Source organism: Globicephala melas, chromosome 8 (assembly GCF_963455315.2).
Source record: "Globicephala melas chromosome 8, mGloMel1.2, whole genome shotgun sequence".
Classification (NCBI taxonomy): Eukaryota; Metazoa; Chordata; class Mammalia; order Artiodactyla; family Delphinidae; genus Globicephala; species Globicephala melas.
Window position 1 is genome coordinate 65,613,941 of NC_083321.1, and position 144,179 is coordinate 65,758,119.

A 144,179-nucleotide genomic window follows, 5' to 3' on the forward strand; every position below is an offset into this window, starting at 1 on the left:
ATATGTATATATATAACTGATTCATTTTGTTGTGAAGCTGAAACTAACATACCATTGTAAAGCAATTATACTCCAATAAAGATGTTAAAATGAAAATAAATAAATAAATAAAATAATATGAATTATATTGCTATTATTATGAGTTATACTGCCCTTGGTCACTCTAGCTGGTCAAGAAGAGGTACCAGTCTCAGCTCACTGAAGGAAAAACATGAAATAATTTTAGCTTTTCGAACAACTGCCTCCAATTATAAAATTGTTGAAAACTGCTTTTTTGTTATTTTGTGTTGTTAGCAAGCCTTGGACAATACTGTAGAAGAAGGCCAGGAATGCCCTTAGCCACTGGCCATTTACCAATGCCTTCATCTGTGGGCATATGGACGTACTACACTAGCGCTTGGAGAGCACAGTACCACAGGCCTCCCTTGGGGATTGCCTGCTTCTTTGTGATGCTGGTGATCTCTGCTGATGTGGTTGTTTCCTGGTCTCTATGCACTTGGTCTGCATGTGTTTCCTTAGTGTTGTCTTCCCTTGAAGGGAGGCAAGCTTCAAAAGCTAGATCAAGTAGGTTTAGCTGCCACTCTAAGGAGTCTGAATTTTGTTTTTAAGTTTAATGAGAAAGCTGTGAAGGATTTTAATAATAACATGATCTGATTGACTCCATAGAGTTTTCTTCCTAAAGTAACAACAGGAGCAACAGTGGAGGAAGAGCCCTGCTAGGGGTCTGTTGCAGAAGTCTAGATGAGAGATGACTATGGCTAGGATTAGATGAATACTGGTGGAGCAGCTGGATTCATGATATATTTTGATTGCAGAGCCAATAGAACTTACTGGTGGATTAGATGCAAGATGTGAAAGAAAAGGAAGAGTGAAGGGCCAGAGGTGCACCAAAACTCTACAAGACAGCTGTTAAAACCATTGCAGAAGGTGGGAGAATATCTTGGTGCTCAACTGGGGACGATGATGTGAATAAGAAGCAGATGATGTAATCAGAGGGTAGTAACTTCAAAAGAGAACACCCAGTGATTTATGAAGTCAGAGCAAAGGTCCATCCTTCCTTTCTGACCCCATGAGTCCCTATGTGAATCATTCCTACTTCCCCATGAAGTGGATTTTTCTCTGGTTTTAGGACAAGGGGTATCATAAGTAAAAACAGGTGTCAGGTAAGATGGAATAGAGAAAGTGCTGTCAGAAGGAAGATCAAAAATCTGGAGAGATTTATTCATAATCTAATGATAGGGAAAGTACACAGGGACTAAGGATGTAAATGAGGATAGAGGATGAGAGTGTTGGAAGAAAAAGCATGAGTGGTCCCCTGATCCTAGCACTATTATGTACAAGCTATCATGGAAAATAGGCTGAAGTTACATGTTAATTATAAGGGATGAGAAATACTGGATAGGAAAACATGGTTTAAAGGCCAAATAAATATAACTTACCAGCGCCAGGGTACCACCTGGAATGTTAGCATCATGGTACACACACCCTGTATTGATAGGAGGACATGGGTGGCAGCCCTCTCTCTGTTTTACACTTTAACTTGGTGGATCTTTTCTAATTTCTACATTTACTGTTGAGTAGAGTAATTGTGACATCAGGAGGAAATCATCCAATCATGGTTTTCTGCTTTTCTTTTAGAATTTCTTCTCACTTACTTTTATTAGTCTTTTACACTTTTCACACTACACTCCTGTCTCACTTCTCACCTGCTTTATGTATTATGGTTTATTGTACAATATACTAACATTCTCACATCTTAAATTTGAAACTAATTTGGGGCAGTTTTTGGACCCAGGATTTTAGAAATACTCAATTGGAATGTATTTTTTGTCATGAATTTCAGCCATCATGACATTAACTTTTCACTTTTTTGGGAAGAGAATGTTGCTATCTTGATGACCAGATCATCCTATCACCTTGTGACATCATTAATGGCATCATGTCTATATCTGTACAGTGAGCATCTAGGCGATCCCTCTTTTATGAAAGATAATGCAACATCTTCAGGGAAAATGTGAAATTTGACACTAGATATTATTTCTTCTCTATTAAATCTTAATTATTGGTATGTTTATTAAGAAACTTACATATACTGCTTTATTAGTACACAAGTCACACTTTGTTTTCCAACCTTGCTGTGACCCATTTGATAGAATTTGGACTTTGAAGTTACAAGATTGCCTCTTCTAGGATGTGAGAGGAGAAGGGAAAAAAGGATTATATAAGAACAATTTAACTTCATGAATGGAGAAGATAGTGAGATCCTGTCATGTTAGAGACTCTGAACACTGAGCAGATCAAATGTGTTAAATACTTTTACTGAGAGATTGATTTTCCAATACTAGAAGTTTCCTATACAGTTTTTAGCTTTGCAAGAAAGACTGAAAGGGGTTGGCATAAATCAAACAATGTTGCTTTGTTAAGTGTGCTTTGTAAGATGCAAATATCTTCTAAGATGCTAATAATTAGAAACTGTGATAGCAGCATTCTTTTATATGCTTAATTAAGAAGATGAAATAATGACTCTGTGTCTATATTTTTACAAAGGTGAAAGCTTGCTGAACCAGCTAACTGGACTATTTACAATGGATTGCCAAGATCAAGATTGCAGAGGCCACCTATTAAGGCAGCGACAACCTTCACATTTAAGGTAATACTGCTCCTTCTTAGAACTTCTTACATTTAATTACCTATTCAATATTTGCCTTCTCATTGTTGTAGGCTTCCTAAAGTCAAGGACCATATCTTCAGAATTTTTCACAATGTCTGGAATGCTATAGCCTCATTGAATGAACGAATAATCTAATTTTAATTTGGGAATATTGATCAAGTTGGGAACTGTGCTAATTAATACACTGATCTCTTCTATTAGTCAACATATAATTAGCTATAAAAATTGAGATAGGAGTAGGAAAAAACAAATTTCACAAATAACTTAGTCATTTTTTTTTTAACATGTATAGATGGGAGAGACCCAGAAGAATTGAGTAATTCCCCCAAATGGCCAAAACCCTCACCTTAAATACCATCTTTAGCGAAAGACAAAAGGGGGAAGTAGTTTGGGACTTCAAAGGGGAGGAAAGTATTCACATGGAGATAGAAAGCGGATGTGTAGTAAAAAAAAAAAGTTTGCTGAGCCAGGCAGAGACAATGGGACACAGAGAGGAATTTTAACAGATTTTTCCAGGTTCCTTCCAGTGTACCACACTTATTCATCCTATAGTTCTCTACTTGATATCTCCATTCCTGCAACAGGTCCTCTAACTACATTCTTTTAGGCAGTTAGGAGGAAGATCAAAGTTTATTCCTGAGTCTTTGGGGCCTTGATTGTTTTCATCTAGAAATAGTACCCATGCCAAAGAGACATTTTGAGGTGGCAAATTTTGCTCTACTACAGTCCTGCCTTTGAAACTTCTTTTAAGAGATTTCACAGTCCAGAAGTTGGGTTGATAGATTGCTTTATCTCACTGAGCCAGTTTCTTAGTTCTGACAATAGGTCAGATCAGTTACTCATTTCAGGAGGCAGTGATGCAAGTGGGCTCACAAAGTTAGCCCTATAGGGTGTAAGCAATCAGGTATTTAATAAGATGCGTTTCTAAGGAGACAAAATAAAAACAAATGTTAATGGTTGGAGCAAATTTTAAACCCAGTGTCTGAGTCCTGAGAGTTGCCAGTGGAGAAGATTTCTAGATCTTAAGGTTGAAGCATCTTTTGTAGTTTGAAATGTCTCTGATGATGTCATCATGTGTTCAGGTAAACTTTCTGAGTGGCTTACAAAGTGACAGGCACAGAGATTGTCTAAACATGGGCTATTGTGGTGATCTCTCTTAAGTTTATATCAAGTTGTTCAGCTTTAGTTCTAAATGATTCCAAGTCAAAAGGGGGAGAAAAATTGGAAACATTAGTTTGAACAGTTGTTGCCAAATATTTGAGGAGACTAGAAGAATTCAGAACCCAGTCCAGTTTTTAGGTGGAAGAACAAAACTTCAAAGATGATTGATAGGGCTTTCCTGGTGGCGCAGTGGTTTAGAGTCCGCCTGCCGATGCAGGGGACACGGGTTCGTGCCCCGGTCCGGGAAGATCCCACATGCCGCGGAGCGGCTGGGCCCGTGAGCCATGGCCGCTGAGCCTGCATGTCCGGAGCCTGTGCTCTGCAATGGGAGAGGCCACAACAGTGAGAGTCCCCAGTACCGCAAAAAAAAAAAAAAAAAAAAAAAGATGATTGATAGAACACAAATCTAATATTCATAACTGTGTATTAGAGTTTTTGCTGAAACGCAATTTTTTCTCTTTAAAATCACTCTCATTTCTACCAACGAAAGCCAAATTAAAACTAATTTGTTTGCAAAATAAGTTTAGTTTCATTAAAATTGGCCGATTATTTACTTAAGTCTAGCAAGAATAGCAATTGAGCACATAGGCTCTTTTTTTCGCCACACAGCACAGCATGCAGGATCTTATTTCCCCAACCAGGGATCAAACCTGTGCCTCCTGCAGTGGAAGCATGGAGTCTTAACCACTGGACCACCAGGGAAGTCCCAGACTGAATTTTTAATAGCTCTCAAGGCCAGCAAGCCAGGCCAAGTATTTGCCATCACACTTGCATGTAATACTTATAGATTTAGGAGAATTTCTCCCAAATATCCTGAGGTTCTTCCATCTGCCAGGAAGCGACCATTCTTACTCACCTGGTAAGGCTGCTAGGAACACTGTAAGTAAGCAAGGTACCCGGCTGGTTTTCTAAGGGGCTTTATAGCTTCATAAAATCAATCTTAGTTCCTTAAAGCTGTCTGGTCATATCTGATTCAATGCATATTCTCAAATATTGCCTTCCAGTCAAAGCCTTGTTAATGTAAACAGTGTTTCCAATTGTGCCCTGTTACAAGGAGAGCAGATTATTAGTGACTTTATGTAAATACAAAGATATTATACAAAAGTATGATTTACCAAATTGCCGTGTGTCATTACACAAGAGGAAAGGTTTCCTCATATCTGAAAATGAAAGATTAAAAAACCAGTAATATTTCAAACAAAAAGTCATAAAAATTATAATAATATTCATCAGTTCATTCAATCATTAATGTAATTCATTCTTGTTGATCTTGATCTGCTGTTAGAAGTTTTAGGAAGCCATCAGTTTTTCAATTAGAGTTCTGTAATTTGTTACCCAGTTCAGTAGTATGGTCTGACAGTTATCAGAAACCTATATTTCTTCTACAAAATTTCTGAAGGAAAAACCATCAAATACATTTATCAACAATTGCAGTGCAAGAAAAAGAAATTAGACCCTTCTGGCAACTTTTTAGGAGCAAAGAAAAGTGCCTTATCTAAGATTATCAGGGCCTCAGACAATGCAGTGAAGATTGGGGGTATAACTGTTACTGAAAAAAGTTCATGTGCCTGATACACAGTGAGGCCAAATAAACCAGAATTACAATTAGTCACAAATACAGCCCTCAAGTTTTTTTGCCCATACACATGAGTATTGTGTAAAACGTGTCTTCTTTGTAGCAGCTAGGCCCTGCCACCACTGTGCTTGGCTGGGCTCACAAATCTGTTGTAACCTGTAGCTTCCCTGTCACTTCTCTGGCTCTCCTCTCCTGCTAAGCTTTGTTTCCTGGCAGTAATTAAAACCTTCTGCCACTGCCACAGCTACTGCTGCTGCTGGAACCACCATAGCCACCTTGGTTTTGGGGTTTGGCAAAGTATTGGCCTCTACCACCATAGGGGCCAGAACTTCTGCCTCCAGTTTCCTCCTTTCATGGGTCCAAAATTTGAAGATTGATTGTTGTGACTGCCAAAATCATTGTAGCTTCCACCACATCCACAATTGCTTCCATCATTACCAAATCCATTATAGCCATCCCCACTGCCACCATATCCACCACCACCATGGCTGCCACCAAAGCCACCTCGACCACTGAAGTTTCCTCCATGACCAAAGCTGTCATTCCCACCAAAACCCCCTCCACGACCACCACCAAAGTTTCCAGAACCACTTCGACCTCTTTGGCTGGATGAGGCACTAGCCGTCTCTTGCTTAGATAGGGCTTTCCTTACTTCACAGTTGTGGCCATTCACAGTGTCTGAATGACAATCTTGTCTACAGAGTCATGGTCATCAAAGGTTACGAAAGCAAAGCCTCTCTTTTTGCCACTGCCTCGATCAGTCATGATTTCAGTCACTTCAATTTTCCCATACTGTTCAAAATAATCTCTTAGGTGATGTTCTTCAGTGTCTTCTTTAATGCCACCAACAGAAATCTTTTTCACAGTTACGTGGGCACCAGGTCTTTGAGAATCTTCTCTTGAGACGGCCCTCTTTGGTTCCACAACTCTTCCATCCACCTTGTGTGGCCTTGCATTCATGGCCGCATCCACCTCCTCCACAGTGGCATATGTGACAAACCCGAAGCCCCTGGAGCCTCGGTGTTTGGATCCCTCATTACCACACAATCTGTGAGCGCTCCCCGCTGCTCGCAATGGCTCCTCAGACTCTCATCGGTTGTTTCAAAGCTCAAACCTCCGCTGAAGAGCTTCCGCAGCTGTTCGGGCTCTTTGGGTGACTCTGACTTAGACATGACGGCAGTGGAGGTGGGGGGAGACGTCAACGATGCTTACTCGGCGGCGTCCACGAGCAGAAAGGAGTAATCTACCGAACGTATCTCCCGTCAGTTTTGAGGTTGTATGTGGTTAAGAAACTAATGTGTTATCACAGAGCAGCCAGAACCAGAAATGCTGCCCAAGTGTGACCAGTTATAAATTAGTCAGAATCTGGCAGCAGGGCAATAAACAGGGAAGAAAAAGCTGCAGTTAAATGCATCTGGCAGCTCCTGGAATGAGGCTGGTAAGTAGAGTTCTTCAGGGGACAAGCAGGGACGTTTTCAGTAGTCTCCCGGAACGCAGACTTTATCCAGGATCAACAGAGTGGGCGTTGCCTGCCAGCAAGCAGAATGTGTCCTCCTCCTGCAGGGCTTCCTCTCTCCCCTCGAGGCCCCCTGGAGATCGCAGGAGCCAGGAGTTTGGGGCCGGTTTCCATTCGCCTCTGGACCCACCAGGAGAGCAGAGGCAGGGCTCTGAGGAAGGTCAGCGGAGGCCACGGTCTGCCGCAACCTGGGCGTTCCCCGCGTTCCCGGGAGCGCTCTCCCTGTTCGCCCTCATTCCCGAGGCTCGCTCCGGTAGCCGGCACCTCCTGCTCAGTCCCGAGGAAGCCATGGCCAAGTCCAAGGGTCGTCTATACCTTTGGGTGTGCTTGGCTGCAGCGCTGGCATCTTTCCTGGGTGGATTTATGGTGGGTAAGTGTTCCGACCCCTTCCCCGGATCCCTCCAGCCTCCCCGGAGAAAAGCGGTAGAGCCTGGGGCTGAAGAGCTGGGCTGCGCGCTGGGCGCCGGGCCGGCTGAGCTCCTCGAATTTCAGCCCAACCGGAAACTGAGTGGAATGCATTTCGGCCTTCCTAATAAAGTGTGCCAGAAATTCAAATTCATTAAATGCTCGCTGAGTTCAGGGTACTGTTAAGGGCTGTTAAGACAATTTAGAGTTGCCACTATCCGCAGGGGTCAAAAAGATGATTTCATTTCCAAGACCATTAATGAGTCAAAACTTTCAACTGCCCTTCTGTAATCATTTATTACATAAATATTTGTCGAATGCTCCCTGTGTGTCAGGCACTGTGCTATGAACTTAACCCCTATGGGAGAACAAGAAAGATAAAGACCCGTGCCTTGATGCATAACTCATGGGAAAATGAAAAGAATAGCCCTCACCTAAAACTCGTTTAACCAACTCAAAGTTACACATCAGAATTTGAAGGTTTTCTGCATTTGGTATGAATTTTTTTGTAAAGCTCACCATGATCTGTTTCTTAGGTAAGGGCTTTTTTTTTTTTTCCCTTCTTCCCCTTTGGCTTCTAGTTCTTATAAAAGTCAAAAGCAATTTCTTGTGTATGTAGTATGCTTATGTGTGTGTATTCTCCTCCCAGGCTGGCTTAGTAAGCCTCTCAAAGAAACAGCCACTTCAGGGGACACTCACCAAAATCTAAGGTGGAAACTGGTGTCTGAGATGAAAGCTGAAAATATTAAATCATTTCTTCGGTAAGTTTGTTTCATATACTTGATCTTAAAAATAGTGTTTAAAATATTGCAGAGTGAGAACTGTATGAAAACTGATTTTACTCATGTGGGTAACCTTTGTGTGAAATTATATGATATCACATTAATGTGATACCACATCATGGTAGTTTAAATGTTCCTTTATTCCACTCTTGGAGTCAAATCTACTTGAATGTTGAAAGAGCCTTTCTTCCCCAACTTCATCTGCAGAAAAAGTATCTGGTTACTTTATTAAGAGATGTTTCAGCTTCATGTACTTTGGACTGCAGCTCAATGTTATTTTGTTCTCCGTGCCTGGGTTTAATCAGGAATTTTATTTAAATGTCATATTCTGCCAGGAAGAGGAAGATGGTTGTAAACTCTGATTTAGAGGAAAGGAGATTAAAGTTTCAGATTCTGTCCACTACAAATTAAACCTTTATCCCGTGTTGCAAATTTAAGTAACACAAATAGGACAAAGTGAAAGCAAAAGGATCAGTGCAAACCCACCAGTCTCTTGGCAAGAGGAGGAGTGACATTCATCCAGGGGAGTGATTATGAATTCCTTGAAGGCAGTTATGACATTTATTTCTATATTCCGACTCTTTCAAAGGAGTATAATTAAAAAAAGTTTATTGAATCATAATTTACGTAAAATAAACTGCATCCATCTAACGCCTACGATTTGAGAGTATTGACAGATGCACAATATACTCAGCAAACGACCTCCTCAATTAAGATACAGAAAATTTACATGCCTTTGCAGTTTATTCCTCCCTTCAACTCCCTTCCTTTGGTCTCCTTTATATTTTCTAGAACTTTATATAAATAGAATCATACAGTATGTGCTGTTTTGCGTCTTTCACTCAGCATAATGAATGATTTTGGAATTCATCCAGGTTGTTGCATGTATCTGTAGTTTATTGCTTTTTATTGCTGAGTAGTATTCTATTGAATGGAGAGACTCCAACATGTAGTTGATGGATCTGGGGTTGTTTTTAGTTTTTCATTATTGTGAACAAAGTTGCTATGAGCATATGTTTACATATGATTTCATTTCTTTTTGAATGGCTGTGTTGGATGATAAGCACGTGTTTAACTTTTTGAGAAAATGGCAAACAGGTTTCAAAAGTGGTTGTACCATTTTACATTCCTAACTAGTATTGTCAGTTGTTTTCATTTTAACCATTTTAGTGGGTGTGTACTAGTATCTCATTGTGGTTTTAATTTGCATTTTCTTTTTTTTTTTAACATCGTTATTAGAGTATAATTGCTTTACAATGGTGTGTTAGTTTCTGCTGTATACCAAAGTGAATCAGCTATACATATACATATATCCCCATATCTCCTCCCTCTTGCGTCTCCCTCCCAACATCCCTATCCCACCCCTCTTCTCATGCACTTATCGGACATTTGTATATCTTGTTTTATAGGGTCTCTGTTCACTTTTTTAAAATTTTAAATTGTTTTGATTTATTATTGCGTATAGGAGTTCTTTCTTTATACATTCTTTTGTCACACATTTTTGTGAATATTTTCTTCTGTTCTATGGTTGGCTTTTTTTGTTTTCCTAGTGGAGTTTTTGAAGGGCAGAGATATTTAATTTCGATAAACTCCAGTTGAACAATTTTTGTCTTATGTTTCATACTCTGTGTCCTATCTAGGCCTATGAGAAGTTGTGAAGATTTTCTTACATTATTTTTTTTTAGAAGTTTTGTAATTTTAGCTTGCACATTTAGTTCAATGATCCACTTCAAGTTAATTTTTGTGTGTGGTATGATGTAAGAGTTGATGATTTTTTAAATACAATTATTTAATTATTCCTGCAAGATTTGTTTAAAAACTTTTCTTTCCCTGTTGAATTGCCTTGGTACTTGGTCCAAAATCACTTGACCATAAATCCATGGCCTGTTTTTTTGATTTTATATTTTCTTCTATTGATCTATTAATCTATATATCTCAGTACCACACTATCTGGTTTAGTCTAGCTTAATAGTAAGTCTGAAAATCAGGTAGAGTTAATCCTACAAATTTTTCTTTTTAAAAATTGCTCTGACTGTTTTAAGTCATTTGCATATCCAAATAAATTTTAGAATCAACTTCCTACCAAATTCCTACCAAAAAAAAAAGCCTGCTGGAACTTTGATTAAAATTGCATTGAATCTGTAGATAAATTTGGAAGAGTCTTTCAGTCTCTTCATTCATCATAGGGATGTACTACAGTTTAACTTTTCACCCACTGAGGGACATTTGTTTTGCTTCCACTTGTTAGCTTTTATGAATAAAGCTGCCATTAACATTCATGTACAGCTTTTATGTAATCATAGGTTTTCATTTTTCTGGGATAAGTACCCCCGAGTGAAAATTGCTTGTTTGTAGGAAAAGTACACTTTTAGTTGTTGAAGAATCTGCCAAACTATAGTATGGCTATATCATTTTATATTTTTCATTGGAATTATTACTCTTTTTAATTTTACCCATTCTGACAGGTGCATAGAGATACCTTATTATGGTTTTAATTTGCATTCCCTAGTACCTAATGATATTGAACATCTTTTCCTGTGCTTATTCACCATCTGTATACCATCTGCAGTGAAATGTCTGTTCATGCCTTTGACCTATTCACTATTTGGATACTTTTTTTTTTCTACTGAGCTTTGAGGTTTCTTTATATTTTCCATATACAAGTCTTTTGTTGGCTTTGTGGTGTACAGATATTTTTCCTAGTCTGTTATTTGTCTTTTCACACCTTAACTGGGTTGTTTGCACATCAGAAGTGTTTAATTTTAATAAGGTCTAATTTATCAATTTTTCATTCTATAGATCACGCTCTTGGGTTCATGTCTAAGAACTTTTTGTCTAGCCCTAGATCCCTTTTCTCCTCTTTTTACCCCCAAATTTTATAGTTTACATTTTACAATATATTTTGTGATTCATTTTAGAGTTAATTTTTGCATAAGGTGTAACGCTTGGTTGAGGGTCATTCTTTTTTTACCTGTAGATGTCCAGTCGCTCTAGCCCCATTTGTTGAAAGGCTATCCATTGCTTTTGCTCCTTTGTCAGTAATCATTTGGGCATATCTGTGTGAGTCTCTTTGAGTTCTCTGATGCTCTGCTGATCTGTGTGTCTACTCCCTGCCAGTACCATGTTGTCTTGATTACTGAAGTTATGTAGTAAGCCTTAACAATGCATAGGATGATTCATCCCACTTTATTTTTCTATATCATTTGCTATTCATATAAAATATAGAATAAATATATCTATATCTAGAAAAATCCTTGATGAGATTTTGATAAGAATTGCTTTAATCTTACAGAGCAATTTAGGGGCACTTCGCAGTTTTACTATGTCTCGACTTTCCATCCATGATTATGGTAAGTCTCTACAATTATTTAGGTCTTCCTTTAACAACATTTTGCAGTTTTCAGGATGCAGATCTTGTATATGTATTGTTACCTTTATATCGAAGTATTTCATTTTCTTTGCAGCAGATGTAAAATCATATTGTGTTTAATTTCAGTTTTCACATTTTTGTTGCTAGTATATAGAAATACTGTTGATTTTGCATTCTGTGGCTTGTCTAAACTCATGTGTTAGTTCTAGGAGTTTTTGTAGATTCATTAGGATTTACTTTCTATGTAGAAAATCAGGCCATCTTCAAACAGGGACCATTTTATTTCTCTGTTTTCAAACTGTATGCCATATATATATATATATATATATATATATATATGGTCCTTATTGTGCTGATTGTAGTTCCAGTACTGCATTGAATAAAAGTGATGAGAGCAAACATTCTTTCCCTATGTCTGATCTTAGTGGGAAAGCATTCAGAGTTTCCCCATTAAGTGTGATGTTATATGTAGATTTTTTGTAGATATTCTTTACTGATTAAGGAAATGTCCCTCTATTCCAAGATTGCTAAGAGGTTTGTTGTTTTTTTTAAAATCATGAATGGATATTAAATATTGTGTCAACTGGAAAAGAGAAAAAAGCACAACATGAGAGAGCTGTGAGTTCACTGTTATTTGGGGACTTACAGAAGACTATACCCAGGAGACATTCTCTCAGATAGCTCTGCAGAACTTCTCCCAAGAGGTGGAGGTGGGGATGGGTGGAGGTCCAGGTCCATATATATATGATTTTAGTGAAGGGGGTGCATGCAGTCAAGCGCACATCTTGGTACGCGGTTGCTACTAGTAACAAGAAGGTTGCTGCTAGTCACAAGGAGCAGATACCTCCGTTAATAATTTTAGTGCTTTTCTATGTATGAGAAGATACAAGAAATTGGGTAAATAAAATTTTCTCCTGAAAATATCTAACTATCTGAAGGCCTGTTCTGCCAGTTTTTCCCAGAGCATAGGGTATCTCATTCCTTATCTCCACCCTGAATTCCTTTCAGAGTGTGTTGGAGATCAGCAAATGCAGTGGCTGAGCTAATCCTTGTAGAGCCAGATGCCCAGTGACACACTTTAGTTGGAAGTTGTAAAATGGTTTTGCTCCCAAAATCTTGGCTCCCTGTACATCAATGCTGAGATGAGATACAGAGGCAGAGTTTTGGAGGAAAAAGAAAGGGTGGCTTTATTATTTGCCAGGCCAAGAGGGGAACACAGCAGTCTAGCACCTCAGGAACTGTGTCCCTCTCCCTGGGGAATAGGGAGAGGTCTTACAGTCAGGGCTCCTGGTCAGTGGTATGTGATAAGGATCAAGGCAGTAACAGTCCTGCATTCTTCTTTCTTCTGCAGAGTTTCAAAAGGGTGGGGTTGCTGACAAGATTAGGGTGTGTGCAGGGCCTCAGGTGGTTTCCTGGCTGCTCCTCCTTTGATTTGCAACTGTTGGAAGGTCGTGGAGGCTGGAGTCTTGCCTACAAGAAATGGTGGACAAAAAGGCCTCCGTGCCTGGAAGCCCGTAGGGCCCCGCTCAGTTTCAGTTTTTCTGCAACAATTTATATGATCATATAGCTTTTCTTGTTTTCTGCTTTAGCGGATTACTATGGTGATTCCTTTATTTCTTCACTGACTTTTTGGGGGGATCAAATTCTGTCAAGAATAGTGTTACAATCTCCTCCAGGAATGTGAAATTGTCTATTTCCCCCATTAATTCTGTTAATTTTTGCATTATGTATTATGAAACTCATTTATTAGGCATATACACATTAATATTATGTCTTCAAGACAGAACTAACCTTTTATCTTTGTGAAATGTTCTTTATCTTTGGTAATAATCTCTATATTTAAGCATATTTTATTTGGTGTAAATTAAGCCACATTTGCATGATATTGTATTCTTCCATCCAGTTACTTTTAAAATGTACCTTCTATAGAGAGCATGTGATTGCCACTTGCTATTTTATTAATTTTGGAATCTGTGCCTTTTAATTTGAACATTTAGTCTGGTAACATATAATGTAACTTGATATGGTTAAACTTAGGCCAACCCCTTTACTGTTCTCTGTTTGCTCCCTTTATTTCTGTTCCTTTACTTCTCATTTTCTGCTTTTTTTTTTTTTTTTTTTTTTGGTAGTGGGGAGAGTATGTGAAATTTTATTTCATTTCAATTTATCTTTTGGCTATACCTCTTTGCACTGATTCTTTTTTCTTTTCTAGTAGTTACTCTAGAGATTACATTATACTTGTCTAACATTTCACTATATTTTTAAAGTTACTACTGTACAATTTAACATGAAATGCAGAAAACTCACATTTCTATATGTCCATTTACCATCTTTCTATCATCCTTTATATGATAGTTGTTGAAATTATCATATACACATACAATGTAAACCTAAAAATCAATGTTATAATTTTTTTCTTTGAACAGTTATACCTATTGAAAGGCAATTAAGAGTTAAATATCTGAGAAATGTGAAATATTATTTTTTATTGTTTCCAGTATCTTTATTTGTTTCTGAAAATTTAGGTTATCCTGTAGTATATCTATTTAGTCTGAGTAACTTTCTTAAGCATTTCCTGTAATGTCGGGTCTGGTGTTGACAAATTCTCTTAGTTTTCCTTTGTCTATAAAACATTTATTTCATCTTAATTCTTGAAGAAAATTTTTCTTGGATATAGAATTCTGAGATCACCTTGTTTTTTCTCCTTTCAGAGCTTTAAATATTTTTTTTTTTACTGTCATCTGGCTGGTAGTGGCATCTGGTGAGCAGGCCACAGTTATTTAAGTTATATAACATATATCATTTTTGTCTTTAATTTTCAGCAGTTTAGTATGTGCCTAGGCATAGTTTTCTTCAAATGTATTCTATTTAAGTCTCTCTGAGCTTTTTTTTTTTTTTTTTTTTTTTTTTTTTGCGGTACACGGGCCCCTCACTGTTGTGGCCTCTCTCGTTGCGGAGCACAGGCTCCGGACGCGCAGGCTCAGTGGCCATGGCTCGCGGGTCCAGCCGCTCCGCGGCATGTGGGATCTTCCCGGACCGGGGCACGAACCCGTGTCCCCTGCATCTGCAGGTGGACTCTCAATCACTGTGCCACCACGGAAGCCCCTCTCTGAGCTTTTATTCTTTTATTTTTGGCCACACCACATGGCATGCAGGATCTTAGTTCCCCAACCAGGGATTGAACCCATGCCCCCTGCAGTGGAGGCATGGAGTCGTAACCACTGGACCACAAGGGAAATCCTCTCTGAGCTTTTTGACTTCGTAAACTTTTGTCTTTCACTACTTTAGGAACGCTACTTTTTGTTCTTTCTTTCTTTTTTTTTTTGAAATATTTATTTATTTTTTTGTTTCTTTGTTTATTTGGCTGCTCCGTGTCTCAGTTGCGGCATGCAGGATCTTTTAGTTGCAGCATGCGGACTTCCTAGTTGTGCACACGAACTCCCAGTTGCTGCCTGCATGTGAGATCTAGTTCCCCAACCAGGGATCGAACCTGGGCCCCCCACACTGGGAGTGTGGAGTCCTACCCACTGGACCACCAGGGAAGTCCCCTGTTCATTATTTCTTGAAAATTTTCTGCAGCATTCTTTCTCTTCTCTCCTTTTGAGACTCCAATTAAACCCTAGAATCAAATGAACAAGGTGAAGTTCATATGGTGTAGTATATTTCCTCCCCATCTGTCCTGTGATTTGATGTGATCACAAAGTTCGATCTTACTTTTGACGGATGAACTATAGCAAGCTGAAGTAGAGGAATGAAAACAGCTATACTCCTTCTTAGAAATTTGAGCTGATTTATGACTGAGGCACATAGGTATCAGGAAAGCTTAATCAAAATGTCTGCTCTGAGGTGCTTGTTTGGAGATATAGGAAAAGAATCTATAGGCGGTAGGGTGGATGTCATTTGAAGAAAGACTCATTCTATATTTCTCATGCAATACATGAAAATAGCCAATTGTCTCATCAAGTAAGACAGAATGCTTATATTTAAAAATGTGGGGAATTCCCTGGTGGTCCAGTGGTTAGGACTCAGTGCTTTCACTGCCGTGGCCCGGGTTCAATCCCTGGTCAGGGAACTAAGAGCCTGCAAGCTGCTCAGAGTGGCCAAAAAAATAAATTAAATAAAACAAAATAAAAATGTGTAAAAGACCAGGTAAAATGTAAACACTGTTGAACTGCAGCATATCATAAAGTGTCCGGAAGAAATTACCTAGAAAATTATCAATACATGAGGTGCCAGAAGCAAACCTTGGTGATGCTCTTGACCAAACATTAAAATTTATGTCTTTATTTTCTCTCTCCTTTGCTTTAATGTATAATATAGCATAAGGTGATAAGTTACGTATGAATAGTTTGCATGATGTCATCTTGTTAGAGTTGGCTTTTCTTTTCTTTACATCCAACTGAAGACAGAAGTTGCATACCAAGAATGATGACAAGAATCGAGGTAGAGTGAAATGCGTTGAATTAGGAGCCCAAGACTTTAGTGAGTGAAGAGGGAGTGATCCACATTTTTGACAGCACCTAGAAGGCATAGTAGGTGGTGACTTTTGGTATGAGTTTTAAAAGAGTTGTTATTTTTGAGAGAAGATAAAGGAAAAATATTTGAAAGAGCCCATGGAGAGTAAGCAGTACTCCTCCTCAATGATCATCTGGGCCTGAGGTATGTGGAAGCATGAGCAGGGTCCCCCGAAGAAACCAGTTAAGGCAAAGAAGTCAAGTAAACATTCAGGAACGGGCAGAGGAAATAGAATTGATTGATTATAGAATAGAGATTTATGACCAGTGAAAGAGTCTCCCAGGGAAAGGAAGGTTTCAAGATTGGTTTAAAGGGATTAATGTAGTGGGAAAAAGTTGATTTTCTCCCCAGCCACTTCCTTTTTGACAGAGCCTCAACTGCACACGTCCTTAAGGGGGACCTGTGTTCAGTGAGGGTTACCTTCCATCCAGCCCAAGAATCTGGTCTATAATCCAATCATTATAACTTCCTTCTGAAAAGGGTTAGTTGGAGAAGGGGTATATGACCCTATTATCCCTGATGAAATGGGAGAAAAATTTAGCTGAGATCCTCTACAAAAAGTTTTCCTTTGTTGAAAGAAACACAAAAGAGGAAATAGCTTTTCTTGTTTGTACTTCCTTCTCCTGAATGTTGCAGCATGAATATATGATGCCTGGAGCTGCAGTGTCCCACTAGGGACCATAAAGAGAAATTCAGTAAAGTTATTCCCTGTTGCTTTTTGTTTTTTGCACTTCTGTCTTTCATTTCAGTGGGTTGCCTAAAAGATGGGAGGCAAAACTTCATGGTTAATCCTCCATCTTAAATGAAGGAAATATACTTATTTTTTTGCTAATTGTAAGAATATTATTTGCTCACTACAGAAAATAAAACAATAATGAATTATATGAAGTAGAATTTTATTTTTAAAATAAATTTATTTATTTATTTGTTTTTATTTTTGGCTGTGTTGGGTCTTCGTTGCTGAGCGTGGGCTTTCTCTAGTTGTGGCGAGCGGGGGCTACTCTCTTCGTTGCGGTGTGCGGTCTTCTCATTGTTGTGGCTTCTCTTGTTGCGGAGCACGGGCTCTAGGCCCGCGGGCTTCAGTAGTTGTGGCATGTGGGCTCAGTAGTTGTGGCACGTGGGCTCAGTAGTTGTGGCTTGTGGGCTGTAGAGCACCGGATCAGTAGTTTTGGCACACGGGCTTAGTTGCTCCGTGGCATGTGGGATCTTCCTGGGCCAGGGATCAAACCCATGTCCCCTGCATTGGCAGGTGGATTCTTAACCACTGCACCACCAGGGAAGCCCTGAAGTAGAATTTTAAATATCCCTAGCCTCAGTGGTTTTACTATGCATGTAAAATAACTTCTGTCTACAAACACATTAATATTTTTTTACAAATATTGTACAATATTAAATATCAGTAACTTGCAGCTTTGACTTAATGATATAGAAGTGGAAAGCTTCACAGAGGAGAATATGCTTGAAGAGTCCTAATGGATGATTAATAGCTTACAGGTGGGGAAGGTGAATGACTAGCAGTGGTGATACAGGGAGATTCATGTAAATAGGATGATATTTATGTCTGAGAGAAGATCTTGTGCAAAGGCTAACAATGGTGGTCATTTTAGGAGACCAATTAACATATTAAATGATATAGAGTGAAGAAGTGATAAAGGTGAGTGGTGGGAAATGAAGCTGGAAAGGTGAAACAGTGGATTATTTGAAAAAGGGCGCAAATGCCATGCCTAGTGTGAACTTTATAATGTAGAAGATAGAAGGGTTTTAAAAGCAGTTGATCAAAATGATCAGATGAATGATTTAAAAATAACACAATTTCTCAAGGTCAGACAACTGCAACTTTCAGATGCCAGCCCTGGTATTTAATACTTAGGAAATTATGGACAAGGTATTTAACTACTCTCTGTTTCCTTATTTGCAAAACGGGGACAATGGCAGAAGGGTGGTGAGGATTGAATGAGAAAGCCCAGGTGAAATACCTGTTCCAGTTCCTGGCATATAGTAAGTTTTCAATAAGTACTGGTTTTTCTTTACTGTCTGTCTTTTTTGGTTGTACTATGGTTGATTAAAAAAACAATCTACGAAAGTATCATTACCCTACTTATGGAGGGAGAGGGTTTGGGAAACTTTTAAAATATTATTTACCTCAAGCCAAGTGAATTTCATTCAGAACTATGTCTGTGAAGTCATTTAACTGTTCCAAATCATTTAGACTCAGAACCTAGAGAACATTGCTCAAATTCAGTTCAACAAACCTGTATTGTGTAATTCCTGGGTAACAGGCCAGTGTTGAGCATTAGGGAATATACAAATAAAAATGCATGGACTCTAGCTTCAATGAGATAAATAGACAACTGCGTACAATAGCATGAAAACAGCAGTAGAAGTGTATGTTAACAAGACTGCCCAACTGGTCTCTGGCAAACATTATGATCTGTTTTTCAGAATGTCCTCATTTCCTGTTAAGCAGCAAGAAGTTAGCACCACTGATGTAGACGCATGCCATCCTTCCAGCATGTTTTCTCATACCTGAACCTCTGCTGATTGAATGTGTTCACCATGGGATGTGTTCTTTTCTGTGGGAACATAGTGTGAAAACTGCAGTTACACACAAATATTTAAAAACTGGCATATCTAGAAAGCTCTAGCTGGGTTTTTTATATCCCTGTTATAGAAATGATAACTTAATGCCTAAAATATGAGTTATGCATCTAGAATAGTTCTTAGGTACATTTTCTGAATATAGTCTTTAACTCCTCCTTTTATTTTCATTTTAGTTCTTTTACAGAGCTACCTCATCTGGCAGGAACAGAACAAAATTTGCTGCTGGCCAAGAAAATCCAAACCCAGTGGAAGAAATCTGGACTTGATTCAGCCAAGTTGGTTCATTATGATGTTCTCCTGTCTTACCCTAATGAGACAAATGCCAACTACATATCAATCACGGATGAACATGGAAATGAGGTGATTGTTTTACAATATTGTGTGACTTTCAGGTGTATAGCAAAGTGATTTAGTTTTTTTTTAATATATATATATTTTTAGATTATTTTCCATTATAGGTTATTATAAGATATTGAATATTGTTCTCTGTGTTATACAGTAAATCTTTGTTGCTTATCTACTTTATATATAGTAGTGTGTATCTGTTAATCCCATACTCCTATTTTATCCCTCCCCCTCTTCCCTCTTTGGTAATCATAAGTTTATTTTCTATGTCTGTGAGTCTTTCTCTTTTGTATATAGATTCACTTATATTATTTTTTAGATTCCACATATAGGTGATATCATATATTTGTCTTCCTCTTTCTGACTTACTTCACTTAGCATGATATTCTCTGGGTCTACCCATGTTGCTGCAAATGGCAATTTCATTCTTTTTTTATGGCTGAGTAATATTCCATTGTATATATAAACCACACCTTATTAAAACAACCATCTGTTGATGGGCACTTGGGTTGTTTCCATGTCTTGGCTATTGTAAATAGTGAACATTTGGGTGTATGTACCTTTTTGAATTAGATTTTTTGTCTTTTTTGGATATATGCCCAGGAGTAGGATTGCTGAATCATATGGTAGCTTTATTTTTAGTTTTTTAAGGAACCTCCATACTGTTCTCCATAGTGGCTGTACCAACTTACATTCCCACTAACAGTGTAGGGGGGTTCCCTTTTCTCCACACCTTTTCCAGCATTTGTTTTTTTAAAATTTCTTTGAAGTATAGTTGATTTACAATGCTATGCCAATCTCTGCTTTACAGCAAAGTGACTCAGTTATACACATAAAGACATTCTTTTTTTTATATTCTTTTCCATTATGGTTTTTTCAAGCATATGTTTTTTGTAGACTTCTTGATGATAGCCATTCTTACCACTGTGAGGTGATACCTCATCGTGGTTTCCATTTACATTTCTCTGATGGTTAGCAATGTTGAGCATCTTTTCCTGTGTCTGTTTGACATCTGTATGTCTTCTTTGGAGAAGTGTCTATTTAGGTCTTTTGCCCACAAAATGCATTATTCCTTAATAGCAATCTGAAATAATTCTAACTTCATGTGTTTCAATTCTTGCTAGATTTTCAATACATCATACCATGAGCCACCACCAGATGGATATGAGGATGTTAAAAATATTGTACCACCCTATAATGCCTTTTCACCGCAGGGCACACCAGAGGTAAAATAAAAGACATTTTTTATTCAACTGTTTAAATCTTTTTTAAAGAAACCTATGTAGAGGACTAAAACCAAGATTAGGTGGATCATACACGCTAATTCATACTTTGAGGTTTGATGCTATATACAGCCTTCCTAAAAATAATTTTTAAAAAAGAAAAAGAAAAAACTAAAGAAAATAAATACATGAAAATTGGACCCTGATAAGCAGATGCCGCTCTTTGAAATAATTAAGAAACTGCTGAACATGTCTTTAATTCAGTAATGACAGTAGATGGTTTTCAAGCTTTTTTCCTTTGTTCATAGTCTGACTTTGTTATAGATTTATAGATCTGAATTTATAAATCATACCACAGAAATTCTTAAATTAATACCATGGTTGGAAATCAAACATAGTTAGGATTTTAAAAATTACTTTTATTTATCCTATTTCCCATGGCTCAGGATATGCTAATAATTTCCTCAAGACAGAGCACACTGTCTAAAATGTTTTACATACTGTCTTTTTTTTTTTTAAACTTTCAGGATACTGAAATATTTTTAAAGACTTCTACAGAATTAGCATGGATCTGTTTATTAAGCCCAAGGCAGGAAAGATAACTTTTGATGATGCAGTATTGCGGAGCAAACTTATTCTTTGGTTTTCTTTTTAATTATAGCAGTATTATGTATTTTTTGTTTTGTTTTCCTACAGGGGGAGCTTGTATATGTGAACTACGCTCGTACTGAAGACTTTTTCAAACTAGAAAGAGAGATGAATATCAACTGCACTGGAAAAATTGTTATTGCAAGATATGGGAAAATCTTCAGAGGAAATAAAGTATTGTGTTATTTGCTTTTCTAGAGGGAAAAAGACAGGATATAACCTGTGAATATAAATGATCAGCTTGCATTATGGTTTCCAAAATTGCTATATATATATACACACACACACATATATATATATATGTAAATTTGCTATTTTCGTGGTTGCACAGAAAATCCTGGTTTATTTTTGAGGTTTTTTTGTTTGTTTTTTTGCTACCTCACATATCTAGAAAGGGAAATTATTCTTAATAGTTTTATTACCAAAGCAATGTTATTTTTTATTTGAAGAAATTCTGTATAACCTAAAAAATGAAAATCTCCCATGTATTACTCAATTTCATTGCCCAGACATAATCAATCTTAACAGGTCTTTCCAGGCCTATGAAATATGAATATATTATATGAATATAAGTATTCTCCATATACTCATATTGCATAAATTTTTTTTTACAAAGAGGGCATTAGATACTATATATTGTATAACTTTATTTTTTCTCTCAATAATAACTCAAGGGTATTCTTCCATGTCAACACATTGAGAGTTGTATAATAAAATGGTTAAGAGTAAGCTAGATCCATACAACCTGGGTTCTGATCTGGTCTGGGCCCCCTATTCTCTAGATCTTTTCCTGTGAGCAAGTTAATTAACCTCTCTGTGCCAGTGTTTCCTCATATATGAAATAGGAATGCTAATAATAACACTAATCTCTTAGAATCCACAGTAGGATTAATCGACTTTAGGTTTGACAGCGCTTAGGATGGTTACCGGTACTTAGTAATTTCTCGGTAACTGCTTATCAAGTAAATACCTCATTACTTTAGATGGCTATGTAGTATTTCACAGAATTGATAAGCAGTTTATTTAACCATTGCTCTGTTGACAGATCCTTGGCTTGTCTTAAATTTGTTACTATTAAAATAATTATATTGTTGGCATCTTTGTCCATATGTACTTGAACATTCGTGTGAAGATTTTTGTAATATAGATTCATTCCTAGAAGTTGAATGACTAAATCATAATGCACAGTTGACTCTTGAACAACACAGATTTGAACTGCATGGGTCCACATATACGTGGATATTTTTCAATAATAAGTAGTACAATACTACATGGTTGGATGTTAGTTAAACCCGCGGATGCAGAGGAATGGCGGATACAGAGGGCCAACTATAAGTTATTCTTGGATTAACCCTGCATTGTTCAAGGGTCAATTGTATATTATTTCAAAAGTTTGATGGGCATCATTGAGTTGTGCCAGATTTTATTCTTTCTAATATTATAAAAGAGTGCTTTCTGAATACTGGAAAGTGTTTAAGTTGACTGATAGTTATCTATCATTCGCTATAATACTTCTGGTAATAAAGAATTCAGTATCTTACAGGAGAGATTTTCCTATTTGTGGTCAGTTTGAATTGTTAGAAAAAATGTTTACAAAACACTATGGGCAATGTTTCACACACTATGTTCTGTGTAGAATTTTATGTTTTATGTTATGTTATTTATTTTTTGACCACACGGCGTGGCTTGTGGTATCTTAGCTCCCCAACCAGGGATTGACCCCGGGCCCTCTGCGGTGAGACTGCAGAGTGTTAACAGTGGACCGCCAGGGACTTCACCTGTGTAGAATTTTAAATTAGTTTAGTTCCACAAATATTTACATCATGCTTACTCTATGATGTACTAAATGTTGGAGGGTAGATAGTTAAAAATGAGTAAGACAGGGTCCCATTCTCAAAAACAGCCTCAATGTAGTAGGGGAGAAAGATGTTTAAAACGTATTTTATAATGCTTTAATCCATCTTGTAATATAATTATATACAAAATATAGAAGACGTACCAAGAAGGGAGACATTAATTTTGCAGTTTTAGTGATAATAGGAATGCTTCACAGAAAAGGCAATAACTTGTTTGGAGTTATGTTGAATAATGAGAGTTGTTAAGTCTACCAAGACAGAAATTGTATTCAAGGCAAAGAGAACTGAATGTGTAACAGTGTGATGATAAAAGTGTGTAAATTTCCTTATGTCATTAAATTGATTTGTTCTTAGATTTGTAAATCAGTCATTTTCCATTTCTACATTATGGATTGCACATTGCTCCTGTAGGTTAAAAATGCCATGTTAGCAAGAGCCAAAGGAATCATCTTGTACTCAGATCCAGCTGACTACTCTGCCCCTGGGGTACAGCCATACCCAAAAGGATGGAACCTTCCTGGAACTGCAGCCCAGAGAGGGAATGTGTTAAACTTGAATGGTGCTGGTGACCCGCTCACTCCAGGCTATCCAGCTAAAGGTAATAGATAAGCCTGTTATGGTCCACTCATTTTTGCAAAAATATTACTTGCCCTTATAGAAGGCATAAAAGCAAGCAAGCATCTATAGAATAACATTAAAACTGTGTGCAATTATATCTTGGATTGCTATTGCTAGGAATTCAAAAGCATTTCCCTTTTATTTCAGTTTTAAATTTTCATGAAGTGAGGACATGGAGAGGGGAAGGGGTCAGTTCAATTCTCTCTCTACCTTTAGTAGAGGTTCAGAAACACAGATTCTTATGTCCAAAGTAATATTACTCTTACCAAACCAGAACTTAGGGTTTCTGAATTGTCTAACGATTTTATTCTTCTGTAGATCATGTATTTCTATTTTTAAAAATACCAATGGGTTTTTTGTGTTATTTAATATGTGAAATGTGAAAAGTTTTGACATCTGCATAACCATATCCACAATCAAGATAATGAACATATCCATTACCCAAAAAAGTTTCCTCTCATCTTTTTGTACAGCCTTCCTCTCAACCCTACCCCCTCCCTGCCAATCCCTAGGAAATCATTGATTTTCTTTCTGTCAGTATAGTTATTTTGAGATTCATTTATGTTGATGTCTGTGTCAGTATTTCATTTCTTTTTTTTTTTTTGATGAATGGTATTCCATTGAATGGATACTCTACAGTTTGTTTATTCATTTACTGTTTGTTGGAAATTTGGATTGCTTTAAGTTTTGGAGATATTACACATAAAGCTATGAACAGTTGTATGCAAGTCTTCATATGTACATATGTTTTTATTTCTCTTGAGTAAATACATAGAAATGGCACGGCTGGATAATATGATAGATGATTTTCAAATTGTTTTCCAAATTGGTTGTACCATTTTATATTGCAGCAGCAGTGTATGAGTGTTCCAGCTGCTACACCGTCGTCAACACTTAGTATGGTCAATCTTGTTAACTTTACGTTCTAATAGATATGTACATCCTCCAAGTTACAATTCTTTTTCAAAGTTTTGGTAGCTATTCTAGGTCCTTCCCATGTGAATTTTAGAACCAACTTATCAATTTCTACCAAAACGTCTCCTGGGAGGTTGATTTGAGATTGAATTAAACCTATAGATCAGTTTGAGCAGAATTGACATTTTAAAAATATTGAATCTTCTGATCCATGAATATGGCACAACTCTCCATTTACTTAGGTATTCTTTACTTTCTCTCAGCATGTTTGTAGTTTCACTGTACAGACCATGCATGTCTATTTTCGCATTTACCCATAAAAATTTCCAAGTTTTATGCTGTTTTAAATTACATTTTAAATTTCAATTTCCAGTTGGTCATTGCTAGTAAATAGAAATGTTATTTTATTTTTAATTTAATAAATAAATAAATAAATTTATTTATTTATGGCTGTGTTGGGTCTTCGTTTCTGTGCGAGGGCTTTCTCTAGTTGTGGCAAGTGGGGGCCACTCTTCATGGCGGTGCGTGGGCCTCTCACTACCACGGCCTCTCTTGTTGCGGAGCACAGGCTCCAGACGCGCAGGCTCAGTAGTTGTGGCTCACGGGGCTAGTTGCTCCGTGGCATGTGGGATCCTCCCAGACCAGGGCTCGAACCCGTGTCCCCTGCATTGGCAGGCAGATTCTCAACCACTGTGCCACCAGGGAAGCCCTATTTTATTTTTAGCAGAAATATATTGATCTTGTATTATGAAAACTTGTTAAACTAATTCATCCTACTAGGTTTTTGTGGATTCTATCAGAGTTTTTGCATAGATGATCATGTCATCAGCAAATAAAGACAGTTTTATTTCTTTGTTTCTAATCTGGGTGCCTTTTATTTTCTTTTCTTATCGTAGCGTCTGGTACCTCTAGAACATTGCTGAAAAAAGTTGTTAGAGCAGATATCCTTGCCATGTTCCTGCCCCAAAGACTGTCCTAGTCTTTCTCTGTTAAGTATAATAGTAGCTGTATATTTTTTATAGATTCTTTTTATCAGATTGAGGAAGTTCACTTCTAAAGTGCTACGAGTTTTATCTTGGCACATTTATCTCATTTCACTAGCAGTATGTATTGGATTTTGTCAAATGCTTTTTAAAATTTTTTAATTTTTGGCTGCGTTGGGTCTTCGGTGCTATGCGTGGACTTTCTCTAGTTGTGGCGAGCTGGGGTTACTCTTCCTCGTGGTGTGCGGGCTTCTCATTGCAGTGGCTTCTCTTGTTGCAGAGCATGGGCTGTAGGCATGCAGGCTTCAGTAGTTGTGGCTCGCAGGCTCTAGAGCACAAGATCAGTAGTTGTGGCACACGGACTTAGTTGCTCCACGGCATGTGGGATCTTCCCGGGCCAGGGCTTGAACCCACGTCCCCTGCATTGGCAGGTGGGTTCTCAACCACTGTGCCACCAGGGAAGCCCCTTGTCAAATGCTTTTACTGCATCTATTGGAGTGATCTTAAGTTGTTCATATTTATGTTTTTTTCAATTATACAGATTGATTTTTTTTTTTTTTTTTTCTGGCCATGCTGCACAGCTTGCAGGATGTTCCGCAACCAGGTATTGAACCTGGGCCATGGCAGTGAAAGCCCAGAATCCTAATCACTAAGCTACCAGGGGACTCCTCAGATTGATTTTTGAATGTTAAACCACAACATCCTGGGACAGACTCTACTTGGTCACAATGTATTATTCTTTTCATAGTGTTGGTATATTATTGGATTTTTGCTAAAATTTTATTAAGAATCTGTCTTTAGTAATAAGGGATATTGTTTATCCCTTATTGCTATCAATTTATTTTCTTGTAATATCTCTGTCTCATTTTGATAACAGTAATGTTAGCTTCATGGAATGAGTTAAGAACTATTTCATCTTCTTCATTTTTCTGCAAGTGTTTATATAGAATGGGTTTGATTTTTGTCTGTGAATGTTTGTAGAATGTTTGAATGTTTGTAGAATCCTACAGTGAATCCATATGGGCCTGGTGTTTTTTACAAATTCAATTTCTTTAATAGATATATGGCTGTTTAGGTTATCTATTTATTCTTGAGTGAGATTTGGTAGTTTGTGTTGTTTAAGAATTTTGTCCATTTCATTTAAGTTGTCAAATTTATGGGTTTAGAGTTGTTCATAATACATTCTCTCTCTTTCTCTTTTTCTCTCTTTTTCTGCAGGTACTGGAGTGCTATTCTTGTCTTTATTCCTGATATTAGCAATTTATATCTTTTTTCTTCTTTTCCTGATTTGTCTTGCTAGAAATTTATCAATTTTATTAATCCTCTCAGAGAACCAGCTTTGGATTTCATTGATAATCTCCATCATTTTTCTGTTTCCTATTTCTTAGATTTCTGCTCTGATGTTTAGTATATCCTTTCTCCTGCTTATTTTTGCTTTATTTGCTCTTCTTTTTTACTTTCTTAAGTGGAATCTGATGTCACTTGTTTGAAACCTCCCTTTTTTCTTCTTCTTTTAAACAATATTTATTTATTTATTTATTTGGCTGCTCTGGGTCTTAGTTGCGGCATGCAGGATCTTCGTTGTGGCATATGGGATCTAGTTCCCTGACAGGGATCAAACCTGGGCCCACTGCATTGGGAGCTCGGAGTCTTAACTACTGGACTACCAGGGAAGTCGTGAAACCTCCCTTTTTTCTAAGATAGTGGTAATAATGCTCTAGAGAACTCTATTTTGGCTGAAAGCCAAAGTCCCAATTAGGTTTTAAGCCTGACAATACTTTTCATCTTCCTTTAAGGAGAATATTGTTACTGTTTGAGTAAGAACCTTATCACTTATTCACAATATCTCATAAATTCCCTTTAATTTTTTTTTTTACAATCTTTCTAGTTTCAGAATCTGGGATGCATTTTCCATGTATCTGGTTAACTGAAGCTTCTTTAAGAAGGAGATATCCTTGAGGAAATAAAATATTCTTGTAAAATTCAAGAGAATTATGTGAAATGTCAAAGCAAGTTGGGGAGTCTGTAATCCTTATAACTGATTTTATATTAAAGTGTAAATGATTTAATTTCTTACTTTCAAATTAAATAGACCATATTAGATAAAACAATAATTGACTTTTGGGGAACTTTAAATTTTGAATATCATTTCAAACATATAGCTAATTTGCAATAGTAATAAAAGAAATTCCTTTATACCCCTTGCTCAGATTCTTCAATCGTTTTCCTCTTATGCAATTGATTTTTGCAGAGTACACTTTCAGACTTGATGTTGAAGAAGGAGTGGGAATCCCTCAAATCCCTGTACATCCCATTGGATATAATGATGCAGAAATATTATTACGGTATAATTTTCTACTTGGATTTGAGAATAAGATATTTTACACTAGTATGCCCATTTTCTCTTCTAAAACGAATATGTTTTGTATCAGAATGGCTCCTGAAATTGGAAAAACAGACCACATCTTCTTTTTTTTCCATAAGAGAAGAGCAGTCAGTTTAATGACTAAGAAATAATAAGAATACATTACTTTGTTTGCTACAAATGAAAGTCTCAAAAGCAAAACTATGTCCAAAGATAAAAATACTGATTTGAGATTTTTCAAGCAGTTAGATTGTCTTAGATCTTCATTCGATGTTTGTATGTGACCTGCATTTTAAAAATGTGGTAATGTCTACCACTTACCAGATGTGTGAACTTATACCAGTTACTCAGTCTTTCTCTGACTCAGTTTCCTTCTCTGTAAAATGAAGACAGAAATAGTTTCTCCCTGACAGAGTTATTATGAGAAGTAGATGAGATCATGTATATAAAGTATCTATAATATGATATTCAATTAATGTTTGTTATTATTGTATTGTATAACTGTGTTGCTTTTCAAATCACCTAACTTCTATTTTTGTTTAATGTATGTACCAATACAATTTGGTAATTGCTTTGTGAGTGGCTACTATATAATCAGCAGCTTTTCTAGAAATTTCTTCTCTTTAACACAGTCATGAATTTCACATGTTCAGGATTTCTTGGACCTAATGCTTCCCTATGTAAATAAAGTCAAAAGTAGAAAGGCTGATGCTTCCCATTTCCCCTCACTATCTTGGTTGGTTTTTTTCTCCTTAGCTCTTTTTGTTTTCTTGCCCATGCTGTGGGGCTTGCAGGATCTTAGTTCCCCGACCTGGGACTGAACCCAGGCCCAGGCAGTGAAAGTGCCGAGTCCTAACCACTGGACCGCCAGGGAATTCCTCTCCTTGGCTCTTATCAGTAATATATTAAACATTTTCCTCATTTATCTCAGTTATGGCTCTCTCACTAGAATGTAAGCTCCACAAGGCAAGGAAATTTTACAGTACCTGGCACTTAGTAAATCCTCAGTATATACTTGTTAAATGAATGAGTGAAATATCTCATCACCACACTTTATGATGTCTTCTAAGAAATGGTGATGCTCAGCATTTATCTGTCATTTTTGTGTTCTCCTGACAGCTATTTGGGAGGAACTGCTCCACCAGATGAGAGCTGGAAGGGAAGTCTTAAGGTGAATTATAATATCGGGCCTGGCTTCATAGGACATGATTCTTTCAGGTAATTTTATGTTACTTTAGTATCCTAGAAAAGGTTTATATGTTTAATGGAAAAATGTCAAGATAAATATTCTGCCAGGTATATTTTGCTTATCTTCTTTTTGTCATTTTTTCATAATGAATAATTATTTTATATTGCTTAAGAATTACTTATGGAATGATGTATTAAATTCTTCTTCCAACAGTGATATCACAGCATTTGTTTTGTAAATCTCAAAAATTACATTTGAGTTATAGGTTTAACATTTTAACTTCCCTCTTCACCTAACCTTTTTAAGTTTTTCAGATAACTGTCAAAATGCTATGCATGTGAAGCACTAGGTTAACTTGAGGGAAGGAGTAAAAGAGAAGAGAGAAAGGAGCCAACCTTTGTTGATCACTTCCTGTGTGGGTGGGTTAGATGAGTTAAAATGGGTAAGCAAGTAACTACTGTAAGGCTCAATACACTTAGCATTTTGGGTATTATTGTTATTAACCCATGAGAGCACTTCGAGGAGTGATCACAGAATATGTGTTCATTGAGCTTAATTCTACAGAAAAAATAAGTTTTCCACTGTATCAAGATAGGCAGAAAATGCCAGAGGCAGAGAACAGCTTACACAGAGTTGCAGAACATCATGACATGATCAGAACTTTACGTACTTTGATTTGCTTGAAATGTAGAGAGGAAGGGAAACTTAACACTGATAAATCAGAGAAAATATAGCTGTTTTTATTAAGCTAAAATGATTAAATCAGTCTTGTTTGCTAACAATTTACTTTAACAATGTGAAATTGTATTCTTAGAATGTTTTTTAATTTCTGAACTTTTAAAGTATTAGAAGTTCAATTTTATTTTATGGGGATTTTAGAAATATTTTTATATAAGTGCTTATTTATCTCTATCTCTCAATTAGAATGGAGTTCTTTCAATATAAAAGACTTTATTGTCTAATTATTAATACTGTCTAGAGGCACACAATGAAAGATATAGGCCTTTCTGATTTATAAACAGAAACATACAGACAGAGAAATCAATAAACATATAGCTTCAGTCACAGTTCAAGAGTAAACTCAGAAAGAGAACATTTACTTGGTCAAGATATCAAAAAACTGTTCACCTTCACCATGGGCACAAAATCCTATTTGATTTTAACTCAAAATGGGCAGATACACAAATTTTTTTAAAAAATTGCTAAAAACAGGACTATGTATGTAATTTCTCACCCAAAAGAGATGTTGATAATCTGTGGATCCATTTACAGAGATTGCCAAATGACAAGGCATGAAACCTTAAATTCTTAAACATTGCTACCACAAATAGGGAATAATTTACCTACTGTAAGCAAACTAGAAACATAAACAAAACACAGAATCAGTAGAAAAAAATTAAGTTAGAGATACAGAGTTTCAGCAAAGTTAAAATTCTACTGCTGCTTGGGATTTACATCTGAGAGCCAAAAGAAGACATGTCTGGTTTTAAGCTGCCCATTCTTGGTTCTTCAAGCAGAGTCCATGTACGTCTCAGTGGGACTTCAAAAACGATAAAGGATTTTTTTTTTAAGTAAAACCATAATTCTCATACAAATATAAACTGAACATGTGTAAAAATTTTATTTAATGCATTAATTAATAAGGGGACCAGAAAGGAGTTAAAACTGGTTCGAAGGAGAATTCAAAGATGGTACAAAAAACGAGCTCCTTAGGAATGCTGAAATGAGTGCGCTTAATAGCTGAAAAACTGATTTCTTCCACATTGGGGGAAGTAAGTCAATTGAACGTTCACTAGAGAAATTGTGCATTTCAGTGGGCATGAATTATTTGTATTACTACAAGTTAAGTTCTGTCACTACAGAGTTGTAAAATCGTCTAGTCAAAGATAATGATAGGCAGAGGTAACTCTGATGGTTGAGCTAAGGTTGTTCTCAGTTTTTCCATACAGGAGTGTATTCATTCAATTCACAATTATTTACTGAGCATTTACTATACCCCTGGTACCATTCTGGGTACTGGGGATTCAGCAGTGTACAAAACAGGCAAAAATCCCTGCCCTGTGGAGCCTACATTCTGAAGTTTAGTTTATTTGGAACATGATGAGTTTGAGGTGATAACAGGACAAACAAATACAGTTGACCCTCAAACAACACAGGGGTTAGGGGCACCAGCCCCCCACCTGTCAAAAATCTGCGTATTACTTTACAGTTAGCCCTCCATATCTGAGGTTTCACATCTGTGTATTCAAACAGCTGCAGATCATGTAGTATTGTAGTGCATATTTAGTGAAAAAAATCCACGTGTAAGGGCACTTATGCAGTTCAAACCCATGCTGCTCAAGGGTCAACTGTAGATAATTCTTTTTTTTTCCTTTGTGCATAATCTCTATTTCAAATATTTGTTAAAATACCATTAGATTAGATCAAGAACAAAGACAAGAGCAAAGACCATACTCTTCAGAAACTTAGGAACTATGTACAGAACTTTAAGGAATAGAGGACAACACTTTAGCTGAAACCTGCCTGCTGACCAGAGAAGGGTGTTCTGAATAGACTCAGCAAAGAAAAGGAAATCAGGCTGTTACCAAGTCTAAGCTCTATCGCTCGCTGTACGACCAGCCAATAATTGAGAGATGAGCTGCTGGGGCAAGGAATAACTACTTTATTCGGAAAGCCAACAGACCGAGAAGATGGCGTGCCCCAAAGAACCATTTTGCCTGAGTTAGAATTCAGGCTCCTTTCATACTAAAAGGGGAGGGAGTAAAGTCAAACATTTCCTGGTTCCTGTCAGCCTGCAGAGGGGATGTGTTAATTTCTTCCTCCCTGCAGTCATTCACTGGTGGGCCTGGTCAGGTTGTTTCCTGTGAGCTTAAAAAAAGATATTTTAACTTAATGTTCATTACCTGGGAAGCAGGGTTCCCAGAGATGGGCCATTATGTATAATTTAAGTTTATAGGCTACATCCCTTAATGAATAACTTGTAATAGAGTACAAGAAGTTCTTCTCTATTACAAGGCAGGGAAGGAAATTTGCCCATCTGAATCAAACTTCAGTTGCCATCAGGGCAAGTCGTGTAATGGTCACAGATGGGAGGCACTGGGTTTGGAAGGTTCAGATACAGCACAGGGGTTCTATGTGTTTTTATGGCTACACCCCTGGCTGAGATGCCTTTAGGTCATTGTCACTCAAATTCCTGTCCAGCCAAACTCCCACAGCAAAGAGTCCCAAACTGAGGATCAAATTCCTCTGGAAGTCATTCCTATTGGTGGTGAAGCAGTAGATGCCCCAAAGTCAACCTCCCAAGTTGTCCGGAATTTCAGAATTTCGGGAACTTTATTTGCTGAGCCCACATCGTTCACACCAACCCCACTGGAAGCCATAGCAGCACCTCTCTAGATAATTCTTTTAGGTACTTCTGGAGTCAACGATACTAAAAACCAGAAAGATATAAGGATTAAAGATGTAGATGAGCTTCTTTGAGAATCTGAGCAGATAGCCAGTTTATTTTCATGTTTAGATTAAAATAGATTTTTTTCCTCATTCTTCATTGTTACAGTATTCTTTACTTAATTTTCTTCATTTAATGACATACATCAATGAAACTGGCTTTCTTACTAATAGATCTTAGGCTCATATACTTAGAAACATGCTAAAGAGTATTTTTGCTATTAATTTTTATCATTCTAGTAAAAATAAATCTTTTACTTAATGTCTTAAAATGCAAAACAACACCCATTGATTAGTTTTCCCCCAAAGGCACTTTTAGTTGAATACTGCACATGAATTACATATGCATTCAGAAGCACAGTGTACTTTTAGGGGGAGAAAAACCAGAATTTGCACTTAACAATATACAGGATTTGACTTGTTTGTTCTTCCATTCAAAAATGAAGTACCGGGCTTCCCTGGTGGCGCAGTGGTTGAGAGTCCGCCTGCTGATTCAGGGGACAAGCGTTCGTGCCCCGGTTCGGGAAGATCCCACATGCCTCGGAATGGCTGGGCCCGTGAGCCATGGCCGCTGAGCCTGCGCGTCGGGAGCCTGTGCTCCGCAGCGGGAGAGGCCACAACAGTGAGAGGCCCGCGTACCGAAAAAAAGAAGTACTAAGTAGGTTCCCTGCCCACCTTCTGTAAGCCCACCATAGATTAAAAACTTTTGTTCCTTTGTGAAAAAGAGGCTCAACATTTTCCCATATCATTTTTGATTTATAAAACGTGAATGGCATTTTTTTCTGACTTTCTGAGCTTGATTGTTCTTTCCCGTGAATTCTAATTTGGTTAATTATAATTGATGAATGAATATTTAAAAGGCAGGCCCAAATCAGAATCAACAGTGATGACCTGGAAAGGTTTCATCGTATAGTTGTCTTGTACATTTTAGCAGGTGCTTCTCAAATTACCATTTAACAATAGAATTTATCATGTTTCTTATAGGCAGCATTCAGTCAGCCCTTTAACAATGTACTGATAGACTATTTCAATAATCTTGGAAAATGTTACCGAATAGCAGGAATTAATATAAATATAAAAACACATTAAAAATAATCTTCTTTGACCTTTAATAGATAATGGGCTGTCTCCCTTATTTTTTGTAATTGTATAGGGTGTATTTAAAAATTTTACAATGAATACCCAAGACATGTTTAATAATAGAATATTTTGAACTTTAAATAAATATCAACAGTAGAGCTATGAGGGAGGAAAAATATAAAATATTGATATTTGGTTTTTAAAATTTGGCTTTAAGGAGCATGCTTAAGTACACAGGAGTGATCTGTCATGATGTCTGCAACTTCCTTGCAAGTGATTCAACAATATTACAATTATTGAATTTATGTGGTGGGTATTTGGGAATTTATTGTCCTATTATACAGTTTTCTGTACTTCTGAGATTTCTCATAATAAAACAATGGAAGAAAGCTCTTAGACATAATGTTCTATGTGAGGTAATTTGTTCCCTTTGAAATTCTAGGAAGGTTAGAATGCGTGTTCATAACATCAATAAAATCACAAGGATTTACAATGTAATTGGAACTATCAGAGGATCTGTGGAACCTGGTGAGTTGGTGGATTATTTTAGACATTTTGTTCTTACAAAGATTACAAGAGTAAGAGAAGATAAATTTTAGTCAACAATTGATTTTTTTTCTGGCTGATGTGAAACAACTAAATTTGGAATAAAAAAGTGTAATTCTAAAAGAAGACTCTACCTTATGGTGTTGATTATTTTCTATGGGAAAACTCAAGCGAGAGGAAGTTTAATTTAAAAACATAAATTACTACTCTTTATAATGTATTCAAAGTTGTAGTTCTTTTGAACACATTTTTTCCCAGACAGGTATGTTATTCTGGGAGGTCATCGGGACTCCTGGGTATTTGGAGGTATTGACCCAACCAGTGGGGCTTCTGTTTTGCAAGAAGTTGTTCAGAGTTTTGGCAAACTGATGAGTAGAGGTAAGTAATGTTTCTTTGGTAGGTGATGACAAAAAGTGACTTCGCTGAATTTTCCTTTGTTTTTAGGCAGGTGTACCTAACTATGTATGTTAACAATGATTACAGGCTGGAGACCAAGAAGAACTATCATTTTTGCCAGCTGGGATGCAGAAGAATTTGGACTTCTGGGTTCCACAGAATGGGCTGAGGTAAATAAGACAGAGAAGTTCTTATTTTCTTGGTCAACAGGGAACAAATATATGTATCTCTGGATAATCGCAGATAGGTTCCATTACCTAATATGGTTTTAATTTGGATAAATACCCAAGAGAATTTAGGAATTAGAGTTTGCTTTTACTATCATATCAGATTGGCAAAACAGAATATCCTCTTAATTATTGGGCTACAAACAAATTTATTTATTATTGTCAAAATATTTTAGTTTCTATTTGTATTTGTTTTGTAAAAAATCTGTTAAGTTCCAAAAGTAGTTAAAACTAGCAGGCTGTTTCTGACAAATGAATTAACTTATGTAAAAACTGATACAGATACTTGGAGTTAATTTTCAAGCTTCTGAAGTTTCCTTGGAGTTCTTCCATCTAAGAGAACATAAGATGTTCTGTTAAGGTGACTATACTTTGATTGTAATTTCACATTTACAGATTCCATGTATAACTGTAACCATAGGTATATTTTACCATTCACAAGAGTTCCTGATTGTTGAGTATAATATGATAATTTTGTAAACTGAGTTACAATTTCAAGGGTTTATTTTTCCTTCAGTTATGATTAATTTTTATTTGTCACTGGGTCTTAATGCTTAGCCTTTAAGTGTCTCTCCTAGGCCCCCTCTTTTATCTTCTTCCCTTAGCCTCTCTGTTGAGTATCTCTAAGTTCTTAAATGTGCAAGGTAAGCTTGTGCATTTTTATAAAGGCAAGTGCGCCATAAAGTACTTTCCCTCCACCATCCTCTATTTATCTTTTATAAGTCCAGATATTATAGAATTGTTTTAAAGTATGTCTTATAATTCTTGCCATTGTGTCTAGTTTTTAAATGCTTTCCTTCTGACTCCTTTCCTCTTACTTTACTTTAAAATAATAATATGAAATAAATAAATATGGGAGTAAAATCACACACATACCGTCACTTGTATCACTTTTGCTTTATTCCATTTATATTCCGAGGTTTTACTATTATGTTGGTATTATGAATATGTATTTTGGAATAGACTGTTAATTTAGATGAATCAAATTTCATTAAGGTCATTTACTTTTAGAAATATGTAATTTCTTATGAATACATGTATATATAAATACATGTCTCTGTTCCTATAATTTCAGCAGCTTAAAATAAATCCAAGATATAATATGCCTTGCATTAATTTAAATACATGAGGGTTAAAAGACAGTTTCAATACTGTTTCCAGTTTTCTACCAGATTCTTGATCACATTCACATTCGGATTCTTAACCACTGAGCCACCAGGGAAGTCCCACCTTCCTTAAATATAGTTAAGGAATCTTCTTTATTTCTACTCTACATCTGTTATAATGGGAACGCTTACTCTATCTACAGCACAGTCAGCTGTGATCTGGCCTGTGTGGGCAACTGTAGAGGCAAGAATCCTCATTTGTGTGATAATCACTCACAGCTTTAAATGATTTTATTGTAACATGTTCTTATAAGGTACAAAGCTAGAGAGAGAGAGAAGTAAAGTGGTCTCTCAGCATATTCTCATCTGAGGGTGATGACATTAGTTTTTCTCTGATTTATTTTTCTTGGATGTGTGTGTGTGTGTGTGTGTGTGTGTGTGTGTGTGTGTGTGTGTGTGTGAATCAGAGAAAGAGAGAGAGAGAGAGAGAGAGAACATCTTTTTTTATTGTCCATCCTTCTTTCTCTCTTGTTTTTTTCTCAATTCTCCTGCTTTTTTGTTCTTTTTCTTCATATCTTTTAAAAAAATATTTAGATAAATGGAAATTTCCAACTACTCATTTTTAAAATGATAAATTTCCATGGGTGTCCAATTTCAGTGGATCTCACACTTTAATGTAGGTAAGGATTGCCAGGGATACCTTTTAAAAATTATAGATTTCCAGGCCTTACTTTGAGCAATTCTTATTCAGTAGATGTTGGGTGGGGCTGAGATTCCTTGAGGTTTACCCTTCATATTCTGCTGCAGGGGATCAAGGAACGACATTTTCAAAATGCTGTTGCCTCAGGGCTCACTGCTATTGCTATAAACAGTAGCTACAGCATCATAATATTTTTCTTACTTGTTTTAACTGAGTTAATGTTGTCAACCAATCAGATAATTTCTCAAAAATTATTGTCAAAGGCATAGGCATTTGATTTATAAAGGTATTTGCAGACCACTCTTATACTAAATTTTTTTTTTTTACATTCTCACAATTCTAAATGCTGTGAGTTAAGTAACAACTTTTGCTTCAACTATAGGAGAATGTAAAATCACTTCAGGAGAGAAGCGTTGCTTATATCAACTCAGATTCATCTATAGAAGGTAAATTTTATTTTGGGTTGTTATTAAATAGTATACCATCATTTAAGTCTGTAAATTCAGCTTGTAAACTTTCTAAGATTATCCTCTCCTATGAGACACCTCTATAATACCTCCATTTTCCATTTTTACCAGAGAGAAAATCATTATGATTCCAATGAATCAATATGATTCATAACTAAGCTATTGATCCTAATTTCTTTAGTATATTTACCATTTGCCTCTCTTGGATTACTAGTTAAAATTCTAGTACTTAATTACATTCTTCATGTGCAGATAGTAAAAGGATTGGTCTACAGAATATTTCATACAGAAATACTTCCTGTATGTACTGGAGCAAATCTGAAGTGAGTACAAACTACAGACTTCCTTTTGACCCTGACATGTGACATTTGTATCTATAGGCTTTCACTGTATTATTACTTCTAGATAAATGTCAAAGCACACTTACTAGCTACTGACATGCTGTAGTCTAATGACTTGATATGTACTATTGAATTGAATGAATGAGGGAATTCCCTGGCGGTCCAGTGGTTAGGACTCAGCGCTTTCACTGACGTGGGCCTGGGTTTTATCCCTGGTCGGGGAACTAGGATTCTGCAAACCGAGCGGCACAGCCAGGGAAAGAAGAAAAAAAGGCAGAATTGAATGAATGAAGAAAGAATACTGTGGCCTTATCACTTCCTTTGCTAAAGTCTCCCTAAGTGATACTGCCTTACTGAAGGATGAGAGCTGCTGCCTTAGCAGCAAAATCCAACTATGCCCTCCAATGTCCTAAGTGTTTACCGCAGCCTCTCTCACCCCTGAAGAATTATTTCCACACTATTTTTAATTCTCTGGGAATGATGCCTTCAATTTGAAGTAATTATATCTTGTTTATAATTAGAAAATAAAGTTAGAATTAAATAGATTGGAGTTTCATTTGGAAGTATTAATATACTCTGTGTGTCTTATTTATTTTTCAGGCAATTATACTCTCAGAGTTGACTGTACACCCCTTCTTTACCAATTGGTGTATAAACTGACAAAAGAGGTATATAAGTAGTTCTATCTTAATGTTTTCTGATGAATAGTAAGTGAATAACTTGTTTTCTAAATTAGTGATACTTATTTTTAAACTGGCGACACATAGCTGATTTGTATTGATATAATAACTAAGCAGAACAAAATCTTTAATATAATATTTACTTATGTGACATAACTATGAAAATAGTAGCGCTAGTTTCTGTCCTAATAATAGTTCTTAATAATTGTATACATTTGTTATAAAGTATGGGGTCTGTCATTTTGTCTGGCATAGGCATTTTTATATAACAGAAAGAACGCTGAGCTGGAATGGAAAAGCCTTGATTTCAAAGATTGCCTTGGCTACTCATTCATTCGTTCATTCAACAAGTGTTTATTACGTGGTTACTATGTATCAGGCCCTATAAAATGAATTCTAGCAGCAGCAATGATAAAAGGAAAAGATTACTGAATCCAAATACTCTGTGATCTAGAGAGGATACAGACCTATAAATGAGGAACTATATATATTTCACTAGAGTATTGGATACTATATACAATGGAGAACAATTGTGGAACAGAGAAGCTAAAATCCTGGGGCAGCTGGGGAAGTGGGAAAACATTAGAGGATGTTTCCTGAAGAATTAATAGTTGGGCTGTAATACGGAGGGATGTGAAGGTAAGGGAGACGCTTTCTCAGCAGAGGATGCAGTACCTAAAAAAAGATGTGGAGGTATGAAAGAATGTATTTCTTGACCTGTAGGTAACTTAGTGTGACCTAAGCATAAGGTGTTGGTGAAAGGCTGGTACAAAATGGGGCATGACAAATAGGGGTTCAGAAACTTGGTGATGGAGAAATTCAAGAATCTTTAACAAGGTTGTACATTATCATATTTATTCATTTAGAAAGATTACTCTGTATCAGTGTAGTGAATAGGTTAAGCTGCAGTAAATCTAAAAGCAAAATGGAAATAATTCCGCATGCTTACTTACCACACAGGAATTTTATAAATATTACTTATTGATATATAAAATACTCTGAAAACTCTAATGTACTCTAAATCTCTAAAAATTATGTAATCTGTTCATTAAATATCTGTGTACATCATTAAATAATTACCTGTTATAGGATTTAACTATAGACGTATTTCTTTCAAGTAGGTATCACGTAGATGACAATGTGAAGTAGGTATCAATTTTCTGTAGGTACTATTTCCCAATCTTCCTTAATCTTGCCCTTTCCTTTTCACTGTTAGTGTCTTTAACATCTTATTCTCCCAAATGAGAGTCCTCTCATTATTCTTATCACAACTCTCTCACTGTATTGGGTAGCTTATGTCCTTGATCCTTTCATTGGAATGTCCCATAAAAACACCTCATCTGAAAGCAAGTTGTAAAGACAATCTTTATTGGGAGAACCCTCCTCAAGGTATGCATTCATGTTCTGTCCTACAGAGGTGGCTCCTGCCTTTGATGTGAGGGATAGTAATAATTTCAGGGCCAATAAGCAGAAGTTTCATTCTATCCCCCCTTTGTACAAAGGCAGATGCTTATCTGTGGCCATACAAAAACCCAGTAGAAAAAGGAGACTTTTATCCTCCTAAACTGTTTATTACAATTTTATCAACCCCTAGTGTGTGTTGGCACGGTCAAACCATGCTGGGGAGTGTGGTGGAGAGGGCTGAGCTTGGAGAGAAGGGAACCTACCTGCCTGATAGAAGCAGGAAATGGACAAGGTGTTGAAATAATGGGGGAGAACCAGCAATTATGACAGTGCATATAGCTGAAACAGAAAATTCTGATCTTAGCTGTACAGGCCATAGGGACACAGTTCTGGCTGGTGCTAGACCTGGATGGTATGATTCTGGAAAATGAAGAGGATTTTGCAGGGAATTCAGTTCAAGCAGTTTGTAGGAATTGGAGCAGGATCTCAGCTGGTGCAAATTGGCAGAAGCAGAGTACAGAGTAGAACCCAGTCATTTGGCTGGAAATGAGCAGAACATCCCTGAAGCTCCCACAGGCTGGTGGGAAGGGGGTGTCTCTGTGGAGTGCTGAGACTGTTTCTAAGCTGAGGACCTTGTATGCTATGATGAAGGAATAACCAACTCTGTGTAAAGGCCTGAGAAGATATCAGAGAAGATATTGTTTGGATTAAGATGGGTACCAGTATCCCCATTTCCACATGTGGGAAACTAGGGTTTAAAGAAAGGAAGCAATACACCAAAAGTTATAATGCTTTCAGCATTTCATAAGTAGGGTCTGTCTTTGGTCCGTTTTTGAACAAAGCAGAGCTGTAAACCAACAAACAAAATGCAGCCAATATGTATGATGATTTTTCTTCTACCACATGCTTCTGCTTTTCTTAGAGTGGAGAAAGAAAAGGAAAGTATAAGTTTGTAAGTATATGTTTAATGAGGGTAATAAAAAATGTTTATGTATATACATAAGTTCTTAAAATTCCCAGCTAGAAACCTGAGATTATGTAGTTTTTAAAAAACCCATCAAATTCCAACATTGTTTAAACACAGACTTTCTAAAATAACAGTTCCTCCTCACCCCACCTGCCCTACAAAACCAGGACTCATATTGACAATTTCAAGCTCAGCTTCTTAATGTCTGTCTCCTGCCCTAAGGCCTCCCTGTAGGTCATCTTGGACAAAAGCAATTTACTAAAGTAAATATTATATATATAAAGTTTGCTCCCAGTGACTTCCCACTGAAAGAAATCTAAGCTGCCCAACATTGAACTGATGACACTTGTTAAAAATCTGAAATGCTATTGAAAAGTTTACCAGCATAAGCAAGAAATTTTTTCCTAAGGACATGGCAAAATTACAAGTAAGTGGGAATTATAAATGAACAAGAATTTGGGCTGGATTTTTTTCTTGCAAGTTGCAAAAACATATTTTTCTGTAAAGAATATGATACACAAATGTTCACATAGATAAACGTAGAAGTTGATATTAACTAACATGTGGTTTTATATTGGAGTAAATTTAGTTGTTCTACCTCTTGTTCCCAATATTTGATTTATCTTTCCAGATCTCCAGCCCGGATGATGGTTTTGAGAGTAAATCTCTTTATGAAAGCTGGTTAGAAAAGGACCCTTCATCTGAAAATAAAACTTTGCCTAGGTAAATTACTTGTATGTACGTTTTCTACCACACGATCAGTTGAGTTTCCCTTTGCCCCTTGTTTCTCCAGACAGGCAATTCTCAGATGTCTCAACAATTTGAGAGTATTTTTGCAAATTTTTAGTAAAAAATTATTAGCCATTATTTTGCATTCTTGCATAAAATTACATTAAGATATGTATTAAATACATACATTAATTAATAAATACAATTCAAATGAAGTAGAAAAATGAATGATGGATTATTTCTTTCTAAATTTATTAAGGTGCATTATCAGTAACTACCAAGTTATGTCTTTACCTTTAATTAGTTTAGATTTTATGTAAGAATTAACTTTTATTTCTCATTTATACAATAGCAGCTTTCTTGTATTTATTTTATATTTATATTTGTTTTCTACTCCTATACTATTTCTAAAACCAGCTGGTGGTAGCAATTTATAGCTTCATTCCATATTGCAAATAAGTCTTGTGAAAGTTTAAATGTATCTCCACTATGCTTTTTTTCTTATTACAGGAATTTTAAAAAAAATATTTATTTATTTATTTTATTTTGGGCTGCGTTGGGTCTTAGTTGCAGCACGTGGGATCTTTCGTTGTGGTGCGCAGGCGTCTCTCTCTAGTTGTGGCGTGCAAGCTCCAGAGCGGGTGGGCTCTGTAGTTGTGGCATGTGAGCTCTCTAGTTGTGGCTCACATGCTCAGTAGTTGTGGCGCAGGGACTGAATTGCTCTGCAGCATGTGGGATCTTAGTACCCTGACCAGGGATGCAACCCACATCCCCTGCATTGGAAGGCGGATTCTTTTTTTTTTTTTTTTTTTTGCGGTACGCGGGCCTCTCACTGTTGTGGCCTCTCCCATTGCGGAGCACAGGCTCCGGACACGCAGGCTCAGCGGCCATGGCTCACGGGCCTAGCCGCTCCGTGGCATGTGGGATCTTCCCGGACCGGGGCACGAACCCGTGTCCCCTGCATCGGCAGGCAGACTCTCAACCACTGCGCCACCAGGGAAGCCCCTCCACTATGTTTTAAATGCTTATTCAAAAAAACACTAGAGTAGAAAAAAAGATTTAGAAAACGTCCCAAGGTCTCAATCTCAAAAACATGTCTAATAGTTTGGAAGTATATAGTTAGGTTCTTAATGCATATGTAATTTTATATTCTGTTTTACTGACTTATTTTTGAACGAAAATCTTCTATGACATTACATTTTTTTAAAAAGTTTTTATTTATTTATTTATTTTTGGTTGCATTGGGTCTTCATTGCTGCGTGCGGGCTTTCTCTAGTTGCAGCAAGTGGGGGCTACTCTTCGTTGTGGTGCGTGGGCTTCTCATTGCGGTGGCTTCTCTTGTTGCGGAGCATGGGCTCTAGGTGCACAGGCTTCAGTAGCTGTGGCACGAGGCCTCGGTAGTTGTGGCTCGAGGGCTCTAAAGCGCAGGCTCAGTAGTTGTGGCTCACGAGCTTAGTTGCTGCGCGGCATGTGGGATCTTCCTGGACCAGGGATCGAACCTATGTCCCCTGCACTGGCAGGAGGATTCCCAACCACTGTACCACCAGGGAAATCCCATCATTACATTTTATATGTATATATTATTTATATATATGTATGTATGTAGTGGCTTCTTAATTATATGCAAAGCAATATATTATAATTAGATTTATTTCTGAAATAAACTAAGGCACTTTTAGAGTCTTCATGATCTTAAATGTAGACTTTCTCATGGCAGTTTTCTTACTAGACTATAGTCCTCTAAGGGCAGAGACTGTATCTTATTTGTTTTTCCCTCAAAACAAATACCATAAACGCGGAAGATATCCTAGTTACCAGGCTGCCGTATTTAGTGTCACTGCCCGACTCTGGTTTCAATCAGCTCAGATTTATAGGTTTACACACATATGAATAGGTGTGGTGGTATACCTTTTCTTAAGTTTTATAAACGTGCCATACAACTCCTTGCAGTTCTTGGGGCAGTTTCATGGTGCCATCTATTTAATTTTATATTATTTATTTATGCATTGATTTCTTCGTGTGCGTGTATGTGTATCATATTTTACATTTAGAATCAACAAGCTGGGATCTGGAAGTGATTTTGAAGCTTATTTTCAGAGACTTGGAATTGCTTCAGGAAGAGTCCGGTACACTAAGAATAGGGTAAGCCATTTTATTATTTTGGATACATAGCACTTCATCCACATTCTCTTTGTTAGGAATTCTGTCATTTAGTTGTTGGGTACCAGGCACCGAGTGGACATGTGGCCTGGGAAGAATTGCAGGGATAGAGATAGCCTGTAGGTCCCTTTGTAGATGGACTAGGAAATCATTTGTGTTATTTTGTGAATGTTCACTGCCAGGGTTATTCAGTGAAGTGGTAGTTGATAGAGTAATGCCAGGTACTTAGCTGGTTATCACTACCGAGGGGTTTACATCCTTTTCCTGATGTGGGCTTTGTTGGAAAATCTAATTCTTCTTTTCTGATCTGCATTGCCTGCATTGCACCATTGCCACTCAAACACATTGATGATATGTGAGGACACGGGTTTTGAACCTATACCGTGTTTGTTTGTTATAAATTATGTCATAAACCAAACTGAAGATTACATCAGTAAACTCAAATTTGTCACAGATTTTAATAATTTTCTAATCATAATTGCAGTATGCCAACATCTTGCTTGTCTAGAATACATATCCCTTGCAAATTTGACTATCCAGTATACAACTAACAGAGAAGTAAGCAAGAACAGCTTCAGAATAACCCATAATAAATACATAAATCTGTAGACTAATACTCATTACACTTCATACATAAAAGATGCGCTTTACCTCTGTCAAATCTTCTTCACTTTTATACTGTCATCATTCTGAACAAAGTTTTCTAGTTTCTAAGACAATGCAGATTTAAAGCAGAATATCAGATAGAGGGAGAGAGACTGATACAGGGATGCCTTTTAGTGATATTAAAAGCAATAAGAATGATAGCTTTATGGCAAAGTAGCAGATAGGTAAAAACTAAAGTTAGGAAAGGCAGACCTAAGAAGTAAAAAATATTTATGTGGAGTACCACCCTGTAACAATTTATGTTTATAATGGTAACCCTTAATTTTGTAACAAAGGTTAAATGGCATGTGGTTATATACTGTTTGGGAAGGGAGGGAAGGGGCTGAAATGTTGACCTTTAAACAACAGGGGTGCCAACCCTCCCAGCAGTTGAAAACCCACACATAGCTTTACATTCAGGATCGTGTAGTTCTGTAGTACATATTTATTGAAAAAATATTAATGTATAAGTTGAACCCCTGTAGTTCAAACTTGTTAAAGTGTCAGCTGAATAATCCTTCAGCTATAACAATACTTAGCTGCTCAGAACCTTTCATTCTCAATCAGTTGATAGATAATTTTAAACTGTGCTGGTATGCAATTTGAGCATGTACTCCTTAATTTAATTGTCAGCAAAGCAATAGGGAAAAGTTTCAGGAAGCAGTGTTTTGAACAAAGATTATATGAATTATAAAATGAATAATGGTAAAATTTTAAATTGGTGAAAATTTGGTAGTGGGGTTTTAGTTAATTAGACTTAATTTTTTCACTCATTGTGATAAAACTCAGGGTGCCATATGGTTATGTTTTTTAATACAATCATTTTATGATTCCATAAAATATTATAATGTGAATATTTAATGTTTGTATATACTCGGTCCCCCCCACCTTTTTTTTTTCAGAAAACAGATAATTACAGCAGCTATCCAATGTACCATACAATTTATGAGACATTTGAATTGGTAGAGAATTTTTATGACCCCACGTTTAAAAAACAGCTTGCTGTAGCTCAGTTACGAGGAGCACTGGTTTATGAGCTTGCAGACTCTAAAATCATTCCTTTCAACATTCAAGACTATGCAAAATCTTTGGAAAACTATGCAACAGGTATCTACAGCTTATCCAGGAAATATGACCAACAATTAAGAGACCATCAAGTATCATTTGGTAAGAAATGGCTGGACAGATATTTTATAATCATCAAGTTAGAGTTTTAAGATATCACCTCCTATTGTCATCCACGCATACCATTTCATCCTAGAATTTATCCCTGCCTCATTTCTTAATCCTGACTTATAGAAAAAAAACTTTAAACACCTATTAAAGAATGTGATTTAGTTTGATATTTGTAGGATGAATCCATTTTGCTAAGTGCTACAAACATTGGGTTGGTAAATATTTTCCCCATATTGCTGCCTTTAAAAATGTTTTGTTATAAGAACAATACTATTAAAATGTAACAATATTACACAAAGATTGGAAAGTAGAGAAAGCCACCACTTCTACTACATATATGTAGTATTACGTTATTATCACTATTACTGCAGCATTTACCTATTAATGTTTTTCTACATGGAGGATTTTTTACATGGTTTTAAGCATTCTTTCCTTTTATATCTGGCCATTTTGTGGTTGCTGTTCCACATCATGTATCTCCTGCAAAGCAGAAGTGGAATGTGGTGTAGTGTAGTGTAGCAGCATTAAGCATTGGGTCTGGAAGCAGTTTCCTGTTTCAAATCCTGGCTCTAATATTTAGGCATTGTGTGACCTTGAGAAAGTTACTTAACCCCCTATGTGTCAGTTTTATTATGAGTGAAATAGTAAAGTAAAATGTTTCCAAGATTGCTGTGGAGATTCCATTTGGTTGGTGTGTGGAAACAATGGCGACTGTCACTTAGTGCTCATAATGTTAGCTATTATTACTGTTTTATTGCAACCATTTTCTTTTATTATTCTGGGAGTACATATTCTTAGTATATATCAAAGTTAGCAAATATGTACTGAGTGTCTACTGTGTACCAAGTGCTGTGTTATTTCCTGGGAGATATAAAGAAGATTAAGAAATAGTCATTGTGTTCAAAGAGCTTAAATTCTCATGGGGAAGGAGAAGACAAAATGCAGGGGAAAATCTATTAAAGGGGTGCACAGAGGGTACTACAGGGGTGCTGAGAATGAGTAGCGGGTAGTCAGTAAAGTGAGACATATGGACATATGGCATGAACATATATACACTACCAAACGTAAGGTAGATAGCTAGTGGGAAGCAGCCGCATAGCACAGGGAGATCAGCTCAGTGCTTTGTGACCACCTGGAGGGGTGGGATAGGGAGGGTGGGAGGGAGGGAGACGCAAGAGGGAAGAGATATGGGAACATATGTATATGTAGAACTGATTCACTTTGTTATAAAGGCAGAAACTAACACACGATTGTAAAGCAATTATACCCCAATAAAGATGTTAAAAAAAAAAAAAGTAACCTTCAGAAAGTTACGACGAGCAGCAGGCACTAAGATCTAGAAACTGAAGCAAAGAAAATTTAGAAAATTGTGCTTAGATCTATATGAATTGTCCCAATAAGTAAGTATTGAATGAATAAATAAATGAATGCTGGGTTTCTGATAAATTGAGTTAAAAGGATTTTTTATGTCTTAAACTCTTGAAATTTGTTATTTCCTTAAGAACCAATTTTGCCATTTTCAATTTGATACATTATTTCTTTGTTACAATATTTTCTAATAATTTCCATGGATCTGAAAGAAAACTCAGTAGAAAAATAGTTTCAACATCTATTTAGTCACAGCAGTCTGGAATGGGGCGGGGTTGGAAAATGAACCTTTGAAATATGAAGCACTCATGCTTACTAATCTCCCTTCTACTTTTCTATTTTTTTTAAAAAGATTCCTTATTTTCTGCTGTGAAAAACTTCTCAAAGTCTGCTTCCGATTTTCATAGAAGACTTTCACAAGTTGATCTGAATAAGTAAGTTTCAAATGTAAAGCTCCCTACTGTTTTGAAAAGCAGTCTGGTTACTGGAATGAACTGGGTACACTTATAGAAGCATTCAACTCTGAATCATTGCTACTCAAATTATGGTGTGCCAGCCAGTAGCATCAACATCACCTGGGAGCTTGTTAGAAAGGCAGAATATCAGACCCCATCCAAGACCTGCTTTATTAGAATTCTGCACTTTAACAAGACTCTCCAGGTAGTTTGTATTCACATTAAAGTTTGAGGGGCATAGCTGTTGAATGATAGACTAAAAACTCATCCCATGGCAAGGGCCAGGGAGACATGTCTTCAGAAGTTTGCATGATAAGAATTCTGACTATTTCTGGTAATTCATAATTCTACGGGTTTAAGTGCATTTGTAGCATATTTTACTACAGTCACAATATTCCTGTGAATGGTGTAGAAGTTCTTTCTTTACTAATACTTTTTTTGCGTTTCATTTAACCTCGTGCCGTTGTTAGGTTGAAAAATAATTTGAAAGTTATACTCAAAGCATTATTTAACAAGCATAATTTGTTCCACCTTACAGTCCATGTCACATTTCTTAATTTTTTTCAGATTTATCAGAATAAGCTTTCCCACCTCCCATCCGGGCAGAAAGCTGTATCAGTCACTGTGAGGGGCCTCTCTCCCTGGGGCTGTAGGACAGCCTAGGGAACTTTTGCAGCACCCCAAAAGAGAGTTGGCAGATTCCAAGTGTGGAAGGGACTCCCTGCCCACTAGGAGCAGCTGTCTCCCTCCTTGCAGACTCCTGCATCTTCCCTTCATTCTGTCTTGTTTAGCCCTTACTCTGCTCCTTTCTTCCACAGTAGAATTAACTGGTTTATCAAGAACAACTTGGTAGTCCACCCTGTCTACCTTTGCAGGAGGCCTGGCTCTCCTCCTACAAAGAATTTAAAATGTCTTTCACTTCTTTCTGGTCTGTGATCTTGAAAAACAAAACAAACCATTTCCCAATCAGTCTCTCTGCTTATTATAAATAATAGAAAAATGCCCCTGCTGTTATATGTAGCTTACCATATGAGCCTTACTGTGTGTTTTATATGCACTTTCTTTAAAAAATCTATGAGTTTAGAAGGTTATTTCCTCATGCCTTATCCTTATTTAATATTTTAAAATGTGGCTGCATGGTAAGGGTTTTAATTATCTATTTCTTATTCTCAAAGCCCCACTGCAGTGAGAATTATGAATGACCAACTGATGTTCCTGGAAAGGGCATTCATCGATCCCCTTGGTTTACCAGGGAGGCCATTCTATAGGTAAGGAGGCAACAGCTGTTCCACTAAAGGACACCAAATATGTCACTGTGACCAAAACCAGCACACCCAAGGTGTGCTTCAAACTCCTGCTATCAGACAAGTGGAAAGTGGATATGTATACTGAAGGAAATATGGGTGAGATTCTGCATAACAGTATAATTTGTACTATCAGAAAAGTTAATTTCATATCGTGTATTGCTTTGCTGCAGATGTAAACGGCAGATGATAGTTGAAAAAGAACTCGTAACAAAATCGAAAAGACACAGCATCTTAAAGGGGATCTGAGAGCTCATGTAGTTCAATTTTCTACATGAATCTTTTCTGTAGGATCTCAGAAAAGTAGTTATCCAGCCACTGTTTGAATCTTCCAGTGAATGGAAGCTTACTACCACATGAGGAAGTTCGTTCTGTTTTAGTAAAGTTCTACTTAATAGAAAGTTTTCTTCATAAAGATATAGTTCCCTGTAATTTTCTCCCTCTGACCCTGTTCTGCTCTCCGAAGTCAAAAAGAATTAGTCTAGATCTATTTCCATATAACATTTCAGGTTTTTGAAGATGGATGCCATAGTTTCCCCTAAAGAAATATCGTTATTGTTTTTTTATCTCTATCTCAGGTTTTCTTTCAGTATCTTGGCTGCTTTTGGATAGCCTCCAGTTTTTTGACGTACATTTTAAGCCGTGGTTTCTTGGTAAAAATTAGAAAGGTCCTAGCATTTAGAGTCAGAAAATCTGTGTTCTAGTTCACTTGCACATGTGTGATTTAGAGCAAGTCATATCTAGGGTTTGCTCATCTGAATTAGGATGGTGATAATTGCTATTTTACAAGGCTGTTTATCATCAAATGACATATACAAAAGATATTTCTATGTTACCTTTCTTATAAATATTAGTAATAATTTAACTGATTACAAGCCCAGGCATTTAGAGCCCAGCTCTACCAAATACTAAATGTGACCTGGGCAAATTTACTTCTCTAAGACTCAGGTTCCTCAGCTGTAGATGGAGATTACAGTGCTTTTACCCCATAGGTCTGTAGGTTTAAGGCATGCAGAAGATTCAGCTCAGAGGGGGTATACTCAGTAAATGGCTGCTATTTTTATAATAGTTTACATAATGTAAGGATAAATGTTTATCAATACAAATGAAATAGCAGCCATCAGTTATTTACATAAATCAAAGGTTGAAAGCTAATCTACACGTTAATACTCTCTTGCCTATCATTAGTCCATCTTTATATATTTATTTTTTTATTTTTTTAAGTTTTTTTTTTTTAATTATTTTTTTGGATGCATTGGGTCTTAGTTGCGGCACGCAGGATCTTTTGTTGCAGTGCACAGGCTCTTCGTTGCAGTGCGTCGGCTTCTCTCTACTTGTGGTGCGTGGGCTCCAGAGCTCACGGGCTCAGTAGTTGAGGTGTGGGCTTAGTTGCCCCGTGGCATGTGGGATCTTAGTTCCCCGACCAGGGATCGAACCGGCGTCCCCTGCATTGGAAGATGGATTCTTAACCACTGGACCACCAGGGAAGTCCTTATTTTTTAATTTATATGATTTATAAGCAAACATCTCTTTTTCAAATTCAGGCTCGATACAATTATATAGAATAAAAAGGGACAGTGCTAACACACGGACATCTCTATTATTTCCTTCAGGGAAAATCAGTGATGAGTTTGATGTTAAATTTTGAATGCAGTTATGTACACATGTATAGTTATTCATTTTTTATTTATTCATTTCTGTTTACATAAATGGGACCATATATCACTTTGCAACTGCTTTTGGTAAAAATTTATCTCAGAGATCTATGTCAATATATACAACTTTTTTACTTATTTATTCCTTTGGCTGTGTCAGGTCTTCGTTGCTGCAAGCGGGCTTTTCTCTAGTTGCAGCGAGCGGGGGCTACTCTTTGTTGTGGTGCGCGGATTTGTTGTGGAGCACAGGCTCTAGGCGTGCTGGCTTCAGTAGCTGTGGCTCACGGGCTCAGTAGTTGTGGCTCACGGGCTCTAGAGTGTGGGCTCAGTACTTGTGGCACATGGGCTTAGTTGCTCCAAAGCATGTGGGATCTTCCCAGACCAGGGCACAAACCCGTGTCCCCTGCATTGGCAGGCGGATTCTTAACCACTGCGCCACCAGAGAAGCCCAATATATATAATTTTAGCTCTTCTCATCTGCTGCATAGTGTTCCACTGTATGGCTTTCATGTGTAATTTTTTTAGTCCTTATTGAGTTTTTAATTAGATTTTGCCCCCCAATTATTTAGTACTATGAAAAGTACTGCTATAAAATGTCCCTGAGCCCTACTTGAACATTTGTTTTAATATCTCTATAATCAGTACCTGAGATTTCAGGGTCAAAGGGTAAACACACTTTTTGGAACTATTAATTGAACATGAAGACTATATTCTACAGCCAGGGAGAGGTGGTTCAAGATGACAATGTAGGAAGATACCGAACTCACCTCTCCCAGACATACCAAATCTACAGCTACAGATGGGACAGTTGTCCTCTGAAAAAGACCTGACGATTAGCCGAGCAACTCCTTCAAATCAGGCAAAGGAGAAAAAGGCCACGTGGATGTGGGTAGGTGAGGCTGAGGCCCAATCTTGCCACCAAGCCCACAGCAAAGGGTTTGTACCCAAATCAGCCACCTCAACTTTTAGGCCCTGTGCCTGAGAGGTAAGCCTCCCAAACATCTGGCTTTGAGAACCAACAAAGCTGCTGCATCCCGAAGACCAAAGGGATGTACAGAACTGAGAAACTGCTCAGGCTGAAAGGACTGGCTGGAACTCATCTGCACAGGGCCCAGCACAGGAGCAGTCCTTAAAAGCACCCAGATTTTATGTGAAAGAGATTCACTTGCTGATCTTAAAGCACCGGCTGGAGGGGCAGGGGCCTGGTGGGATACTCTCCGAGATGGGGGCCGGTGGGTGCCGATTTCCACTCTTCCTCTGCCTTGCTAAAGCTCGTGGGCACTATCTTTCTTTCCCTCCTCTTCCCTGAAGGTGATGATCGTTACACATTCCCTCTGCTGATCTCCAGAGCACCAGTATCTCTGGAGCGGAGCTTTTATTTGCAGCTGGTATTCTGCCTTTTGCATCTGGTGTCCTGGTTTTTGTAGCTGTCGCCAGGAGACACTCCTTGATTGCTTGGCGCGGGGTAGCGGGTGGGAGGGCTTGCATTCCTGCATCCCATGAGGCTGTAACAACTGGAGAGACAGTCTTGGCAGACTACCATCCCCAAGGTACGACCAGACTGAAAACACCCCCAGTCTTTCTGAGAAAGAGGCTCATTTGCTTGTCCAGGAGCTTTGGCCTGAGGAGAGGGCTTTCGTTCCGGCGCACTTCTAAAAGCCCACGGAGTGCTCTCTTGAGGAATGGAGGCTGGTGGAAGCACTCTTTGCGCTCTCCCTCTGCCTCACTCCAGCTTGACCTTCTCTCTCAGAAGGGAGCTTATACCCTTTGCTGGCACCCTGATATTTGAAGCTGCTGCCGGAGATACCTCTACATTGCCTGGCTCTAGTGACCAGAGGGGATTATGCTTGCGGGTGTCATAGGAATAGATATTAAACAGCTACCACTGTCAGGCACAGCAAGAGAGAGGCAGCAGAACCAAGGGCTGTCTTCCAGGGAAAGAAGCCTATAAGCTTATAATCACAGCTGCAGGCCGAGAGGCAGGATTCTGATTAAACACATTACCCATCTAAGGGCTGACTGTAAACTGTACCAGAGACCTAGGAGGGCAGGTGCTGTCTTCATGCTCTCCCTTTGCCACGCTCCAGAGAACGAGCATCTCTCAGGGGAACGCTTACACGTTTGATGCCTCAGCTTTTGTGGCTGCTGCCCAGGGGATACCCCTTCATCCCCTGCCTCTGGCGGCCAGGTGGTATTGCTTTCCTGGGTCCCACAGGGTTACAACGATCCGAGAGTCAGTGCGTGGGAGGCTGCCACCTTCAGGTCACTGCACAGATAGCAGGCGGAAACACCCCCCCCTCCCCTTTCCGTAGAAGAGGCCTATTTGCCTGTCCTGGAGCTTCAGCCTGAGGGGCAGCCTTCACGCTTGGCACACATCTAGAGGCCTGTGGAGCTCCTCTCAGAGAACACGGGCCGGGGAACGCTGTCTACGTTCTCCCTCTGCTCTGCTACAGCTTGCTAGTATATACCAGAAAGGAGCTTACGCACTTGTCTGGAGCCCCGAGTTTTGACTGCTACCCAGGGGACACCTTCCTATGACCTGGCTCTAGTGGCCACCAGACCTACTCTCGTGTTCCACAGGATGGTATACATTTGCATACTTTAAAAGCTGCTGCCTGAGGGCCTGGCTTCCAATCATCCTGAATCTAAGTGCTGACTGAGATATTCCCCTTTGGTACACTGACAGGTCTTGGCACACACTCAGCTGTTGGGAGCTATTAAAAATAGGTGGCTTGGAGAATCCCAGAGGTTTGAGAGACAACCAGAGCTAGGGAAAGGTTGGACAGTAAGGTTTATCACATGAGGCTACTCCATCAAGACTGCTGGTTTCTACGCATTAGATGCAACAGCCACCTCTTCCAGAGAGTCAAGCAAAATGAGGAAACACGGGAATATGTTACAAACAAAGAAGAAAAGACAAAACCCCAGGAGAAAAACAGTTAAATATAAGTAATCTACCTGATAAAGTGTTCAAAGTAGTGGTCATCAAAGAGGCTACTGAATGTGAGAGAAGAATGGATGAACACAGCGAAAACTTTGAGAAACTTGTAGAACATATAAGAGAGTACCAAATAGAAGTCATGGTGTTAAAGAAAGAATACAATAACTGAACTGAAAAATACACTAGGGTGGTTCACTAGCAGACTAAAAGAAGCAGAAGAATCAGTGACCTGGAACACAGGTGGTGGAACTCACACAAACAGAGCAACAAAAAGCAAAAAGGATTTTTAAAAGTGATGACAGCTTAAGGGACCTCTGGGACATCATCAAGTGAAACAACATTTATGTTATAGAGGTCCCAAAAGAAAAGAGAAGGGGGCTGAAAACTTCCCCAACATGGGGAAGGAAACAGACACCCAGATCCAGGAAGCTGAGACAATTCCAAATAAGATGAACCAAAAGATACCCATCTAAGACAAATTATAATTAAAATGGCAAGGAAGGTAGAAATAAGGAGAGAATCTTAAAAGCAGCAAGAGAAAAACAACTTATGAACAAGAGAATCCTCTTGAGACCATTAGCAGATATTCCAGGAGAAATTTTTCAGGCCAGAAGGGAGTGGCATGATGTATTCAAAGTGCTGAAAGGAGAAAATTCCCAACCAAAGTGAATAAAAACCATATAATCATCTCAATAGAGAAAAAACATTTGGCGAAATTCAATATCCACTTATAATAAGTTTCAACGGGACTTCCCTGGTGGTCCCGTGGTTAAGACTCCGTGCTCCTACTGCAGGGAGCATGGGTTCGATCCCTGGTCAGGGAACTAAGATCCCACATGCCGCAGAGCGAATTAAAAAAAAAAGTCTCAACAAACTGGATACAGAGGCAGTGTATCTCAACATAACATAGGCCATATATGACAGACCCAGAGCTGCCATCATGCTCAATGGTGAAAAACCCAAAACATGACAAGTATGCCTACTCTCACCACTTTTATTCAACATAGTACTGGAAGTCCTAGCCACAGCAATTAGGACAAGTAAATCAAAGACAACCAAACCAGGAAGAAGTAAAACTGTCACTATTGCAGATGACATGGTACTGTTTGTAGAAAAACCTAATGATTCCACAAAAAAACTATTAGAATAAATGAATTCAGTAAAGCTGTAGGACACATAAGCAATATACAGGGACCTATGGCATTTCTACACACTAATGATCACAAAGAAATTAGGAAAACACCCCATTTACAATTTCACCAGGTTTACTTGATTGCTATATCAATAATACTGTACTATACTCTCCCTTTACAATTCTCCAGAAGACGGCATGTATAGTAAGGAATACCTATGACCTGTATCTCTCTCTAATCTCAGCTTATATATGTCAGAATATTAATGTTTATAAACAGTTTAGCACATATACCTCTTTTAATAAGAAAGATCCATTTGAGGCCATACTAAAATTTAAAAGCCAAGAGCAATAAATCCTGATGTACGTTGGGAAATCTAAATGATTACATTATAAATTTCTCTTTGATCGTTAATATAGTGTCTTTACATAGAGTTCCATATTGTGTCCTACAGTAGATTTACAGCTTGAAGCAGCTACAGGATTTGACTATTGGGCCTAATTCCTGATAAGAGGGTTTAATAAAATATGTACATTTGTGGAAGGCAGAATTCCACACACTGGGGAGAGAAGTAACTTGATCTCTTGAGCTACTTATGAGGTGAAGTAGGAAATCAACTGCAAACTTTCCTTCTAGATCAAAAAAGTGTGTCTTTGTGGGCAACCCATATATAGCCATTTTACCTTTGTGGAATGGGCTTTATTATCCTTGCCACTTGTGATATTTTTGTAATACAAGTTTCTTTAATTATTGCTTTTTAATGTCTGAAGAGTACTGGGAACAACTGTCATTCTTGTTGAATCTCTAAAAAAGGCAATACAGCGGTATTTTTTTAATCTCTTATTAAACATATCCATAAATTATCCATGCTTCATGGATGTCAGTTTGTGGATGTCTAGGCAGTTAGACAACTAATGCCCATAACTTACAGGAAAGAATCTACTTACTTCCAACTGCATGGGATGGCAACATATGATTCACGAGATGCGTCTTATCAACTCCTTTCTTTGCTTAAAATTATACCATTAACTAAGTATCTCAAACCAATTATATATGTTTTTATTTTGGAGTAACAAAAGTAAATGCCAGGAGGAGACACAGAATACTTAGTAAGATACGGTCTAACAAAGCAGAATGAATAAAGAAAAAGCATATAAAATGTAATATATGTATACGCTTCAGTTCAACCTGTCCTCTTTGTTTTTTTCTACTAGGCACATCATCTTTGCTCCAAGCAGCCACAACAAATATGCTGGCGAATCATTTCCTGGCATCTTTGATTCTATATTTGATATTGAAAATAAAGCAGATCCTCGTTCAGCCTGGAAAGAAGTAAAGAAACACATTTCAATTGCAGCCTTTACAATTCAAGCAGCAGCAGGGACTCTGAAAGAGTTGTTATAGTAAGGTCTCAGCCAACTAGCTGCCATTAAAAGTCTGAGGATAAAATCCGTCTTTCTTTCTGATAACACATGAAGCCAGAGCATGCTAAAATCTTGCTTTTCATGTCATGTTTTGACTTTAGACTTCCACCTTGTTCATCTGCAAAGAGATTTTTGACCCTTTGAAAATTCATAACTTCATCATCAAAGTGCTAATCCAATAAAACAAACCAAAAAAACCTCTAGTCATATGGAGAAAGAGATAAAGTAAGTGAAAGTTCCCTAAAATAAAATATGGCAAGGAACTTGAACTCTGCAGGCATTGGTGGCCAGAAAGTGAAACAGTACAACCACTTCGGAAAACAGTCTGGCACCTTCTTATAAAGTTAAATATATACTTATATTATAGCTCTAAAATTCTACTTCTAGGTATTTACTAAGGAAAAGCAAAAACATGATCACCAAAAGACTGTTGCATGTTCATCGCAGCTTAATGTGCAAATAATGCCAATGCCCATCAATAAATGAATGGATACATTGTGGTATATTCACAATGGAATACTACTCAGCAATAAAAACAACATAACTGCCAATACATGTAATATTATTGGCAGACATTGTTGAGGGAAAGAAGCCAGACACAAAAGAATGCCTAGTATGAGATTCAATTTATATGAAGAAGCAAAACTAATCTATGGTATTAGGAATTACATCAGTGATTGCTTGGGTCAAGTAAGGGGCAGGCAGGGAGGAAATGTGCTACAAAGAGCAAAGTTTCTGGGATGATGGGAGTCTTCTGTATCATGATCTGGATGATGGTTACACAGGAATATACAGTTGTCAAACTTCATCAAACAGTAAACTTAAAATGTGTAACAATGATACCTTATAAATAAATTTGATTACCAAGAAAAAAAATGTCTGGCAAGGAGACTGGAATAGCACACCTTCTCTTGCGAAACCATCATGGAGTACAAATGGTAAGGAAAAGTGAGTAACAGCTATACTTTTGATAACTTCAACTCTACTGAATAATATATATCTGATAGGTGAAAACAGTTGACCCTTGAATAACATGGGGGTCAGGGATGCTGACCCTCTGTGCAGTTGAAAATCCATGTGTAACTTGACACTTGGCCTCTCCATATCCTTGTTTCTGCATGCATGGATTCAGCCAACCATGGATCATGTAGTGCTGTAGTACGTATTTCGTGGAAAAAAATCTGCGGATAAATGGACCTATGCAGCTGAAAGCTGTGTTGTTCACAGGTCTACTGTAGTTGCCACAAATCTTCACACTCTGACTCCTATTGAACAGAAGTATATCAGCATGTGCAAACTTTCATGCAGAGCCTAATGATTCAGAATTGTGGGTAATCTGAGATGAAAGCTTCAGAAAGCTTGGTCGTTTAATTACTTTGCCAAAAAGAGTTGAGAATCAAAATTAAATGAGCCCTCATAGGCAGGCACACTAACTACAAGAAGCAGCTTTAAAGGGCAATAAAAGACACTACTCATGAAGCATAAATAAATTTATAAAGCATATTAAATTAGACTTCTGTGACAAGTTTGTTTTAACCAATCTATGAATTTAATTTTCTACCATACTATATTACCTTAACATAAGACTTTATTTTAGGATAGAGGAGTAACTGTATTTTAACTTTTGACTTAAAGCATTGTCTTGTAGAGACAATATTGGGTTTTCTACTGTCCCAACTGAGTAAATCACTACATAATTTTGGGCATCAGTTTCTTCAAGAGTAAGGATTGTTAAGGTTCCATCTAACTCTATTGTATCATTTCTAAAGGGGACAAAATACAAAAATTTATAAATCTTTTTTATGTTTTTCCTACCGGCAGCTTTCCAGAAGAAAGATATTTATTGCTAAAAAAGCATGTATGGTTAGAAATATGGGTTTAGAGAAAAATAGTAACCTTTTCAACTTATTGTTTACTTTAATCGGTAAGTTATTTTGTTTTTATCATCTTTAATCAACAATTCACCATTTGAACAGAACAATGATTATGTGGTATGCACTGTAATAAACTCAGGATATTAGATAGAGAATATGTACTACCACATGTTCAACACACAGAACGTGTTTGAACTACTGTTTTAGTCTTTTTCCTGTAGGATTATTTTATGTCTAAGATGTTTATGCTTGGTAACCACATAGCAAAAATCTAGAGTAGTCATGAAACATGAAAAAAAGGGAGACTGAGCAAATCACCGTGGAAAATCACCACTTTACAAAGGTAGACAGAAACAGAGGGAAAAGCAAAGAAAGGAGATACAAAACAACCAGAAGACAAACAATAAGCTGGCAGTAGTAAGTCCTTACATATCAGTAATCACTCTAAATAGAAATAAATTCAGTTCACTAATCAAAGGCACAGAGTGGCTGGATGGATTAAAGAGACCTAACTATATAATTTCAGCTCTAGAGATACACATAAGCTCAGGGTGAAGATGTGAGTGGATGAGGATATTCCGTGCAACTGGAAACCAAAAGAAAGCAGGTATAGCCAGACAAAACAGACTTAATGCCAAAAATGATGAGACAAAAGGTCATTATATAATGATAAAAAGGTCAATATATCCAGAAGATACAACAATCATAAATATATATATACACCCAACATTGGCACACTGAAATATATTAAGCAAATTCTAATAGATCAAAAGGGAGAGATAGACAATAATGCAATAATAGTAGAGGCTTTCAATATCCCACTGCCAGCAATGACCACTGATCATCCAGACATCGAATCAATAAGAAATGCTAGAATTTAACCATACTGTATAACAAATGACCTTAACAGACATATCCAAAAGTAGCAGAATACACATACTTCTCAAGTGCACACAGAACATTATCTAGTATAAATCATGATACGAGAAGAAATGAAAACACATCTCAACAAATAAGAATACTGAAATCACACCAACTATCTTTTCAGATAACAATCTACGAAACTAGAAATCAACAATCAGAGGAAAGCTGGAAAATCTACAAATATGTGGAAAGTAAACAAGACACTCCTAAACAGTCAGAGGGGAACAAAAAGGAAATTAAAAAATTATCTCAAAACAAATGAAAATGGAAATACAAACTATCAAATCTTATGGGATGAAGGAAAAGCAGTTCCGAGAGGAAAGTTTATAGCAATAAATTCATATATTGAGAAATTTAGAAACATCTCAAAAAAAAAATCCCTCTAACTTTTACACCTCAAGGAACTAGAAAGAGAAAGCAGGAGGATCAAAGTGGAAATACATGAATAGAGACCAGGGAGGAAAAAAACAGAATTAACAAAATTAAAGCTGGCTCTTCAAAAGATAAATAAAATTGACAAACCTTTAACCAGACTAAGAAAAAAAGAGAGAAGACTCAAAATTAGAAATGAAAAAGAAGACACTACAGAGATACAAATACTACAGAAATACAGAAGACATATGAGACTATTATGAACAATTATATGCCAACGAGATAACCTAGAAGAAATGCATAAACTTCTATAAACACAAACTACCAAGACTGAATCAGGACAAACAGAAATTCTGAACAGACCATTAATAAGCAAAGAAATTGAATCAGTAATCAAAAACCACACAACACAGAAAACCTCAGGACCAGATGGCTTCATTGGCAAATTCTACCAAACATTCAAAAGAGAATTAACAACAGTCCTTCTCAAACTCTTGCAAAAACCTGAGGAAGAAATACTTCCAAAGTCATTTTACGAGGCCAGCATTACCCTGATTCTGAAGCCAGATAAGGACACTTTAACAATAGGCTAATATCCCTGATGAATGTAGGTGTAAATTTTTCAATAAAATCTTAGCAAACTGAATTTAAGAACATACAAAAAGGGTTATACATCATGACCAAATGGGATTTATCCCTTTGATGCAAAGATGGTTCAACATGTAAATCAATAAATGTAATATATTAATGAAAGATAAAAATTACGTGATCATCTCAGTTGATGCAGAAAAGCGTTTGGTAAAATACAACATCCTTTCATGATTAAAAAACGCTAGGCACGGGCTTCCCTGGTGGCGCAGTGGTTGAGAGTCCGCCTGCCGATGCAGGGGACATGGGTTCGTGCCCTGGTCTGGGAAGATCCCACATTCCGCGGAGCGGCTGGGCCCATGAGCCATGGCCGCTGAGCCTGCGCGTCTGGAGCCTGTGCTCCGCAATGGGAGAGGCCACAACAGTGAGAGGCCCGCGTACCGCAAAAAAAAAAAAAAAAAAAACCGCTAGGCAGACTGGGTATAGAGGAACATACCATAACATAATAAAGGCCATATGTAACAAACCTGCAGTTAACATGATACTCAATGGATAAAAATTGAAAGCTATTCCTCTAAGATCAGGAACAAGACAAGGATGCCCACTTTCACAATTCTTATTAAATATAGTACTGAAGGACTAAATTGCTCAATATAGAGCAATTGGGCAAGACAAACAAAAGGCATCCAAATAGAGAATGAAGAACTAAGTGTTGATATTTGCAGATGCTACAATTTCATATATAGAAGATCCCAAAGACTCAACCAAAAAAAAAAAAAACAAAAAAACCAAAAACTGTTGGAATTAATGATTTCAGTAAAATTGCAGGATACAAAAATCAATATACAGAAATCAATTACATTTCTATATGCTAAGAATGAAACATTTGAAAAGGAAATAAAGAAAACTATCCCAATCACAATAGCATCAAAAACAATAAAATACTTAGGCATAAGTTTAACCAAGGAAGTGAAAGATTATTGCTGAAAGAAACTGAAAACAAAAGTAATAAATGGAAAGACAGCCTGTGTTTATGGATCGGAATAAGTAATATTGTCAAAATGTCCATACTATCCAAAGCCATCTATAGATTCAACAAAATTCTCATCAAAACACCAATGGCATTCTTCACCGTAGAAAACAATCCTCAAATCTGTATGGACCCACAAAAGACCCCAAATAGCAAAAGCGACTCTGAGGAAAAAGAACCAAGCTGGTGGTATCATACTTCCTGATTTCAAACTATATTACAAAGCTATAGTACTAAAAATGTATTATAGTAAACAATATAACCATATGCCTAAAGGAGGTAGGAAAAGAAAAACAAAACCCCAAAGTTAGTAGAAGGAAATAAATCATAAATATCAGAATAGAAATAAGTAAAATAGAAACTAAAAATAGAAAAGATAAATGAAGCTAAGAGTTGGTTTTTAGAAAAGATAAGCAAAACTGATAAACCTTTAGCCAGACTCATCAAGAAAGTAAAGAGAGGGCCAAATCAAAATCAGACATGAAAGTTATAAGAGACACCAAGGAAATACAAAAGAATCATAAGAGACTACAATGAACAGCTATACGCCCATAAAATGGACAATCTAGAAGAAAATGGAAGATTCCTAGAAATGTATGATCTTCCATGATTAAACCAGGAAGAAACAGAAAATATGAACAGACCAATTACCAGCAATGAAAGTGGAACAGTAATAAAAACTATCAGAAAACAAAAGTCGAAACCAGAAGGCTTCACAGGTGAATGCTACCAAACATTTAGAGAAGAGTTAACACCTATTTTTCTCAAACTATACTAAAAACTGCAGAGGAACATTTGTGAACTCATTCTACAAGGCCAGCATCATCCTGATAACAAAAAAAGATACCACAATAAAAGAAAATTACAGGCCAATATCACTGATAAACATAGATGCAAAAATCCTCAACAAAATATAATCAAACCAAATCCAACAATACATTAAAAGGATCATGCACCATGATCAAGTGGGATTTATCCCAGGGATGCAGGGATTTTTCAATATCTGCAAATCAATCAATGTAACGTACATTAACAAACTGAAGGGCAAAAACTATATCAACAGATGCAAAAAAAGCTTTACAAAATTAAGCATCCATTTAAGATAAAAACTCTCCAGAAATGGACATAAAGGGAACAAACCTCAACATAATAAAGGCCATATAAGACAAGCCCACAGGTAACATCATACTTAATGATGAAAATCTGAAAGCATTTCCTCTAAGATCAGAAATAAGACAAGGATGCCCACTCTCACCACTTTTATTCAACAGAGTTTTGGAAGTCCTCCCCACAGCAGCCAGAGAAGGAAAAGAAATAAAAGGAATCCAAACTGGAAAAGAAGTAATAAAACTGTCACTGTTTGCAGATGACATGATGCTCTACGTAGAAAATCCTAAAGATGCTACCAGGAAACGACTAGAGCTCATCAATGAATTTAGTAAAATTGAAGGATATAAAATTAATATACAGAAATCTGTTGCATTTCTATACACTAACAACAAAAGATCAGAAAAAGAATTTAAGGGTACAATCCCATTTACTATCATATCAAAAAGAAAATACCTAGAGATCTACTTAGGGAGGCAAAACACCTATACTTTGAAAACTGTAAGACACTGATGAAAAATATTGAAGATGACACAAACAGATGGAAAGATATACCATGTTCATGGACTGGAAGAATCCATATTGTTAAAATGACCATAATACTGAAGGCAACTGACAGATTCAATGTAATCCCTATCAAAATACCATGGGCATTTTTCACAGAACTAGAAAAGAAAATTTTAAAGTTTCTATGGACACACAAAAGATCTTGAAAAGCCAAAATAATCTGGTGAAAGAACAGAGCTGGAGGAATCACACTCCCTGGCTTCAGACTATACTACAAAGCTACAGTAATCAAAATAATATGGTACTGGCATAAAAAGAGATACATCGATCAATGGAACAGGATGGAAAGCCTAGAAATAAACCCATGTACTTACGGTCAATTAATCTATGACAAAGGAGGCAAGAATATACAATGGAGAAAAGACAGTCTCAATAAGTGGTGCTGGGAAAACTGGACAGCTACATGTAAAATAATAAAATTAGAACATTAACACCACATATAAAGATAAACTCAAAATGGATTAAAGGCCTACATATAAGACAGGAAATCATAAAACTCCTAGGGGAAAACATAGGCAGAATCCTCTCTGATACAAATCATAGCAGTATTATTTTGGATCTGTCTCCTAAAGCAAAGGAAATAAAAGCAAAAGTAAACAGATGGGACCTAATTAAACTTAAAAGCTTTTGCACAGTAAAGGAAGCCATCAAGAAAATGAAAAGCAACCTAGTGAATAAGAGAAAATATTTGAAAATGATATGATCCAAAATATATACACAACTCATACAACTCAACATCAAAAAAACAACCTGATTAAAAACTGGGCAGAAGACCTGAATAGACATTTTTCCAAAGCAGATATACAGATGGTCAACAGGCACATGAAAAGATGCTCAATATCAATTGTCAGAGAAATGCAAATTAAAACCACAGTAAGATATCACCTCAGACCTATCAGAATCTCTGTCATCAAAAAGAATACAAATAACAAATGTTCATGAAGATGTGGAGAAAAGGGAACTCTGTACACTGTTGAGGGAATGTAAATTTGTACAACCATTTTGGAGAAAGTATGGGGGAGTTCTTTAAAAAGTAAAAACAGAACCATCATATGATCCAGGAATACCACTCTTGGGCATATATCCAGGGAAAACCATAATTTGAAAAGATACACACACCTCAATATTCATAGCATTATTTACCACTGCCAAGATATGGAAGCAACCTAAGTGTCCATCAACAGATGAATGGATGAAGATGATGTGATACACACACACACACACACACACACACACACACACACAATGGAATACTACTCAGCCATAAAAAGAAAATTTTGCCATCTGCAATAACATGGATGGTCTTGGAGGGTATTATGCTAAGTGAAATAAGTCAGAGAAAGACAAATACTGTATAATATCACTTATATGTGGAAACTAAAAGTACAACAAATTAATGAATATCACAAAAAAAGAAACAGACTCACAGATACAGAAAATAAACTAGTGTTTATCAGTGCAGAGAGGGAAGGGGGAGCAATACAGAGGCAGGTGATTTAAAAAAAGGGTTTTTATGGGATTATATGAAATCATGTGTGAAACTTTTGAAAACTGTAAAGTTCTATAGAATTTAAAGCATGTTCCTTTCAATTAAAAAACAAATAAATAAAATGAACTAGTGAACATAACTAAAAAGAAACAGTCACACAGGTATACAGAACAAACTAGTAGTTACCAGTGAGGAGGGGGAAGGGGCAAAATAGGGGTAGGAGATTAAGAACTAAAAACTACTCTGTATAAAAGATATAACCTACAATGATATATTGTCCAACACAGGGACTACAGCCAATATTTTATAACTATAAATGGAATATAACCTTTAAAAATTGTGAATCAGTATGTCGTACTCCTGAAACATATTGTACATGAACCATACTTCAATTTTTAAAAAAAGTATTATACTGGCACAAAAATAGACACATAGACCAGTGGAGCACATTAGAGGGCCTAGAATTAAACCTCTGCTTATATGGTCAAGTAATATTGGATAAGGGAGTAAAGGGCACCCAATGGGGAAAGGAATAGTCTCGTCAACAAATTGTGTTGGGAAAACTGGATAAACACATGCAGAGCAATGAGAATGGACCGTTATCTTACACCACTCAAAAAAATTAACTTGAAATATATTAAAGATTTAAACATAAGACCTGATACTTTAAAATTCTTAGAAGAAAACATAGGGAAGAAACTCCTCAACACTGGTGGTAGCAATGATTTCTTTGGATATAAAAACACAAGCAAAAATCAACAAATGGGACTATATCAAATTTAAAAGCTTTTGCACAGCAAAAGAAACAACAAAATGAAAAGGCAACCTACAGAATGGGAGAAACTTTTTGCAAATCACATATATGGTAAGGGGTTAATATCCGAAATATAGAGAAGTCAGAAACAAAAACGCAAATAATTTGATTAAAAAATGGGCAGAAGACCTAAAAGACATTTTTCCAAAGACAACAGGTACATGAAAAGATGCTCAATATCGCTAATCATCAGGGAAATGCAAGTTAAAACCACAGTGAGTCATCATCTCATACCTGTTAAAATGGTTATCATCAGAAAGAAAAGAGATAAGAAGTGCCGGTGATGAGAACGTGGAGAAAAGGGAACCCTTGGTACACTATCAGTAGGAACATAAACTGGCACAGCACAGCCACTATCGAAAACGGTGTGGAGGTTCCTCAAAAAATTAAAGATAGAGCTACCACATGATCCAGTAATTCCACTTCTGGGTTATTTTTCAGAACAAAATGAAACCACTAACTCAAAAAAATATGTGTACCCCAATATTCATTGCCGCATTATAATAGCCAAGATGTGGAAAAAAACTTAGCGTCTGTCAATGGCTGAATAAAGAGAATATGGTACATATATAATGGAATATATATAATGGAATATAATATAATGGAATATTATTCAGCCACGAAGAAAGGAGGGTATCCTGCCATTTGTGAAAACATGGATGGCCTCAGCACATTTTGCTAAGTGAGATTAAGTCAGACAGAAAACAAGTATTGTATGATACTGCTTATATTTGGAATTTTAAAAAGTCAAACTTGCAGAAACAGAATAAGATGGTGGTTAGCAGGGGCTAAGGGGTGGGGGACAAGACTAATGTTGTTTAGGGTACAAATTTACAATAAGTAGTAAAAAAGCTCTAGAGATATAATGCACAGTACAGGGAGTACAGACAATAGTATCGTGTTACAGTCATCAAGCTTGTTAAGAGAACTTATTCCAACTACCAAAAAAAGGATAACTAGGTAAGGTGATAGAGGTGCTAATTATCACCACAATGGCAATCATATTACAATATATAAATGTATCCAATTAACATTTTACACTTTAAATTTACACATTACATATCAGATATACTAAAATAAAACAAACAAAAAAAACACTCTAGAAGAGATTGAGTCCTGTACACCCAGAACAGCACCTCAAGTCTCATTAAGCATCAAACTTACACAAACATAGAGAACATACAATAAACTCCCATTTATCCATCTCCCAGCTCAAAGAATCATCCCCCCAAAAAGAAAAAAAAAATAAACCTTTTTTCCCCTAAGCATATCCTATTTCTTGGTCCACATCCTGAGTAAGAGATTATTTCTCATAAGGATACTTGTGAAATAGCAAAGAAATATTTTGCTAGTGACAAATGTTTTATTACTTTTTTTTTTTTTTTTGGCTCTGCAGCACAGCTTGGGGGATCTTAGTTCCCTCGACCAGGACCAGAGGTTGAACCCAGGCCATGGCAGTGAAACCACTGAGTCCTAACCACTGGACCGTGAGAGAATTCCCTGTTGCTGACTTTTAAAATCCAATTTAAATAAGCCATAAATTTCTATTATAATGCAATAATTTGATCATTTAAAAAATCTAAACATGTTGCTTATATTGAGTAATATAAAAGTAAACTAATAAAAAGCATATGAAATGTAATATAGGCATATACATTAAGAAATTCTAAAAATTTATTCTAGAGAAAATTGGAAAGAATGCCAATATTTGTGACAAAGATACTGCAACATTTTATCATAGTAAAAAAGTAAACTAAATATTCATCAATGGGAAACTGCTTAACTTATGGTATAATAGTCATAAAGCTGATAAACTGATAAACATTTTTCATTTTTGGTAAGTTGTCTGTGAGTTATTGTTGAGTTGGAAAAAAAATATGTTGATAAAACTGAATGTACAGATATCACACAAGTATCAGCAGTACTTATTACACTGGGGTGTAGACTTTTAATCTTTGTACTTTTCTGTATTGCTTTAATTTCTTACATTGGAATATATTCCTCTTATAATAAAAACTACAGTAAGGCTGTTTTAACTTTGAAGAGAAAAAAAGTTCTGGGATGCAATAAAGTTCAAAAATAGAAACCTCTTTTTCTATCTTTGTAATTTACTAGTTTTTCTGTTCTGAGGATACAAACAACACTTATTTACAGATGCATACATGGGCTATTTTAATATTTTTCATATTAGCTCAGAATTTCAAAACTATCAATTGACCTTCCAACTTTCAAGTTTATATATGGAGATGAGATACAAGAAAATAATTCTCCTCCAATCCTGACTTTTGAAGTACAGAAATGAGTTTAGTAAAACAGTAACGTGAGAAATAACTACCACACTGTAATGGATTTTAGTCTTTGTTATTGTCATTGCTTTTTAACTTTAGTCATTTGCTCTGTTTCCTCTCTTTTTAGTAAGTCTGTGTTCATCCACTTCTTTCAATCCCAAGTGTGATTATTCTGAATTCACGCCAACAATATCTTTCACTTAAATGATGTAAAAACTTCCTTTCAAATCACCCAACTTCCTTTCCCCTGCTGTATCACAATCATAGTAACTTCAGCCAGAATGATCTTCCTCAATGTGATCATGCTACATTCTATTTACATATTTTCAATAAGGACTTCCACACTCCCAGGAATGATATAGTAAGTACTGGCAGGCAATCACTCCAGTTCCAGCTACTAAAAAAAAAAAATGTATTAAAGGCACAATATTTTTAGATATATCAAAAAATTGTGGAAGCAATGAAAACTAAATGTACTAAAAGTCTCCAAATACTGCTGAGAGCAACAACTGTTTACTTCCTTGGGGACATTTGCCAATTCTAGGCATGGGCTAAAGGTCAGATTCATCCTATACTAAGGCACTTTAAGGGGAATATCAGCAGAGTTTCTGATGGCTGTATGAACTACCACGACGTACTGGAATCTAGAGGAACTTAAAACCAAGGCTGAGGTGTTTGCTTAGGGGCGAGGGCAAGCTAGAAAGCTTTGGGGCTAAGCAGACTAACAAGAGTTTTCTTAAGAGGCCACTGTCATCTCTCAACTCCAGTTCTTTTCACATCCTTGTCTTTCTCCATCCCTCCCTCCTATTTGGTTAACTCCTACCCATTTTTTTTTCAGGACTCTAGTGTCTACCCCTCCAAAAATCCATGTATAAAATCTACCAAACATGCTCTCACAGCAACTCTTTACAGGTTGATCTTCAGCATAGTTTTTATTTGATGACCTTTTGCTTTCCTTGCTGGAATCTTTGGAAGCAGAGGCCAGTGTGTTTGGTAATTATCCCCAGCACATACGAAGTAGCTAAAAATGTTTTCTTGAATGAAATGAAATAATTAAGCAAAGGGATGGCTATAATAATTGAAGATGCTCACAAACTTTTATATCTTACCAAAAACATTAATAAAATCTGTAAATTTCATACCTACCAACTCAGAACAATTCCTTTGGGAGGAAAAAATATTAAGAAACCTAACCTCAACTAGCCTCAAGATTATCTGGCAAAGCATAATAATATATAAAAAGATCACCCATGTAGGCTACAGATCTCTCTTTGGAAGAAGTGTCCTATAATTTATAACATAATAATTTTACATGTGGTTCTTGATTCATTAAAACACTCTAGAGCTCAGGTTTAAGTGTCTTTCCCTGTACTTTGATGGGGACATCTTCCCTAACTTTTCACAAATGAAAACTTCAATCATGTAAAATTAGGTTACGAGTGAATTGTTTGTCTAATGTACTAATACTTCATTTTAATGCATTGCTTCTTTCACCCCATTAAAGTGACATGTTATCTGCCTATGTACATTGTCTTCCAATCATCAACATCTAAGAATACAGATGTAGAAAACTGTTCCAGATTCGAAATGATAGTAAGTCCAAGGTTATTTATATGCACAAGCCTTTAGAACTAACTGCCTGCAAAGGACAAATTCATTGCCGTGGGCCTTTTACAGTCCTGCAGAAGCCATCCCTAATTCTTGTCAATAGCCCATCAGCCCTATAGAGGTCCTTATCAAGAAAGTCAATGGCTCAATTAACTACTGCAAAAGTTAAAAGCACATTATCTTTTCATGATAATTCACTCACTTGATACTAAGGAAGAAAAGACTAAACACTAATAAAGAAATAGCAGTTCCAATGTTAGGTTTTGCATGGTGACTCAGATGTCTTCAGTGTCATGGTGGAGAGTTTAAACAGGACTTTGAAGTTGAAGGCCCTCATTTTAAAATCCAATTTTGCCATCTGCTACCTATTGTGCCCTGAGACAAGTTATGGAGCTTCCTTTGCCTCTGTTTCTCTATCCATAAAATACGGATAATAATATATAATCATGGGGGTATTCTGAAGATAAAATGAAAAGCTATCAAAAGCACTTAGCAAAGTGCTTAGCACACTTGAATTGCCAACCTATTGAATAAAAAATTAGTCATCATTATGTCTACAGTTCTGAATTACTTGTAACCAGTACTTTCTAAATTCCTACACCTAAATCACGAACAGAATTTATGAAGTATTTTAATCTGATCAATTATAAAGCCCTATTACTATACACCTACTTAAATGGGACAAGAATTCCACCTAACTAAATATCTCTCAATTCTGATTTTCATCATCCTGACATTGGCTTTCTGCTTCCTTAAACTGGTTCCCCTCCTTTGTGTCCAACTCAGCCTTTTTATAATGATAATTTAAGTAGCGTTATGGGCAAGGGAGGGTGGGGCTGGCAGGAATCATTAAGGTAACAAAAACAGTCCAACTTGGTTTCAGGCCAGTCTGGGATCAGTCTGTTATCGGAATCCAGCTTTCGTAATTCAGAAGCCTTTTAAAGTTTTACAAACAATTGTAATTATAAGGAAGCCATCAATTCTAATAAGCCTAATGCATCATTTAAAATTTGTGGATTTTATTTCCAACAAATAATCTTTACATTTTCCTCCACCATAAGAATATATTATGCCTAGCACTAAAATTGTTTAATGATCATACTGACAGAATCAAGGGTCTGTGGTGAATTTATGTTGTTTTTCATCCACCCAGCCTTCCTTCTGCATTCTTCTGGTAAAGAACTTTCCTTTCATCTAGGGGACCCATTACAGGTGGTTTAGGTGGCACACTCCGCATATTCAGGATGGAAGCCTCAACACTCCTTGTTCAGGCTTACTTATCTCAATGCCTGTGTACTCCTGCATGATACAAAGGACAGGAATTGTCACTGCTTTTGGATTAAAGCAAGATGCTCTCAAAAGTTCAGAACAGTATCAACTTTGTATTCTCAAAGTTAGCTAAATGGTATATTTACATTACCACCTATTTACTTATGACTTCCAAATTCTGAGAGTCAGACATGGGCTCACAGTAAGCGTCAGAACTTACCAATAGCTTGGACTACTTTACCTGGGCATTACAGATTCCTTGGACTCAAGAGTCCTCCGTAAAAAAATCACTTTTTCCAAAATTCCCTATCTTGTTTAGGGGCTCCTTCTGTTTCAAAATCTAGGAGTTATCCTTGAAATTTCACCCTCTAATCCCTAATTCCTCTGAATTCAAGATCAATCTCTTAATTTATCCTCTTCTCTTCCTACTGCTTCTGGTATATTTCATGCCCTCGTCCTAAAGGGTCTTCCTCTTTAAAACACTTGTAATTGCACCTTTCATTATAATGATTATTTTATTTATTTTTGGCTGTGCCGTGTGGCCTGGGGATCCTATTTCCCTATCAGTGATCAAAATTGGGCCCTGTGCAATGGAAGCGTGCAGTTCTAACCACTGGACTGCCAGGGAATTCCCTACAATGATCTTTCTAAAATAAAATACAAGCCTTATCACAAATATATGAAAAAACCTCAAAGAAAGAAGTGAGGGGGAAAAGGTGCTCAGCTAACTCTGAGACTGTAGGAGTCTAGAAATGTAAGACTACAGGCGAAAAACTACCTAAGCACTACTCCAGTTAATAAATCTGTTTCCTATAGGAGATTAGGTTAAAAATTCTGATACTGCTGTACATGTATACTGAAACTGAACAAGTAAATGGATAGTGGATGACAGAAGCCAGGTTTTTATTGTAGGAGTGCGAAGTTACACATAAGCTAGGGGAGGAGGCTGCAGTGATCTGTGTGGTAACGGAGTAGTGGTGGAGAACTAAGTATGAACTCACGTTCACCTTACTATAGATAGTTACTTACAGAAATATTTATAGATATGTGTATAGACAGGTTAGCATACACACATACATTTCCTTGCTATCAGCTTGAGTGTACCTAGACACAAAGATAAGTCAGCAATGAGTACACCTAATATCCAGATATTGGTTTCTAATACCATTTTCCAATAAAAAGAACCTAGAATCTTTGGAGAAATGACTGACTGGAGCATGCTGGAGTGCCAGAAGGTAAGAAAGTGCTAAAGAACACCACCAAAACAAAACCAAAAGTAAACCCACAATGACAGGCCAAGGATATGACAAAGGGACACACAGCCAACTGAAAGGCTACAATAACCAAAGCTGGGACAATCTGAGAAACAAAGTAACACTGGATTATAATTCAAAGTATAAAAACGAGTCTACACTGGTATAAATACATAATCAGGAGAAGAAACAAATCTTCCACACACAAAAATTCTAAATAATTTACATAGATACTCCACCCTTCAGAGGTGGAACATAGCTCCCCACCCCTTTTTAAGTGTGGGCTGCACACAGAAGGAACTAAACGATAGAAGACCAGACAAACAGTAACTTTACAGTTAAAAACTGACAAACACTACCTTAGCCAGGAGATCAAAATGGTAATAAGCCATGTTGACTTATTACCCTTGACAGCACTTATGGGAATGGCACTTTACCCCTGTGCTTTTCTTTCTCAAAACACATCGATTTAATCCTAAGAAAAACACCAGACAGATCCCAATTGGGAGACATTCTACAAAATACCTGACGAGTACTTCTCAAAATCATTAAGGGTTTTGAAGAGAGTCTGAGAAACTGCCAAAATCAAGAAGAGACCAAGGACAGACACATGATGACTAAATGAAATGTGGTACCTGGATGGGATCCTGGAACAGAAAAAAGACATTAGGTAAAGTACTAAGGAAATCTGAATAAAGTACGGACTTTGTTAATAATAATGTATCAATATGAGTTCATTAGTTGTAACAAATGTACCATACTAATGCAATATATTAAAAATAGGGGAAAATGGGGGTGGAATATATGGGAACTCTGTACTATCTTCACAACTTTTCTTTAAATCCAAAACTGTTCTGAAACAAAAAGTTAACTTAAAAGAAATTAAGTTGATGAAAAAAAGAATGCAAGCCTAATTAGATTTCCACGCTGCTAGTGTTTCCCAAACTTATCGTACAACAGAATAAAATGGAAATTCTTCCACAAACTTTTGGGTATCACTCCACAGTTTCTGATTTAGTAGGTCTGACAGGTTGGGGACCAAGAATTTGCATTTTTAACAGATTTCAAGATGCTGACACCTCTGGTCTTGAAGTGGTATTTTGATAACCAATGGCCTGGTCTACAAGATGAAAACCAACAATTCAAATGATCCTTTGCTATTTATCCCCATGTTTACAATCTTATCTGTCCTTCCTCTGCATATCTTATGCTCCAAACACGATTGCTTTAACCAACTCTCATGTTAATGGGGAAAACAAAGATAAGTTTGATGCTGTTTCATTACACATTTTATCCAACACACAGATAACAATTCCTATCTACAAGCTATATACAAAATACATCACTATCAAAATGGCAATGGAAACGTTTTTGAACTGAGGATTCTGACATTTCTTTGGAAGCTGTTTAGAGAAACTAGAGACCGTAAGAGTTGTCAAAACATAAACGATAAGTTTTTAATCCAGCTATTATTATAACCAAAACCGTACAGACAAAAGGACTACATACTTTATTTTATAAATTTATTTTCTAACAAAACATATGAAAGTAAAATTTGTTCCTAGTAACTAAACACAGTGTTACTAGTTTTCCATGCTATGTGCCAGTTTTATGGAACCCACTAATTCAACTGACAGACATAAGCAGCATAAAATAGTAGTTAAGAGCACAGAACAGAAAGCCAGTTGCCTGAGTTTGAAATCTCTCCTTTACAACTCACTAGTTTTGCCACTGGGCAAGTTACTTGTGCCATAAATCAGTTTCCTTGACTGTAACAAGAGAACCTACCTCATAGGTTTGTCATGAGGATTAAGTTCATATTCATAAAACTCCTTAGAACAGTGACAGGCCCATAACAAGTGCTACGTCTTTATATTTACATGAGCCAACCAACTTATCAAGTACTGTACTAGAAAATGGGGACAAAATTGTTGGCCAAAACACAGTCAAGGTTGTATGTGGTCTATAAGAGTATACGAACATTAACAAATTAATCATATAAATAATAAATATGGAACTATAAACTGAAATGAGCAATATGAAGAAAAGGATCATAGTGTTTTCAAAAACATTAATATACTCAGCTAGTCTCATTTTTGGAGGAGGGGAAAGTACTACAGGTTCAGGGAGACTACCCTCTCCCAGGCTTAATCAGTAATCTTACTTCTATTAGCAGTCTTAAAAAAGATAATTTAAGAACTGAATCACTTGAACACTGTATCTGCTTAGTCAAAAAAGATTAACAAATAAAATTATTTTGACACATAATCTTTAAGCAACATAAAAATGTCTAAGGCTGGAAGTTTTATTTCACTTCAGTAGACATTAAACGTGGCCTACTCAATTGGAAAACTAAGAAAAGGCATTAATTAGCATTTAATAAAAACATGCTCTTTAGAAAAACTGTTTTTCAAGGAATTCTTCACAACTAAGAATTATATAAAAACTTAAAATCAAACAACTATACAAAAAAAAAACCACAAGAAAACCTTTGCAAATCCAGTATTTTAGAGATAACGCCAAATGTTTAAAGCAGCAGGTATCTATCTACACGTAAATAAAATAAGCAAGGCATGCAACAACTCCAGGTAAGTTTAAGTTGTACTCGGGAAATAAGGAAGCAATCAGGTAAAAAACCAACTTCCCACCTACCCAACAAACAAAAGAAATGAAAGAAAACACCTATTAACAAAACTTAAAAACAAGCTGGACTTAGCTTGCATTCCAGAATTGAGGCTACAGAATTATAACATAAGCAAAAATAAATATCAAATATGTATGCCAGGTCAAAATAATCTGCAATGAAACAAACCAAACCTATTAACATTCTAATAGATAACTTAAAAGTACCCAACCATTAAAAAAATAATAAAAGGTTGCAGACCTCATAAGTGAGCTTCTAAGCTTCCCTCCCCTCCCCTCGACCCCCCAACCCCAAACCCTTGCAGTGGAAGCACGGAACCCTAACCATTAGACCACCCGGCAATTCCCACTTTTAAACTTTTAAGTGAATTTACTTAATATGGGTATATGTATGACATGCATTTTTGGGCTGGGCAATGACTGATTTTTTTTTTTTTTAAAGCAAGGGGTGGGAAAGCAATAGCCAAAAGTCACCTTAAAATATTTCCAAGAACTCTTTAAGGTTCTCTTCACCCTTAGTTGGTTGAGCTGTCTAAAGAAAACCAAACACAACAAGTTTCACTTAATAAGAATTAAAATCTCTGGCATAAAATATAAATTTTAATAAAATAGATCATTGCAGTACTTTGCCAGTATATGGTTACAGCAAGAAGTTACAACATTGACCTATAGATGTCTATGATAGGTTGATTTCAATTTTTATATATATATATATATATATATTTTTTTGTGGTACGCGGGCCTCTCATTGTTGTGGCCTCTCCCGCTGCAGAACACAGGCTCCGGACGCGCAGGCTCAGCGGCCATGGCTGAGCCCAGCCGCTCCGCGGCATGTGGGATCTTCCCGGACCGGGGCACGAACCCGTGTCCCCTGCATCGGCAGGTGGACTCTCAACCACTGTGCCACCAGGGAAGCCCTCAATTTATATTTTTAATGGCTCATAATTACTGGCTTTAATTACTACCAAAATATTAGGATAGGTCTCAAGAACTACTCTTTAAATCGTGTTCTACTAAAAACAAATGGTCAAAATTAATGTTCAGCTTTAGTTAACAGCATTGTACCAAGGCTAATTCTTAGTTTTGTAAATGTTCTACGGGTATGTAAGATTTTAACGTATAGGGAAGATTAATGTAAGTATATAAAAAATTTTACTTTTTTTGCAACTCTTCTGTAAATCTAAAATTATCTCAAAAATAAGAGGCTAAAAAATAATAAAAGTTCAAATTCTTAGCACTTTTCTCCTTTATACTAGTAAACGTGCCAGGCAAGAAAAATGGTATTTTATGTTTCCCATGTTGAGTCAGCTGTCAGATTAGTTGACTGCTTTGCTATAGTAATTACTATGAATGCTAAGAAAGATGAAGCATTTCTAGAGAAACAACTTAATAAAGTTAATAAGCATTTTTTTGAGAGATGATATATATATATATACACACACACATATATATAAAAAGGTCAGTGCTTTGTAACTAACTCTTAGGTGAATAATACGCTTGCTTTAAATAGTTCACGGGCACATAACATATAAAGATACTGTTCAGGGGAAAAAACCTCAAGAAGGAATCATCGGAAACAGGTCTACCTAGGGCTTCCCTGGTGGCACAGTGGTTGAGAGTCCACCTGCCGATGCAAGGGACATGGGTCCGTGCGCCCGTCCGGGAAGATCCCACATGCCACGGAGCGGCTAGGCCCATGAGCCATGGTCACTGAGCCTGCGCGTCCGGAGCCTGGGCTCTGCAACGGGAGAGGCCACAGCAGTGAGAGGCCCGCGTACCCCCCCACACACAAAAAAAGGGTCTACTAATCATTACCTCAAATCGAATCAATTATCAATCCTTTCCCCTAACAATATACAAGGTTTCATGTCTCCAAATGAACACACGTTCCAAAATTATGAAAGATAACTTTAAAAAATTTAAATACAACCCCAAGTACTAGAAACATATACTCTATTTGAGTCCAATCTTCACTGCAAAAATTTCTTGCCATGGTATTTTAGTGTCATGAAAAGCTGGCTGCCAATTTTTCTGTCTTTATACATAACGCAGCTAAACCGTTTAAGAATTATATAACTACATCTAATAATTACCTGTTAAGGGTAGTAGACTGAGATATGCTACTAACTAAAATTGCACTTATGCAAACTTTTCTGTATAAGAAGTCCATTAATACCAAGAAAAGAAAAACACTCAAGGAGCTTAAGAAAATAATCATTTTAATCTATATAAACATAATTCACACCCAAACGTATTAAGTTCTGCCAGAGTTTCGGCTTTCATAACACGTCTTAATATCAGTTTTCTTTGTGAGCTCTGCACTGCCTCAAAAAGTAACTATCCTTTAATGACTTCAATTAGCATAAACAATCTAATTCTGTGATACCTATATTTAATCAAATACAATATATAATCATATTGTATCACCTAGAATTGTCAAGCTGTTCATGAAAGCCTTAAAAAAAAAAACCTCCAAAAGAATAAGCTATTTTGTTTATTGAACATGTAATAACTGTCATAAAGCAAAGCTTAAATATTTACTTTTCTGATATCCTGATGTATTTCCATAAGCCTTTTAGTCAACAACTTTACAAACACTTTTCCATCAGGGAGGCCAGATCTTTGTAACTAATAAAAGATTCTAAGAGGGTGTAGGCTATAAATTAGGTACAATTCAGTCATAACACCATACAAAGACCTTATAAATAGTCAGGAAAAAGATGTTTAACATTATTGCTTAGTCTCATAAAATGGTTAATTTTAACCAAATTGATACCTTTATACTCTTATTTATAATGTTTCTTATACTCTTAAATCATACTGCTTAGCCAGTTATATAGGTACTGATGCAATTTTTAATCCAATTAGTTGTAAATGAATTGAAATTTGTTAATCAATACATATATTCCCCGTTACTACTTACTACACTACCTCAAGTTAATGCCCCCACAAAACATAATTGATGAGTGGAAAAAGCAATGCAGAGCTTCATCTCTTTCTTAAAGATTTTCAAGTATCATAGGAACACAAACTCATGAATAAACTAATTAAAAATTTGACATTCCATCTTGCTTTACTAATTACAGGATAAAAGAAAGAAATGTAAAAACAAATGCTTCTTTACATTTCTCTGATTAACATAATATACTACGAAATGCTGTAACTGTTGTGAGCTATTTTCTAGCTGCTTCAAGTATAAGACACAACTACAGTTCTATTAGTGAGGAGAAATGAATAATCAGTCTTAGGTAACTCAAAAGGGATATGGGAGGCACAAAAAGATAAACTGACTTTGGCTTGGACCTACTGTAGACCCTGAAATGCCAGATTCATTATCAACAACAACAACAACAACAACAACAAGAAAACAAGAGTACAGCAGCAAGCCACCACTTCACCACATATTAAGGATTCTGAAATAGTCAATAACTTTCTCTTCCTTCTCAACTCATTCTGTTGTATCTTCTTTTTGTTTTTCCTGGTTTTTGGCTGCAGGCAGTTCAAGGCTTGCCCATTGCATAGGTTCAGCTTTTCTCATGGTAATTTCAATCTTCGTTGCAGTCATAGTTACATAACTTCGCTTTACATCAATCACCTGCAACATATCAAAGAGAATTACAGTACACCTGGGTGCTTTTATTAGTTTTAGAGGCAAGTAGGTTGAAACGATAAACAAGATTTCATGTCTATGCCTATGCCTATTGCTAAGAGTCAAAATTCCAAGCTTCTAAGGCCATTTCTATCCCTAGTTTAAACTTTTTGGTAAGAAATAATGGTAAGTTATATATACACTTTGCATCAATGCTTACTAAAGTACTGTCTTTTATTATACAATGGTATTTTAAGTATTAAGAAAAAATTCTGCTGGATTCATAATACTTACACCCCATAATTTCACATTTTGATGAAATTCCTTCTCTCCTTCAAATACAATGTGCACATTTAACTGAAAAAGAAAAAGTTGATTAATTGATCAAAACCAAAGTAAAGACTTATGATATAAAACACTGATTATAAAAATAAGAAGATACTGATAAAAATCATTTAAGCTATTTTAATGAATTACCAATATTGTACTTTTTTTAATTTGGAAAAACCATTAACCATTTTTAAACCATTAAAAAACCAATACTGTACTTTTTTTATTTGAAAAAACCATTAATTACCAATACTATACTTTTTTAATTTGAAAAAACCAAGAAAAATTAACTTGGAGTTTCATATTGAGAATTAAGTTCCATTATTATTTGATATTCTAAGCTACTACAGTATCTCCATGCTTCAGAAATAACTACTATGCAGAAACCTTCACTTAAAGTAGTTTCTGTGAAAGTAATTTCAAACTAATTTTCAAATGGGGAAAATTAAAAGATCTTAAAAACAGCTCAAACAAGATCAATATTTTATAACACATTAACATTAATAATAATGTATAATTTTTACTCAAAGATATTTAGTGGGGCTTCCCTGGTGGCGCAGTGGTTGAGAGTCCGCCTGCCAACGCAGGGGACACGGGTTCGTGCCCCGGTCCGGGAAGATCCCACATGCCGCGGAGCAGCTGGGCCCATGAGCCATGGCCACTGAGCCTGCGCCTCCGGAGCCTGTGCTCCGCAGCGGGAGAGGCCACAGCAGTGAGAGGCCCGTGTACCGCAAAAAAAACAAAACAAAACAAAAAAAGAAAGATATTTAGCGTACTTACCAATGTACTATTTGCTACTACCTGACTAAGTTCCGGAAGTGAATTTTTAGCATATACTGAAATGGTGACTTCACCCCCAGTCTGATGCCAGTCATGTCTACATGGAACAACCTTTTTCCCCTGTAATGTAAGAGAAACTTTATGAATTTACAAAGTGCCACATAATTAACCTCTTAAAAAGAGTAATGTGACCCATCTAAATTGAGAACAAAAATACCACACAAAACTGAGCCCTTAATGCTTTTAAGCACAAACAACTTCTAAAGCTCCCATCAAGAAGTTAAACCAATAAAATAAAATACAAACAATCTTATAGCTTTATGATTTGAGAACACACTTTTGAAGACTGAAGTGAAAAACACATTTGCTTAGCAGGATAAACCAGACAACATCTTAACGTCATGCATAAGAACTTTCCATTTATTTTCTACAAACTGAAATTTGGGAAAAATAATTGATTAGTTGTAACTATCTGTTGTTGTTATTGAATACTTTCCTCTCATAATAACATGCAAAAAAGGGTGAGAATTTGTGGAAGTAATCTTTTGATTACTATTATGAAAATATTATTACCTATGAGTGATACACTGCTATAACTAACTATCTGAAAGACAAATTATGATTTGTTCTATAACTGAGGGTAATTTAATGCAGGAAACTGCGAGACACTACTGTTTTAAAAAGTAGTATTTATATATTCGTACAATTACACTAACTGAATTTAAATTACTTATATGACTTACATTTTTTTGCCCTTAGCCACCTGGCTTAGACACTCAATACTCGATAACTACATGCATTAAAAAATAACAAAAAATGTGTTTCATCAAGGATCATACTATGAAAACTTTTGTGCATAAAACATTTTATTTTTTCAAACCAAAACTTTCAAACTTTTGAACCTTGGAGAAAATACAGGGAGATTTCACTTTTTACTAATAAAACATTCCTAGAAGTTTTGTGGCAGATAAATTATTATAACTTAATGGATACATTTATAATACCTAAACCCATGTGTTATTAAAAAGCAGAAACTATAAAATATGCAAATGTAGGCTAAATGAATTCCTAAAGTAATTTGAACATAAAGACACACATACTGAAAAGGTTCATTGTCTTGAGGTTATTAGTGCCAATACAGCACATAAAACTAATTTAAGATACATTAATAATAGCCAACAAACGTTTATTTAGCAAATAATTGCTTGCCTTCTTACAATTTAATGGGATTTGGGGGGATTATTTACACAGACACAAGTCTTTTTAAAATACTGTTAGGGAAGTAGGTACTGATGCTTTCTCTTCTCTTTTGATAAATTTCCTGGTAGCAAGCAGAGGCTTTCAAAACAATCCCAATAAAACAAGGGTGCAATCCTTCTCTTCGGCCACTAAGAGTATTTGTACATCTGTATATGGTTGAATGATGTTAAGTGGCCAAAAGAGAATCAGAAGTCTAAATGATTAATAACATCAAATGACCAGAAAAGTGATTTTTAAAAAACAAAAACTGGGAACAAGGTATGGAATTACAGAAAAACATGCTTCAGTTTAGGCTAGCTTAACTATTTCACAAAAACCTACATATGTGCATCAACATACATAATGGCTATTTTGATCAAAGAGCAGTGCTTTGAGAGAGCTTGACTCAGATTAACTTCAGTTTTTAGGCTCATCAAACTTTACTGTGTGACGGAGAGAAAAACTTGTTTTTTTAAATCTAAAGACAGAATGATCTCAAATCTCTTCAAAATGACTCAGATAAATACACTCCAATAAGCTATTTTTAAAATGCTACTTACAGCATCCTTTTTAGTCCACGTGTGTTTCCCTGTTGTACAGCCCTCTTGGGCTAAGAATGTATTAAAATCAGAAGTTTTTCTTCTACAACAGCTCCAATATTTCATCCTGTAAATTATTATAGAAAAACTTCAGCAATAAAATCTCACAATCAAGTTCAGAAGTGTTAAGTGATAAGTGACTTAACCAAAAAAGAAATAAGTGTGTAACTTTAGTATCTTACAAGTGTCTAAATTACTAAACAATTTAAAACTGCCAGAAGACTATGAGAACCTACTGTATAGCACAGGGAACTCTACTCAATGCTCTGTGGTGACCTAAACAGGAAGGAAATCCAAAAAAGAGAGGATATATGTATACGTACGGCTGATTCACTTTGCTGTACAGTAGAAACTGGCACAATATTATAAAGCAACTACACAAAAGTTAAAAACAAAAAACAAAAAAACAAAACAACACCCCCCGCCCTTCCCCCCCCCAAAAAACCTTAAAAAACTACCAGAAGACTAAAGTTAAAACCAGAATGCCATTTAGTATAGCAGTTTTGGAGTTCCTGAGTGAAGATGCTTAAAACCATCACAAAATCCAAAATCAGCTTTTCACTGGTAGTTTACACTCCAGTTTCCTCATGAAGCTACCATGAAGTGGTATGACCAAAGATAGAATACGTTCGTATTTTAATAAACCAGCAAAGTGAGAACGTGCAAACAACCTAAAAATAACTGTTTACACAACCTATGATGGTCAAGCCCAAAGTAGGTGAAATCCACTATTATTTACTTGAGAAAAATCTAACACTGGAAGACAAAAATTACAGTAAAACTTTGGGTTTGAGTCCTGAAGAATATGGAAACAGAGTGGAAGATTTTAATACAGTACTGCGTTTCTATAAACTACAGCATAATATACTGAGAGGCTCTCAACTGAGAGCTGTGGGAAAGTATGGGTTTTCTCAGATGCCACAGTGTTGATGTCTTAGTGTCCCAGGGCCCAAAATTCCAAATGTCCTACAATGCACAGCACGGTCCTTCAAAGAAAAAAAAAAAAACCAAAATACACCTGTTCAGCTCAAACAGAAAGTATCACACTGTAACAGAAGGGAATACAGAAAAAACATGAGGTTTGAATCACAACGGCCACTTCACTATAATTTTGTTTCAGTTTTCCCATGTGTAAAAAGAAGACAAAACCCACATTTCTAGGTTACTGTAAAAATTATATGACAATGTAAGTAAAATACCTAATATTGCTGCATGGCATTTAATGTTTGAAGGCATATTAACATTTCTAACATCTACCATAAAGTTTTAATTAGCCTGGTATAAGTTACCCTTCATGGAAAATAGGTACTCCAGAATGATATACACAGACTTCTTCTAGACTCTGTGGACCCTGATATGTCTAAAAGAGAAAAAGAGACAAAAAATTAGTTTCACATCTCAGTGTTACATTTCACATGTATTTGCAAGTACTGGTGACCTCTATGAACTATGAAAATGCCCAAGAGATAACAATTACCTAGAACATTCATAAATTCACCTCAGGCCATTCCAATAAGGAATGAAAAATGATTCCTTTTTGGATATGCTTAAGTTTCAGTTCCCTGTGAAAAAGGCAAATATAAAAGTAGGCAAAAGGATGTATTCAGATACTTTCAGACTTTTGCATATGAGGACACACCCAAACATATTCAGGTATGTTCTATAAATTTACAGAACAATATTGAAACCAAGAGATTAGTACTCTCATCAGAAATACAGTTATAGGATGATTTATGTGCATAGTAAACTCTGTGTGAACATTATGAATTAAAATGGAAAATCTAATAAGCAATTCTGGAAGTCCCAGATGATGATTTCTTTTTCCTACGAAGCGTAAAATGAGCTGCAGACCTATATATATATCCAGGGTTTGTCTGGAAGATCCGGGCCCCATTGCTGCTGTAGATGAAGGCTCTACAGATGAATTCACAAAAAGTTATGTTAATAAAACATAGATGCAGCCAATAGTATATTTTCTGTCTATTTTGGTATTTACAGCAACCACCCTACAGTTAGAGAAAATAGAATTCTGTACATTTACTTTTTGTAAATTCAAATTACGGGGTGTGTGTACCTCCTGAAGATATTCCATAGGCACACAAAACTCAGTATGTTAGATTCTGAACTTACACCACTACTGCCCCCCAAACCTCCTACTCTTCTTCCCATCTTATTTGATGGCACCATATCCACTCAGTCTCTCAAAGCAAAAATTCTGTAAGTTCTCTTCAGTTTCTCTTTACCCTCTACCCACATGTAGTCTATCACAAAATCCTGTCAATCTGACTTAAAAATATCTATCAGTTTAATTTGCTAAACTTCCTCATGATCACTAGCAGATTTTAGGCAATGAAACTATGCTAAAAGATTCTAATTAATTTCTCTGCCTTCAATTTCTGGACTCTACTACCTAATTAAAACACGTATCACTCTCTTGTTTAAAGTCCTTTAATTACATCTACCTCACACCATATACAATAATCAGTTCCAGCTCGTTTGCACATTTAAATGTGCCTCTATATATGAGAAAATACTCATGGCCCTAAAATAAACAGATATCTTAAATAGGATATAGAAAGCCCTAGTCATAAAGGAAAAGATGAACAAGTTGAATTTCATTAAAATTGAAGAGACTCTGTTTATCAAAAGCCATTAAAGCCATTAAGACAGTGAAAAGGTATATAGCCTCTCGGACAAAGGACCTGTAGCTAAAACATATAAAGAATTCCTAAAATCATTAAGAAAATGTCAATTTAATAGAAAAACAGATAAAAAAGATTTTGGACATGTCACAAAACAGGATATCCAAATGGCAATAAACATACAAAAAGGCAGTCAACATCATTATCAGGAAAGTGCAAACTAAAACCACAATGGGTGGCTTCCCTGGTGGCGCAGTGGTTGAGAGTCTGCCTGCCGATGCAGGGGACACGGGTTCGTGCCCCAGTCCGGGAAGATCCCACATGCCGCGGAGCGGCTGGGTCCGTGAGCCATGGCCGCTGGGCCTGCGCGTCCAGAGCCTGTGCTCCGCAACGGGAGAGGCCGCAACAGTGAGAGGCCCGCGTACCGCAAAAACAAAAAACAAAAAAACCACAATGGAAACATTCCACATCCACCAGAATGGCTAAAATATAAAAGACTGATATTACAAAGTGTTACCAAGGTGTAGAACAAAAGGAACCAGCCTAATATATTGCTGGTAAGAGCGTAAATACAACCACTTTGTAAAACTATGTGCGAGTATGTTAAAGCTAAACATACATACACACACACACACACACACATACACACACTCTGAATCAGCAACACCATTTCTAGTCATATACTTAAAAGAAATGTGTACATGTATCCTAAAAGTCATGCACAAAAATGTTCACAGTAACATTAATCAAAAAACTTTATAGGACAGTAGAAAGGATAAATTGATTGGTACATTCAAACAATGGCATGTTTTAAAGCAATGAAAATGAACAAATTACAGCTACATGAAACCAAGATAACCAACATTTTATTAAGCAAAGGAGGACAGACACGAGTACCTGTTCCATGATTCTATTTACAGTAAGTTCAGAAGTAGGCAAAACTAATCTATGTTGATAGAAAAAAGTGGTTACCTTTGGGAGAGGAAATAATGAATGAGAGGAAGCATAAGGAAGGCTCTGCTTTGTGAAAATTCCTTATGCTTATATAGAATTAACATATTTATATATATTTAATGTTATATTTCAATGAAAAAACTTAAAAAAAAATTTCTTCAATGGCCAGCATGACCTAAAGTAAGGTTTTGAGCAGTATAGAAGCCTTTCAGGATCTAGACCCTACTTATCTCTTTTAATCTCAACTTTACATCAGCAAATTTTGTACCACTGTTATTGACTATTTTTTGTTTTCTGTATATTACTGCTGTCACCTCTGCTTGGGATATCCTTTCCCTTTTTGTCCATTTATAGAACTGCCATTCACTTCTCAAAGTTCATCTAGGATACCTTTGCTCTGATCTTCCTCCATTACCCTACCACTTGCACGATATCTCCCTCACCCCAAGAATTAATCATTCTCTTTTATCTACTACTTCTACCTTATACACATGTGAATGCATTCATATTTCCATCTCTAAATGAGCAAGGTGACATCAAATTTAACATGAAGGAAGACTGCAAACCTGCCCCCAACCCTAACTCCATTTTCTCCTTCTCAGTTAATGGTGCACAAATCACCTAGATCAGGGGTCCCCAATCCCCAGGACTCGGACTGGTAGCAGCCTGCGGCCTGTTAGGAACCGGGCCGCACAGCAGGAAGTGAGCGGAGCTTCATGTGCCGCTCCCCATCGCTCATGTTACTGCTTGAACCATCCCCCCTGCCTCCACTCCGGTCCGTGGAAAAACTGTCTTCCACGAAACCAGTCCCGGGTGCCAAATAGGTTGGGAACCGCTGACCTAGATGCTTCACTTCCAGTTTATTAGCAAGTCCTGCTAATACTTCCAAATATCATCCATTCCACACGTGTTTGTCATGTGCCAGGCATTGTTCTAAGCACTCAAGACACAGCAAAGAGAAAACAAATAACATTCTTTCCTTTTAAACCTTAGTTCAAAAGGGGAAGGGAAGGGAAAGTTAGATGGGATAGAGCATAAGCAAAATAAATATGTAAAACAAATAGTGTGTAATAAGGTGGTAAGTGCTGTGGAGAAAAAAGGAGAGTATGGAATGTTGGAGGGTGTGTAATATTATATTGAGTAGGCAGAAAGAAGCCTCACTGAGGTCTGAATACATCCTACATTTAACCACTTCTCAAAAACATATCTTAATGCCTGGTCTCCAGAGTAGCACCCTAGCTGGTTTTCCTTCCCGATTCCACTCCTGCCCCATTAAATTTGCCACTTATCAGCCAAAGACATCTTTTTCAAAGCCCCTCCTTAAACAGACAATGGCTTCCTATTACACTTCCTATTACACTTCCTAAAGCCCAAACCCCTCACTGTAGCTTATAAGGACGGACCTCCATAATCTTGCCGCCTCTCATACTCCCTACTTTCACACGCTTATCAAGCCCCCACTGACCTTTCTCATGATTTCTCGAGTAGCCAAGTTCTAATGCCTCTACACATACTACTCCCACATCTACTCCACGGTTTACATAACTCATCTGCTACATTCTTCAGAATTCTGATTTAGTGTCACCATATCAGAAAGGACTTCCCTGACAAGTGCACTTAAATACTTTTACTCTATCTCCTTGTCTGCTTAATTTTCTTCAAGTCTACCTAAATTCACAGCATTTAAAAACTTGTTATCCTTCCCCCAAAATTAGAATATCAGCTCCATAAGAACAGAGATTTTGCTTTATTTAATACTATATTCCCAGCCCCTAAAACAATGTCTGGCACATAGTAAGTGTTCAGTAAATGCTGACTGAATTAGAACTATTTATTCCCATGATCTATTAGACACGGTGCTCCTTAGAGACAGTCTCTTATCCATGTTAATAGCCCTGCTCCATGGAATAGTGCCCAACACATAAAAGACACCCAAATGTTTGTCTAATTAAGTCAATTACTCTCTTTTCTCAAAGGTAAAAATTTACTTCCATGACAGAAACAAATTTTACAGTATATACCTTTGAACACCCTCCACTTTTACATGAGGTTCCAATCTTAATTTCATCACTGTCTTCTTCTACAACAAAGAAAAAAACCAAAATAGAAACATTAAAATAGAAGTTTACTGTAGTGCTATTCTTAAAAAGTAAACTATTTCATAACACAAGTATTTAATAAAATAATCTAAATACAAAAAAACCTGATTTTTAAAATGATTTTAGATAACTAAGTTTTCTGTGTGACCTTTCATGTAATACACTTAAAAGCTAATAAGAAACCAACTACCATGAGTAAGTCTTGCCTATATCCCCAAACTGATATATGACATGACACATTTCTATTCTGCAATGCAAGACTATATCCAATAACTTAACCTTACGTAAAAGAGAAATCATGAAAGGGTTTTTTCCCCAGATACCAGGTGTAGGTCAGAGAATACTGAATATATTTTATATCACGCACAATGAAACATTTACAACTATCAAAAAATTTTAACTCACTGTTAAAAAGTAATGAGTAATAGAAGAAAAAATTTTTAATTAACAGGTTCTCATTTTTATTAAAGACAAAATGGAATAATCCACATATTCATTTTGTGGTTTTACCAGCATTCAGTAAACAAAAATCAAAAATAAGTTCTTTACTACAACGTACTCCTTTTTTTTTTTAATTGGGGTATAATTGCTTTACAATATTGTGTTAGTTTCCGTTGTACAATGAAGAGAACCAGCTGTATGTATACATATATCCCCTCCCTCTTGGACCTCCCTCCCGCCCCCCTCAATCCTATCTATCTAGGTCACCACAGAGCACCAAGCTGAGCTCCCTACGCTATACAGCAGGTTCCCACTAGCTATCTGTTTTACACATGGCAGTGGACATATGTCAATCCCAATCTCCCAATTCATCCCCCATCTCCGTCTGAGTCTACACGTCCATTCCCTACGTCTGCGTCTCTATTCCCACCCTGCAAATAGGTTCATCTGTACCATTTTTCTAGATTCCAAATATACGCGTTAATATACGGTATTTGTTTTTCTCTTTCTGACTTACTTCACTCTGTGTGACAGTCTCTAGGTCCATCCATGTCTCTACAAATATGCTACAATGTACTACTTTTTCGCATTTACATACAGTAAACTACACTGCTCCTATCTCTTTTAGATAATTGGTTAATTGAACAGAAAAAATTACAAAATACAAAACAAAATCTTACCTTTCTTATTTTCTTCATTCCCCGATGATAGTTTAAGTTTATCAAGTGCTTGTTTTAGGGAGGCAGATATTTTTAATTCCAAATTTGTCATTGGTTCATCCGGGCTGGAGAATTTGGAAACTTTATTACCATTACTGATGTACCAAAATATTTCTTTGTACTAAAAATATACTTAAGGCTCTACTTACGATACGCCAAATGCCTTGTCAATCAAGGTTTTCTCTTTAAAAAGTATTTTACAATAACTGCTATTAATACAGCTACATTTCTAAGTCTTAGCAGAAAAAGTTCTGATATTAAATATCAAATAATCATGCTATTGTCAACACATTAAATTATTAATCAGTAGGGCTAATGGGAAGGAAGTAAAGAGTAAGAATACAAATTTGTTAAGATGAGCAACTCCAAGGAAGGGACTGCGAAGTACCTTTACATTCCATGCCTAAGCAAAACACTGAGCATGTAATAGGCAATAAACAGGTACTAAGTGAATCCATATCCCTACTGGTAGAGATAGTTCACTTTATGTGGACACTAGTATATGCATCTATAAATTCAGATACGGTTATATCACAAGGCAGTTTTAGCAGGGTTAAAAAAACAGTAACAACCATGTCCCCTAACACTTCACAATGGTTTAGTGTTATATGTACAATCTGGTTAAGGCACTCAATATGTGTTAAGAATACTAATAAATGTAACAATAAAACTGAAAATCCTAGGTTATTCATTCTACATCCTTAATGAAAAACCTACTGATATAGGAGGCACTAACAAAGTACACAAAAACCTATATCCTCTGTCTCTACAATACTATCTAATGAATTTACGATAAAATATTTAATTTCTCTCACTTTCTCTTAAGTGAAATTAGTAGCCCATAATTTTAAAAAAAATTAACTCATCCTGTCAATTATAGTAGACTCCACTATAATATTTAATAATGAGCCATGCCAAAATTCTTGGCTTTTTCTGACATTTTTTTTCCCATTGGCAAATCAGCCTGTAAGGCATTTGATAAAATTTCTCATGGTATGAATAAGCTGGATATAGAATAAAATCATCCTAAGTAGTTTGGTTTAAAAGACAAAATAAACATGAGAAAGTCTCTTTGGGTTCTTATCTTGGTCGGGTATAATTCAAGATGCTATAAATTTATTTACATAAGATCAATAAAGCAAAAGCTGGGAAAATCATGAGTCCACAGTGTGAATAAAAATATCAACAAAGGCCATGTTTGAGGCCAAAAACCATCTGTTTTTTTAAGTCCTGTATTTTGGTTCTAAAACAATTCAATACTCAAGTGCAATATGAAGACGACCTGGTGTACCCAACATGCACGTGTGGGATTGTAAAATAGTCTCTAGTGGATCAGGAGGTGAGTATGAAGTACCTGTGTAATTCTACTGCAAAATGACCAAAAGCTATTTTAAAAGTACTTTAACAAATATGCCATGTAAATTGAATACATTAAAAACTGATCAGTAATGAGACTAACAGTTTTTAGGCAAACTGTTAAAAGATGAGTGACTAGGCTTGTTCTAAGTGGCAAAATATGGACAAATGAAAGAAACAGAATTTGACTCAATACAAGGAAAAGTTAAATACTGAGTAACATTAAAATGAATTGCTTTAAAATAGAAGTAAATTCTTCTTCAATAGAATTATTTGAAAGGAAATTAAATATTTTTCTATCAAGAATGTTCTAGAAATTATTTAAGAAACAGTGGTAGATTGGAAAGGAAAGCCTCTAAGTTCTTTTTCAACTCAAACTGATTCCCTGACAAGGCCGATTCTTTTACAGAACTCCACTATGCCACCGTGAAAAGGATACACACCAAGGCACAAGAAAGATGTGTGGCTCCCCCGCCCTTAGCATAACTGAGTACACAGTGAACAAATCTGTACTGCAGTTCTACCGTGTATATGCCCTCAAGGGAATAGAAATGAAAGGCATTATCTAAGAGAAAACCAAATGGTTCAAAGTGGGTGAACTACACAGTAGCTGCAAATGATATTACGCAAAATCAGAAGAGGAAATACCAGGAACAAATGCTATTATTCAAGTGCGACAAAAGTATACAACTGTATAAAGTATACCTTGGCCTTTTTATTGCTTCTATTGGTTTAGGGGCTTGAATGATATGCTCCTGAAATTTGGGTTTCAATTCAGATAGTTCTTTCTTCTCAGTAGTCTTGACTTCAGGTTTGACTGGCTCGGGTGGCTTCTCACTATTATGCCTTCCTTTCGTACAGCCCTGTTGGTGAGAGGTATTCATTCACTGAGAGTTAGCCTATCATCTACTTCACATGCCATGACAGAAATACTATTGTTCAATTCTTTATTAATAAATTCAAGGGCATGTTTTCTCCACTTTTAACACACTGACTTATTTTAAGAAACTAAAAATAGAACTCTAAACTTAATATATTTGTAAATGAGTTCTCACATGCGAATAATGCATTAAAAACAGGCCTTTAGGGCTTCCCTGGTGGCGCAGTGGTTGAGAGTCCGCCTGCCGATGCAGGGGACACAGGTTCGTGCCCCTGTCTGGGAAGATCCCACATGCCGCGGAGCAGCTGGGTCCGTGAGCCATGGCTACTGGGCCTGCGCGTCCGGAGCCTGTGCTCCGCAACGGAAGAGGCTACAGCAGTGAGAGGCCCGCGTACCGCCAAAAAACAACAACAACAACAAAAAAACCCAGGCCTTTAAATTACACTTAATAAATATCTACTATACTTATTCTATAAAGGTGCAGCATAAACTTGTTTACAGAAAACAAATTCTGGAGATCTCACACAGAGAATTCTACAAGTTATTTATACAAAAGGGCCCCAATTTGAGTCTCAGTTCTCCTACTACCTACCTATATAACCTCGAGCAAGTTAGTTAATCTTTTTTTTTTTTGAAACCACCAGTTAAAACTTTATTCAAAGAATAAGGCATAAACATTTTACAGAGAAATTAAGTTTAAATGTTTTACTTCTATTAACAACAAGGGTAGTTGATTTCAACAGATCTCAAATTCCAAAAGAGTTCATATATAGAGAGAGACATACATGGCTCCAAAAACTTTATGACTTTATTATTTTTAAAATTATTTTTAATTACTTATTTTTTAATTGGAGTATAGCTGCTTTACAATACTGTATTAGTTTACACTGTACAGCAAAGTAAGTCAGCTATACATAGACATATAATCCCTCTTTTGTGGATTTCCTTCTCATTTAGGTCACCACAGAGCACTGAATAGAGTTCCCTGTGATATACAGGTTCTCATTAGTTATCTATTTTATACATAGTATCAGTAGTGTATATATGTCAATCCCAATCTCCCAATTCATCCCATCCCCCCTCTTTCCCCCTTGGTAACCATTCGTTTGTTCTCTATGTCTGTGTGTCTATTTCTGCTTTGTAAATAAAATCATCTATACCAATTTTTTGAGATTCCACATATATGCGTTAATATATGATATTTGTTTTTCTTACTTCACTCTGTATGACAGTCTCTAAGTCTATCCATGTCTCTACAAATGACCCAATTTTGTTCCCTTTTATGGCTGAGTAATATTCCATTGTATATATGTACCACATCTTCTTTATCCATTCCTCTGTTGATGGACATTTAGGTTGCTTCCATGTCCTGGCTATTGTACATAGTGCTGCAAGGAACACTGGGGTACATGTGTCTTTTTGAATTATGGCTTTCTGAAGTCAGTTTCCTCATAAGTAAAATGGAGGCAATGGCATTCAGATCTTTTTTGAGAGGATTAAATAAAACAATAGAATACTTCCCATATCTGGCAGGTGGTAAACATTCAATAAATGCTAGCTACCTTTTCTATATTCCATTGAGTTATACATACATTTTAACATCCCTGAAATCATAAGGTAAATCGTACGTCATTTAATTAACAACTTTAGATTTCTTTCTTAAGAGTACACAAAATAACAGTGCATCTCTATGGTATCTTAGATATGATAAAAATTTACTGTTCCTAACTGAAAATGCTTTAGATTGTTGCGTTCCTTCTTTTTGACGGTCTTTTAAGACTACTAACATCAAACAACAAGAACCTACTGTATAGCACAGAGAACTATAATATCTTGTAATAACCTATAATGGAAAAGAATCTGAAAAAGAATAGGTACATATATAACTGAGTCACTGCTGTACATCTGAAACTAACACAACATTGTAAATCAACTATACTTCAATAAAAATAAATAAATAAATAAAATAAATAAATAAATAAAAAGCTAGAGGAAAAATAATAAGCTGTATTCTAGGCTGTAATTTTGATGTATATAAAGGAACAAAGTACACTAGAAATAAAAAAAAAATGGCTGCTATCAAAAATAAACCTAGGGCTTCCCTGGTGGCGCAGTGGTTGGGGGGTCTGCCTGCCGATGCACGGGACGTGGGTTCGTGCCCCGGTCCGGGAGGATCCCACGTGGCGCGGAGCAGCTGGGCCCGTGTGCCGTGGCCGCTGAGCCTGCGCGTCCGGAGCCTGTGCTCCGCAACGGGAGAGGCCACAACAGTGAGAGGCCCGCGTACCGCAAAAAGAAACAAACAAACAAACAAACAAAAAACCCTAAACTGACAAGTGGTTAATTAATATCTTGAAACTTTAATCTCAAAAACAGATAAATTCCTTATTTTAAATGCCACAGAAGGGAGGTGAGTAAAAGAAAGGTACTATCTGTGAGTTAACAGGGACTAGTCAATAGATGTCCAAAATCAGACTCCTCAACTCTGGAGCTCCCCATAATATGTACTTTTTGGGAGATAATCTAGGAGAAAAGAAACCCATTAATACTTACTGCAATGCTTAAAAAATCAGAAAAATCAGTTGTTCTTCTCTTACAGCAAGACCAACCCTAAGAAACATAAGAGGGAAAAAAAAATGAAAACCCTATTTGTATGAGAACCACAACCCACTAAAACACTCTATTTGGATTTATCTCCTTGAATCCCGAAGTAACCTGTATACACAACAGTTTTATAGTTTTTAAGTGTTATAAATAATTCACCTAATCAAGTGAAATGATCAGTTTTTGACTTAAAAAATGAATTAACCAATATTAAAAGTGATTTGTGCTGTGACCCATCATGAAAGGAAGCACCTTGAAATATGGAAACAGAAATTGCTCGTTTTCAAGAATAGTACTTGATTTTTAGAAGAAAAGCAATCTATAATTTCTAAAAACTATTTTAAAGGATCTAGGGAGTAAGTGAAGTGCTTTACTTTAAAAATCCATTAAGTTAGAGATAATAATTATAATAATTCAGTTTCTAAACAAACTCAGCATAGTTGTTCCTCAACAATAAGCATTCTATTTTCAGAAAAACATTAATTCATGTAGTAGCTTAAGCACTGTTAGATCTTTCAAGGTTAAATGATCTTTTCAGCTAGAAGCATACAAATATAGAAACTGTAATGCCGTATGAGATTTCTGAACGAAGTATCAAGCAGCTAAACAATAAATGGTTTTAAGTTATCACCTATAATTCCAATGTAGTACAAAGAATAAGGAAATAAAAATGCAGCAGTCTCAAAGCTTGGGATGTCTCAAATTTGGACTAAGAGTCAGCTTTGCACATATCCATCTGGGCCTCACTGTTTTTCTCAATGTATGCATGAAGAATTTGGTAGTGACTTTTTTCACAATACGCCCTTGAAGTTTTTTAAAAGGAAAATGTTAAATATTCTACAATTCATATTTTCCTTTATTCTGAAATTTAATTTTCTTTTACTCTGAACTGAAATATAGATCAAAAATTACTAATTATTACAAAATTAAATATAAGGTTTAACTAATATAGATAATATTGTCACCAGTAAAGTTATTCTATATGAAAAAAGCTTTACTGTCTCAATTCTATATGAAGAATTAGGTATTCTGGGAATATTGGGATACATACATGACATAGATTGTTCCCAACTGCCGATCTGAGATCTATGGTAGTCCTCAGTAAAATGTGAAAAGGTAATTAAAGTATGTAAGCATAAGGTTGCAAACTGTCTTTTCTTAAGGACTGGTCTTTTCCCTGAATATGCCTTTTCTAATTTAAATATTAAAATGTTTTTTTTTTCTGTTAATGCAATGTTTAACTTCTCACTTGATTAAATAGAAATCCTGAAGATCCTGTAGATTTTGCCTGAAATCTCACTTGATTAAATAGAAATCAATAGAAATCAAATCTCACTTGATTAAATAGAAATCCTGAAGAAATCCTGTAGATTTTGCCTGAAATCTACAGGGCTGTGGAATTCAGTAGGCTTGGAAAATCTAAGTCTTCATATGTTTATAGAGACAATAATAAACAGTAGAATCGGAGTAGAGAAACAAAAACACTTCAAAGTAAAATCAGTAAGTTTAATTAATCAGAGTAATTAACAGTTGGGTAGTAAAAAGAGGAGCAATGGACTAAATGACTAGAAAGTGAGTGATATCATTACTAGCAGCAGCAAACTTGAAAGGCAGGCTATTTTTGGAATAAGGGGTCACTTCAGAACTCGTCTGTGCTTGCCAATGACACAGATAAATGAAAATATGTTGTATAAGTCACTGGCATAGAGGTGACAAGAATAAATTAAGGACAAGAATGAATGAGCTGAATGAGAGAAAACAGGAAGCCAAATCTGAGAAGTGAAGTATGCCCATGGTTAGGAGACAGGAGGAAAACATCACAGGAAAACAAAGTAAAACAAGAAAAGCAAACACAGAATAAATGGCAATTTAGGAAAGATAAAATCCCCTCACCCCCAGCAAAAATAAGTATTCCCACAGAGCCACAGTTTCCATCCCCATAAAAGCTTGTAAAGAGGCTAAAAAGATGTAAGGAAGAGTCAGATCATAATTTGCCCTACTGAACGTTTGTTCTGTTTTTCTCACTCAGAACTAACCATATTAACATAAACTTGCTATCTGCTTGTACCATTGTTTATATGTAGCTAACAGTTAAAAACCAGTAAGGTCCAACTACTCCCTGAAAGGTAAAATTAGAAATTCAAAGGGCATCGATAATATATAAACACATAGGACTGTTTATGTTCCTAAGAATACCTAAAACCATGGCAGCCACACTGCAACAGTTTCTTTTGAGATATACAAGGGAAAATGTACCACATTATCATCAATTTTAAAAGATCAATAAACCCAACACAAAAAAACCTGATCAAACAATATTCTATTATTTCTCTAAATCTACAGAACATCAAGGAAAACAGGTGGCATCTCTTTTCTGTACAGTATTACTCTAAACTTTCATGTCTGTCCCAAGAGTGGCACTGTTTAGTATTTATAATAATGTTCCCTAAAATTCAGAGCTGTTCTTATTAAACAGCACCTGCCTGATATATTGAAAGATTAAGAAGTGTTATGGCTTCTACAATTGCTTTCATTTCCCCTCAAAGTGAAGAAATGAGGGGCACTGAAAGTGAGAACTGGGATAAAAGTAACAATTTTATAACTGGAAAAGCTCTTAAGATCACCATCTACTGTCCTCTTTGCCTTTAGTGGAGCACTTGCTCAAAGCACCCCAAAATGGTCATTAAGAAAGCAGAGAGTCACAAGCTGAGGAAAAAAAAATGAGAAATTCAAGATTTAGTATTATACCTCTGAGTTTACTATACAAATGTGAAAAGACTGAAATGTATCAAGTTCCTACCTTTAATGCATCATGAAAGACTGGAACGCCTGGGTGGTATGTGCAAGCGTCTGGTCAAAAACAAAAGAAAAAAAAAAACACTTTATAATGAAGAAAAATCATCATTTCCTTCAGTGTTAACATATAACCCTTTTTCCATATGCAGGTAATACTTTTCTTTTCCTTAAAAATTCAGTAATGCTCGAATTTGATGCATGACACACAGTGCTTAATATAACATTGTATTAAAATAGTAAAGGTTAAAATTCTCATTTGCGTAAGAAAGCTATAAATAAAAACACAAATAGTTCAAGTATAACAAATTATATTTTGTATTCCTCTAATCTTCGTTGTAAAATTTTTTAGTACCCGAACTTCAAGCTCTAAATTTTGACCATCATATTCGGTTTTTACAAAAATACTATCAAATTTAAATGTTCTTATGTGCATCGATCCATAAAGGTTGCCCAAGGGATTACCTAAAAAGATATTTTGGAAGAAAAGGTTCAAATTTTAAAAAACTGATACAATATCTAATTGCTAATTTAATTTTCCTACACAGGTGTCAATTCCTAGATATAAACCTCATTAAAAAGAAGTTTAAATTCTACAATATATTTTCAGGCTTGTCATTGATTGTTAGTCTATTATTTCCCTACCCCTTCCCCATTATAACACCAAGTTTTACTTAACTCTTATGAAAATGGACTTATTATAGTCTGCAATATATAGAATTACATTTAAAAAAACAAAACAACAGATAACAGACACACATTCCCTAGCTAGATAGCACCATGAGCTCAGAAAAAGCAGGTCAGCTCCACACCTGTGCAATTTTCTTATAAGGCTACTTTGCTCAGACTTTCACGTCTGTTTAGCTCTCAATTGTCTACAACCTCTGACTCCTGGTGTCGCAAAATGATTAATTTCTGGTACTTTTCTCCCTATCGCTGTATTAAGTCAGTATGTTTTCCTTCGTTACTACCTAGAGACCATTCTAGCTAATGAAGCAATTAAAGTGTCAGGTAGTTTCATGGTACAGTAAGTAAGCCCAGTTTAGGAAGATGCTATTAATTAAGGGTAGTAGTGGGGCTGAGGGCTGAAAAAGGAGATTCAAAGTAAAAATGAATATGCAGAGGAATATGAAGTTGAGAGGGGAATCAAAGTAGAGAACAGGTAGAATATTTTCAAATATCAAATTTACATACAGTCAGAGGCATAAAACACATGTCTGACACAGTAAGAGGCATGATCATAATAATGGACAGTTCTGGCAGAATGGCAGCAGGAGTGAGTCAGGTCTTAACCATACAACTAGTATAAACAAAATTTGAAAATCACTGCTAAATAACAAGCAGATGGACACTTTCATCTTTAGTGTTTCTTTTCTTTTTAAATCAGGTTTGCCAGTTTTGCCCAAAGTAATATTATGGGCAAGAAGCTACAACACAGTAGCGATTAAGAGCCAAGGGCTTTTAACAGAGTCCGACACGGGCTCAAATTCTGCCTCTGCCTCTTGCAGCTGTTTCAGTTTCCTCACACGTGTGGATTGAATAAAATATTGTTTGTGAAGAGGTGTTTCTTCCAGAATAGCTGTTTTTAACATACGCAAGTTACCACGTCTCTTTAAAACACTCATTTAACTTTTGTTTCAAATGAAAATGTCCTATCATCTTAGAAAGGAGTCTTCTTATTTTAGGCAATACACAAGGTCAAACCTCTCCCATCCTATAAAACTTTCTCCTAATCAAGTCCACAGTTTTCTATTAGCTCTTGTCCTTACTCCCTAGCCCCATTTTCCATCAACCAATTACTTGGAGTATTTATTCTAAGTCTCTACTATAACCCCAATTTTGCTAAAGCGGATAAACTTTAAGCAACCTTAATGGAACTCTGCTGAATTTAATACGGTTGACGCTCAATGCTTGAGACTGTCTACTCCTCTGATTTTTCTGGCTTCCCCCATCTCTTTCCTGGGCACTGTACCATTTCACACACACAAAGCTGACTTCCAAAAAATTGGCTGTACCTCCCCTTAAAATTAGGCTGGTACATAACACCCTATAAATAAACATATTGTCCCATTCAACAAAGCATCAGTCTTCCCTTCAATATTAAAGTAAAATGTGTACAGACACTAAAGCAATTTACTTTTTACGCAGGCTACCAACAGTTAAGGGCTTTGAAACCCCTCATTCCTCGATGTTTTCAGCCACTTAAGTCTCACAATTTTCTACCTGAACTTCATATTAATATCATAAAAACGATTAAACTTACCTTTTTCCTCAGAATCCTACCAAAGATCTTATCATTTTAAATTATGTCCCCAATTCACCTGTGCACCAAGATAAACACTGAGACATCTCAAGAGGTGAAAAAGATTTTTTAAGTATCTATTTTAATCTTGTACACAATGAAGAACCATGTTGCTACCATGCTGAACTGTGCTTCTCTATTAAATGCGTATAACACTACACACTTCACAGAGTTGCTGTCAAGGTTAAATGAAATAACATAATAAAGTGATAGACCAATGTCTGGCATATAGAAAACATACAATAAATGCTAGTCGAATTGAGAAAGTGTTACAATGCTTACAACTTTCAAGGATTCAACTCACTTCTTTATCCCATTCACCTATCAAAATTCAAATCCACTGGTCAGGTTCTATTCTTCACCTAGTCTAATCACTAACTTTCACCTTACATCCTTAACTCTACACCTGGGTGCCATAGAGGACATTCAATCACTGTATCCTATAGACCGCATGGTACTAAATGGAAAGACCACTGCAAAAATACCCAACAAACATGGCTACAAAGTAAAGGATGAGGAATGTATCTCCCATTTGGGCGGATGTATCAAAACTTAACAGCGTAAAAATACAAAATAATTTTCTTAACCAAGAACGTTTTAAAGAGTAAGGTTAAAACAAGTGAGTGGATCGAATGAATAAATCGACAGCAGGCTTTCAGACAAATACACTTCTATACTAATAGAAAGAGGCCGAACTTAAACGCTAGGATAACCCGCCCGGGTTAACGCTAGGATAAGGCCTTCCAGGCAATGTCGGTCTGCCTCTGACACACGGACCCAGCAAATCAACCGCAAAGCGAGCCCAGAGCTGGTTAACTTTTGATTCCTTTAAGAGACGCTGTGGGGGGGGGGGGGCGAGGATAAACATGCTCTAAATTCCAGGCCAATTAGAGAGTGAGCGGACGACTTAGGCAAACACGTGCGCCCGAGGGGTAGTGGGTCCGTGGGTCCGGAAGCTGCAGCGGGAGGGGTTCAGACGTCGTTGCCTGGGCGCCCCCAGAGCGGTCCCGCGCCCTTGGGCGGTCAGGCGGGAGGGGAGGCCCGGGGCGGGAGGCAGCGCGGTGCCGGCTTGCGCGGAGACCCGGGAGGCCCTCCGGCCCAAGGGCGTCCACGGGAGGAGGTGGAAGGGAGGGAGGGCCGGCGGCGCGCTTTCCTTACCATCGGAATTGGTCTCGGGATCGAAGCGCTGGCCGCAGCCTCGGTTGTAGCACAGCAGGGCCATTTTCTCTTCCCACCGCTCCGGGTCAGGGTCAAACGCCCAGAACCGCCAGACACTGCCTTTACAACTCCCCTGTCGCAACCACCCGTCTGCAGACTGGGGCGGCTGCCGGCTTCCGGAAACGGCCAGTTCCGCTTCACGAACCTTCGCGAATTTTCCGGTCGCGCAGGCGCACAGGCGATGGGAAGAGGCGGAGGAAGCGCGGCGGCCGGCCACAGGCGGGGGCCCCTTTAGGTGGGACTACGATGGGTAGGGGGCCGGGGTCGGAGATGCAGCCAAGATATTTGCCGGAGAGACCTTAAAGGCTGGAGATGTAGGCATCCGGGGCACTGACGCGCTCTCTCCGGATCTCCTCACTCATTGGCTGCGGGTATCTCGCACAGCGAACGGACCGCCCCGCCCTCTCGGCCCCCGTAGCCAGTCATCCTGCTTCCTTTCGAGACTGAAATTACCCGTAAAAGCCTGGTCGATTTGTTTGCTCCTAAGCTGCCTGAGAGTGATTGTAGAGTCGTTCAGTATTTCCGAATCCTCTTCCTGGAACGTGGTTGCTTAATAAATGATGAGGGGGATGGTGGACGAATCTCCCTCTGTGCCTCCACTGGCCTGATCTCAGAAGCATTGAAGAAGTGTAGGCATCGGGAGCAGTTTCGGTAACGAAGTAATTGAGGTCAAATCACATTGAAAATACAAAGCACTTGAAAATTAGAATATCAAGGAGAAATGTTGCTCAATTACAGCGCTAAAGTGGTCACTATTGCTCTAAGACGCTGGGGTAATTGTTATTGTTTCGTGTTAGCTTCCATTTAATCATTTTGCGATGCTGAATTCTCCAATCCTGGATCATCTGGTAAGATTCTATCAAGAGCATCTTAAAAAGTGTAGTGATACATTAATGGGCACACGCAAACAACCCTAGTTCCAACTTGTATGTTTACCAGACTTGGTGTGTTTGAAATAAAAGCAAATGCTTCTTGATAACAGGTATACTGAACAAAATGGGAATATCAGTATTTGTCAAGTAGAAGTAAAAAGCTATACAATATTTCTAACGATCCCAAGTCTGTTCATGAGAAATGAGTTCAGTCCTCCCACCCCAATGAAGAAGACTTTTCATTTTCCATATTCGTTCCTCCATACCTAGAAGTATTAAATTTCTATGTAGTCATTCTAACATAGATATGTACAATGTTGTATTCTCCTTTATTTTACCTAAGGAGTATTTTTGTTTTGTTTCATAATCATATTATGAATGATGAGGTAGATTTCTGATGAATAAATTCACTATAACCATTCTTCATTTAATCTCACCAACTTTATTATACAATAAGCTTCAGTGATAAACTTATTGTATGCTGTTTTTCTTATTTTAGATTTTTGAGAAGTAGCAGTAAGGTGTATGAACTGAAAAAACAAAACAAAACACAACCCTACAATATAAGAGCTGTGAGTTGAGTTTTATTCTGAGTATTATAGAGGACTTACGCCCAGAGCAGCTCTGAGGAACTGCTCTGAAGAAGTAGGGGGAGGAGCCAGTGTGTGTGTGTATGTCTGTGTGTGTGTGTATGATTTTGGATAGGGAATACATGCAGTCAAGCACACATCTCAATAAAAGGTTATCGCTAGCCAGGAGGAACAAGTATCTCAGTTAATGATTTTAGTGCCTTTTTTATTTTTTTTTCATGTAAGGGAAGATGCAAGATTTTGGTTTCATTAAAATTCTTCCTGAGATATCTAACTATCTAGAGGACCTATTTTGCCAAAGCACAGAGTGCCTCATCCTGTTCTTCCTCTTTAATTCCTTTCAGGGTGTACTGCTGGTCAGTGACTACAGTGGCTAATGACTTGATCCTTGTAGAAGTGAATGGTGTGTGACATTCTTTGTTTTGCAAGGGCTTAAGCCTTTTAAAATAATTTTGGGACTTTAAAGGTATATACTGTCAATTGTTTCCAAAAAGGTGGTATTAATTTGCTTTTTCACCAGCCATGGATGTGAGGAGGAGCGATGAAGAGGTTTAAAAAGTTGGTTGTGGCCAAATCCACTTTCTGAGTAGCCTAGCATTATCATAACATTGCACTGTTTATCAGTAAGCTAACTCATTTAAATGGCTTTAATGTTTATTGTCAGTTTTTTTCAACTATAGCATTTTACAATCAGAAAATAATAAATGCTTATAATAGATAATTTGAAAATATAGAAATGTATGAAAAATAAATCAACAATAATTCTACTTCTCAGCAATAAGTATTGAGATCACTAAAATAACTGATAAAATTATTTCCAGTGGTTCCCCCCTCCCCCCAGGCAAGTATTGGTATGAATGTTAAAAAAAAAAAAACAGAACTGGAGTCATAGTGTCTACAGAAGTTTAAATTATTCTTAGTAAGAAAAGAAAGTATAGAGACAGTGCATTCCACTTCACCCCCAACACTTCACGTCCATTCCCACACTCCAGTGCTGACTACCAGGAACTGTTCAAGAAACTTTGTGGTGGTAACACACATAATTTATATAGCCTTTAAATCCAGCTCCCACCTCCCTACCCCCCAACACACACGAACTATTACATAGTATCTTGAGATTTTTCCCATGCTATGAAAGCAGTGCTGTAGAATAGCTGAAGTGGGAAGTGGACCTTTGGAGTCAGACTGGGATTCAAATCTTAGCTCTGCAATATAGTGCCTAAAAGACTTTAATCATTTCAGGAAATCTGTCTAGACTTCAATTTTCTCTTCTGTCAAATGTAAATCATAATAATTCTTTAGAGATCATGTAAATGTTGTTAGTGTTAAAAGCATGGAAATCAATCAAAGTGTGGAAATCACTTGTAAAGCTCTTTAGTGCATTGCCTTGTGCATGGTAGGTGCTCAATAAATGAAAACTATTTTTACTTTGAAATGTTCTACAGAAATAGCATGACCAAATGGTATTCAATCCTACTGCCACAAATACCAATATTTTCTTAGATGACATAGGCATTCTTTGTTGTTGCACATAGATGTGGCTTCCAATATTTTTCTTTTGTAAATAATAATATGATTAACATCCTTATATACAAATATTTGTATCTCCTTTTTTCTCAGCTTAGATCCTTGAAAGTGGAATTTCTATGTAAAATAATATGAACAAATTTAAGATGAAATATACACCTATGCTACTTTCCAGATAGATTATACAAATTTACACTCCCAACAGCAATAGATGAAAGTCCTAGGTTCAGAGCATCCTTCCAGCCTTAAATACTGTAACTTCTAATAATTTTGCTTTCTTTTGTTTTGTGAATTCACTCCTCATATCCTTTGCTCATTTATCTTTTGGAGAACTAAAGATTTTTATTTTGGTTTTGAATAGATTTTTATAATTTTAAAATATTAAAATAGACATTTTTGAAATATTTATTTCATAGTTGACCTTTCTTATTTATCATTTTTTGATAGTAGAGCAATATTTAATTTTTATGCAATCAAATTTATGCATATTTTCCTTTGTGTTTTTTTTTTTCCCAGTGCTTTTATACTTAGGACCGTTGAATCAACTACTCCCGTAATACTGTGTATGCACACACATGTATACCTACTCTGGTTTATTTCTGGGCTTTCTATTCAATTCTATTAAATTATTATCTGCTCTGTTTCACTTATTATTTCACCTGTTTTCCTTAATTTTATTTGTTCTTTTTTCTTTTTTTAAGGTTAAAAGCCTTAATTTCTTTTTTTCCCCTTGTTCACAGATGAAATAATTTAAGGCTATAAATTTGCCCTTGCATACTTTAGCTCCATTTCATAAATTATGTAGTCTTATCATTCTGCTATTTTACTGAATAGCCTAAAGTTGTGGTTATGTATATTTTTTCATATCACATATCACAAGAATCTGAGGACTAGATATTTAAGTATTTGAAATTTGCAGTGGTAACATAGCTTTTAAATATTATAACATACACATTTTATACAAAAGATTAGATGGTAACAATATGAATACCAATTTTGTTGGAGCACAACATCATGGCACAAACTGTTCTTATCAGATTAAGAAATTTATGAAGCAGAAATGTACTTGGGCTTAGTTATGGTGCACGTACAATTTTATTTACTTATGCTGTGATGGTGTAAGAATTACATTAGAAATCTGATCGTCAAAATTTGCAAATATTTTTTACATGGAATAACAACTGAATTCTTTTTTGTGGTGAAGCCTATGTTGAATCAAAAAGAAAGAAAGAAAAAAAAGACCTAATCATAGCAGTACCTGTTTTTCTTTTTGCTTCCCTGCATCAATCACATTTTTAGAAATGTCCTGAATTTATTTCACTACTTTGTAAACCAGTATCAATGCCCTACAATAGTGTTGCATATTTTGTAAGTGATTCTTCCAAAATTTGGTTAGTTTTTTTCAAAATAAGCTGAACATCTTTAACAGAAACAGTTTATAAATTTGGATTACCAGAAACCCTTCAGCTTTTGAAGTCCTTTGAAAATTGCAATTTAAAAAAACAAAGATTACAAACAAGAATACATTGAAATTTATCCCTACAAAACAAAGGAGGAAATAAAATATAAATAATCAGAGAAACTAGAAATGATAATTTTGTATATTAAAAAACATAGGTTTCTGTTTATACTCTTCAGCATGTGTGAGCTTTGTGAAGAATACAACTTTTCATAGTGTTACCCATATTTGAATTTCCATATAGACTGCAATCCTGATGGAAATAATTTATTAAATTCTCATATCAAATTTGGAAAGTACTTTTTCTTATAATAAATTCTTACTTATTTGTTTTTACTTTTTAAATTCCCACCTAAGAGGGTGTCCTTATTAGTTTCAACAGCATCATAAAATGAGAGGTGAGAATTGTACATGTTTTGTGCCCCACCTCACATTCTCTTGCCCCATCATTTTACTCTACTCATTGTGGATATAACCTAATGTCTCATTTCAAATGAATCACATACTTTTCGTTCTCTATTCCCAGATTTCTCTGGTGCTAGTATGTATTATAAAATGTCCAAGAGAATCCAGTCAGCCCTTCTGATGCTTACCAAACCTGAAAGTGGTAGGAATAAACATGTAATGGTGCAGCCCTGACCAAGTGTTGGATGGGGACTAGTGGGTAAGTGCACCTGAGTCTGTGTCTCAAGTGGACAAATCTGAAATGTATCCTATGAGGCTTCTTAGAGGGATTGAGGCCAACTATTTACTGCAATAATCATACTGCTCAATAAGATATCCTAGGATTCAATTTTCTTTCTCTCCTTCTCTTTGCAGTTTCCCACTCCTCCTCTTTGAGGTGACTTCCTAAAATAGACTGTCTATTAATAAGCTTTTGTCTCCAGCTCTGCTTTTGGAGAGGACCCATACTGAAACAAATTGAAATATGTTGAAATGTGTGCATTCTCACTGAATACCTTTTCTTAAAAAAATTAAACCTTCAAAAAATGAAATTCATCATATCTCAGAATTTTATGGACTACATGCTCTATTAATAGAAAAAGAAAAGATAATTTTACAGGCTGTAAGTTTGAAGATGTTGTCAATTAGGAAGAATGATTTCCTTGTGCAATAATTGCTGGTATTTCCATCAAATTACAGTTTTACATTACATCATCTAAAATGCAAGCCTTTCCAAACAATTTCAATTTTCATTAAACTTTGACAACTTAGATGATGCATGTGAGCGCTAAATGACTTATTTTGCTTAGATTTGAATAAACTAATCAAAATTGTAAAATTTGTTGCTAAGTCATTTATTTGTAGCCATCTTTTATGTCATCTTATAAATACAGAAATATGTCATCTTATAAATACAGAAATAATCACGAAGACTTACAGTTTCTAAGTTCAAAAATTTTATATGCATGGTCCTAATATTGGAGTATTCTAGACTACATTTTTTTCCAAGAAGAAATCCCAGTTTAGAGATAGTTTCTTTTATATCTTCCTTGCTTCAAAATTAGAAACTTTTATGCAGTTTGTTATAGTATATAACAAAGATGTTTTCAAAGAACATCAAGACAAACAAATCCACTTTATATATCTAACTAAAATGTAAAATCCTTGAAAGCAGAGCTTTTTGTCTATTTATTCACTACCATATCCTGAATGCTTAGAACAATGACGGACACAAGATATGCACTCAGTATATATATATATTTTCTTTTTTTTGAATTTAATTTATTTTTTTATACAGCAGGTCCTTATTAGGCATCAATTTTATACACATCAGTGTATACATGTCAATCCCAATCGCCCAATCCAGCACACCCCCATCCCCACCTCCCCCACCGCTTTCCCCCCTTGGTGTCCATACGTTTGTTCTCTACATCTGTGTCTCAATTTCTGCCCTGCAAACCAGTTCATCTGTCCCATTTTTCTAGGTTCCACATGTATGCGTTAATATACGATATTTGTTTTTCTCTTTCTGACTTACTTCACTCTCTATGACAGTCTCTAGATTCATCCATGTCTCTAAAAATGACCCAACTTTGTTCCTTTTTATGGCTGGCACTCAGTATATATTTATTAAATAAATTGAATGAATGAACTGATATGTACTCAGTAGAAAGGAGCTCAAAGGTGGTAAATTCATAATTAATTTGTAGCTGATGTTTTTCTTTAGTTTGTAGAATTTGGAGCAAAATTGAACAAATTTAAATATAGAAATTAATTTAGAGATATTTATATTACAATTAACAAAACAAAATTAGACTCCAGAAAATATATAAATTAAAAAGTCCATGTAAATTGAAAAGTCAGTTTGCATGAAGGCAGAAGAAGGAATACTTTTAAATGTTAAGGGTTAAGTTGAAATTTATTATTTTTTAAAAGATAAAGTAACTTTTTAAAAAACCAAGTTGAAATTTATTATTATTTTTAAAGACTATGGATAATTACAGGTTCAGTAAGTATTGCAAAGCTTAAACATTGTTATAAAGTATAAATTTTTTCCACAAGATGGCAGCAAAGATTTATTTTAGAATAATTAGACAACCTCTGCCATCATACAAAATGATGTACATCTTTAAAAGCTATAATGTATAAGGAATGTGGGGCATATTTTCTCTTATTCCTTGGAGGTACCACTTCATCAGGAAGGTTTTCTCATTGGTGGCTAGAGTTTCTGTGATTCCTTATACTTGCCTCCTTTCTTTTAAATGCTCCACCTCCATTTCACTTTTCATATACTTCCAGATTAACCTTAAATTACAAATCTGAACATGTCACTCATTAACTAAAAAAAAAAAAAATCAATAATTCCCTAAACCATACAAAATAAAGAATAATTCTTTTAGTTTATTCACTCAATCAACTCAGTAGCTATATTCTATTTACAAAGCACTATGATAGGCCCTAGGAGAATAAACAAGATAATACATGGAGCTTTCCAGTTTAGGAATTACAAATATGTAAAGATATAGGAGATTGGTTCAAGATGGTGGAGTAGAAGGATGTGCGATCACTCACTCTTGCGAAAGCACCAAAATCACAACTAACTGCTGAACAATCATCAACAGGAAGACACTGGAACTCACCAAAAAAGATACTCCACATCCAAAGACAAAGGAGAAGCCAAAATGAGATGGTAGGAGGGGCTCAATCACAATAAAGTCAAATCCCATAACTGCTGGGTGGGTGACTCACAAACTGGAGAACACTTGCACCACAGAAGTCCACCCACTAGAGTGAAGGTTCTGAGCCCCACGTGAGGCTTCCCAACCTGGGGATCTGGCAACAGGAGGAGGAATTCCCAGATTATCAGACTTTGAAGCCTAGCATGATTTGATTGCAGGACTTCAATAGGACTGGGGGAAACAGAGACTCCACTCTTGGAGGGCACACACAAAGTAGTGTGTGCATCGGGACCCAGTGGAAGGAACAGTGACCCCGTAGGACACTGAACCAGACCTATCTTCTAGTGTTGGAGGGTCTCCTGCAGAGGCAGGGGGTGTCACCATGAGGACAAGCACACTGGCAGCAGAAGTTCTGAGAAGGACTCCTTGGCGTGAGCCCTCCCAGAGTCTGCCATTAGCTCCACCAAAGAGCCAGGTAGGCTCCAGTGTTGGGTCACCTCAGGCCAAACAACCAACAGGGATGGACTTAGCCCCACACATCAGCAGACAAGCAGATTAAAGTTTTACTAAGCTCTGCCCACCAGAGCAACACCCAGCTCTACCCATCACCAGTCCCTCCCATCAGGAAACTTGCACAAGCCTCTTGGATAGCCTCATCCACCAGAGGGCAGAAAGCAGAAGCAAGAATGACTACAGTCCTGGAGGCTGTGGAACCAAAACCACATTCACAGAAAGATAGACAAGATGAAAGGCAGAGGACTATGTATCAGATGAAGGAACAAGATAAATCCCCAGAAAAACAACTAAATGAAGTGGAGATAGGCAACATTCCAGAAAAAGAATTCAGAATAATGCTAGTGAAGATGATACGGAACATTGGAAAAAGAATGGAGGCAAAGATTCAGAAGATGCAAGAACTGTTTAACAGAGACCTAAAAGAATTAAAGAACAAACACCTAGAAGAATTAAAAAACAAACAAACAGAGATGAACAATACAATAACTGAAATGAAAACTATACTAGAAGTAATCAGAAGCAGAATAACTGAGGCAGAAGAACAGATAAGTGACCTGGAAGACAGAATGGTGGAATTCACTGCCACAGAACTGAATAAAGAAAAAAGAATGAAAAGAAATGAAGACAGCATAAGATACCTCTTAGGCAACATTAAACGCAACAACATTTGCATTATAAGGGTCCCAGAAGAAGAAGAGAGAGAGAAAGGACCCGAGAAAATATTTGAAGAGATTATAGTCAAAAACTTCCCTAAAATGGGAAAGGAAATAGCCACCCAAGTCCAAGAAGTGCAGAGAGTCCCAGACAGGATAAACCCAAGGAGAAACACGTCATGACGCATAGTAATCAAATTGACAAAAATTAAAAACAAAGAAAAATTATTGAAAGCAACAAGGGAAAAATGACAAATAGCATACAAGGGAACTCCCATAACGTTAACAGCTGACTTCTCAGCAGAAACTCTACAAGCCAGAAGGGAGTGGCATGATATATTTAAAGTGATGACAGGGAAGAAGCTACAATCAAGATTACTCTTCCCGACAAGGATATCATTCAGATTCAACAGAGAAATCAAAAGTTTTACAGACAAGCAAAAGCTAAGAGATTTCAGCACCACCAAACCAACTGTACAACAAATGCTAAAGGAACTTCTCTTAAGTGGGAAACACAAGAGAAGAAAAGGACCTGCAAAAACAAACCCATAGCAATTAAGAAAATGGTAATAGGAACGTACATATTGATAATTACCTTAAACGTGAATGGATTAAATGCTCCAACCAAAAGACACAGGCTCACTGAATGGATACAAAAACAGGACCCATATATATGCTGTCTACAAAAGGCCCACTTCAGACCTAAGGATACGTACAGGCTGAAACTGAGGGGATGGAAAAGATATTCCATGCAAATGGAAATCAAAAGAAAGCTGGAGTAGCAATACTCATATCAGATAAAATAGACTTTAAAATAAAGAATGTTACAAGAGACAAGGAAGGACACTACATAATGATCAAGGGATCAATCCAAGAAGAAGATATAACAATTATAAATATATATGTACCCAACATAGGAGCACCTCAATACATAAGGCAACTGCTAACAGCTATAAAAGAGGAAATCGACAGTAATACAATAATAGTGGGGGACTTTAACACCTCACTTACACCAATGGACAGATCATCAAAACAGAAAATTATTAAGGAAACACAAGCTATAAATGGCACAATAGACCAGATAGATTTAATTGATATTTTTAGGACATTCCATCCAAAAACAGCAGATTACACTTTCTTCTCAAGTGCACATGGAACATTCTCCAGGATCGATCACATCTTGGGACACAAATCAAGCCTCAGTAAATTTAAGAAAATTGAAATCATAGCAAGCATCTTTTCTGACCACAACACTATGAGATTAGAAATCAATTACAGTGAAAAAAAGGTAAAAAACACAAACACATGGAGGCTAAACAATACGTTACTAAATAACCAAGAGATCACTGAAGAAATCAAAGAGGAAATCAAAAATACCTAGAGACAAATGACAGTGAAAACATGATAACCCAAAACCTATGGGATGCAGTGAAAGCAGTTCTACGAGGGAAGTTTATAGCAGTAAAAGCCTACCTCAAGAAAAAAGAAAAATCTCAATCTAACCTTAAACTAAAGGAACTAGAGAAAGAAGAACAAACAAAACCCAAAGTTAGTAGAACGAAAGAAATCATAAAGATCAGAGCACAAATAAATGAAATAGAAACAAAGAAAACAATAGCAAAAATCAATAAAACTAAAACTGGTTCTTTGAGAAGATAAACAAAATTGATAAACCATTAGCCAGAGTCATCAAGAAAAAGAGGGAGAGAACTCAAATCAATGAAATTAGAAATGAAAAAGGAGAAGTTACAACAGACACCACAGAAATACAAAGCATCCTAAGAGATTACTACAAGCAACTCTATGCCAATAAAATGGACAACCTGGGATAAATGGACAAATTCTTAGAAAGCTATATCCTTCCAAACCTGAAGCAGGAGGAAATACACAATATGACCAGACCAGTCACAAGTAATGAAATTGAAACTGTGATTAAAAATCTTCCAGCAAACAGAAGTCCAGGACCAGATGGCTTCACTGGTGAATTCTATCAAACATTTAGAGAAGAGCTAACATCCGACCTTCTCAAACTCTTCCAAAAATTTGCAGAGGAAGGAACACTCCCAAACTCATTCTATGAGGCTACCATCATCCTGATACCAAAACCAGACAAAGATAGTACAAAAAAAATTACAGACCAATATCACTGATGAATATAGATGCAAAAAATCCTCAACAAAATATTAGCAAACAGAATAAACACATTAAAAGGATCATACACCATGATCAAGTGGGATTTATCCCAGGGATGCAAGGATTCTTTAATATACACAAATCAATCAATGTGATACACCATATTAACAAATTGAAGAAGAAAAAGCATATGATCATTTCAATAGATGCAGAAAAAGCTTTTGACAAAATTCAACACCAATTTATGATAAAAACTCTCCAGAAAGTGAGCATAGAGGGAACCTACCTCAACTTAATAAAGTCCATATACGACAAACACACAGCAAACATCATTCTCAATGGTGAAAAACTGAAAGCATTTCCTCTAAGATCAGGAGCAAGACAAGGATGTCTACTCTCACCACTATTATTCAACATAGTTTTGGAAGTCCTAGCCACCTCAATCAGAGAAGAAAAAGAAATAAAAGGAATACAAATTGAAAAGAAGAAGTAAAACTGTCACTGTTTGCAGATGACATGATACTATACATAGAGAATCCTAAAGATGCCACCAGAAAACTACTAGAGCTAATCAATGAATTTGGTAAAGTTTCAGGATACAAAATTAATGCACAGAAATCTCTTGCATTCCTATACACTAATGATGAAAAATCTGAACAGGAAATTAAGGAAACACTCCCATTTACCACTGCAACAAGAAGAATAAAATATCTAGGAATAAACCTACCTAGGGAGACAAAAGACCTGTATGCTGAAAACTATAAGACACTCATGAAAGTAATTAAAAATGATACAAATAGATGGAGAGATATACCATGTTCTTGGATTGGAAGAATTAACATTCTAAAAATGACTATAAAGCAATTTACAGATTCAATGCAATCCGTATCAAATTATTAATGGCATTTTTTACAGAATTAGAACAAAAAATCTTAAAATTTGTATGGAGACACAAAAACCCTGAATAGCCAAAGCAGTCTTAAGGGAAAAAAACGGAGCTGCAGGAATCAGACTCCCTGACTTCAGACTATACTACAAGGCTACCTTAATCAAGACAGTATGGTACTGGCACAAAAACGGAAGTATAGATCAGTGGAACAGGATAGAAAGCCCGGAGATAACCCCACGCACCTATGGTCACCTTATTTTTGATAAAGGAGGCAAGAATATACAATAGAGAAAAGACAGCCTCTTCAATAAGTGGTGCTGGGAAAACTGGACAGCTACATGTAAAAGAATGAAATTAGAATACTCCCTAACACCATACACAAAAATAAACTCAAAATGGATTAGAGACCTAAATGTAAGTCTGGACAGTATAAAACGCTTAGGGGAAAACATAGGAAGAACACTCTTTGATATAAATCACACCAAGATCTTTTTTGATCCACCTCCTAGAGTAATAGAAATAAAAACAAAAATAAACAAATTGAACCTGATGAAAGTTAAAAGCTTTTGCACAGCAAGGGAAACTACAAACAAGACGAAAAAACAACCCTCAGAATGGGAGAAAATATTTGCTAACGAATCAACGGACAAAGGATTAATCTCCAAAGTATATAAACAGCTCATGCAGCTCGATATTAAAAAAACCAAACAATCCAATCCAAAAATGGGCAGAAGACCTAAATAGACATTTCTCCAAAGAAGACATACAGATGGCCAAGAAGCACATGAAAAGCTGCTCAACATCAGTAATTATTAGAGAAATGCAAATAAAACTACAATGAGGTATCACCTCACACCAGTTAGAATGGGCATCATCAGAAAATCTACAAACAACAAATGCTGGAGAAGGTGTAGAGAAGAGAGAACCCTCTTGCACTGTTTGTGGGAACGTAAATTGATACAGCCACTATGGAGAAAAGCATGGAGTTTCCTTAAAAAACTAAAAATAGAATTACCATATGACCCAGCAATCCCACTACTGGGCATATACCCAGAGAAAACCATAATTCAAAAAGACACATGCACCCTAATGTTCATTGCAGCACTATTTACAATAGCCAGGTCATGGAAGCAACCTAAATGCCCATCAAGAGATGAATGGATAAAGAAGATGTGGTACATATACACAATGGAATATTACTCAGCCATAAAAAAAGAATGAAATTGGGTCATTTGTAGAGATGTGGATGGATCTAGAGACTGTCATACAGAGTGAAGTAAGTCAGAAAGAGAAAAACAAATATCATATATTAATGCATAGATGTGGAACTAGAAAAATGGTACAGATGAAACAGTTTGTAGGGCAGAAATATTGACACAGATGTAGAGAACAAATATATGGACACCATGGGGGGAAAATGGTGGGCATGGGGGTAGGGCTCGTGTGATGAATTGGGTGATTGGGATTGACATGTATACACTAATATGTATAAAATGGATAACTAATAAAAACCTGCTGTATAAAAAAGTAAGTAAAATAAAATTTAAAAAAAGAGAATAAAATAAAGATATAGCTGCAGCAAAGTACTCACCTAGAGAAAAGTATGATTTGGGTACTGTTGAGGCACAGAAGAAAGATGGGGGAGTGAGTTGAGTGTGACTATGGTCATCCTGATCTGTAATTCAGGGGAAAAAATTGGGGCTTGAGGGAATAATTAATATACAAGTATAATTAAACAGCACATAAATATTATTGGTGAATTTTTAATTGTCTCTCCAATTTTAAAATGTATACATGATAATTGCAAAAGCATTAAAAAACTATAGAAATGATTAATGTGAAATTCACCCAGAATATCTCCATTGCCTACTAACATTTTGATATATATATATATATATATATATATATATATTTAGACCTAGCTTACACAGACACAACTCGTACTTGCATACTCTTAAATATTTATATATACAAATATATCATAAATGGGTCATAATACATATTCTGTTTTTGTAACTGCAATTCACTTAATGGTAAGTCACGAAGGGGGACCTGGAGGGGACAGCAAATGAGACTAAAAAAAAGTGGTCAGGAAGCAGTATAAGAATGGGGAGAGAGGCAGAGGGTGGCGGGCTCCTCTCCTTCCTCCTCCCCCCGCCCTGCCTCGTGTGCTTAGGCAACTCCTCCTCCTCCCTCCCCCTCCTCCTATCCCCCTCCCCCTCCTCCTCCCCTCCCCCGACATGCCCCACTTTAGGTCCGTGGTCTTCCGTGAGAGACAGAGGGGCCGGCCTGAGCTGACACTTTCTCAGCACTAGACCTGGACTCCCACCTGGCACCAGAATACAGTCGCTTTGAATCGAAGATACATGACTTGCAAGAGCAAATGATGAACAGCAGCATGAGCTCTGGGTCTGGGTTGGTCCCTGCAAATGAGTGAGAAGAGGTCCTTGTATGTCAGGGCCTTGTTTGATTATGACCAGACTTGGGACCGCTGCCTGCCAAGCCAAGGCCTCAGCTTCTCCTTTGGTGACAGTCTACTGTCATTAACGCCTCTGATGATGAGTGGTGGCAGGTGAGACTGGTGACCCCACACGGAGAAAGTGAGCAAATCAGTGTGATCCCCAGTAAGAAGAGGGTGGAAAAGAAAGAAAGGGCTCTACTGAAAAACGTGAAGTTTCATGCCAGGAGGGGGATGATTGTGTCTAGCAGGTCCATCAGCCACTATGGAGAACAGTGTGGAGGTTCTTTAAAAAACTAAAAATAGAACTGCCATAGACCCAGAAATCCCACTACTGGGCATATACCCTGAGAAAACCATAATTCAAATAGAGTCATGTACCACAATGTTCATTGCAACACTATTTACAATAGCCAGGGCATGGAAGCAACCTAAGTGTCCGTTGACAGATGAATGGATAAAGAAGATGTGGCACATATATACAATGGAATATTACTCAGCCATAAAAAGAAATGAAATTGAGTTATTTATAGTGAGGTGGATAGACCTAGAGACTGTCTTACAGAGTGAAGTAAGTCAGAAAGAGAAAAACAAATACCATATGCTAACAAATATGTATGGAATCTAAAAAGAAAAAAAATGGTTCTGAAGAACCTAGGGGCAGGACAGGAATAAAGACGCAGATGTAGAAAATGGACTTGAGGACACAGTGAGGGGGAAGGGTAAGCTGGGACGAAGTGAGGGAGTGGCATGGACATACATACACTACCAAATGTAAAATAAATAGCTAGTGGGAAGCAGCCACATAGCACAGGGAGGTCAGCTCGGTGCTTTGTGACCACCTAGAGGGGTGGGATGGGGAGGGTGGGAGGAAGACACAAGAGGAAGGGGATATGGGGATATATGTATATGTATAGCTGATTCACTTTGTTATACAGCAGAAACTAACATACCATTGTAAAGCAATTATACTCCAATAAAGATGTCAAAAAAAAAAAAAAAAACGAAACATAAAAAGAGTTTCCACCTCTCTCAAAGGTTTTCATTTTACAAGAGCAAAGAAAACATGGTATAGGAGAGCAGGGTACAGTAACAGGGAGTGACGTCCAACACCAGTGACAGTGAAAGCAGTTCCAAAGGACAGGAGGATGCTATTTTGTCATATGAGCCAGTGACACAGCAAGAAATTCACTATGCAAGGCCTGTCATCATCCTGGGCCCAATGAAGGACAGAGTCAACGATGACCTGATTTCGGAGTTCCCGCATAAATTTGGATTTTGTGTACAACATACTACCTGGCCTCAGTGTGATGATGAAGTGGATCGGCAAGACTACCAGTTTGTGGTCTCCCGAGAACAGATGGAGAAGGATATTCAGGACAAGTTCATTGAGGCAGGCCAATTCAGTGATCATCTCTATGGGACCAGCATCTAGTCAGTGAAGGGAGTTGGGGAGAGGGGCAAGCACTGCATCTTAGATGTTTCTGGCAATGCTATCAAGAGGCTGCAGCAGTCACAATTTTATCCCATTGCCATTTTCATCAAGCCCAAGTCCATTGAAGTGCTTATGGAAATGAACTGAAGGCAGAGGTATGAACAAGCAAATAAGACCTATGACAAAGCCATGGAACTGGAGCAGGAGTTTGAAGAATACTTCACAGCCATTGTACAGGGTGACTCACTGGAAGAGATTTAAAACAAAATCAAAGGAATCATTGAGGACCAGTCTGGGCACTACATTTGGGTCCCTCCCCTGAAAAACTCTGAAGAATCCCCTCCAACCATTCTATTGTGAACAGAAGAAATCAACTCCCCCTCCCCTCCTCCCTCTTCATTCCTGTCTCCATGGGGAGAACAAACGACTACTGTTCTTGTCGCCTTTTCTAGATATATCCAAAAAATTGAGTTTTCTAGTCCTGTTCTTTTTTTTTTAAATTTTTGTTTTGTTTTAGTTTATTTTGGGGGATGATGCCATCTTACTCATCATGTGACTGTGCCCATTCCTGCATGGACCTTTCCCAAGCACTAGCACAAGTGCAAATCCATCAGAGTCATTGTTTGCATAAAACCAAGCTGAAGCGAAGAGAAGAGAGGAGGACTGATGAAAAGACAGACTGGACTGCTGTGCGGCTTATGAAGTGAGCCCCATGCACCCTGCGAGGAGAGGCTCCCAGGCTTTGCTACGATCTGTACACTGCCTTGAGGTTTGGGATGGCGTGGTCATGGCGATAGAAAGTATCATATATATATATAAAATTTATAGAAATATATAGAAATTATATATATTATATACTCTCATATAGTTTATTATATATTCACACACATTTGGACTAGAAAATCTATGGAGATATCATCAATGGTACTGTGTTATTAGAGAAATGCTTTAATTTTCATATTCCAATCAGATGGCATCTTATATCTCAACTGGTTGGGGAGGGAGTGAAAGTGGTAGTTAAGTGCTGTACGGAGGGCACCTGCATTGGTCATTCTTTTGAGACCTGGGCTTTTCTTTAGGAGGGGTCAGCTGGAGGATGGTGAGAAAGGGCTTTTGCCCAGGGGCCAGAGGCTTGGAGCTGTGACCCTAGAGCCAATGCTGCCTTTGGGGCACAGTCAGGCCCGCAAGTGGAGAGTGAGAGAATGGCTAACGGTGCTCCCACGGTATTAAATTGCCGATTGTTTTATGCCACCTGATGTGTCTGCATGAAAGGTTTCCTTTTTGTTCATTTTTAAGCTGCTCTTAAACCAAAACCATGTTGTGCTACTGTGTCAGCCTCTTCATTCTTCCAAATTTTACTTTTACTATTTAAGTGAATGTGTAGAATCCAATTTGACCATGTTCTAAAGGCTCAAGATGTTCTGGAGGAGCCGGGCCTCGTGATAGATTAGGCAACCTGGGCTTGGCCATCCTGTCAGCGGAAAGGGAAGTGGGGGCAGGTGAGAATCGACAGGAGCTGGGCCTCCTATTGTAACGTGTCCCTTCACTCACCTGCCAGGGACATGCTGGGCTCAGCTGAGGCCCTGTCATGGGGCCCACTGGCAGGGACGGAGAGTCACTTGCCTTCCAGCTCTGCGCAGAGACAGTGGGATGGCCCTGAGCTTGGCCAGCCGCGTACTGAAAAGTTTGATTTGGGTTTTTTTCGCAGCTGCTTCATATGCCCTACCTACCCCAATCCCTCACCAACAGCTGGTAGCTTACTATTTCTTCAAGAAGAAAGTAGACTTTAATGCTGTCAATTTGAGCTGTAGAGCTGAGATTCACTTACTGTTGAGATGTGAAAACTTGTTGCTTTTTCCCAGAGTCAGATGGCGGTGATTGTGGTCAAGAAGGTTTTTCTCTGACCACAAATGCAGGCGGCAGGTGTGGCCCGGGCCCCGCCCCACCATGCTCCTTTGAAGCCACCATGCCTCCCTCAGCTCCACGCTGGAAGCACGACCCAGGGGAGAAGAGTGTGGACATGCTTGGCCCCAGGGTTGAGCCTGTTGCTTCCTAGCCCACTGTGTTACAACTGGTGCAAAGGATACATGTTGAAGATGCTTTGAGTGCTACCAGCCAGATTTAGGAAGTCTGTTAACAGTTCTCCTACCAGCATGATGAGGCTAACTGTAAAGTGTGGAGCCCAGAATGTGAGTAAAGAAAGGGCAGCAGCGGGCTTCCCTGGTGGCGCAGTGGTTGAGAGTCCCCCTGCCGATGCAGGGGACACGGGTTCTTGTCCCGGTCCGGGAAGATCCCACACGCCACGGAGCGGCTGGGCCCGTGAGCCATGTCCACTGAGCCTGCGCGTCCGGAGCCTGTGCTCCGCAGCGGGAGAGGCCACAACAGTGAGAGGCCCGCGTACCGCAAAAAAAAAAAAAAAAAAAAAAGGCAGCAGCTTTACCCGCGCAGTACACTGGATTGGAGGCAAGAGGAGTAAAATGGTGTCCGATTATGACTCTGGTGAGGAGGGGGTGAGCTGGGAGTGTTGTTGATTTCTCTGATGTTAAATAACGTAGTTTGAATGATGTTCAACCCTCTACCCCTCCCAGGGAAGGAAAGCAGAGATTCAAAGCAAGCATGACACTAGTTGGTTTACCAGTGTTCCTTCCAAGGAGGCATATATATATATATATATATATATACATATTTAAATAAATGATAGTTGAAATTAAAAAAAAGGAATGGGGAGAATAGTGCCATGTATCACAAGAACTGAACGATTTTTAGGAATAGAATAGTTTAGTGTCAAATTCTGCAGAGTGATTAACTGAGAAGACAACTCAGACAAATCGATTGGATTTGGCAATTAGTATCCTGGATGGTGACCTCTGCATGAATATAATTTGTGAAGAAACAAGCTGGTAGACAAATAGAGGGCTAAAATATAAGAAAAATAGGGAATAGCTAATAAAACAAGATTCTGGAAGTGGTCAGATGTGATCAATACCTAGATGAAGCATTTGTTCATACATGGAGAGAGTATTACATTTTTTTCTTTTGGAGTCTGAAAGAAATGATGTAAAAATCAGTGTAAGTATAGTTAAGTTTTTAGGTATAGAGTGGAGAGTTTGCATTCAAGGATCTTCACACCATGGTCTCTATCCTTCATTAATACATTTCGCCTGACTTATACATGAGTCAAACTGGATTACTTCCTCTTGCCCTGATATGTCCTGTGATTTCTGTAATGCTTTGTTTTCTTTAATTCATTCTCTCTTTTCTAATATCTCCTTATTTAAAACTTATACATTTTGGGCTTCCCTGTTGACGCAGTGGTTGAGAATCTGCCTGCCAATGCAGGGGACACGGGTTTGAGCCCTGGTCTGGGAAGATCCCACATGCCTTGGAGCAACTAAGCCCGTGAGCCACAACTACTGAGCCTGCGCATCTGGAGCTTGTGCTCCGCAACAAGAGAGCCTGCAACAGTAAGAGGCCCGCGCACCACGATGAAGAGTGGCCCCCGCTCGCCACAACTAGAGAAAGCCCTTGCACGGAAACGAAGACCCAACACAGCCAAAAATAAATAAATAAAAAAAACAAAAAAAACAAAAAACTGATACATTTTTAAAGTTCCAAACAAATTATACCTCCTACTTGAAGCTATACTCACCATATGATGCAGTTCAAGTGTGAGTTCTCATATCTGAAAGTTACAGGTTAAATAGTCAATGATACCTCCCAAAACAGAACCAGTATAGAATACTGGAGGGGAACAAGACGTGTGTGTGTGTGTGTGTGTGTGTGTGTGTGTGTGTGTGTGGTGATTAAGGAAAAATCTTACAGCATATGATCTTTCATGGTCTGAAAACATATGAGAATCTTGTAGGTAGTGGAAGGGGTTCTTTGTTTTCATCTGGCTCAGTAGTTTTAGAAAATATATTTAATTCTCTTAAAATTTAATTCAATTTGCTGCATTTTGAAAACACAAACTTCACTCTCTTTTAGTCAATGTAAAATGTGTATTAGATTTGATTTGCTGAAAAGTAAGGAAATGTTTATTTTTGTTTTGTTTCTGTTTGTTTCCCAAAGGTAATTCTAAAATTTTGTTAAATTGCTTATATAAGCTGTGAGTTTTTATCAATATATAAGAAAAATAAAATTAAGGAATATAATAAAAAGTAGTTGGATATCAATATAGTAATCAAAAACAAGTAATGAGAAGAGCCTAAATTTGGAGTAAGAAGACCTGACATTGAATCCAAATATATAGCTTGAGCATATTGCCTCACTTCTCTGGTTCACATGCTTTCTAACCTAAAAATAGGTTGTTAGGAGGATCAATTGAAAAAAATTTTTGAAAATATGTTGCGAACCATAAAGTCTTGTAAATATATTAGTATACTTTTTAGAAGCATTCATGTAAAAGTATGTCCAATTTTTATTTAAGAAGCTTTACTGTATTTACAGTATACAATTCTCTATAAGTTTTACAGATCTTGAAATCCATATTCACAGCAATTTGCTTCTTATAACTAAGCACATGTGGCCAATTAAAAGTCCCTCAGCAAATTTTTATTAAATGAATTAATAGTGAATAATTGGTCTATCCCAAGTCTTATCAAAATAATTTATTTTTAAAAATCAGAAGATCTTTATTATGTTTTAAATATAGATACAGAATATTTTGATCTGTTTTCAGCAAATAGGTATTTAGATTTTGATTCTAGGATCATTTTGCTTTTCATTCACAAAAGTAAAATATTTTAATCAGAGTTACAACAAAAATTGATTTTTTTTGGTGAAAATATTTGGGGGAAAATAAAAATATATTTGGCTGGATGGATGTCATTATGTCAGTGTAATCTGTTGACCAATTTTCTTTCACAGCTAGCCATTCACAATTTTGCCATTTCATTTTAAATTTACTGAAGTTATTTTTATTAATAATTTTTTAAAATAAAATTTTAAACTAAGAGTTGATCCATTTATTAGTTTTTGTCTGCATAAAATGTTATAACTCATTTATAACTCATATAACTCATTTATAACTCATACTATTGGGAATTTTATTTGGTCACCATTATTTCTACCAAATCCAATGTGCTTGCATTAAATTTTATATATCATAATGTTATACTTGGAGTTTTATTTATTTATACATTTATTTGTCTTATTCGTATCAGTCATATTCACCAAAATTTCAAAGACTGAAAGGGTACATTTATTTCTTGACTAATCTTAGGACAATATATAGAACAATTGCCTTCAGATAATTTAAGATTAAGCTAATATCCAGGGCTGGGGATAGGCCAATTATTCATAATTTTTCAATCATTCTGTGTCCAACCAATGTTTCTTTTTTTAAAAAGTACATCTATTTATTTATTTTTGGCTGCGTTGGGTCTTCGTTGCTGCGCAGGCTTTCTCTATTTGCAGCGAGTGGGCGCTACTTTTCGTTGAGGTGCACAGGCTTCTTATTGCTGTGGCTTCTCTTGTTGTGGAGCACGAGCTCTAGGCACACGGACTTCAGTAGTTGTGGCACGCGGGCTCAGTAGTTGTGGCTCGAGAGCTCTAGAGCACAGGCTCAGTAGTTGTGGTGCACAGGCTTAGTTGCTCCGCAGCACGTGGGATCTTCCCAGACCACGGCTCAAACCCATGTCCCCTGCATTGGCAGGCAAGTTCTTAACCACTGCGCCACCAGGGAAGTCCCACTACCAATGTTTCTAATTCAATGTTTTACTATATTTATAACATACATTTTCTTTCCTTAAAGTCTTCAAAGTGAGTCAGCTTAATAGATAACATTTAATAGACATTTAAAAATTATATATTTGATCAATTATCTATGGTTCTGAATAATATATGCTTATGCTTTTCTCCATTTCTTTGAATAGCTGAATTAATATAAATTATTTTATGGGAAATATTAATGAAAAAATACTCAGTTGGTCATGAGATAAATGAGTCAGGAATTCATAAAAATCAAAGCAGAATGTGTTTAGAGGACTGAAGGAAAATAAGATCATATTGTAATACAAGAACAGAAAGTTTAGATAGAGTTTCAGGAAAAGTGTTCTAATACTAAAGTCATGCTATGAAATATCTTCCCATGGGAAGTGTGAATACTTCAGTTATTCAAAACCAGTCTGGAAACAGCATTAAAAAATATACCCTAGGGAGTAATTTTATACAGTGGTTGAGCCAACTAGGAGCCTAATAGGCCTTTACCATATCTACTTGGTATGACAAGTAAAATAGCAACTTTCATATAGTACCTGCCATTTGAAAGGAGAAATTAAAAAATAATGTGACCAGCACAGGTAACACAATTCTTTTAATAAAATGCAGTCACATTTTACTAACCTATAAAATAATAGGAGCAATGATGATTTTCAAATAATTTTGAAAATAAAAAATGTTATGAAGTATTGTCAGGTTCTATTACATATTTTATTGATACATATTACTTCTCTGGAAAAAGAATTCTATAAGCTGGAAAGTGGGAAAGAAAGGGAACTAATATAGTGAGAAGGAAAAAATAAATAAGAAGGAAAGCAGAAAACATCTGCTAGGCACCTTAAATGGCATCAGGCTGTAATGGGGCCAGCTCAAGGATATTATTCATACTAAGATAAAAAAGAAATCCAGATGTTTCTCTGCCAAATGTGTTAAAGTTAACATTCTCTATTTTTGTGAACAGTGACCTTCTACTTGTAGCATTATCATTTTCAAGATCTCATGTAAAAAATATTTCATTGGTTAAACTTTTGAATATCTGTTTCATAATATTTCAGTTCATTCTTCATCATTTAAAATAAGTATGTCTGAAAGACAATGATGTAAACTACAACTCCAGAAACTAAGAGTACAGTTGACCATTGAACAACATGGGTTTGAACTTCACAGGTCCACTTAGCAGATTTTTCAATAGTCAACACTACAGTACTACACAATCTGAGGTTGGTTGAATCCACCAATAGGGTACTATAGTTAAGGAGGGACCATGGATACAGAGGACCAACTATAAGTTATACTTGGATTTTTGACTTCACAGAGGGTGGGGACTCCTAACACCCCCCACCACATTGTTCAATGATCAGTAGTAATTCAATCAGCATATATTTTTGTAATATTTACAGTATACCATATTTATTTTAACAAATCAGGGGTCTTTAAAAATAGCAAAAGCCAACTAAATAATGTCTAAATACGTGCTTGTTTTTGCTTCAGTTGAATCATCTAAATATGATTTCTTAATTTTTAGTAATAGCTGAGAACATGGGATTATTCTGTTCTTTTACATTCATTACTGCTTATGACAACAAGAACAATTCAGTGCTTACTCTGTTCCAGGCTCTTTACATTAAATAATCCTCACAAAGACAAGATGAATACTTTATTACCCCAAGTTTCCATATTAGGAAAATGAGGCATAAAGGAGTTAACTTGCTTTCCTAAGTTATCACAGCGGGTAGATCCCAAAGACTTATTTCAAACTCAGACATTCTGAATCCAGAGCTCATATTCTGAGGCTCTGTCTAAAGCATTTAGAATAAGCTTCTATAGTATCTGGGAGTCATGTAGTTAACACAACAAAGTTCTAATATATTTTGTAGCACTTGTGTAATTAATTCGAAGACACTTTCAGTTGGAAATTGGCTATTACTATCTTCTCAGTAACTGTTCTCTTGTAGTCAAAATTAAGTCTTACTTTCATTCCTACGTGCCTAGTATCGATACGATGTCATTATATAGTTCTGTGGATACCTAATGCATATTTGTCGAATAAGTTATATATTAAAATTTCACAGAGAAAGTTGCTCAAAAAAGGGGGAGGAGCAATATTTGAAGTTACTTTTATTCTATGGAGCAAGCTTTAAGAAAATTTAATTAAAATTTTATTTTGTGATAATTGAAGATTCACATGAAGTGGTAAAAAAATAATACTGACAGCTCCCATGTACCGTTTACCTGGTTTGTCCTCATGATGATATCTTGTATAACTATAGTAAAAATACCATGATGAGGAAATTGACATTGATACAATCCATTCTTATTCAGATTTTTCCAATTTTACACGTACAGATGGTCCCTGACTTACAATGGTTTGACTTACAATTTTTTGACTTTACAATGGTGCAAAAGGGATATGCATTCAGTAGAAACTGTACTTTGAATTAAAAAAAATATGGAGTATAGTTGATTTATGATGTTGTGTTAGTTTCTGCTGTACAGCAAAGTGGATCAGTTATACATATACTCACTCTTTTTTAGATTCTTTTCCCATATAGATCATTACAGAGTATTGAGTAGAGTTCCCTGTGTTATACAGTAGGTCCTTATTAGTCATCTATTTTATATATAGTAGTGTATATATGTCAATCCCAATCTTCCAATTTATCCCTCACCCCCTTTCTCCCTGGTAACCACAAGTTTGTTTTCTACATCTGTGACTCTATTTCTGTTTTGTAAATAAGTTCATTTGTATCGGACTTCCTGATGGCGCATTGGTTAAGAATCAGCCTGCCAATGCAGGGGACACAGGTTCTATCCCTGGTCTGGGAAGATCCCACATGCCACAGAGCAACTAAGCCTGCGTGCCACAGCTACTGAGCCTGCACTCTAGAGCTGCGAGCCACAACTACTGAGCCCGCGTGCCACAACTATTGAAGCCTGCACACCTAGAGCCCGTACTCTGCAACAAAAGAAGCCACCACAATGAGAAGCCCGTGAACTGCAACGAAGAGTATCTCCTGCTTGCTGCAACTAGAGAAAGCCCCCACGCATCAACAAAGACCCAGTGCAGCCAAAAATAAATAAATAAGTAAATTTATTTTAAAAAGTTCATTTGTATCACTTTTTAAGATTCCACATATAAGCGATATCATATGATATTTGTCTTTCTCTGACTTACTTCACTTAGTATGATAATCTCTTTTGATCTTTTCCTAGGCTAGCAATACGTGGTAAGATACTCTAGTGATGCTGGGCAGCAGTAGGGAACCACAGCTTCTAATCAGCCATGCGATCACCAGGGCAAACAACTGATACACTCACAACAATTCTGTACCCATACAGCCATTCTGTTTTCTACTTTCAGGACAGTATTCAATAAATTACATGAGATGTTCAATCCTTTATTATAAAATAGGCTTTGTGTTAGAAGATTTTGCCCAACTGCCGGCTCATGTAAATGTTCTGAGTGTGTTTGAGGTAGACTAGGCTAAGCTATGATGTTCAGTAGGTTAGGTATATTAAATGCATTTTTGAATTTTGATATTTTCAGCTTATGATGGGTTTATCAGAACGTAACCCCATCGTAAGGAAGGAAGATCTGTACTCATTTGTGTGTGTGTATGTGTGTGTGTATTCAGATGTAAGCAATTTTGTCACATGTAATGGTTCATGGAACTACTATCAGTCAAGATACAAAACAGTTCCATCAATACAAGGGTATCTATTGCCGATTGTACTCTTTTAAAACCACTCCAGCTCCTCCTCCTCTTCCTTAATCCCTAACAACCATGAATTTGGTCTCCATCTCTATACTTTTGCCATTTCTAGAATGTTATACGAGTGGAATTTTATAGTATAAAACTTTAGTTGTTTTTTTTTCTTTTTTTTCACTAGGTAAAATTCCCTGGAGATTTATCCAAGTTGTTGTATATATATATATCAATCCTGCCTTTTTATCCCTAAGTAGTATTCCATGGTGTGTACGTGCCATAGTTTGTTTAATCTTTCTCCCACTGAAGGACATTTTAAGCTGTTTCCAGTTTTTATCCATTACAAATGAAGCTACTATGAATTTTTGGCTACAGGTTTTTGCATTAGCATAAGTACTCATTTCTCTGGGATAAATGCACAAGCATGCAGTTGCTGGGTCATATGGTAGTTGCATGTTTAGTCTTATAAGAAACCCACAAACTGTTCCACAGTGGCTATACTATTTTACATCTCCACCAGGAACGTATGAATGATCCAGTTTCTCTGCATGCTTGCAAGCATTTGCTATTGCCACCATTTTAAATTTTAGCCATTCTGGTAGGTGTATAGTAATATCTCATTGTAGTTTTAAGTTTCATTGCTCTAATGGCAAGCCATATTGAACATCGTTTCCCATGTCATCAATTTATCCTTTTTAGTGGTATATAGAAGGCAAATTTCATTTACTATTTACATATCCTCTTTTGTGAAATGTCTGTTTGTCTTTTGACTGTTTTCTAATTGGATTGTTCTTTACTGGTGAGTTTTGAGAGTTTTTTCATATAATCCAGATACTTATTTTTGGTTCTTTACGTATTCTGGGTACTAGTCCTTGTGTAAGGTGTGCAAATATTTTCTCCCAGATCATAATTCATCTTTTAAATTTCTTAACCGAGTCTTTTGTAGAAAAAAAGTTTTTAATTTTGATCAGGTCCAATTTATCAATTTTTCTTTTATGGATCATGCATTTGGCATCAAGTATAAGAATTCTTCCTATAGCTAGAGATCTTGAAGATTTTTTTTATGTTTTTTTCCTAAAAGTTTGACAGATTTATGTTTTACATTTAAGTTTGTGATTAAACTTATTTTATTTTTTAAGAAATTAACTTTTGCTATTTTATTTTATTTATTTATTAAAAAAAAGTTTTTTGGCTGCGTCGGGTCTTCATTGCTGTGTGTGGGCTTTCTCTAGTTGTGGTGAGTGGAGGCTACTCTTTGTTGAGGTGCACAGACTTCTCATTGCAATGGCTTCTTGTTGCAGAGCATGGGCTCTAGGCGCGCAGGCTTCAGTTGTTGTGGCGTATGGGCTCAGTAGTTGTGGCACACAGGCTTTAGGGCATGTGGCCTTCAGTAGTTGTGGTGCGTGGTGTCAGCAGTTGTGGCACATGGACTTAGTTGCTCCACGGCATGTGGGATCTTCCCGGACCAGGGATCGAACTCACGCCCCCTGCATTGGCAGGGAGATTCTTCACCACTGCGCCACCAGGGAAGTCCCTGTGATTAATTTAAAAATTTTTATATAACATTTAAGGTCTAGGTTGAAGTTTGTTTTGTTTTGTTTTTTGGCCCATGAATGTCCAGTTGCTCCAAGACCATTTCTTGAAAAGATTATCTTTCTTCCATTGAATTGTTTTTTTCAACTTTGTTAAAAAATCTGTTGGACATAATTTGTGTAGGTCTATTTTTTAATTCTCCATTCTGTTCCATGGAGCTATGTGAAGATTTTTAAAAAATATTTATTCATTTTGTTTATTTATTTTGGCTGTGCTGGGTCTTAGTTGCAGCACATGGGATCTTTAGTTGCAGCATGCAAGATCTTTAGTTGTGGCTTGCAGGATCTTTTAGTTGCGGCATGCGGGCTCTTAGTTGTGACATGCGGGATCTAGTTCCCTGACCAGGAGTCGAACCCAGGCCCCCTGCATTGGGAGCATGAAGTCTTAACTACTGGACCACCAGGGAAGTCCCGTGAAGATATTTTAAGATATATTTAATACTAAGAAAAAGTGAAAATTCTAGAGTTGTAGTTAGCAAATATTTTCTGTAAAGATTCAGATAGTAAATATTTTTGCCTTTGTAGTCTCTGTCAGCTCTGCTGTTGTCAGGCAAAAGCAGTCATAAATAATACATAAATGAATGGGGGTGGCCGTGTTCCAATTAAACTTTACTTACAAAAATATGCAGCAGGTTGGATTTGGCCCATAGACTATTGTTTTTGAGGGATGTTGTTTTTGCCAATTCTTCTTCTAAAGAAGAGAGTAATAACTGAGGTAAAAATCTCATTGTCCAGAAACTATTGGATATTTATAAAATACTGCTAACTTCCTTCTAGCCACTACCATGTTTCCCATGCTAATGGCCTTGTTATCATCTTAATCAATATTTCTCACATGAGTAATGTAAGGAACCATTTTAAAGGGAAAGCACTCTTGTATATTGCTAACGGTCATTTAAGTTACTCTTTACTGTGATATTACTGAAATATGTAAAAACACAGAAATAAGTATAATTTTCTTATGTATTTGTATAAGAAAGACTATGAAGCAAATAAACTAACATTAAGAAAATTAATTTGGTGTAATGAATGAATGCCTTGTTCAAAATAAATAATTTTCTGAGGTTGAAAATGGTACTGACTCTCTTAAACAAGGACTACTTTTAGTTTGAAATGACTATGAGATGACTCAATTCTCCATAACTTTTGTCTGTGGAATTACTTTGAATACCTTGTTTAGTCAATACACTGATATCGTTGGCCTTCACTTGGCACACCTCACTAGTTACATGTAAATGGTCACATTCTTATTAGACTCTGACAATTAAAAGCTCTTCCTTGTACTATTGTTATAAACACCAACTGGGTACTGAATTTATGAAGCCATTCTTATGTTTAAGATGGTTTTCACAAGATCCAGAGTATACTTACGTTAAATATCATATCATATAAATTAAATCATAAAGCTAAAAAATCTTATAAACAATAAGCCCTGTAAAGACATAAAACATCATAAAAATCATTTGGGAAATGCTGATCTTGAATCTTTCTATTTAAAGCTGGCAGCACGGTCTTTCATGAAAATAATATCTGTCTAAACATATCTATAGGCTTTTGAAGAAATGGGTATATGTAATTTACCTACAGGTATTTGCTTTGGTATAATTAATTTATTCTGAAGGATTCACATGGAATCCTTGTCATCAGATTCTGAATTCTAATTAGTACTATAATGTTCTTCTGAGATATAACATAATGCATTTTTGTGTTATTATTTAACAGGTATTCACTGAATATCTACTGTGCTAGTACCAGAAATGAAAATAAAATTAATGCTTCGTCCCTGCCCTGGAGCAGTTTATTAACCAGTTTAGAAAACAAGACATTCACATTAAGTTTGTAACATCAGTAGCTAACATTTATCAAAAGCTTACTATTTTCCAGGTTCTATTCTAGGGTCTTTACATGTGTTAAATGATTTACTCATACATATAACCTTATAAGGTAGGTTCTGTTTACCTACCTTAAGTAACTAAAGGACAACTAAAGTAACTAAAGGATAGAGAGTTAAAGTAACTTGTTCAAGATCCCACAGCTAATAATTGGTGAAGGTACCATTCAAACCAGGCAATCTGATTCAATAGCCTGTGACTTTAATTCTTACTCAGTATTGTTTCCTCCAAAAGGAAATTAGTATCATCTGATTGGTTGATCAGAGCCAAGCTTTGAGTCAATTGGTTCTACAGGTTGCATTTTACCATCTTACACCCCTTTGCCAATGCAGTCAGTACATTAACACAACCATTTTTGGAAATTATATATAATTGGGGAAATTATTTGGTCATTATTATGGCCAAATTTGATTACACTTTTAGGAAAAAGCTCCACTACCTAAATATTTTCAATTTTCTTTTGGGAGGCTCCTTCAGAATGACTGACCCTTTTTTGAACTGCCCTGGGTTGGACTGGTAAAGGCATTGCATTTAATGCAAAGATTTTATTTCCTGTCTGGCCATGTTGAAGCATAAAAAGAATCAGGAAAACAATGTATTACAATCAAATAAACCTACAAGAGTTGGAAATTATTTGGCTTATATTGATATATTTTAAAGACTGTTTCTATATTCAAGTCAATTTTGACTGTTGACAATTGTAACATTCATGAATTAGTCCAATCGGTGTTAAGAGTAGTTTTTGTTTATGATTTTCTTTTGTTTTGTAACTTCAAAAATAATATTAACAAAACAAAAAAACAACCTTCAGAATGGGAGAAAATATTTACACAGGAAGCAACCAACAAGGGATTAATCTCCAAAATATACAAACAGCTCATGTTGCTCAATATCAAAAAAAACAAATAGTCAAAAAATGGGCAGAAAATCTAAATAGACATTTCTCCAAAGAAGACATACGGATGGCCAAAAAGCACTTGAAAAGATGCTCAACATCGTTAATTATTAGAGAAATGCAAATCAAAACTACAATGAGGTATCACCTCACTCCAGTCAGAATGGCCATCATCGTAAAATCTACAAACAATAAACGCTGTAGAGGGTGTGGAGAAAAGGGAACCCTCCTACACTGGTGGCGGAAATGTAAATTGGTACAGCCACTATGGAGAACAGTATAGAGTTTCCTTAAAAAACGAAAAATAGAACTACCATATGACCTAGCAATCCCACTCCTGGGCATATACCCAGAGAAAGCCATAATTTGAAAAGGTACATGCACCCCAATGTTCGTTGCAGCACTATTTACAATAGGACATGGAAGCAACTTAAATGTCCATCAACAGAGGAATGGATAAAGAAGATGTGGTACATATACGCAATGGGATATTACTCAGCCACAAAAAAGAACAAAATAATGCCATTTGCAATGACCTGGATGCACCTAGAGATTGTCATACTGAGTGAAGTAAGTCAGACACAGAAAAATATCATATGATATCGATTATATGTGGAATCTAAAAAAAAGCATACAAATGAACTTATTCAGAAAACAGAAGTAGAGTCACAGATGTAGAAAACAAACTTATGGTTACTGGGGGGAAAGGGGTGAGGGATAAACTGGAAGACTGAGATTGACATATATACACTACTATATATAAAATAGATAACTAATAAGAACCTTCTGTATAGCACAGGAACTCTACTCAATACTCTGTAATGGCCTATATGGGAAAAGATCTAAGAAAAAAAAAAAAGAGTGGATATATGTGTATGTATAACTGATTCACTTTGCTGTACACCTGAAACTAACACAACATTGTAAATCAACTATACTCCAATAAAAATTTTAAAAAATATTAATAGAACTTAAATTTGATGAAATGTTTTTCACTAAGTGCATTTTTACTATTGAGTAAAAAATTGTAAATATAAAACTTAGTTAACCCCTTTTTAGTGATGACCTGATAATTTGGGCTTTTTCTTCCTCTAATTCTGAGCCATTTAATTAACAACATATCACTATAATTTTATAATTGCTTGTCCCCATAACTACTAAACCATAGAAACCAAATGCTTAGAGAGTGATAACTTAGTTACTCTAATAAAAGTTTTATAGTCTTATTTGTTGTGCCTATTTAATTGTTAATATAACAGTGAAGGTATACAAATATGATTTGTTTGGTTATGATTCTCAGAGAAGAAATGACATAGGTTTGATCCTTTAAAGGAATTACTTATTTAGTCATTTTAAAACCAAAAAGAAAGGTAGCCTGGGGGCAGAAGGAATAATCAGAGTGATTTAGAGGAGAAATAGAATGAATTTCAATAAAATGTGAATATTTATAACTGATATCTATATGTTTACAGCCTGAAGCTATATATCAAAGTTCTAATTACAATATGCATAAGTTAATGCATGTGAAATGAAATTATTTTGTTACACAGCTTAAGCAACAAGTGTTCAAAATGTTTATTGATTCTTTGTAATTTTAGGAATTTAATCAGCAGATTTTAGTGAAGGACATTTTTATTTGATTCAGAAATACGTTGTCTCCACATTTTAACATTTTGAAATTGAGGTACCTTGTATAATCCAAGGTTCATTTGCAGCCTCAATGCCAAAACTTGGTAAAGAAATAAGTTGCCATGTGGTCCACCCTGCCTGTGAACTTAACTCTGTAGGTGTAGGTGCTTATTTATCTAATTGTCTACTCAGCTAGGTTATTTGCAAATTGGTATCCAAACAAGATTGAATTTTAAATTAATTTGGAACCATAATTGTAGCCCAAAATTCATAAAAATTATTATATTAGGATGCAACATTGAAATGGAAAGTACTGGGTTCAAAAGAGCATAACACAGATCTGTAAGATGAAAACATTACAAATTGGGCAAATATTTCTTGCTAGAGCATTATCTGCATGTTTTTAAAGTATCAACCAAGTAATTTACAGTACCTAATGGGAGAGAAAATATACAAGAAGATAAAGCTAAGTTTTATTTTGTCATTGAGACATTTAAAAAAGGATTTCTGGTTACCCTCCAGGCAATGCAATTAAAGATAGGAGAAATTGCCAAATCTCTTGGAACAGATCACAGAATTTTCAAAGCTAGGAAAGGTTGGTGTGATGATTCATACATCATGCAAATCTATTCCTCAGATACTGAGCATGTAACATTCAAAGGCTTCCAGCTGACTTCCAAGAGAAGCTGTTAACTTGCAGGGATACATAAGTCCTATAGGGAGAAAAGGAAACCTTGAATTTAACTAAATCGGAAATGCAGAGAAAATCTTGATATTCCTTTATATGTCAGAAATTATACAGTGAATCCTAAATGTGATAAAGCAGTCAGGTTCATGGGCATAGAATATAAAAAGCAATGTTTCTGAGTTCTGTAACTGCATATGCCTGGAACTGATTCAGGAGAAGGTTTGGATTCTGAATTATTATGAATATTCCTATATTCCCTAGGAATAGGAAGACTTATTTCACAACTAATGTCCAAAGACCTCTAGCCTATAAATACGACATCTCTCTTGCTTCCTAAATCAAGGTGGTAATTCCAACAATAAAAGGGAGAACTAGAGCAAAAGCTAAAGAGTGAGAAGGAGGTGCTAAGAGAGAAGAGTAAAATGAATAGAGGGCCCCCAGTACCTGAGAGTGATAGAGGAGCCAGCGAAAAGAGGCTGAAAGGAGGTAGACAGAGAGAAGGGAGGAAAACAAATGGGATGTAGTGTCATGAAAGCAAAGCAAAATTAATGTTTCAAGGAGGGGTAATCAGTTGTTAAATGCTGCTGAGATGCTGAGTAGTGTGAAGGCAGAAACGTGTCCACTGAATTTAGTTATACAGTAAGTCCCCTACATATGAACAAGTTCCATTCTGAGAGCACGTTCGTTAAGTCCAATTTGTTCATAAGTCCAACAAAGTTAGCCTAGGTACCCAATTAACACAATCCATTATATCGTACTGTATTGTGATAGGTTTATAATACTTTTCATACAAATAACATATAAAAACAAACACAAAAAAATAAAGAAAACACTTTTAATTTTATAGTACAGTACCTTGAAAAGTACAGTACAACAACTGGCATACAGCTGCTGGCATCAAGTGAACAGGCAAGGAGAGTTACTGACTGGAGGAGGGAGAGGAGGTAGGAGATGGTAGAACTGAAGGACCGTCGGCAATAGGAGATGGAGGCCAAGCTGCAATTTCAGTCATGCCTGATGGTGATGGCACAGGTTCTGGTTCCTTGCTGGATTCAATTCTATCTTCCCTCTTGAAGAAACGATCCAGTGATGTCTGGGTAGTAGCTCTTTTTTCCTTGTCATAGATAACATGGTAGCCCTGGATTGCATTCTGAACAGCTGCTGCAACCTTCATGTACTGTTCTACGTTTGGGTCCTGTGCCTCAAAAACTAACAGTCGCTCCTCAAATAAAGAAAATTCCCTTGCCATTTCCTGCATCGTGAATCTCTTGGGTTCTTAGGGTACTTCTTTTTCCTCTTGTCTCTCTTCGTCCTTTCTCTGGGTCTCCAATTCCATCAGGTCTTCATTAGTAAGCTCCTCGTATTGCACAGCAACAGTACTGTACAGTAAAGTATACAAAAGCACAACCACTTGTAGAGGCTGCACGCACGTGACAATGTACTCCAGACACGTGAACTAACTTACGTGATCGGACATGAGAATGCACGTTTGCATCTTTGAAAGGTTGCAACTTGAATGTTCATATGTAGGGGACTCACTGTAGAGAGCTAACTGAAACTTAAGGAAAGTGGTTTTCATGCGGTAGTGTGGTAGAAGACAGATTAAATTGGTCTGAGGAGTTAATGGGACAAAAAAGTGCAGACTAAAATAACTTTTCTATTAAGTCTAAATGTGCGAAGTATATGAGCTGAAAGAGCATCGGAGGTAAAATTTGGTTTTTTTAACTTTTAGATGAAAGAATTTAAAGACAAATTTGTAGAGGAATAGAGTAATTCATTGTGGTTCAAACTGCAGGTTATGACTCACTATTGTGTTGTAGCATTAACTTAGTGAGTGGTGACCAGCATTAATTAAAAAAAAAAGAAAAAAGATAATATCAGTGTATCATGCAAGTAAGGTGATCTTACCTTGTAAAATTGTGTTTTTTTGGTACAAATTGTCAACTGCAAAGCACAGTGAGATATATTTTATACATTTATACATGATACTTATATACAGTGCATATGTTACATGTGATAAGTACATATATTATATATGTATAATGTGAATGTATTGGGTTGCAATGTAATACATATATTCCTTGTTGTGGGTCTTAGTAAAAAGAAAAAAAAATACTCTGAAAGTGAAAGCATTAAATGTTAGCATAGATTCTGAAGAATGTGGGGGAAACTGGGACTCAGATTACATGTAGAAGAATTGGCCTTCAAGAAGAGGAGAGACATGCACCTTTTTGTATCAGGAAGGCAGGAGGAGAAGGTTGGTACACATGCAGGTTAATGACAGATTTGGCAGTAGAATATTGAAGGAATTCCTGTCTGATGGCTCGAATCATTTTAGTTAAGTACAATGCAATCATCTGCTGAGAGTGAAGTGTATGGACAGGGTATCACAGCTTGTAAAGAATAAAGGACATATGAAATATTTGTTACAGAAGTTAGATCAAGATGATTAGAGAATTCTATTAAGATTGTGTATAGGTGAAGTTGTTGACTGAATTTATCAATCCATTTATGTACTGTCAATCCATTTATGAGTGCTTAGCTATCTGAGTATAGACATAGACACAGGTAACAAAGATTGCTGGATTCAGGGTTGGAGTTTTTCTCGTTGGAGGCTTTAAAAGGACAAATGGACAAGGGAGGTTAGTGCATTGGCACCAAAATGATTGAAGTAAAATATTGTAGAATCAAACAAAGGTATAAGGAGTTTGATATTTGGAAGGAGTGGAGAGGTCAGTGGAGCTGAAGGCTCAGAGGCTGAAGAACAGTGAGAGTTGGGGCTCTGAGCAGGCAAATGGAAATTTTCAGAAGAAAGTGAAATGTTTGTAATTTTGAAAGTGGAAATTTTTTCAGTGTTAAATTATAAGGGATTGGTGGAGATGATCTGAACTATACCATTAATGATAAGAAAGTTAGGGAACAATTAAAATACGATGTTGGATAGATTGTCCGTATGGACACTGAATTTCCTGAGATGATGGTAAGAATAGAGAAGGAAAGGAATACCCTGAGCAGGGTACCAAAATCTTTAGTGAATGAGATGAACTGGACAGGAGGTTGGTAGATAAAAACAACAAAGAACAGGAGTTTTTAAAGGTGGCTGAAAGAGCTTCTGTAGAACAACAATGACAACTCAAGCCCCACTTCTAACACATGAGAAGAAGATGTTGCCTAAGAGTCCCAGCTCTGGATTCAGACTGCCTGGATTCCACTGCTGGCTCCATCTCTCTATACTTCTGTGACCTTGATTAATGTTACTTAATCTCTCTATGCCTCAGTTTCACATCTCTAAAATATGAATAAAATACTTACTTTATTGGATTGCTATAATAATTAAATGAAATAAGGTTATGAAATTTATTCATGAAATAACTCCATGTACAGTATAGGTGTAGTGCTGTAAATAGGAAGTGCACAATAAATGCTTGCAATTATTATGGCTATTATTTTCTAGAATGTTAAACAATTTCTACTTGGGAAAGCTGCAGAAGTTTTCTCAGTAGTCATCCATTTTCAGTTAAAGTAATGTTTGGGGAAGCTGGTAGGATTGTAGGGACTTGCTGGTTCCATGGGGAGTGTTCCAGAAAGCCCAATGTGATTGTTTTGGAGGAAAAATAAGTGTGAGTAGGGTGGCACGTGAGGAAACAGACATACTGAGGAAACAGACAGATGAGAATAGAGCTAGGGATAGCTTAAAGATCTATCTGGCTTCACAGATACAATGTGAAGTCACAGTCACTGCCACAGTGGCACACATTTCACATAGACTCTACATAGAAGCTGTGGTAGAAGCAGGGATATGAGGCATTTAGTGAATTTAGTACCAATAGTCCTTTGAGGAAGGAAAGATATTTTGGCCTTACAGAATTCATGCACTTGTGGTCTGGAAGGGAGGTCTTGTAAATGTGGGGGGGGTGTGAGATATTTTCTTTCCTCCTGGAGTCATCATCTACGATGAGAACAACTGTGACTTGGAACTATGGATAAATGAGCACAAGCCACACGGTCTCTCACGGAAAAGGGGCATGTACTTTGGCCATAATTTCCATACCTATTCAGTTGGTATAGCTACCCATCACCCTAATCACTATTGTTTATCTATTTCCATAGAGGTTATTACCGTTATCTTAAACTGCTACTTGTTTACTTTTATGTTAGCTTATTTACTTGAATTTGAAGTAACAAAAAGCAATGATTCTATCTCTCTTGTTTACCATAACATCTACCGTACCTAGACAGCCACCATTATTTCTTAAATGGAGAAGATCCTACATTCCTTTCAATCCAGGTGACTTATATAATTCTGAGGATGATATACCTCAGTCTAATATATGAAGTTACTTTGCCTTATAAAATTTCATATTGCTGTTAAGTGCCTACAATTTGGAGTAATTTCCCATTTTGAATTTGTCTTTCTTATGATACAAAAAGTGACATCATGATGAGTGATTAAGCACCAACTCATGGTTATGTTGTACAATAGTATAAATAATTATATTCTGTCTAAATTTAGAACTATTTTCTGTGAAACTTCATACACTTTGTTCTTTTTATTAAGTCCTCTGCAAGGAAGAACATTTGGCTCATCCACATATTCTTTACTTGAAAAGTGCTATACTTGAAAAGAGGTGGAGGAAGTATGACAACTTACTGATGCTTTCCTCACTAAATTGGTCTCTGCTCTGTAACAGCCCTCCTTATTTTCCCCTCATGGCCCTCATAATGAATTAAAATTAGTTTCAGGACTGGAAAGATCCAGTAGCTTCATGAAGAGTTCAGAATTGATAGCATTTATTTTTTTTCTGAGAGTAAATTGTCAATTAGAAATCTTTCCTCAGTGCAAGTGAATAGACATTTCGGAAAACACAATTTTCTGAATAATGATAAAATGGTACCTTCATGTAGATATTTGCTTTGACAGCCCTAAGGGGTTGCAGGTGTTTTTTGATAGCAAAGATCATATTTAGCATTTTGAAATTAAGCATCTGCTAAGATTCTTCTTTATGATTCACATTTTGCAACAGGATTATAATGAATATTAACAATTCCTATATTTTGTCTTATACTCTGCTCCATTTCAGTGTACTTTGTTGAGGTTACTTAAGACTTGATCTGGGCCCTGTTAAGTTCTCTGTCTGCACTCACCCCATTACCTGTTCTAATTTCAATATACATATATATATAGATATATGTATACATATACATACACCATTCATACCTCTCTCCTAAGATTCAATATCCAATTGTCTTCCTGACATATCCACTCAAAACGGCCTAAGTTTTCTCAAATTTAACTAGTACAAGAATGAATTTATTGATTTCCTCATTCACCAAATCCAATTTAAGTCTTTTTCTTTCACTGTTTGGCATCACCATCCATTCATACTGTCTCATAAGGCAAAGTCTGAAGTATTTTTCTTCATTATTTCCATCTATTCCATTAGGAAGACCAGTCAAATCTACTTCATAGATATTTTACAGTGTGCCCTCTTCTCTCTTTCTCCTTCCACCCATCTATATCAAGTCACCATTATCTCTTTCTAGATTACAGTTGACTCTTGACAACTTGGAGGTTAGGGCCTCCAATCCTCTGCACATTAGAAAATCCAAGTGTAACTTTCCAGTCAGCCCTTTGTATCCACTTGTTGCATCTGAGATTCAGCGAACCACAGATTTTGTAGTACTGTAGTTAGTACATATTTATTGCAAAAAAAAATCCACATAAAAATATACCTGCGCAGTTCAAACCCAGTTGTTCAAGGGTCAACTCTACTTCAAGTGTCTCCTAACTGCATTGACTTCAGTTTTAGTCAAGCTTTCCTTCCCAGAGAAAGATCACTTTTCTTTTCCAATTATTTGCTCTAGTAAAATAGAACTACCATACGACCCAGCAATCCCACTACTGGGCATATACCCTGAGAAAAGCATAATTCAAAAAGAGTCATGTACCACAATGTTCATTGCAGCACTATTTACAATAGCCAGGACATGGAAGCAACCTAAGTGTCCATTGACAGATGAATGGATAAAGAAGATGTGGCACATATATACAATGGAATATTACTCAGTCATAAAAAGAAATGAAATTGAGTTATTTGTAGTGAGGTGGATGGACCTATAGTCTATCATACAGAATGAAGTAAGTCAGAAAGAGGAAAACAAATACTGTATGCTTTATATGGAATCTAAAAAAAAAAAAGCAAATGGTTCTGAAGAACCTAGGGGCAGGACAGGAATAAAGACACAGGTGTAGAGAATGGACTTGAGGACATGGGGAGGGGGTAGGGTAAGCTGGGACGAAGTGAGAGAGTGGCATGGACATATACACACTACCAAATGTAAAATAGATAGCTAGTGGGAAGCAGCCATATAGCACAGGGAGATCAGTTCAGTGCTTTGTGACCACCCTAGAAGGGTGGGATAGGGAGGATGGGAGGGAGACACAAGAGGGAGGAGATATGGGGATATATGTATATGTATAGCTGATTCACTTGTTATACAGCAGAAACTAACACAACATTGTAAAGCAATTATACTCCAATAAAGTTGTTAAAAAAAGTTACCAATAAGTAAATTAAAAAAAAATATCCATGGTAGGGCTCTCATGAGCGTGGCCCATATCATAAGGGCATCTCAGATCCAAGTACTGTATCAGAGGGAAACATTGCTCTTGTTTGTCACTAGTAGCTTTTTGGAATTCTGGTTCAAGTAGGGTAAAACCTACCCAATCCACAGGAACAGAGAGAAGGGAAAGATCATTCCCTAAAGGAACATCATGTCACTATTTCTAAGAGATGAGAAAGTGGATGTTGGGAAAACAGTATATGTCCACCACTTCCACTGTTGTCCTCCAATAATACATTCTCCACATATCAGTAGGCTTATTTTTAAAACTTGAGTTCCATTATTTCACTACTGTTTAAAACTCATTCATGGTTCTTACTGCATTTAGAATACATTTCCAGCACCTTTTAATGGCTATAAGACCATATGTTACCGGGAACCTTTTCACTATTCAGTCTCAACCCATGCCACTTTCTCTCTCACCCACTTACACTCTTAGATGAAAGTTCTTTTTAAGGCAAAGTTATTTTCCCACCTTAGGGAAGTTGCGCTTGCTGTACTCTCTTCCTGGAGATATCTTGTGCTTATTCTTGCTATCCTATTACTTCTTATCCTTCATGTCACAGTTCAAATGTCACTTCTCTAGAGAGGCTCTCTCTGCCTACTCACTCCCACGCTCTTAATTTTCTACTATAGAGTCTATTTCTTTCTTTCTTATGCTTCTCACAAGCTCTAAACATTAGTTGCTATTGCATATCTTCCTAAATGAAATATAAGCTCCGTGAGGAGAGGAGCTATATTACTTTTTAAAAACATAAACTTATTTATTTATTTTTGGCTGCGTTGGGTCTTCGTTGCTGAGTGTGGGCTTTCCCTAATTGCGGCGAGTGGGGGCTACTCCTCGTTGCGGTGAGCGTGCTTCGTATTGCGGTGGCTTCTTTTTGTTGCATGGGTTCTAGGTGCATGGGCTTCAGTAGTTGTGGCACGTGAGCTCAGTAGTTATGGCTCATGGGCTCAGTAGTTGTGTCTCGTGGGCTATAGAGCTCAGGCTCAGTAGTTGTGGCACACAGGCTTAGTTGCTCTGCAGCATGTGGGAGCTTCCTGGACCAGAGCTTGAACCCATGTCCCCTGCACTGGCAGGCAGATTCTTAACAACTGTGCCACCAGGGAAGTCCTTATATTACTTTTTTTTCAAACTCAGAACTTACCACAATCTCTCTGGGTCAATATAGTCTGAATCACTAAATCCTTAAGGGCTATTTATGTCATTGTTCATGTTTTATATTTAGTTACACATACTTGGGTACCTGCAATGTTGCATAATATTTGTAATATCTAGTTGCTTTACTATTAGTGTTTACAATGCTTATTCTATATCAGTATTAACAAAGTTCCTTAGTCAGTTACTCAAAATAATTATTTTCTTGTCTTTAAAATACACCCTTTAAAATATATATTACTCATCTCTCCCTCCCTGCACTACTACATTATATTACATTCCTTCCCTGCAACCATATAGATCTAATTTTATCCATTTTAAAATCAATACATCCTCAGTTGTTGTGTCATGTAAGCTTTATTTTTCTGGTTTCTTTACATTTTCAATACCTTTCATGGTCTGAATAGGTCATGTTTAGAGTCTAGACTATAATTCATGAAAATGTAAGATAAAGTGATAGGATATTTTTAAAATACCAAATATAGAAGGCACAGAATACAAATGTTTCCATTTGTACTTTGGAAAAGTACAAAGAAAGAAGGGCATAAACTAGCAGTATTCAGTGTATAGACATCTGTAAATATGTCAGGAAGAAGAGGCTAGTGATATTTTTAACTGGAACAAACAGCACAATAGTAGTCATATAAGACTCTGTCCATTCCTTTTGTAAGACATAAGACTTTATCACTTACTTTTGGAGTATAGAGAATATAATTTTTGTTACGTGGTAATATAATTATTAATGAAAATTAAAAAATAAAATCCTTTTAAATGAGGATTAAGGAATATACCTGGCATTAAACACTTTTAATGATAAATCAGAGTATAAATTACTTTTTGGAAGTGGGTGTATGTATCAATTTATAGTTTTTTGACTTAAAATTTAACGTGAAACTATTACTGTAATGTAAAATATAGAGCTGTTATTAACATCTGTATGATCTATATTTCTCAGTTGGAAGCCAGATTGTTGTCAGGGGCTATGCAACAGACATGTGGAAACAAGTTCAGTGGCACAATCCTGTGGAAGAATCAATAACCAGTATTTTCAACAAGGTACCAAGAACTCTTGAAGGGATGCAGTCAAGCACAGGAATTAAGAGAACAGACAGGCATTGTGGGAAAAAAAAAAGGTATTCAAGTTCACTGACAATAAAAATAGCTTTTGTATGGTAGATTTTGTCCAGGCAATGCTCCGGACGCGCAGGCTCAGCAGCCATGGCTCACGGGCCCAGCCGCTCCGCGGCACGTGGGATCTTCCAGGACCGGGGCACGAACCTGTGTCCCCTGCATCGGCAGGTGGACTCTCAACCACTGCGCCACCAGGGAAGCCCTGTCCAGGCAATTTTTAAAATACCTTTCCACTCCTTCCAAAAACAGTTGGATATTTGTTAGGAGGCAAATCACCTGTCTGTGGTCATTATACTGGATCCTTACAGTTCATAGAACTGTGCTTAGGATGTTTCAGATCTTATCAGCAGCTTAATACTACAGGCCTTCATCTGATGATTGTAAGGGATCTCAAAGATAAAATAATATAATCTTTTAAAGTTACCAGGCTTTATTTTTTAAAGCAGTTTTAGGTCTATAGAAAAACTGAGCAGAAATTATAGAGAGCTCTCATATAGCTCCTCTCCTCCTGCACAGTTTCCCCTATTATTATCTTTCATTATTTTTAATGCTCCCGTAATTGTTGTACCAGAGAACCTGCAGGATTTTAATATGATCTCCATAAATAAAATTTATTCCAAGCATCTCTAGATCTACAAAGTTTAGAGTAATGGTTGAAAGTATGGTCTTTAGTATGAAACAATTGCATTTGTGATCAAATTCTGGTTCTGTTGCTTTCTAGCTATGGGATCTTGACCAAGTTCCTTAAATCTTTTGAGACTCAAATCCATTGTCTGTAATGTAGGAATAGCAATATCTACCTCATGAGGGTGATGTGGGAATTAAATTAGATTGTGATACAATATCTATCTTAATAAAGAGTGGGTGTATTCTTATTACAAATGAATAAATGTCTCTCTCTCTTTTTTTTAACAAGTAACGGTATGGAACTTCAGGAACATTTAAGGAAAAATTTAAGGAAACATAATTTATGGCAAAAATACTACAATAGTGTAGTACAAAAGAAAAATCACAGGCTTTGGAATGAAACTATGAAACTGGGTGACTTTGAAAAAGTAGTTTAAATTGCCTGATTCTCTATTTTTTCAACTTAAAAATGGAAATATTGTTACTTATATTTTCTCTTGAGAATTAAATGAGATAATATATGTAAAGTATCTTCCAAAATGTATTTAACATAACTGGACAAAGTATATGATTATACCTCTATAAGGACCATGCATATGTAATCTTTTCAGATTGTGTGAGATAATAAAATGTAAATATGGTAAGTGTGAGCTATTTCATGTACTTTATTTGGATATTCAATAAAGCTTTTGATAAGTTTCTATACCAAGAGCTACATAAATATAAAAGTCTTAACAGATTTCTAGTTTTGATTTTATTATAAATGACTTTACTAAGATATTACAGGTAAACAGAAGTAGCCAGAACTCCACATGGACAGTTGTGTTGTCATATACCCTCACCCTTTTCACTCTAAATTCAAATGGCTGCACAGTTCTCACAGTTCTCAGATGTGATCTTGGGTTAGTTTCCTACCTTTCTATGTTTTCATAACTCAACTATAAGTATTTATTATGACCACAACTTAATAAAGTAATTATCTATGTAAATATATTTGTGTGTGTATGTACATACAAAGTGTTGGCATGACCCCTGAAAGGCAAACAACTAAGCTAACAAACGCAGTATAGAATGTTGTTGGAAGTAAAGAGATTAAGGTTCTCTTCTTTATAGTGGAAGGTTTTTCTTCTGTCATTTGCATTTGGAGTGTTAATACCAAGTATGTGTTCTGTTTGGGAAGCCCTCCACTTGGAAAAGTCAAACAGATCTATATGGTAGGCCAAGAGTAAAGGAGATATGGAATGAATTTGTGGAGATGACCCTGTCTAGGATTTAAGAGTGAGAGTTGAAAATGTTATTGTGTTTTCAGGAGAAGATAGTAGACAGGGTTTTTGAGCAAAGGTTTAGCTAAAAATTAAGAATATACTTAAAGGTGGTATCTCTGACATCATATTTCTCAGGAACTTTTAGCATAGTCTTTGGACAGTAGGAGACACATATCCCAGGAGGCTGATATTTGAAGGAAATAAATTTCTGGCTAATGATTAACAAAGCACCTGTTTGTTTTTCCCCCCAAGGGATTCAAAGTACAGTCGACCCTTGAACAACATGAGTTTGAACTGCACGGTCCACTTATATGTGGGTTTTTTCAAGAGTAAAAATTATAGTACTATGTGATCCATGGTTGGTTGAATCCTTGGATATGCAATAACAGAATAGGGAAGGCCTACATATATTATTTTAAGATTTTTGACTGTGCAGAGGGTCGGTGCTCTTAGCCCCAGCATTGTTCAATGGCCAACTGTACTTTAACATTTTTAATGACAATATTTGATAATATATGTTGGTTTTGTTTTGTTTGTTTCGTTTTGTTTTACAAACAGCACTAAGTGATGAAGTAGTGTAAAATCTAAGTTCTGAGAGACTTAGAGGCAAATAAAGACATTAACTTTTAGGTAGATTAGGATCTTGTCCAAAGTCTTACAATCCTTAGTGACCAGAGCATGGACTGGAACCCAGGTTTTCCAGCCAACTGCTCTTCTCAAGACACCATGCTGAAGTAGTACGTGTGGTTCTATGTTATCAAGTGCAGAAATACATTTAGACAAAAATGCTCCAAACAATATCTATGAGCAATAAATATTAAGATTTAAGTAAGAATTAAATTTTCAAAAGGAATCTTTTACAAGTGCTGATAACATTTGAAGAGTGATTACTCATAGTGTTTTGTGGTGGATCTGTCTTTGCAGGACTTGGAAGATGATGATGGGGAAATTACTACATGAATATGTTTAGCGGTTTGGGCACTCAGCTTGTCTTTTCATCAGGCTAAAAGTTCCTCTCCTTTTCTGTCTGGCAGCTACACATTAAAAGATATAGCTCTGCATCATTCTAAGAAGAATATCTTTTTGTATTTTCCAATCATTTCAACTGTTTGATAGTATTTAAAAAAATAAGGACTTTCCTGGTGGTCCAGTGGTTAAGACTCCATGCTTCCACTGGAGGGGGCATGGTTCCATCCCTAATTGGGAAACTAAGATCATATGTGTGCGGCCAAAAAAAAAAAAAACCTAAAAAAAATTTTTAAAAATACCTATTTAATTAGTTGCACAATTTCTTCAATAATCTCATTGACAAATCATGAAAAATGACTGTTTCACATCAGTGCATATTACCCAGAATATGTTTTTTACATTTCTTAAAGACAATCCTGCAATTCCAATATACAATGGAATATTACTCAGCCATAAAAAAGAACGAAATTGAGTAATTTGTTGAGATGTGGATGGATCTAGAGACTGTCATACAGAGTGAAGTAAGTCAGAAAGAGAAAAACAAATATTGTATATAAACGCATGTATGTGGAACCTAGAAAAATGGTACAGATGAACCAGTTTGCAGGGCAGAAGTTGAGACACAGATGTAGAGAACAAACGTATGGACACCAAGGGGGGGAAAACCATCGTGGGGTGGGGATGGTGGTGTGCTGAATTGGGTGATTAGGATTGACATGTATACACTGATGTGTATAAAATTGATGACTAATAAGAACCTGCAGTATAAACAAACAAACAAACAAAAAATAACACTAAACTTTCTTTGGGTTATTTGTATGGAAATATGTTAATATAAGTGTTTCAGACATTACATGAAATTTCTAAGAATCTTATATGTTCTGGTATGTTATAAGTCATAATTCTAGTTATTACTTTAAAATGTATATCTCAGAAATAACTAAATTTACTTGTCGATTGCATTATTATGAACTTTCATCAAATCTTTAACTGTGGTCATTTTTAAGTCTTTTGTCATTTACAGACAGTTCTGTGTGTACTCTGATGCTTTTGCAAAAATGTTCCTATAAAAGGGTTTCTTCTTCAAGGAATTCATGGAGAAGACTCTGACAAGTACAGGTTTCTGATAACTGACTATACTGCTGAACTGAATGAATAAGCATTTTCAGAACTCTAATGGCAAACTGATGAATTCATAAAAGTGCCTTACAAAACATCAAGAAGAAAAAACAATTAATTACATGGGACTGAGTGAACTGATGAGGATGATTATAATTTTTGTGATTTTCTGTTTGAATAAAAAGAAAAAAAATCCCACAAAGACTCAGAGGTAAAAAATACACAAATCAATTTTCACTGCAAAGTGAAGGAGCTGTTACAGTGGAGGATTACTGTACTGAATGTCAATATTATGACATAGTATGAGTGTGTTTTGTGTTTGGTAATTGCAATCATTGTTGCTTTTCTTATGGTCATGCATTTACAATGCTTGGTGTCAGTTTATTTTTCTCTTGTAAAAATAAAATACAGTGTGCGTGTGGAAAAAAAAAAAAGAACTTAAAACTAGCAGAAAAAAAAAAAAAGAAATGAGTAAATGTCTTCCAAGATATTGACTAGCTCAATTGTTCTTAATCCTAGTGGTACATAGAATCACCTGGGTATCTTTTAAAAATACTGATGCCTTGGCCTTTTAAAATCAGAAACTCTGCAGGTAGGGCTTAGGCAACACTATTTTGAAAGACTCCCCAAGTGATTCTAATGCAGTCAGGTTGAGACTAAACAAACGACTAAGAGGTCATCATTTTCCCTTAGATCGTGATTTGAATGATCTTTGGAAATAAACGTGACCTTGAGAAATTCTGGGAAAATTGTTTAGTTCTGTAAGTTCAAGTAGAGCAGAGACCAAGTTTGCAAAATTCAGCAATGAATAAAACTCTGAAAGTCACACCAAAAAAAAAAAAGTTCTTAAAGCATAATGATATGTAAATATAAAGAACACTAAAAAAAAGCAAAGTATTGAATGCTCTGTAAATGAAATTTTCATAATCTATAATGACAAGCACTAGAGTATTTGCTGAGACTAGATCACTGGCATTTCTTTAAGTGCCTAGCAGAGTACCTTCTTTAAGTAGGAAATAAGAATGTTATAATGTGTTACTGAAATAAGTATGTTATAGTGTGTCACTAAATTTATTATTATGCTGGTTTATTTCCTCCCTAGCACTTATGTGTGGTGTTTGAATTTCAGTTTACATTTAGTAATGTATTCAAAACGCTTTCAGTTTTGTACTCAGTCTGATTTTTCTGGATGTTCCATTTGTTGATGAAGGTAGGGAAACCTTGTATATCAACAAACTATAACTTTGTCAGGGTCAGCCAGAATTACTCCTCAAATGCTCCTGCTCACACTGCACAGAATGGCATTTTTATGTGATTTAGGCAGATTGGTGTCTATAATCACTTGACAGCATCTTTTATTCACAAAGGATTGCATCTTCCATTCATGAAAGATCACATTCTTCAATGCCTTCCTACTCAGTCTTGACTGCTTGGTTAACTTTCAACTAGGCTCTTCTGATAATCCTTGATTTTCCTATTCTTTTTTCTTTACATCTTATCCAATTTTCCAATGTCCGACCTAAGCTAGATCATAAATGTGTATTTTTTTGGTTCTTACTCCACTCCTTATCTTCAAAGCATTAATGGATACAGCAATAAAATTGGCCTGATTAATGTTAAGTCCAGTTTTATTTCCCTTGGTAAGTATGTATGTTCAATTCTAGAGAAATAAAAAGGAAACTAGTATAATGTATTGAGTTTCTATCAAGTGACTGGCCTTGGGTTGATATTTAACATATATTTTTAACCAGTTCTATCTGCATGATAGCTATGAGATTTACCTCCTTCTCTTGTTTTCCAATGTCTCTATACAAAATAAAGATCTCAATTATTCTTGAATTATTGGCTTGTTACAAAAAAAACAATAACAAATTGCCCTATTTCCAGTATACCTATTTAAATTAATCTTAGATGTTACTCTCAGATAAATCTTTCTAAGATATAGTTATCAATGTGCTGTGGCTTGTCATTGTCTTATTCCAAAGGAGCGTGAGCATATTTAAGTGAAAGCACGAGCACTAGGATATGGAAAATACAATATGAAAACGTTAT

The 144,179-nt window shown here is 36.4% G+C and overlaps 2 protein-coding genes and 3 pseudogenes across 3 annotated transcripts; 2 read left to right on the forward strand and 3 right to left on the reverse strand.

Annotated features, from left to right (window-relative positions):
* Nucleotides 1-5,461: 5,461 nt before the first annotated feature.
* On the reverse strand, nucleotides 5,462-7,340 carry LOC115867545 (heterogeneous nuclear ribonucleoprotein A1-like; annotated as a pseudogene).
* NAALAD2 (N-acetylated alpha-linked acidic dipeptidase 2) lies at nucleotides 6,962-66,479 on the forward strand. 2 transcript variants are annotated; one of them, XM_030883786.3, is made up of 20 exons: nucleotides 6,962-7,294; nucleotides 7,979-8,090; nucleotides 18,771-18,957; nucleotides 20,067-20,168; nucleotides 20,862-20,987; nucleotides 23,081-23,267; nucleotides 27,437-27,530; nucleotides 28,670-28,768; nucleotides 33,709-33,794; nucleotides 34,071-34,190; nucleotides 34,296-34,378; nucleotides 36,624-36,687; nucleotides 37,650-37,717; nucleotides 40,732-40,823; nucleotides 42,881-42,971; nucleotides 44,537-44,801; nucleotides 46,531-46,612; nucleotides 47,809-47,901; nucleotides 54,881-54,998; nucleotides 65,252-66,479. In XM_030883786.3, exons 1-20 carry the CDS (start codon nucleotides 7,213-7,215, stop codon nucleotides 65,330-65,332), a joined length of 2,232 nt encoding a protein of 743 aa, XP_030739646.2. In that variant the 5' UTR covers nucleotides 6,962-7,212; the 3' UTR covers nucleotides 65,333-66,479. The 2 variants fall into 2 exon arrangements, with proteins under 2 accessions (XP_030739646.2, XP_030739647.2); XM_030883787.3 differs by having other exon boundaries at nucleotides 6,963-7,290.
* On the reverse strand, nucleotides 31,887-32,119 carry LOC115867546 (mitochondrial import receptor subunit TOM6 homolog pseudogene; annotated as a pseudogene).
* An 8,639-nt stretch (nucleotides 66,480-75,118) lies between the features above and the next one.
* Nucleotides 75,119-97,770, reverse strand: CHORDC1 (cysteine and histidine rich domain containing 1). Its single transcript, XM_030883788.3, has 11 exons — nucleotides 97,399-97,770; nucleotides 93,946-93,995; nucleotides 91,095-91,151; nucleotides 88,370-88,527; nucleotides 86,270-86,373; nucleotides 85,071-85,129; nucleotides 80,743-80,813; nucleotides 79,415-79,520; nucleotides 77,616-77,735; nucleotides 76,800-76,862; nucleotides 75,119-76,511 (listed from the first exon to the last, which is right to left on the reverse strand). The coding sequence occupies exons 1-11, from the start codon at nucleotides 97,460-97,462 to the stop codon at nucleotides 76,365-76,367; spliced, it is 999 nt and encodes a 332-aa protein (XP_030739648.1). The 5' UTR covers nucleotides 97,463-97,770; the 3' UTR covers nucleotides 75,119-76,364.
* A 13,793-nt stretch (nucleotides 97,771-111,563) lies between these two features.
* LOC115867494 (disks large homolog 3-like) lies at nucleotides 111,564-113,472 on the forward strand (annotated as a pseudogene).
* Nucleotides 113,473-144,179: the final 30,707 nt, after the last annotated feature.

What these genes read in the sequence shown, in the direction of transcription:
- NAALAD2 (XM_030883786.3), top strand. Translation starts at nt 7,213, where the DNA reads ATGGCCAAGTCCAAGGGTCGTCTATACCTTTGGGTGTGCTTGGCTGCA. An exon ending in AAATCTTCAGAGGAAATAAA is followed by an intron (nt 20,988 to 23,080) that starts GTATTGTGTTAT and finishes TTGCTCCTGTAG; the next exon opens with GTTAAAAATGCCATGTTAGC. An exon ending in TCCAGGCTATCCAGCTAAAG is followed by an intron (nt 23,268 to 27,436) that starts GTAATAGATAAG and finishes TGATTTTTGCAG; the next exon opens with AGTACACTTTCAGACTTGAT.
- CHORDC1 (XM_030883788.3), bottom strand. Translation starts at nt 97,462, where the DNA reads ATGGCCCTGCTGTGCTACAACCGAGGCTGCGGCCAGCGCTTCGATCCC. An exon ending in TAGTAGCAAATAGTACATTG is followed by an intron (nt 76,863 to 77,615) that starts GTAAGTACGCTA and finishes TTTCTTTTTCAG; the next exon opens with TTAAATGTGCACATTGTATT. An exon ending in AAAATGTGAAATTATGGGGT is followed by an intron (nt 76,512 to 76,799) that starts GTAAGTATTATG and finishes GATATGTTGCAG; the next exon opens with GTGATTGATGTAAAGCGAAG.